This window comes from Ovis canadensis, chromosome 9 (genome assembly GCF_042477335.2).
Source record: "Ovis canadensis isolate MfBH-ARS-UI-01 breed Bighorn chromosome 9, ARS-UI_OviCan_v2, whole genome shotgun sequence".
Classification (NCBI taxonomy): Eukaryota; Metazoa; Chordata; class Mammalia; order Artiodactyla; family Bovidae; genus Ovis; species Ovis canadensis.
Window position 1 is genome coordinate 58609693 of NC_091253.1, and position 144179 is coordinate 58753871.

The 144179-nt window shown below is 40.8% G+C and overlaps 1 protein-coding gene and 1 pseudogene across 1 annotated transcript; one reads left to right on the forward strand and one right to left on the reverse strand.

Moving 5' to 3' along the window:
- Positions 1–49300: 49300 nt before the first annotated feature.
- TRPA1 (transient receptor potential cation channel subfamily A member 1) lies at positions 49301–106968 on the reverse strand. Its single transcript, XM_069600811.1, has 27 exons — positions 106502–106968; positions 99647–99806; positions 96782–96957; positions 85938–86045; positions 80825–80933; positions 80496–80641; positions 79902–80038; positions 77033–77081; positions 74179–74278; positions 73469–73569; positions 72023–72192; positions 71771–71935; positions 69219–69333; positions 67852–68018; positions 64883–64976; positions 62938–62997; positions 62309–62407; positions 60549–60619; positions 59797–59959; positions 58564–58653; positions 56635–56804; positions 55948–56077; positions 55120–55302; positions 53176–53244; positions 52716–52829; positions 50980–51080; positions 49301–50165 (listed from the first exon to the last, which is right to left on the reverse strand). Exons 1-27 carry the CDS (start codon positions 106604–106606, stop codon positions 49961–49963), a joined length of 3357 nt encoding a protein of 1118 aa, XP_069456912.1. The 5' UTR covers positions 106607–106968; the 3' UTR covers positions 49301–49960.
- On the forward strand, positions 88031–89058 carry LOC138446248 (ADP-ribosylation factor 4 pseudogene; annotated as a pseudogene).
- Positions 106969–144179: the final 37211 nt, after the last annotated feature.

The window sequence follows — 144179 nt, forward strand, 5'->3', positions numbered from 1 at the left end:
TGTTATTATCAGGCTTCCCTGGTGGCTCAGTTGGTAAAGAATCCACAGTGCAGGGGACCTGGGTTCGATCCCTGGGTTGGGAAAATCTCTTGGAGAAGGGAATGGCTACCCACTCAAGTAGTCTGGCCTGGAGAATCCCAAGTCCATGGGGTCACAGAGTCGGACACGACTGAGCGACTTTCACTTTCAATGAAGAATATCTAACCAGTAATTAGTTCCAAGACAGACCTTCATCTCCTTTCAGTAAATTCTTAGGTTTTAATACGGTTTCCCCCTTTTCAATATTAACTGTTTCAAAATGACCTGACAATCACCTTAACTTGTAAATGACTGAAAATTGCTCTAAACTGTTCTCCTCCCAGGATGTACTCAAGTTTTGAAGACAATATTCTACTAACAATAGAGTTTTCTACCGGATGCTTCCTAGATTACTGTGGCGATCATGTCATGATATATGGGCTTTCCCAAGTGGCGCCGTGGTAAAGAATCCCCCGGCCAATGCAAGAGAAGCAAGACACGCAGGCTCAGTCCCTGGGTGGAGAAGATCCCAGGGAGGAGGAAATGGCAACCCACTCCAATAGTCTTGCCTGGAAATTTCCTTGGACACAGGAGCCTGGCAGGCTACTGTCCATGGGGTGGCAAACAGTCGGACGCAACTGAGCATGCGCACACGCATGTCATATATACACATATCAAAATCATTATGTGGTACACTTAAAACTAATATGGCATTTATATCGCAACTTTTTAAAAGCGATGTTATGGGTTCGTAGGTCCGTAAAGGAAAACTCCATTAACCATTTAAAATAACTGACTATCTGTTGTTATTTGTTGTAGTTGCTAAGTTGTGCCTGACTCTTTTGAGACCTCATGGACTGTAGCCCCCCAGGCTTCTCTATCCATGGGGTTTCCTAGGCCAGAATAGTGGTGTAGGTTGCCATTTCTAATTCAGAGGATGTCCTTGACACAGGGATCAAACTCACATCTCCTGCACTGGCAGGTGGATTCTGTACCACTAAGCCACCTGGAGAGCCCTGACTTATTAATAGCATAAAATTTCCCCTGATTTGATGGCATAGCCATTTAAAAACCACTTGGAAACATCATCCAGGCATTAAAATTTGTGGCTTTTAGTACTTTTCTATTGCTTAGGAGGGCAATACACTTAAAGCAAAATGCTACAAATTTAGGTTGATATATGTTGACATTATATGTCACCACAATTTTTGTTGTTTCTTTATATCCAAAATAAATTTTACTACAATTTTAAAGATAGCAAATTCCTCTTATGAAGAATAAACAGATTTCCTGAGAATATATCCAAAGTTTATTACAATTTTTTTTCAAACCTGGATTTTCAGTCCCTGTCTGCTGTACAACCTGCCCATTTGGCATATTCACACATGCTTCTCGGGCTAAGGAAGTGTCATTTTTATCATTTTTATTTTAGCCACCTACTTGTTAAGAAAATAGTATACACAAACTAAATGTTAAACAACAGTGGAATGATTAATAAAATATAGCCCATCTCTATGATATAGAAACATACAGACAGCAAAAACAAATTGTTTAAGAATATTTATTGACATGGAAAATGTTTCTAATTCAGTTTGATGAAATTTTCTTAATCTTCATAACTGTATTTTTTTGTTTGCTCTCAAGTTTGAAAAAATAATTTTTTTTGTACCTCTGGAAATAATACTGTAATGACATCATTATTAATCATAGTTTTCTGTGGATGCTGAAATAGGGGATACATTTTAATTTCCTACTTACCCTCACCTATCTTTTTCAAATTCCAGCTACTACAAGATCACCTAACACAAAGTATTTTTTTTAACCACCCCTTATATTTGGGTTGCTTTGATCAACAGGATGTTAAGAAGCACCCATGAGCAAAGGCCTGAAAAGTGGTTTTGTTTGCCCTCTTGCACCTCTGCCTTAGAACTCTTTATACTTAGAATAAGGTACTGAGTCTCTCAGTTCTTATCAGCAGGCTGTGTGCATGCATGTCCGGCTCTTTGCAATCCCGTGGACTGTAGACTGCCAGGCTCCTCTGTCCATGGGATTCTCCAGGCAAGAATACTGGTGAGGGTTGCCATGCCCTCCTCCAGGGGATCCTCCTGACCCAGGGGTCAAACCCTCCTGTCTTATGTCTCTTGCATTGGCAGGCGGGTTCTTTACCACTAGAGCCACCTGGGAAGCCCCATCGGCAGGCTGAAGTTGTTAATTCCAGGAACACAGCAGCACTTCCTCCTGCTTGGAATATGTAACTCACAGGAGTGCAGCTCATGCACACTGCCACTCATCTGCCCAGTCAGCCATTTGGTTTGACTCACAGGCTTGGACTTGACTTTCATTCCTACCGCTGCAGCCACTGATGATAATGTAACTAATAAAATACTCCTAGAGTGTCTACTCTATACCAGGTGTTTCCTTGCTTATTGTCACATAAATGTCACTACAGGACAAAGCCTTATTAGTCAATTTGCCAGATGAGGATTCTCTGGCTTGGATCATCTCTCCCAGCCAAGGTCAGAGTTTTAGTATTTCTTTCCTGACCTTGTGCTCCTTTGAGGCAAGCCAGGGGCCTTCATAGCCACACCCACCCAGGTAGCCATGCCCACCCTGCCAGAGAAGGTACGGACAGGAAGTGACTTTCCAGAACCTGTTACAATGGTTCACAGCAATGATATAGGAACATTCTGTTGACAACAGCATGCAGACTCTTTCTTTTTAATTATTTATTTGGCTGCACCGGATCTTAGTTGCAGCATGTGGAATCTAGTTACCTAAACAGGGATCGAACCCAGGCCTCCTGCATTGGGAGTTTGGAGTCTTAGCCACTGAACCAGCAGGGAAGTCCCAGACTAATTCTTCAAAGTAAAATAAAATTGAATTTCCCTACTGGGTGGGCAAGAGGTCTCCCACTTTGGTGGCCTTTGGTTCCCTGCCTCAATTAACCTAGGACTCCTGTGCTGGGCCCTTCCTTTCAGCTTTTACTCTGTACTGCCTCCCTTCTCCCCGGGAGCTCACCTTTGCGGTTGGCCCCCACTTCAGATAACAGTGGGGGAGGCTGTAGAACAGATGGACTGGTCGGTATGAACTTGCCATGTTGTAGGTCAAATGCAGGCATGTTTGCATGCTTTCCCCTCACACGTCACACTTACCAAACCAAGAAGAGTGTCCTGGGGGTTTCTGTTGCATGTACATTTCATCGGAACCGAGTTTAAAGATTTAATATTTGAATAAACCCAATGAGAAACTTTTTATCACTGAGGTTTCTGTTTATAATACAAGCAAGTAGCTGTAGCTGATGTTTGTTTAGTACACTTGGATCATTTTTTGCTAAAGTCAAGCAGAGCAGTGTCTGTTTGGCAGAGTTACCTATAAACTGTCATTTTGTTGGTGTTCAGATGCTCAGTCATGTCCGACTCTTTGTGACCCCATGGACTGCAGCACATCAGGCTTCCCTGTCCTTCACCATCTCCCAGAGTTTGCTCAAACTCATGTCCATTGAGTCAGTGATGCCATCCAACCATCTCGTCCTCTGTTGTCTCCTTCCCCTCCTGTCATACAGCATGTTAAACTTGATTGCACGCCACATTGAAACATCAATAAAAGAAGTAATATTAAGCACACCGAGAGATACTAAGTCTGAAAAAAAATTTGACTTGTTCATTTGAAAACAAAGTAGAACCATTGCTCAAAAAGGGCTGAGTCTATTTATTAATACTTTAGAAGTTCTGAGCGACAGAAAATAGAGTTTAGCCTTTCAAGGTAAAAAAAAAGTTCTTCGAAGTAACTCATCCTCCTGAAATGTTGCTTAGCCTCTGATTCCGAGTGAGCCCCTATACCGCTCCTGTCTGATTCTAACTTGCAGCCTTTCAAAAGGCCCCTTTCCTTGCTGTTCAAATCACACATCCTAAAATCCTGCAGCTGTTCACTCAAGATTGCCGGCAAGATAACAGCTATAAAACTCCAACTGTAAGATGCAAATGTTTGCACATTTTCTCCATTTTAACCTAGCAAAAATATTCTGCCTCCTTCCCTGCTTCCCAGGAGCCACTCGGTGAGGTTTTATGACTCTTCACAAGGAAAGAAGACCCTGAAGACCAGTTATGCTCCAAGACCCTGTGTCTCCATTTCTCTAGAACCTGAGATTGGCCCGGGAGTGACTCAGCTTAGAAATGCTGTGTTTGTTTCAAAGGACAGCAGACACAGCAAGGGCCATCTTTGAAGTGAGGGGGTGCAGACCACCCTTTTGCTTCCTCCAGTGAACAAAAGCCCAGCCTTTCTAGTTCTAACGGTTCAGACTAATACAGTGTGAAAAACTAAATATAGAATACTTTTGTTAAAATCAGATTAGACTAATTCTATATGAAGTGCTTTAATGAAAAATGTTTAATGGTTGAAATACTATAACTCTGGCGTTAAAATGCAGGTGCAAGAAGGATATTCTACACTCCCCAGAGGGCAAACCAGTACATACTGTGAAATATCAATTAAAGTTTATAGTTGCCTGGGTTGGCTTAATGTCTTTTTCATGGGAAATTTTCATTCTCTTATGAAATAATCATTTGGAGTTAAAATATGTGCTGAATTAGGTGGGCATTCCAAGTTATTAAGAAATGGATTTATTTTACAAGCAAGCTGGAAGCATTCTTTGCTGTTTTTATGAGGTCATCGACATGACTTTTAAATGGGGCTCCAGGCCAACTCTGATTCTCACATCAGTTCATTAATTCACACAGCTGTCTCTGAAAACTACAAGAATAATATATACTGCAGACAGAGGGCTAGAGAAGGGAGGTGGGGTGAGATTTCAAGGCTGTATTTCAGTCGGGAGATCCTGCTGACATCATAAACTATGAGAAGACAGCTTAAGCTGTTTGGGGAACAGCAGTAGCCCCCTTGATGGAAATATGGTTGGTCTAATTGATTCTTTTTCATTTCAGAATATACAGAGTGGGGATACCCAGTCGTTTTTATTCTGAGCAGAGTCAACATGAAAGGGAGGCACTGCAGGAATGCATTAGCGGGGGAAACCCAAGCAGTGACCTAAGGTGTGGGGATGGATTTGATTGTGTTAATGACGTCTGAGCAGTCGTGCTGACACATGAAGGGCACTAGCAGAGTTTACTGCACCATGATTTTGTTTTATAGGTGATTGTGAACCCACTGTGGCTACAAAGAGATTTTCCAAATGAGATGTGACAAGGATGATAGGATTGTCCTCTGAGTGAGAGTCTAGGAGAACCAAATCCGCTGATGAAGGCCCCTCACCCTCTCTCTATACTTCCAGATTTATAGCAAACATAGGATGTGAAATACCCTTTGATGGGACTTCTGACAGCTTTTCCCACTTGGTCCGAAAGGGAGACATTGCTCAGAGCTACATGAAAGCCTCTTTCTGCTCTGAACCCACGTTCAGAAGGGTTTGATACCAAACCAAATTTGGAGGCTCAACCTGTGCAAAACTAACATTTATGAGAATGTCCTGGTTTCTGAGGCCTCCGTCAGCCTTAATAGGATACTTTTTTGAAAGGCAATCTGCAGTTTCATATCCTTGAAATTCCAAATTTGTTGTGGTTGCCATGGAAAGGTGAGCTAAGTCTCTTAGAGAGTAATTTCACTTCTGCAAATAAATCCAGCCAAGTTTTTAATGTCTTTGGATGGGGAAAAATTGTGTGAAATGTGACATTTTAAGTGTGTTCTTCAGTGGCTCTCCATTAAAACCTTGACACCTGGGCACATGTGGATGTTGGAAGTTTGGGGGCCCTTATCTCATCTGTGTACACAAGTGTCTTTCTGTACACGTGAGCTGAAGCTTTGCCTGAAAAACAGATGTGTCCTGAAAGAGTAGGAGACTGTTAGTGCATGAGAAAGAGTGGGGACGTTCAGAATTACTGAAGAGATCAGGGTTGGTCTCCGTCTCCTCTGCGTTTCCCTGGTATACATGCTTTCTCATTCCCTTCCTTATGCTTGATTATTCTGTGGACAAATGCTGTGGACTTTTCTCTTGGAATACTAAAGACACATAAGAGCCTGACATGTTTACTGGGTGTTGTCTTAGTCCTTTCAGGCTGCTACAGCACGCTACCATAGATTAGGTGGCTTATTAGGAGGCTGGAAGTCCAAAATGGTACCAACCAGTTCTGTCTGGTGTGACTCCACTTTCTCATACAAGATCTTCTTGCTGTAACCTCACAAGACAGTAGAGGCAAGAGGGCTCTTTCTGGGGTCTCTTTTATAAGGGCATGAATCACATTCATGAGGACCCCCCCCCCCACCTTATGACTTAATCACCTCCAAAAGGCCCCATCTCCTAATACTCTCCTGTTGGGGATTAGGATTTCAACATATTAATTGAGGAGAGGGACAGAAGCAGTAGATTTCTTGCATCCCACCCCGGTTCCCCCAAATTCATGCTCTTCTCACACGTCAATTCAAAAGTCTAAGTCCAAAGAGGGAAAAAAAGTGAAAATGTTAGTCGCTCAGTTATATCCAACTCTTTTGTGTCCCCATGGACTATAGCCCTCCAGGATCCTCTGTTCATGGGATTCTCCAGGCAAGAATACTGGAGTGGGTAGCCATTCCCTTCTCCAGGGGATCTTCCCAACCCAGTGATCGAACCCAGGTCTCCTGCATTGCAGGCAGATTCTTTATGGTCTGAGCCAAAGTTCCATCTAAATATCACCTGAATCAGACATGGGTGAGACTCAAGAATGACTCATCAGGAGGAAAATTCCTCTCCTGTGCGAACCTGTGAAATCAAACAAGTTATATGCTTCCAAAATACAATGGTGTGACAGGCATACATAGACATTCCCACCTGCAAAGAGAAAAACAGGAAAAAAGAAAAGAGTAACAGATCCCCCACAAGTCCAGAATGTTAAGGCTCAAGAATAATGTTTGACAGCTCTTCCCTCCCATCCCTGGGACTGACTTTCTACCTTCCAGACACACTGGAAGGGGTCGGGCCCCCTTGGCTCTGTTGGGCACAGTCCACACTGCAGCTCTGCAGGACTAGAACTGTCTCTGCCAGTCTGGAGTTGGGAGGCAGCTCAGCCCACATGGTTCCACTAGGTCCTGCCCCCGAGGTCACCCTCTGCCTGGGTCTTCGGGGCTCAGAAGCTCCATCCTTGGAAATCTAGGTGGAAGGACCCATGTCCTCACAGCTTTATGGCTGTCTTCACAGGGGCCGACCACAGGCATCAAGGGCTGCCCAGGAACGTGGGGACATGTGGGAGGCAGAGACCATGACGTGAGGCTGTGTGGCACAGTGGGCAGCAGTGGCTCCTTTGAAATCGTGCCACTTCACAGACCCTGGCACTCTGGCCTGTGATGAAAGGGCTGACCCTGATGCTCTCTGAAATGCTCTCAGGGTCATTCTCTCATTGTCTCGCTAGGTCCTGCCTTTTGTGTAGGTGACTGACTAGTGTTCTCATTGCCTTGATGCGTAGCCCTGGACTTCTGGCCTGATCTATCCTTTCTACTCCCCTGAGTAAATTTGACCACGTTTCATGTTCTCTCCCAAATAGGCTTTCTCATTTTGAATACACGAACAGACTGAGAGTTTTTTCAAAATTTTAAATTCCCCTTCTCTTCCCATTAACAATTCCATCTTTAAGCCGTTTCTCTCTTCCCTCACTTTACTGAAAGCAGTTAGCAGAAGCCAACCCACACCTTCAACACAGGGCCTAGAAATTTCCACAGCCAAATATCCAATTTCATCACTCACAGATTCCACCTTCTACAGACTATGAGAACACAAGCATAATTCAGCCATGTTCTTTGCCACTTTATAATGAGGATGGCCTTTCCTCCATTGTCCAATAATGCATCCCTCATTTCCACCTGGACCCCAGCACAGTGATCTTCACTGTCCATATGCCTACCAAAAATTCGTTAAGATTACTTAGGTATTCTCTAAGATTCCCTATAGCCTTCCTCTTTTATTTCTGTGCTCTCAGTGTACATATGCCTACCAGAAAATCTGTTCAGGACTGGGTTTGCTCTAAGAAAATTGGGGCTTTCTCTACAGCTCTCCTCTTTTCTCTCTCGAATTTTCACCAGCTTTCCCTTAGTGGTCCATTCATGGCAGTGTAGGGTTTTTCCTGCATGCACCTCAAAATGCCTTCAGCCTCTACTCATTACCCAGGTCTAATGCTGCTTCCACACTTGTAGGTGTTAGTTACAGGACCACCCCAACATCCCAGTACCAATATTATGTCTTAGTCCATTCAGGCTGCTGTAACAAAATACCATGAACTGGGTGACTTATAAATAAATGTTATTTCTCATGGTTTTGGAGGCTGGAAAGTCCAAGACTCAAGCACCCAGCAGATGTGGTATCTGTGGTGTGCCCTCTTCCTGTTCTTAGAGGGCTGGCTTCTCACTGAGTCCTCACATGGTGGAAGGGGTGAGAGATCTCTCTGGGATCTCTTTTACACGGGCACTAATCCCATTCATGAAGGCTCCACCCTCATGACCTGGTACTTCCCAAAGGTCCCAGCTACAAATACCACTGGGGATTAGAATTTCAACATATGATTGAGGGAACACAAACATCTATAGCTGGAACCCCAACAGGCAAGTGGCAATGCTTGAGCTTCACCTGAGAGACTCCAAGCTGGCAGCCAAGACTCCGCGCCCACTGCTCTGGCCTTGTCATGCCCCCATAGCCTCCTCCACTGCTCTGATCCATAACACAGTGGGTCAGTTGGAGCACTTCCTCACCAAGAAAAGGTTGAGGACTCCTCATGGAAAACAGCTGAAACCTCAAGATGGCAGCTCTACACTTTAAGGGGCTTGCGTTGAGAAACCTAGGTTTAATTAAATATGTTGAAATTTACCTTAAAATGTTTTGTGTTATAGTTCCACATGTAAAGGAAGAGTAAGTATAGCTAATAATGGATTTTCATTTCTTAAAAGAGAATGATTCTTAATTTTGCATGCCCGAGGTAGTAGATGGTTTAGGTAAATGACAGTTTCTCATGGGTGAAGAGACCACAGTAAGGCAAAATCAGACAGTTAAATAACAAGGAGTAAATTTATTAATTAAAAAGAAGAGCAGGAATTTAGAGAAAATTCAGTATACCTAGGAACCTTAAATGTTAAGCAACCAACAATCAGAGAGTTTGTTGAAATCAGAAACCAATCTTGCTGGGTTTTTGAAGGTTAAGACCTCTGAAGTTAACAGTTGGCAGGTGTCACAAACTGATGTTGATGTCCACACAAAACTCATGGGTTAAACCCTAACCCCCAATATGATGGTGTTTGGAAGTGTGGCCTTTGGAAGGTAATTATGCTCAGATGATGTTATGAGGGTATAAAAAATACAAAATTCAACCAAGTAAGTTTGAACACCTAGTTGGCTTTGTTCAGCAATTCGTGAATCAGACAGCATTGTTGTTGTTGTTTAATCGCTAAGTTGTGCCCAACTCTTTTTGACCCCATGGACTGTGGCCCACCAGCCACCAGGCTCCTCTGTCCATGAGATTTCCCAGGCAAGAATACTGGAGTGGGTTGCCATTTCCTTCTCCAGGGGATTTTCCCAATTCAGGGATCGAACTCACATCTCCTGCACTGGCAGGCAGATTCTTTACCATTGCGCCCCCAGGGAAGCGCCTCTAGCCAACAGAAGAGTGCTGTGAGGGGTTGTACAAAATGGAAAGTTTTCCTAGAAAGAACGGAGGGAGCTATTAGCAAAATGAAAGAAAGGATTCTTTTTAGACCAAGACTTCTTTGGGGGAGGAAGGAACAGGCAAAGGTTTTATCATGCAAGTACTCAAAAAGATATTTAAGATCTATGCTATTATCAAGAACACCCGTGGCCAGAGAGTCTGAGGATCTTTGCTGGGCAACTAATACCTTAGCCATAGAATCTGCAATGTCTGTAAGAATTAAGGAGAGGTTTCTGATCATATTCCTTTTTGTATCTACTCCTCTTCAGGGAATGGATTTGTTCACAGGAATCGCTCTGTTTAGTCATTTAAGCCAGGAGTCAGTTGTGGACTTTCTCCTAGGCTGAAATAGAGTCATCCTAAACTCTAGAGGTAATTCCCATCCACCCTGTCCCTTAGCAGTGGCCTGAGAGATAGAGACAATTGTGTTATCTTTCTAGGTCAATGCCAGAGTAATGGAAAAAATAGAAAGTGTTCTTAGTTGAAGAACGAAATCTTGATATTGTCTTTGATGTAAACATTCAGCACTGATATGAGCTAGACTTCTGTTTGTCAGTTTGATCTGGAAGTCTCCAGTGTTTGTACAAGACCAGGTGTCATGTGGAGCCTTCGTCCTCTGTGAGATGTGTACCCAAGACTCAAATCTCTGAAGCTGGATAGCCCCCTGCATAGTGAGGGGGAGCTGGCACAGTCCCTTCCAAGGAGACTTAAGGGCAGTGTTTGTTCTGCTGCTGCTGCTAAGTCACTTCAGTTGTGTCCGACTCTGTGCGGCCCCAAAGAAGGCAGCCCACCAGGCTCCCCTGTCCCTGGTAAGTGATTCCAAATCCAAAAGATGGGAGACAATTGGGAATGTTAGTTGGAGAGTCATGGCCAAATATTTGAGGAAACTAGAAGAATGCAGGATCCAGTCCAGTTTACTGATATAAAAAACCTCAAAGATAATAAGACTAGAATCTAGTTTATACAAAAGTGAAAACAATATTTCTCTTTATAATACTCCCCATTTTTCCCCCTACATGGGAAAACTAATTTGTTCAACAATGAGTATGAAAACAAGAATGCTCACTGAGAGTTTCTGAGTTCTGAAAGGATCAAGTAGGGAGAAAAAGTAAAGGTTTCATCATTGTTCACAAAGATATACCTGACCAAAATGTCGACAGCTTAAGAGAAAGGATTTATTTACATATGGAAAATAATTTTAAGAACCAGCAACACAAAGTCAAAAAGATTATAATCATCCTCATCAGTTCATTTAGTCCCATGCTATTCACTCTTGTTCTGCTTGAATTCAATTTATCCATTAGTTTTCTCAGACTTGCCTAATGACCAAGGGTGGTGCAGGCACTGAGAATCCCAAGAAGTTGGCGAGGTTTTTGTTAAGACTCACATGGTTTGCCCAGTGAAGGGATTGCTTCAATCCATGAGGAACAGGTTTTCTAACAGTTTCTTTGCCATGGTAAGGGCATCAGCCTTGCAGCAAGGGAATGCTTCACTCCTCCAGAAAGCATACATACAATTCCAGGAGCATATTGATAGCCCACACTCAGTGGCAGTTGAATGAAGTCCAGCTGCAAGTATTCAAGTGTCCAGAGGGAGAGGTCTGAGTCCTCTCTCTAGAGACAAAAATAGCTTTTTTTTTTTTTTTAAACTGCACTAGGTAAGTGAGTGCTGCCATGCTAAGTCATTTCATTTCAATCATGTCCAACTCTTTGCGATCCTATGGACTGTAGCCTCCCAGGCTCCTCTGTTCATGGGATTCTCCAAACAAGAATACTGGACTGGGTTGACATTTCCTCCTGCAGGGGATCTTCCCAACACAAGGACTGAAACTGTATCTCTTATGTCTCCTGCATTGGCAGGCTGGTTCTTTACCACTAGTGCCACCTGGGAAGCCCAGGTAAGTAAAGGAATTCAAAAAGAAAAAGAAAATTGGGGTTTTCCAGGCAGCCTGGAAGAACCCAAGAAGCCATCTCAGGCTTCTCAACAGCCACAGTTTACCCATCTTAATTTTTCTGACTCAGGAGCAGACTATTGTCAATGTTACATGTTACATCAAGATGGCAAAATTCCGGCAATGAGGAGTCATTTTATTGCCAGTTTTTCTGATCATACAGTTATTAAATCATTTCAAATATCTTGTCAGATTTTAGCCAGCTGCTGCTGCTGCTAAGTCACTTCAGTCGTGTCCAACTCTGTGCAACCCCATAGACGGCTGCCTACCAGGCTTCCCCGTCCCTGGGATTCTCCAGGCAAGAACACTGGAGTGGGTTGCCACTTCCTTCTCCAATGCATGAAAGTGAAAAGTGAAAGTGAAGTCGCTCAGTCGTGTCCAACTTTCAGCAACCCCATGGGCTGCAGCCTACCAGACTCCTCCATCCATGGGATTTTCCAAGCAAGAGTACTGGAGTGGGGTACCATTGCCTTCTCCCGATTTTAGCCAGAATGAACAATAAATATTATTGGCAATGTTGAATGACCCCATTAATTTTCATTTTAGTTTACCATTGGCTGTTTATGGGAATAACATAGGTTTTTTGTGTGTTTTTTTGCTTTTTTTTTTTTTAATACCAGGAAATCCCTTAGAATCGTATAAACTTTGGAAGGGGCCCATGCAGGGACACTGAAGTTGATGCTGAAGAATTTGCACAGGGCCTTTGAGGATAATCTCTGTTCCTGTGCCCCTGTTGATTATAATTGAGACATCAGTTTCTGGGCCAGTGTTTTGATAATGGACCTCTCAGAGTGTATAACGGGGAAGCCTAGATGTGGTTTTAGGTCTCTGGCCCTGGAGCTGCTGTAGCTGTGTAGCTATTAAATTTGAAGCTTTCTGTTTTCAATCCTGCTCTGGGATCCTTTCAAAATGCTCAGCCATAGTCATGGCTTCAGGCAAGCTTGTGGCATCTCATCTTATTTTGTGTTTTTTGATAATGGCTTGTAAAAGATCAGTTGCTATTCTGTGAGCCCTTTCTGGCCACCAATCCGGAATATCATCCTTTTGCTTCTGAAGCCAAAAACTCATCCTCAGGGCACCAGTGCTGATTGGGTCTCTGAGACAGAGCTTTGGGAGAAGTGGAAAATAATGGCTTTATTGCTTGGCAGACAGAGGGGAGCACAGCAGGCTCCTGCCCTTGAAAACTGTGTCCCTACCTGGAGGATTTGATGAGGAGTTGTATAGTAGTAGTTCAAGGGTAAGGGTGACAAGATTGAGGTGTGTGCAGGGCCTCCACTCCTCTAATCTGGTCTCAGGAAGTCTTCTCGAGGAGCTTCTCTGGTTCCTTTAATCCTGCCTCAGGTGATTTCTTGGCTGCTCCTCCCTTGATGAGCAACCAAAGAGCAACTGCCCTTTGGAAATCAGAGAAGGTCACAGAGGCTGGAACCTTCCCTGCAAACAGGAACCTGGGTGGTAGGGTGGATAGAGAGATTTCCATGCCCAGGAGCCCCACAGGGTCCTGCAAGGTTTCGCTACCTACATGTGCCATCACAAAAGGTGAGGTCAGGCTCAAAATGTGGTGTGGTCAGCTTTTACGGGCTGGGTAATTTCATAGGCCAATGAATGGGAGGATTATTCCAACTATTTGGGGGGAAGGGGCAGATACTTCCAGGAACTGAACCACCATCCACTTTTTGGTTTTTGATGGTCGGCCTTGAAACTGTCCTGGTGCCTATGGTGTGTCATTTCGCTTGCTGATGCTTTACGGTAAATGTACGCTGAGGCTCAGGGTCTCGTGGAAGCTGACCTGTCCAGCATCTTGGACCCCTCTTCAGCTTATGTTGTGTCCTCAGGCCATGTCATTCTTTCAAAGGTTGTGCCCTGCCCCCCTTTCTTCCTGTTTCAGTGTGAGGAGGTTCATTTGTAACCTGGGTAGTTTTATTATAAGTGGTAACAGTCTACATAGTCTCTTCAGAGTGAAAAAGCAGTTCAAATACAGTTAGTAAAACACAAATGAGTTCTCAGGTAAGAAGGAACGAGGCAGTAGGAGTCATGTCAATGGTCTCTCTGTTTTAAGGTATCAGTTGTATGTTTAATTTTGTATTAGCTCTTTGCAATGAATCTTTCACTGATGCTACTTCACAGTTTAGAAATCTTTTGTAGACTTTTTCATAGCCTTTGCTTTTAAAGTGCACTTTTAAAATGATTTTATCTATTTAGAATGTTCCCAAGACTGTTGTAATTCCCCTTAGGGCTGGTAGCAGTTTGGTTGGTTCTTGGCCATGAATAGAGTTTAACCCATATTTCTATCCAGCCATGTCTATGGGGTGCAACTCACATTTCTATTCGACCATACTTTGGCGCCCCCAACCTCATGGCTACAGAGCCAAGCACTCAGGACGTAAGTAAGTATCTATGCAAAACAGGACACACATGTGCCCCTTAATATGTCTGTAGTAACCTAAAGGTGTTACCGCATCCTGGACTTTAACAGTTCCCTATGTGGAACCTGGGGGAGGATCCCAAACAAATGGGGAATTGCAACCTAAACCATCCACAGTTCCCAGTGTGGAATCTGGGAACAGAATCAAGGGCTGGGGTTTTCCACTATTGGCAATAACCAGAAGATATTACTGCATCCTGGGAATTGTGGTCTGAAAGACGAGGAGCTTGGCTCTAAGCAGAATTGTTGCCAGCTCAGTCAGACTCCAGGCTGAATCCTCGAGCAGCTCAAGCTGACCTGCCCTGTAAAGGAAAGCCAATTAGCTTGGGAGCTTGAACACACAAGGAGTGGAGAAACTTAATGATGACCCTAGGAAATGGTGGGAAAAACAGTAAACTCAAAGTGTTCTCTGGGCTCCATGTCTATGTATCTGGGGGTTGTCCCCAAGTGCCATTGGAAACTCCCTTCAGTCCCACCACTGCTACCATATAAATATGTGAAAAATAAAACAGAATTCAATCAACAGAAAGATCCAGTTGTCTTTACCCAATGATTTGTGAATAAATCAGCATCCTGTCTAGCAACTGCAAGGGTGCTCCAAGGGTCTCTACAAACTGAAAGACTTTTAACAGAAGTAGGGTGGGCAAGGGAGCTGTTAACCAAATAAAAGAAAGGATTATTTTTAGTCAAGGACACCTTCTTTTGAAGGGGAAGAAACTTTGAGAGTTTTTTCCTGCAGGTACCTCTTTTTCTTGAGGGAGTTGAGAGGGCCCACCTGATAGATTACCTTACTGGTTTGACCAGAAAATTCCAGACTATTCGATTAAGATTGCTTTTCTGGAGAAGGTCAAAACTGCAGTTAAGTCAGTAATTAAGGCTAGGTTTGGTACCAAGGGCTTTAGCACAAGTGATGTCCTTTGGGGCTTGTGGTTTTCTCTTTAACACTGACTAAGACAGCAGATTAATTATAAATTTTATTAATTTGTTCCAGCAAATGAGTCTTTTTTTTTAATAGTTACTTTTTTTAATTTTCTTTTTTTTGTTATGAAGTTGTGTTTCTTTTATTTGCCAGTTACAGGTACCCAGACTCACCAATTGTTTCCCTATAGCTGATCTGCTCAATTGTATATTTCATGTCATTGTTAGTACTATGTATCACACCTTTCCAGTAACTGGTAGCAGCAGAACTAGAATGCCCATATGACAATGCAGACATCAAAAGAATTCCCACAAAATGAGAGATGTTTTAGAACTTCTGGATCTTTAATATGTTCACCTAATACATAAATCTAGTATATTTCTTGGTGAATAAAAATTGAAGTTTTTAAAAATGTATTTGTTTCTTGTTAGAATGTGTGATGTTGATGTAATAATGATTGAAACCCCGTTTTTGCCCTTTGGGTGTTCATCCTTATTCTTGAGTGGAAAGCAGACCTGGGAGAGGGATTCTAAGTACTGAATAGATTCAAATTGTGAATAGTTTCTGCTTCATCTGTTTCGAGTATATCAAATTATTCTGATCCCAAATATTTTGCATGTAAGCAATGGTCTAAATCTCTTTTGAGACTACTGTTATTTCCTAATGACCAGCTATTCTTTCTGAAATTAGATTGCTTTTTTAAGTGATGCTGCTGGTGCTGCTGCTGCTGCTAAGTCACTTCAGTCGTGTCCAACTCTGTGCAACCCCATGGACGGCAGCCCACCAGGCTCCCCTGTCCCTGGGATTCTCCAGGCAGGAATTCTGGAGTGGGTTGCCGTTTCCCTCTCTGCATCCCTCTGATTCTTTCTCAGAAGGAAAGCAGGCCACTTTAGATAATCCCATGACTCTTTGGTCAAGGACTTTTTTTTATTGCTGATTTTATTTATTCCCAGAAGCACCTGGAAACTGTTCCTCCTCCACTGCTGACCTGCTGTCTGGAATCGAGGTTCTGTGGTGCACTAGGTGGTTGGGCCAATTATCCAGCCCTCAAGTCTGACTGGATTTCAGCCCTCCCCCTTACACAGGTCTCCCTGTCCCCTTAGTTCTCTCTCATTGTCATGGCTTTCTCTCACTATTCTTGGAACCCTGGGGAGCAGTGTTAACCAGTGGTTAAAAGCATGGATTCAAATTTCAGACAGATCTCAGTTTAAATCTTGGTTCTGCTATGTAAATATTATGTAACACTGGGGATGCCTCTGTGTTCATCTATAAAAAAGGCATCCTTGGGAATTTCCTGGCAGTCCGGTGGTTAGGACTCCGCGCTTTCACTGCTATGGGCCCGGGATTCAATCCCTTGTCTGGGAACTGAGATCCATCGAGCCTCTGTCGCTCATGGAATGTTTAGGGGTGGGGGCGGGGGTGAAGGGGGTTTAAAATGAGATGACGGGCATGAAGTACCTGAGAGTAGCTGCACTCAGGAGGGGCGCACTGAACGTCAGTTTCCTAAACCCATTGCTTTCCTTGCTTTTCCAAGGTTCAGCTCAAAACTGACTTCAGATAGCTGTCATTGTAACAAATATAACAAAATTCAACCAAAAGAAAGATCTAATTGTCTTTACTTAATGATCTGTGTATCAGGCAGCCTCTCATCTGGCAATTGGAAGGGTGCTCCAAGGGCTTGTACACACACACATCAATAACTGGTACAACTGAGTGTCAGGGAAGTTACGCATCTTCCCTAAGAGGGTAGAGTCAATGGCAAAGTCAAGGATCAAACGCAGGGTGGTCTGCATGCCCTTGACCACTGCACCAGACAGCCTCCTGGGAGCTGCTGCCAATCCACACACGATGGGGAGCTCCCCTTAAAGGCAGGCTGAGATACAGCGCACACAAAAAGACCAGAGTGGACACAGGATAGCTGAAAGGAAGCAAAAAGCCTTCGTCAAAGGATATATAGCATCCCCTCTTGACAACACAGAGAAAGCACAACCATTTCTCCACACACCAGCTGACACTGAACATTATTGACAGCTGGTGTGTGTTTGCTGATGAAAGGAAACTGTCACTTTGCTAGCCATTTCTTTTCCGTAGTAGATTCGATTCGCTTTTGGCTAATTTCTAATGTCCGTTCATTCAAAAGCACTTTTTAAAAGAAACAAGAAAATAGCTTACTGATAAAATGTTATTGGGTTGGCCAAAACGTTCATTTGCGTTTTCCATAACATTTTAAAAACCCACACAAACTTTTTGGCCAACCCAATATTTAGATGGCTTAGCAACAGAATTGTGATATGCTGTTATTATTATTAAAAATTTAGTGAGTAGTTGTTTTCTGACTAATGAAATAAAGATAATAGAAATTAAGGTGCTTGTTGCATGTGTTTTTGAGTAAGAAAAACATAGAAATATTGAAAATCCCTAGAACCTGACAGTAGATTCCAGCATACCTACACCAAATGTTAGGGCTCTGGGCGGTATTAGGTGAAGTATTTGTGTCAGTCATTTTTCTCTCTTAGGTAATTGTGTTTTCTTCAAGCTGTGCCATTGTCTTAAAGCATTGCACTCTCAACGTTGGGATCTGAGCATTTAGACAGAGGTAGTATATTTTGGGGCTTCCCCGGTGGCTCAATGGTAGAAGAATCCACCTGCCAATGCAGGAGATGCAGGTTCGATCCCTGGGTCAGGAAGACCCCCTGTAGTAGGAAATGGCAACCTGCTCCAGTATTCTTGCCTGGGAAATCCCATGGACAGAGGAGCCTCATGGGCTACAGTCCATGGGGTCACAATGAGTCAGACATGACTGAGCATGCAGACACATACAGTATATTTTAAGAATTTTTTAACTATTAGTATCATAGAGCCTGGGTGTAGGACTAATGCCAAGGCTTGAGACCTCATAAAAGTATGCATATCCATTGTTTACTTTTGTGCAACTACATACATATCCATACAAATCTCTTTTAGTAAAATGTTGTGTTGGGGCAAGTGCACCATTAACAAAAATATTTCACATACTAAAGCACAGAGTGAATCTCAACAAATATCAAAGAATTTTTGTACATGGAGAGAGACTATTCTGAGTAAAATGTGATTAAGTTAGCAACAATTAATCACGATATCCTCCAAATTCTTTTGGGTTATGACGAACCTTCTAAGTAATTGATGAATCAATAACATTTTAACTGAAGTCTTAGTTTTGAACATATAAGAAATTCCAAATAAAATATTTGCATATTGAACCCACCAATATGTTAGAAAAATATATCAGAACCATTTATTGTTCAGCATAGGAATGCAAAAATGAGTTAACATTAGACACTATTAAAGCAAGTTAGCACATTAACAATTAGTTGGGATAGTGCATTATAAATTAAGGAATATGATCTATTAAGTTAAAAATTCAGAGGAATTGGTTATGATATGGGAAAAATAAAATTAGGTTCCAGATTCACACTGCACACAAAAATTAACTCCAAATTGTTTAGTATATTTTTCTAAGTATTACCCTTAAGTGAGGTTATTTGTTGCATAGTTCGCACAAATAAATTCATTTAACTGAAGTTCGTTCATATCAACCACATTAAGTTAGCTTTGGTTCATTTGTGGTTCTATGTATTTAATAGTATTTTATCTTTTCTCCCCACTTTGAAAATGAGACACTCACAATAGAAATTTTACTAAACTACAACAAAAAAAAGGAAAGCCAAATGAAAGTTACTTTACATGAAATTTGCCTCTTGCCATGTGAAATTAGTGACAGTAAGGTTTATGATGCTGACATTTATCAGGTATTGGCTGTGGTAATGTCTAGGTGTTTGCACAGGTAGACGAGTGCACACACAGAATGAGTGTAACTTGATCTAGATGGAATTTCACTCTGAAAGAAGTAATTTACTGCATATATGATGCATTAGCTCTGACAAAGGAAAAATATTCCAGAAAAAAAATTGTAGTACCTCTTATAAAGAATTTCTTAGATGACTGTTCTGTGCTATCTTAACTTTGAACAGATTGATCCTTTCTCAAGTCCTTGTCAAATAAAATAAGTCTTCATCAGAGGAAAAGGAAATTGTCTATTTTAAAGTTTATTTGAAGAGAAGCTTACTTTCTATCCAAGACTGAAACTTATTTTGTAATGTAAATGCCAATTATGGAAAATAGTACGTAACCATTATCAAGGTTCTCTTTCAAAATGAACTCAGCTTATGGAGTGTGACACAGATTCATTTCCATGTTGTTGGAGTGACTTCTCGAACTGGCACAGTTGTCATTCGTTTGAAAGGAGATTTTAAATGAATTTGGGGAACTTCCACCCTCCCTACCCCCATCTGTCTCCCATTCAGGTTGCCACAGCAACTGTCCCCTGACACTGATCTTTCCCTTTCCTCTTACCTTAGCAATCAGTAGAGCAAACTCCCATCTAGCCTTCCTAGCTAGAAATTCCTGTACCCTTAGCCTTCTCTCTCACGTACAGCCCCCACACTCCACTTACCACTAATACCTCCTCAAGCCTGTCCTTCTCCGTCTTATAGCCATTTCCTGGAGTTTCGGAGGCCCATGTTTCCTCTCCTAGGCTGTTAGAAGGCTGCGCCTAAGCTCTCTCTCCCTCATCTCCTGAGTCTTTGAGCACGTCTGTTGCTTCAGACACACTAGGTTCTCACCTTTCTCGGAATATTCCTGGCCATTTCACAAGTTCCTGACTTTTTCTTCCTGGCTCTATTCCTATTCTGCTTAGCTGAAAAAAACGAAAAGCAAAAACCAGAAAACTATCCACCAGTCAGGATTCATCTCAAATGCCACCACCTCCGTGAAGCCTTCCCTGACTGACACTTTTGGATTCCAACAAATATATATTTTATGGCACACAGCATACTGTAGTATAACTTATTTTTAATTACTGCCTCCTTCCACTGGACTAAGCTACCTGAGAACAGGGATGACTTCTTAACTAGTCTGGGTAACTGACATAGCTGCATTTTAGATGACATGTCTACTCTAAGAAAAGTATTATTTTTTATTTTTAGAATATATGAAGATATGCATTCTGAGGGCATGGAAGTACCTCTCAAACTACTGTGATCATCCTGTCCCCAAGGTGAGTCTATCCTCGTATTGTCCACAAACGCTTCATCCAGCATAATTCCAAGTGACAACGGGAAACAGGGGCTGCCGCCCCTCACATAAACAGCTCTCCACTGTGATGGGACTAATAGATTTGGGGGAGATTTATCCTGCTGTGTGTGCTTTCCTCCCAAAACATTGTGTGTTGCTTGCTCTCTTTAAGGCCTGACTTAATCGATGCTATGAATCCAAACCACATTCTCCTGTTAAGAATCCAGTGCTTCTGAGTATTAGCTTAGTGGCATCAGTTTAACATCCCCATCATGGATTCTATTGTGAGAGGAGATATAAATTAGGCTTTAGATTGCTTATTCTGAGTAGCTCAGGAGAAGAATTTTCATGAAATCATCTTGAAAATCCAGAAGACCCTATATACCATGGCACCATAATCCAGTTTCTTCCTCACTCACCCATCTGACATCTTCTGGGGGGAAAAATGAGTATTTTAGGCAGGAGACAAACTCAAGGGAAAGAAGGGGTTTGGGGGTGAAAATGGGGGTGGGCAGAAGAGAACTCTTGTTTTGGTGAAATGGATCCGCCCACTCGGTATACCAAAATTCTCCATCTGCTGGCTTCCTCTACTTTTCCACTCCATTTGACTCCCCCACCTGCAAGGTCAGCTGCTCCAAGGAGCAATTTATAAACTTGCAGCTCATATTGTGGTTGCTGTTCCAGGACTGACATGAAATTAAATCAGTCTTGAGTGCTGCAGGATACAAAAGCTACCTTCCGAGTTTACGGAGCCCTCCACAACTCCTCATAAATCTTGGAAAGGTAGCATTCCACCAGTAACTGCCCAGTTTCTCTGCTCACAAAAGGACCTTGAAATGGAAACAACGGAGTTTTCTTTGAGGCCATATTTCATACCATGGAGAGAGAGATGTATGTGGAAGCCACATTCTTAAATGCCCTTTTCCAACTCTAGGCGAGCACTGGGGAAGACAGTATGAAATAAACCCTTAACTTATGCCTCCATGTTCCAAATTATGGAGACCACAGGATATGAAAACACCCACAAAAAATCTGTCTGTACTCACAAAGCTTCTTTATTGTTTTTCAAGAGTAGAAGGTAAGTTTTCAAAAACGCAGTGAGCCTAGAAACATGCCTTTGCTACAAATGTGTCACCCCTCGATGTCCAGAGACTCCAAAGCTTATTACTGGGAGGCTCATCAGTAGACTGAGAAGGAAGCATATGCTGTCACGTGGTCCTGTTGAATCTACCCAATGGTAACTCATTCATGTATTTTTAAATGTTTCAAAACTTAGTCTTAAACGATGAATCAAATCTGCCTTAACATTGTGGGACACAGAGTCTGTTACTAAGTCCTACACAAAGTGTCTTTTAGGCATTAACATTTATTTTCCCCAAAGCTCTCTGAGCAGAGATTATTATGATCCCCTGTGATGGTTAATTTTATGTGTTAGCTAGCTCAGCCACGGTACCCAGTTTTTGGCCAAACACCAGTTGAGATGTCACTGTGAAGGTATGTTTTAGTTGAGATTAACACTTAAATCCATTGACTTTGAGTAACGCAGTTTACCTTCTATAATGTGAGTGAGCTCTTCTAATCAGTGGAAGGCCTTAAAAAATGACTGAATTCCTCCCAAGAAAGAGGGAATTCTGCCTCCAGACTGCTTTTACACTCAGGCTGCAGAATCAGTCTTCCCTGAGCCTGAGCCCCAGGCCTGCCTTGCAAATTTCACACTCACCAACCCCCACAATCCATGCACCAGTTCCTTATAATAAATCTCTGTACAAATAAAAGGATAGATATTATATCTGTAGATATATTGCATCATATATATGGAAAGAGAAAGAGTTCTCTGGAAAACTCTGACTAATAATCTCTATTGTACACATGATGAAACAAAGTCTCAGACAGATCCAATAATTTGCCCTCAGCCACACAGCTAGGTAGTGGCAGGCAGAGTATGGGGGCCATCTCTTTTGCAGGGCCATTCTCCCAATCAAACTAGAACCCCTATTCCTTTCAGCCTGTAGCCAATAACCACATGAGGGACACAGGAGAAGTTGCTTGTATTTAATCCTGTCATCACTTTATTGGAAAGCTTTTCACTACAGTCCGAGTGAGGGAAAATGATTTGCTTGGGATGAATGTGGCCACCAGTGCGTTATTTCCCTTAATCTAAACAGAGCCTCAGACACACTCCATTGATCACGCCTTCAAGCTGAAAGGTGGCCTTAAAGCCGGCCAGCAAATATTATGTTTCTCAGGCAGCCCTATGCTGTCAACCACATTTCCTGATCCACTCTGATTAGATATATAAACAGCTTCAGTAAAACAGAGCCTGAGCTTTGCTGTTAAAAATATAAGATAAGGTTCCATAAAGATTCATCAAGAGCAGAGATGCTGTCTAAGTGAGGCCTGAACTTGTGTGTGTGTGTGTGTGTGTGTGTGTGTGTGTGTGGTTAGAAGGGTCAGTGGGCAAATAACCCATGATTTATAATCATGTTTTAATAGTGGCTGGTGCTCCAGCTATGGAACACCTTGGTGAGAAGAAAGGGTTAAAAGAATTGAGCATGATCACAAAGTGGTCTTGCATTAAGGACCCAACACATAATTGACATTACTAAAAGTCACTTAGTCATTTTGCATCTGCTAAGAAGTATCACCCTGTCTTACCTAAGAACAGGAAGAAGTGATGTTGCCAGAAAGGTGCAAAATGCTTATGAAGGAAGGATAAGGATGCTCGGGGACACAAAGTAATGCAATGAACATCTTAAACCTTCAAAGCATCATGCCTGTTTCAATACATCTTGTACTATAAACACACACAAGGCAGGAAAGGTTTTTGGAATTTTATTATAGATATAAGTGTTTGGTTGGTACACATTTCAAAATATCCTAACATTTGCCCCAATGATGGACTAAAGGATTTTTCCAGCTCCAGTTTCTTTAAATGAAAACCTATGTCCTTTCCAGATAGTTTTTTGGGTGTGTTTTTCAGAAGGATAAAAGGACTATCAATATCAATTTTAAAATGCAAAATATAAAAGTGAGAGTAAAAAGAGAGCTCTCCAAAGTGCTCTCCAAGAGTGCTCTCCAAATGTAAGCAGTTAACATGTTAGATAAAGTTTTAATGTGCATGGATACTTGCATATAATCTCTAAAAGATATTCTGCTCAAGTGAAGGTTGATCACCTCTTTAAAGATCACCTCTTTAAAGACTACTTAAAATTTTCCTAAATTAAGCAATGCAGTTTCTCTTCAACACTGAAAATCATTGTTAGCATCTTTTGAGCATTTACTGTGTACCCAGAACTGTCCTGAATATTTTATACAAATTAGCTGAGAATATCCTGCCAGCAGCCAAATAACTGGCTGCTTTCCGCCTCCCCCATGCCCCAACTCTTAATCTCAGTCTATAAAATTATACATACTAACTTTAAATCTGTCATGAACTAGAATAGTATTCTCCCAGGCTAATGCCTGGTTTAGGTCAACATCAAATATAAACATCGCTGGGACTTCCCTGGCAGTCCAGTGGTTGACTCCACGCTTCTACTGAAGGGGGCACTTTCCCATTCCCAGGGTTTGATCCCTGGTTGGGGAAGTAAAATCCTACATGCTGAGTGCTAGGGCTAAAAATTAAATACATAAATGTCTTTTATTTTCCTGGGATAGTAGTCTTATTTTCCTAGAATCATCAACCAGTGGTTCTTGTGTCTAGCTATTCATCAGAATTGTGTGAAGAGCTAGAAGGTGCTATTTTTCTCCCTCTTACTGAAGAAGTAATTGAGTCACATAAAATCACATAAATAATAGCCTGCAGTTGGACTGATAGTTAATGGAACAGCTACATGCAAACATAGAATGACTGTATGGCTGGGTTTTTTTTTTCTTTTTCTCACCTTTTTAAAAAAAGCTGGAATATACTTGATTTATAATGTTGCATTAGTTTCTGCTGTACAACATCATGAATTAGCCATATGTATACAAATATCCCTGTCTCTTGAGTATCCCTGCCAACCCTTATTTCCATCCCTCTAGGTCATTATGGAGCACCAAGCCGAGCTCCCTGTGTTACAAAGGCACTTGCCACCAGCTCTCTACTTTACACGTGATAATGTATATACATGTCAGTGCTGATCTCTCAGTTCATTCCTCCCTTCTTCCCCCACCCTGTGTCTACAAGTCTGTTCTTGTTCTCTACATCTGCACCTCAACTGAAAGTAGTGAAAGTGAAAGTCGCTCAGTCGTGTCCAACTCTTTGTGACCCAATGGACTATAGAGTCAACGGAATTCTCCAGGCCACAATACTGGAGAAGGTAGCTGTTCCCTTCTCCAGGGGATATTCCCAACCCAGGGATTGAACCCAGGTCTCCTGCATTGCAGGTGGATTCTTTAGCAGCTGAGCCACCAGGGAAGCCCTACCCTGCAAACAGGTTCATCAGTACCAATGGGTTTTTTAAATTATACTTTAATTGGTCTTAGTGCTGTTTGTGCCTCTATAACAGCAATGTACTTTCTTTGTACAAGGTATACACTCACTAAACACTGAGTGATAATCAGACTGCTTTGAAGGGTCCATTTGGGGGAACTTGGGCCAGCTCTCTGAGGCTTCCAGAAAAATGAGCACAGATAGACTAACTTTCACCCTTTCCTTTAGATCACATATCCTTAGGGCTTGGTTTCCATGTGCAAATGGGTTCAATTGCTAGACTGATTGGAGATAACCGGGCAGACTGATGTGGGGAGGCAAGCCCAGCTGAACCAAAGTCTGGAACCAAAGTCATTTTCAGGAGGAAAAGATACAACACAGACCCAGAATCAGAAGCTTAGGGAGGGGCTGCTGTCCTAGTTACTTCCTGTCTACTCAGCCCTGAGCCAATCTCAGGATATCTTTGACATCACTTCCAACTTTTGCTTCTGAAGTGTCAGGGACCCTTAAAGAACAGTGCCCTAGGCATTCTCCAATGAGCATTCTGCAGCTTCCAGAACAAAGGCTCAGAACAGAGGAGTGGGGCAGGCATCTGATGAGCCCATTGCTGAATCAAGGCAAATTCTTCATGAGGGGCAAAAAGTGAATCTCTGATAAAACCCAGGTGTGGAGAGCCTTAGAGAAGGTTCTCCCCTTCAGTTTAAATCGGGTTGCTTGACAGGACATTACCAAGCCACAGGTGATGGGGAAGGACATGGTATACTTAATTTTTCATCTGTGGAAGAACATTCCATTCTATGTGCTATTTTTAAAAGTTCCTGCAACGTAAGTTCCACACATTTTCTAAGGAAAGGAATTTTTTATTCTAAACATTGCACTCGGGGCTTTTACTATTACAGTAGGTTTTTTCCCTTCATTTTTTCTTAATTCCCAAGTACACAATGCAGAGATAAACAGACTTAGTCTTTTACCATTTACAGCTCCGAAGTGTTTATGTATAAATCCAGGAGCACTGGAGTTCAGTGCGTAGAGTGATACAGATCACATTACTCTGTCTTATGGGGTGTTCTTTGGTTGTAATTTCCTGTTTATTCAAGGTAAAGAAGGGTCTTGCTACCACGGACTGGAATCAGACATAAGCCGTTTGCACCTCTGAGAGCTGAAGTTCCAAGGACCATCTCTGTTTTTTTAAACAAGTGGTGTTTAACTCCTACAGGGTTTAGACCTGCCCATTTCCTCTTATGTTTATGCTCCATTGCTCTATTTACATATTTCTCCCAAAAGCCCTAGGAGAGCAGCTGCATACATTGTAATTTCTTTCCTTTATAATGTAACACCTTTTCCTCCTGTATCACATGGGCAACTGCTACCTTATGGCACACCAGCTCTCTTCTCCTGCTGTTCATGGCCTGCTGATTACCTAGTAATGTCTGAAATAAACATGAAGTTAACAGTGATTCGATTTCTAAAACAAATAGGACAGTTCTCTGCAGCCCCAACTTCACAAAATGCAGTTCATTCCATCATACCTAAGTTTAGTTAAATTGAAATAAATATCCATCTCCCGAGCTGTCCAGGGAGGCTAGAGCTTTGCCTGTCCTTAATGCCTTCGTTATTATTAACTGGTTAGGGGCCCCTATATCACTGCCCTTCTTGCTATAAAGGTTTTCAGAATGCAACTGTGATTAGTGACTATGCCCTCTGCCTTCAAAGCAAGTACCTAAGAAATGCTCATTTTTGGTTTCTGACTAATCTTCCTATTTTCAGATGCAGTGCTGACTAATCTTTCTATTTTCAGATGTGGTGCTGAGTGGACTTACAGAAATGCAAAGTAAGGAGGCAGTTTAAGAATTAGCAAAAGTCTCTTAATGAGAAATTGACCTAGCATTGATCGACATCCAGATGGGTAGCTAGAACACATTTTGAGAGTGTCTTATAATCTTATACCTAGAACTACACATGAGCCCCTAGAGAAGGAAATGGCAACCCGCTTCTGGCCTGGAGAATCCCTTTGACAGAGAAGCCTGGCAGGCTCTGGTCCATGGGGTCACAAAGAGTCAGACCCAGCTGAGTGACTGGGCAAACATGAGCCCATGCACAGTGATGGGAGTTAAATAAGCCAGAGCTTCTGGAAATTCTAAAGAACAGTTCAGTGATGACCCTTCTCGGTTTCTGTTTCTGTTCTGACTCACTTTCAACTCTCATACGGTATCATAGACGTTTATAGTGTTCTAAATATTGCTCCCCTAATCCAGTGTTTGTCAACCTTGGGCTACTGAATTCGGGGTCTCTGTCCTTTGGTTCTTTGTTGTGGGATCTGTCTTATATATTGTGGGACACTGAGTGATATACTCACTATATGCAAGTAGCCTTCTACTGAACTGAACTGAGCCTTCTCCCAGCCCAGTTGTGACACCCAAGATGTCCCTGTCTCTCATTCTCTGCCCCCCATTGAGTACCACGGCTATAATCCTATACAGCAGTGGTCCCTGACCTTTTTGGCACCAGGGACCAGTTTTGTGGAAGACAATTTTTCATGGACTGGTTTTGGGATGGGTGCTTTTCATGTGTGGTTCTGGGATGATTCAAGCACATTTACTTTTATTGTGCACTTTATTATTATTACATGAGCTCTGCCTCCAATCATCTGGCATTAGATCCCAGAGGTTGGGAACCCCTGCTGTACAGTAAACCCTACATATGAATGAATGAGTTCCATCCTAAGAGCATGTTTGTATGTCCAGTTTGTTCATAAGTCCAACAAAGTAAGTCTAGGTACGCAACTAACACAATCAGCTACATGTTGTAGAGCTGTCCTATCATAGGTTTATAATACGTTTCATACAAATAATACATAAAGATAGCAAAAACTAAAGAAAGCATTTTTAGTGTTACAGAACAGTACTTTGAAAAGTACAGTAGTACAGTGCCACAGCTGGCACTCAGGGACTGGCATCGAGTGAACAAGCAAGAAGAGGATGAGGGAGACGAGGTGGGATACGGGAGAGCTGAAGGATCGTCAGCAATAGCAGACGGAGGGCAAGTGCCGTGTCACTCAAACTGACGCTGATAGACACGTTCAAGTCTGAAAGTTCACAACTTCAAGGTTCGTATGTAGGAGACTTGTTGTCTAGTTGTCAAGTCATGTCTGACCGTTTGTGATCCCATGGGCTATAGCCTGCCAGGCTCCTCTGTCCATGGGATTCTCCAAGCAAGAATACTGGAGTGGGTTGCCATGCCCTCCTCCAGGGGATCTTCCAGACCCAGGGATCAAACCCACCTCTTCTGCATAGGCAGGCAGATTCTTTACCACTGAGCCCCCAAAGAAGCCCTGTAATTAGAATGCATGTGCTCAGTCACGTCTGACTTTTTTGAGGCCCCCTGGACTGTAGTCTGCTAGGCTCCTTTGTCCATGGCATTGTCCCAGCAAGTATATTGGAGTGGGTTACTGTTTTCTCCTCCAGGGAATCTTTCCGACCCAGGGATTGAACCTGGGCCTCCTGCCTTGCAGACAGAATCTTTACCATCTGAGCTATCAGGGAAGCCCAATAAGTGAGACTGTAGGCAAAGGAAGACAACCAAGGTGTGGATTGGTCTAGATAGAATATTTCATTAAAAAATATTGGGGGAAGTGAGCTTGTTTGTACAGAGAAGGGAAAGAATGGAAAAATAGAACCCACACTATTAATTTTTCAGTTTATAAAATTACAAAGGAAAAGTTATATGCTCACCAAGAAGGCTAGCTAGGGCAGGGGATAGAGGAAGAAAGTATAAAGTAAAACATGGACCATCTGAGATTTTGCCTGTGCTGGCGATTGATGACAGGAAAACACTTGAAGAGATCTTGAACTGGATAAAGTAATTATTTTAAGAAGTGCATGAAATCATCATTATTGCAGCCAATTCATTTAATGGTGGTATTTGGGGTTCCAGTGGATAATGGGTCTGGTTTGGGGCTCCCTTGGGGGTCCCTGTTTATTAAACCATCTTCACTGCCAGTTTCTTCTTTCTGGCTCTGAGGAAGGCTGAGTGTGCTTTGTCCTGAGACTACCCCCTACCCCATGACCCACCCTTGAGCTGCACAGAAAGGCAGGGCTGGACCTCAGAGTGTAGATGATGAATAACCTCTGCCTGCCCGGTGAGTCACTGGCAGATTCTGCCTTTCCTCTGTGCTATCAGATATCGGACAAGAAAAAAGTGGGCTTCTTTTCCTAGCCTTACTGAAATATAATTGACACATTACATTGTGCAGGTTTAAGGTATATAATGTTTTTATTTCTTTATTTTTCATTGATTTTTTTTTAATCAGAGTATAATTACTTTGCTGGAGAAGGAAATGGCAACCCACTCCAAATATTCTTGCCTGGAAAATTCCATGGACAGAGGAGCCTGTTGGGCTTTACAGTCCATGAAGTCACAAAGAGTTGGCCATGACTGAACAACGGAGCACACACAGTTGCTTTACAATGCTGTGCTAGGTTCTACTGTACAGCAAAATTAATCAGCCGTGCATATACATATATCCCCTCTTTTTTGGATTTCCTTCCCATTTCGGTTGATTTAATACATTTATAAAATGCCACATGATTATCACCATAGTATTAGCCACCACCTCCAACCTGTCCCATAGTTACCATGTCTTTTTGTGTTGAGAACATTTAAGATCTACTCTCTTACTTAGATTGACAGATGAGGGAAAGAGACAGAAGGAGAACTTTTCACTAGGTACATTTTTAGGTCTTTTGGTTTTTGAAACACGTGAGTGTATTAGCTATTCAAAAATTAAAATTACATTACATTTAAAATAAAACTGCCCGAGGACACACACACCCACCCACACACACAATCTAGTCTTTAGCAACATTTAAATTTTTGATACAGGATTATGATCTATAATCACCACACAGCTCTTCTTTTTTTCTTAATCTTTTCATCTTTTCGTTTTGGAAGTCTAGTCTCTCAAGCATGAACTTCAGATTCTACCCTCCGTCGCTCTTAAGCAAACTCTTCATGTAACTGATGATATTATTTACCATGTCCACATTCTGGGAGAGACAATGTCTTCAGGACCTTGGGTTGGGCCATCAGCCAGAGAAGTTCATCCTCTATATCCACGTGTTGGCCTGTATAATAGGCATTCAATAAATACCTGTTGAATGAATGAATAGTCGGTCAAGAAAGCTTAATTTCATTTTTATTTCTGGGGAAATTTTTGTCATATTCATAACAGTAATAGGATGAAGATGTGTTTTAAAGTCATATCTATCAGTTAAATAGAAGGATTTATTATGTGCTCACTAGAAGACAATTATCACAGTAGTAAATTGTGTTTGCCTTCAGGCTCTGTAGAACTAAAGTCAGCTGAAGCATAGTGAGTAGAAAAGACCAAAGTATTGGGTTGACCTCAGAGTTCCTTTGGGTTTTCCCATAAGATGCTATAGAAAAACTTGAGTGAAAATTTGGGCCAGCCCAATAGCATGGCCATAGGACTGGCACAAGCTGAACAAAGAAAAACTCCATTAACATCCAATAACTATAGAAAATCAGTAGTTACTTAGAATGGTGGCTGGCACTTGTGAAGTGCTCCATAAAGGTCAGGATGCTGATGATGGCATCATGATAACAAGATAATTTTAAATGGTATTTGGATAAGACATTAAATAATGTCCAATCACACTGATAAAGCTATTTCCTTTTAATTTGATTTTAATTATTCTGATGATCTCTAGAAATGTTGCCAAGTGGTACTAACATATCTTGTACACCTACTGATGTTCACTCTTTGAGCTGACCTCAAGTTCAGAGCTTACATTTAATACCATTATTCTGTTTTCATTGCATTTATCTTTATGATCATTTTCTATTTATTGCAAACAATATTGATTTTATTAATAGTGTTTAAAGTTTCCTTTAATATTTCTTTACATAGATAAAGCAAGTGAGTTTAAAGAAAATATGAAGTTAGGAACAGAACAGAAGGTAGGTAGATCAGGCAAAATCCTGATGGTGGAAGGCTTAGGCATGTCTAAAATTTGCAAAAGGGACTTTCCTGGTGGCCCAGTGGCTAGGACTCTGGTACTCCCAGTGCAGGGGACCCAGGTTCGATCCCTGATCAGAAAACTAGATACCCACATGCTTCAACTAAAGATCCTGCCTGCTGTGACTAAGACCTAGTACAGCCAAATAAATGAATAATGTAAAGTAGAAACAAGCCCCCAGAACTAAAGTTTGGGAGAGCACTTTGGGGCAGTTACTTGGACCCAGTGAACCTCCATGATCCAAATGTTTCTACTCAAAACTGATGCTGTACCGCCTGCGGGTGCCGCACCACCGCTGCCTGGCCACCTTATTGACACAGTGGCCCTGGAAGTGCTCCTCCCTGCATTGGATTACTAATGGAAAGGAGGGGACACCACATGCCAGCAGCTGCAGCACCCTTGCCAGATACATGGCCCCCTTTCCAGCTCTCCCTGCCCAGCTGGTAACTGGATACACTCACAGAATCCTGTTCAGCAGCAGGTAGATATCCTCCCCAAGAGACATAACACTTCTTCCAATCATGTGCAGGTAAACGTTAACAGCAGGGTCTCAGGGGAGGGCTGCTTTGTGCCAGTTGCTGATCACAGTGGTCTGAGTACTTCACCTCAGTTGATTGCAAGCATGGCTGACAGCCCTGTGATTAACACAAGGCTGACAAAATTCCTGAAGATTTGACAGTTGCCTGGGGTGGGTATGGGAAGCCAGTAGCAGAGGTTTCAGCACACCACTGTAAGCCATAGCCCTTGGAAGCATTCAATCATGGAACTGTTCCCCCCCCCCCACCCCAAGTCTGTCTTTTCTTCTAAAGTTATAAACTCCAGGAAAGAAGAAAACACATATGTTTTATTCACCATCCTAGCCTCCATGCCTAGCACAGTCCTGAGGACTAGCAGATGCCCTACAAATACTCATGGGCTAATGTTACTGGTGAAGGATGTGAGGGTAAAAGAAGTTCCCACAAAGGCGCCAGTATCCTTAAATACTGCAGATTTCTTTTTTTTTTCTTTTTAAACCATTAAATATACCTCACTGTAGAGTTCAGTGGCATTAAATGCATTCACATTGTTGTACAACTCTCACCATCATTTATCTCCCCAAGTTTTCACCTTCCTAAACTGAAACTCTGTCCTCATTAAGCACTAACTCCCCATTCTGCCCCTCCCCCATCTACCAATGTACCTTCTGACACTGTGATTTTGACTCTTCTAGGAATTTCACGTAAGTGGAATCAAACAGTATTTGTCTGCACTTACTGGATACTGGAAAATTCTTGCAGATTGCTTAAGCTCAGAAAAGTTTTGTTTTTTAACATTTTTAAAAATTATTTTTCTTTGAGCAACAGAGCATCATGGTTCCCAGTTTCAGAGAGCGAGTGTATCTTCTTGTAAGCCCGAGATGAGCTGGGGCTGGAAAGAAATAATTGTGGAAGTAGAACAGGTCAGGTCTCTCCCGGTTCAAGGGCTCCTTAAGCCCAGTTGTCTTTCCCATAAGCGCAGTCGCCCTGCCACCTACAGGCCCTCCGGCTTAGAGTCCTACAACTCTGCTCCTACAAGCTGTCTCCTTGAGTCAGGATTGGCGGTCCTTCCCCGCTGACAGTGGGAGCATTCCTGCCTCTGCCACCCTGGGGTGGGGGCAGCTGGGATGAGCCAGGTGCGGCAGGGCACACATCCCCAACCCTGAGGTAGTGCGCCCAGCGGGGACTGGAGGTGGTGCGCGACCAGGGTGCAGCGCTGGTGGGCACAGGACGTGGGCACAGGACGCTTGTCCCCCCAGCGCTGTCTCCCAGGCCACCCGAGAGGCCACCTACACAGCCATTGTCGCCCCTGGATGTGGGCGGCGACAGGCTGGGGTGTGTGAAGCTTCAAATTTCTCTTCTCCTATAAATTTAGGATGGGGGACACATCTTTCCTCCCAGAAGCAGGGACCTGCACTCACCCTTTGGGGATTGCTTCAGTGGCTTAAAAAAAAGTCGTTCTTGTATCCTATCCCTCTGCCCTTTCTGCAGAGCCTGCGCGGGACTTGGTGCCATCTCCCTGGGTTTCAAAACCTCAGAAGCTGGCAGAGACTGGCTGAGACCAGAAGCAGGATGTTTCCCCCAAACCCGGCCCCCAGCCTGGAGAGAACCTACTTTTCCCACTCAGTATCTCTGGCCTGGGAGTTTATAAAGGGCTAACAAAGAAGCTCTATAGGTCAACATACCTTGGTTCTGTTTCCAATGCCCTCACTAAAGGGCTGCTTGGTGACCTCAGGCAAATTACTTACCTACTCTGATCCTTAGTTACTTTCTCTGAAAACGGATGGAACTGGACCAAGTAACTATTAATACTAAGGTCTTTTTCAGCTCTGATGGTCCAAGATGCTAATATTCTAGTTCCTGAGGATATGAAGCCTCTTGATGAAAGTGAAAGAGGAGAGTGAAAAAGTTGGCTTAAAGCTCAACATTCAGAAAATGAAGATCATGGCATCCGGTCCCATCACTTCATGGCAAATAGATGGGGAAACAGTGGAAACAGTGGCAGACTTTATTTTGGGGGGCTCCAAAATCACTGCAGATGGTGACTGCAGCCATGAAATTAAAAGACACTTACTCCTTGGAAGAAAAGTTATGACCAACCTAGATAGCATATTCAAAAGCAGAGATATTACTTTGTTGACTAAGGTCCGTCTAGTCAAGGCTATGATTTTTCCAGTGGTCATGTATGGATGTGAGAGTTGGACTGTGAAGAAGGCTGAGCACCAAAGAATTGATACGTTTAAACTGTGGTGCTGGAGAAGGCTCTTGAGAGTCCCTTGGACTGCAAGGAGATCCAACCAGTCCATTCTGAAGGAGATCAGCCCTGGGATTTCTTTGGAAGTAATGATGCTGAAGCTGAAACTCCAGTACTTTGGCCACCTGATGCGAAGAGTTGACTCATTGGAAAAGACTGTGATGCTGGGAGGGATTGGGGGGCAGGAGGAGAAGGGGACGACAGAGGATGAGATGGCTGGATGGCATCACTGACTCGATGGACGTGAGTCTGAGTGAACTCCAGGAGTTAGTGATGGACAAGGAGGCCTGGCGTGCTGCGATTCATGGGGTCACAAAGAGTCGGACACGACTGAGCGACTGAACTGAGCTGAACTGAGGATATGAAAATATAACACAATTTCTTCCTTTAGGATAATTATATACTTATAGGGAAGAAGACTAACAGGTAGAAAACAAATGCCTCAGGCTTGTTTCTCATATGGCAAAACAAAACCTAATACAGTGTGTGTTTAAAAGATGCAGTGCTTATTCAGAATTCTCCAAGTGCAAGGCATTTAAAGCACTTGACTAGGAATGGACAACAGTCAAATAAAAGAATGAACGGTCCACTGTTTCTAAAGACTTTATATATAAACACTTTTTTTTGAAAGAAAAAAGTATATTTACAGTAAGGGATATAAATGTAAAAGATTACAACACACAACAGCACCAAAATGAAGAATGGAGAAACTGAGTGTTGCAAAGAAGATTGAGAGGGAACTATAGCTGCCATTGGAGAAAGAAAACATAATGTCTTCCATACATCATTTGCATTATAGCTAGAACAGGAAACAAGGCTAGAGTGATCAGGTGACTTTTGTTGTTGTTATGGTTCTAGGTCAGGACTCAAGACAGTCCAAATATGTTCATACTGTCATTCAGTTCAGTTCAGCTCAGTCGTGTCCGACTCTTTGCGACCCCCTGAATCGCAGCACGCCAGGCCTCCCTGTCCATCACCAACTCCCGGAGCTCACTCAGACTCACGTCCATCAAGTCAGTGATGCCATCCAGCCATCTCATCCTCTGTCATCCCCTTCTCCTCCTGCCCCCAATCCCTCACCAAATCAAAGTCTTTTCCAATGAGTCAACTCTTCACATGAGGTGATGACACCCAAATCCTATTTTCTATTAAGTACTATCATTCACTGCCATCTAGTGTTGAGCTGATGAATTTTTTTTTAATACTATATTGCCTAAATTCCTTTCCCCGCCTTATCAGGTTAAAGTGAGCATGCAAATTATCTCTCCTGAACATCTGGTCTTGTGCTGTGATGTCTGTGTGTGAAAACTCCTGTGTTGTCCCCCTGCTCCCAGCCAGGCAAGCCCTGCTGCTCGGAGGCTCTGTTTATTTTCTATTCATCTTCCCTGGACCTCCATCATTGGCTCCAGCCTCTGTCCATGGACTTTTCCTTCAGATGCGATAATCTCACAGGACCAGATGCATTAGTTGCTGGGCAGAACATTCTTAGCAGAAAGAGAAAGTCTATAACTCACAAATAAACTGGAAAGATGACTAAGAAAAGTGCTCCATTTAAAAAAAAAAAAAAACTCCAAATCAAGAGAAGCCTTTTAACTTTATATTAAATACTTGAGTTACAAATGTTCTGAAAATTTTTTTTAACTGACTAAAAGTTATTTAAGTAAAGGTCAATTTGTTTTCACGCTTGTCTTATGACTTTAGTAAACATATATCTGGGCATAAACAGAAACGGCCTTTACTTCAAATATCTTCAGTTACATTTGTCGACTAAAAGTCACAACCTGAAAGTAGAGAGTTGCTTTATTTGGTGGGACCGTTTAGGGTATGGAGACAGTATCTCACTAGCTCTGAGAAAACTGCTCCAAGGAGGCGGCGGTGGGGGACGGGGCAGGGGTCGGGTGCGAGGGTGGAGAGTCAGGCTATATACAAGTTTGCAACAAAGGTAGCAGGCAGTCAGGACCTCAGAGATAAGGTATCAAGGAATTTAGCTTTCTGTGTACAGGGAAGATGCAAGCCTCTGGGCTCGCTGAATTCATTCCTTTCGCATGCACCTCAGCTCTCTGGGGCCAACCCTGTTTCCTTGTCCACCTTAAGAGTGGTAGATTCGGCAGCTTCTTGCATCTCGCCGCTCCCCGCCCCCTACCCCCAGCTCCTCAGTAATCGCCGCGGGGATTGGTGGTATCTTCTGGATTGTACATTTGGGAGCCCTCATTCTCATTTGGAGGCCAGAAATGGCTGATGGCCGTGACATTTCTTATTTATTGATATGGAGGAGATATTTTCATTTCACAGTTTGTTCTAATTCCCTCATTTTATTTCAAACTATCTCCCATCGCTCAGTAAAATTCCTATTATAGTTGTTTTAGTGAAATCGTTTAAACAACAAAACAGACAAAATGTAAAAATTTAATTAGTTAGAAATAGAGTGAAAAGAGGATAATTCACTCACAATATTCAAATTTAAATCATCCGTATTCATAAAACACTATCTTAAGAATCAGAATTCTATCAACCTTCCTTTTGAGTAATTTGTATAAACCCTAAATAGAAATAAAACTGAAGTAGATTCAAAATCACATTTTGTAAGAGATAAAAATGATTGTTGTGTTCCCGAATCTTCAGAAGTAAGCTTATCTGAAGTTTGAATTAATTTCTGTGCTGAGGATGTAGGGCTAGGAAAAGAAACAGTGTTAGTGGAAACATTTTATTAATATATTGTGAACAGAAGATGTGTTAGAATAGGAAAATCCCTTGTTCTAGTCAGTTAGTTCACTCACTCTCTTCTTACCCCTTTCCTTTTAGTAAAGCAGATTTATTATTTCTGAAGATTTTCATCAGAAGCCTCTTTTTGTTGTTGTTCAGTCTCTAAGTCGCGTCTGCCTTTTTGTGACCCCATGGGCTGCAGCATGCCAGGCCTCCCTGTCCTTCGCTATCTCCTGACGTTTGCTCAGACTCATGTCCATGGAGTCAGTGACGTTATCTAACCATCTCATCCTCTGTCGCCCCTTCTCCTCCTGCCCTCAGTCTTTCCAAGCATCAGAGTCTTTTCCAATGAATTGGCTCTTCACATCAGGTGGCCAAAGTATTAGAGCTTCAGCTTCAGCTTTAGTCCTTCCAGTGAATAGTCAGGGTTGATTTCCTTTAGGATTGACTGGTTTGATCTTCTTGCTGTTGAAGGGACCCTCAAGATTCTTCTCCAGCACCACAGTTGGAAAGCATCAATTCTCTGATGCTCAGCCTTCTTTGTCCAACTCTCACATCCGTAAATAACTACTGCAAAGCCTCTTTTATGGTGCCGTTAAGCTATTCTTCATTCTTCTGACATATTCAAAAGGCTATCTTGGCTGTAGCCACTTGAGACTAGTTGATTTTGATAAAGCTTCTTAAATCCCGAGTAACTCTTTTCTGTAATGTCCATCCATTAGTTCAAGAGTTAGTAATTTATTGTGCTCAGTCACTAGTTGTGATTAGACCTTTCTCTACCACCTTGAGAGCCCAGGGTCAAATTTTCAGGAATTTTGCAAATCTCTCTCTCTTTTTTTCCCTTGCTGTTGATTCCTGTGGTTATGAGAGCAGGAAGACAGTTACGAACTAGTTCTTTTTTGGTTCATCATATTGGTGGCCATGGACCAGCAGGTACATGAATCGGTGGTCTAAGTCCCTCCACGTCGTTAGCTTAGAGGAGAAAAGGAGAGAGAGAACTCTGGGAGTGGATGCACTAGGCTATATGACGATCTTAACTCAGAGTGAGATAAAGCAGCCTTTATTTGTGTTTTTCATTTTTTGGCCACAAAGCATGTGGGATCTTAGTTCCCCAACCAGGGATTGAACCCATACCCTCTGCATTGGAAGCGTAGAATCTTAACAACTGGATTACCAGGGAAGTCCTAAGCCTTCTTTATTATATCATGCACTTCAAACTTCCAAAGTTCTTTCTAAAGAAAGTTCTACTGGTAGGAAAGGATGTCGTGATGGGCCACGCCATATCACACCTGCAGTCAGAAAAATTGCCGCTACCTTTACCATAGGGCCCTAGGCAGGCTTCTCTCCATCATTTAGACGGTCTGACCTAAGTGTCGGCAAAATCCCTTGACTCAATAACTGGCTCACAGTTGAAAGAGGAATGGAATGGCTGAAAATAAACCATAGTAAATTCTTGAGTAAAAAGAGAAATAAACATGTAGAATTTATAGCTAAATAAATTTGGTTTCCAGAAAATTGTGCTGCTCACCATGGGCTTTCAGCTATTATCCCATTGCCCCATAGACAGCCAGGAAGAAAAAGAAGGCCTTTCCTGGGATATGAATTAACTAGTTTCTAATGTACTTTCTCAAGATTGCTTTTCTGTTTAATACCTAATCTCTTGCACAGCATTGTACCATTTCAAAACCCTGATTAAGCCAAGTTGTCTTTGCCTTTTAACTAAGACAGCCTCCCAGAGGCTCAGTGATCAAGAATCCACCTGTAATGCAGGAGACAAGGATTTGATCTCTGGGTTGTGAAGATCCCCTGGAGAAGGAAATGGCAACCTGTTCCAGTATTCTTGCCTGGGAAATCCCATGTACATAGTCCATGGGATCGCAAAAGTGTTAGTGACTAAACAATAGCCTCCTGGGAATGCTTCTGGTCTAAGTTCCATGTCTTCTCCAGGTGAGGTGCCTAGCATCAGAAATGGCTCAACACTGTAAGGAGCTGCCTTCTTCAAACAGGTGTCAGAATTTTGTGATTTTTCCCTTCTAATTTGTGGTAGAGATTGCTGATTGACCGCCAACATCCATTAATCCATTCTTTCAAAGAATAGCACACAGCTGCATGGAGTAAGAACTGTATTTCTCAACTTCTCCCAAAGCAAAATGTAGTCATTTTGCTAAATCCAAATAGTATATATGTAGTATAATACATATAGATCCTAGGAATCTTCTTTAAGAGACCATTGCTGCAGTCCTTTTTCCTGTTCCTTCCTGCTATCCACAGTCTAGAACCTTAGGTGCCAACATTTTGGACCTTGAACACAGGGCACATGCTTGGATGATGTGCAAAGGATTCTATGGAGCAAGGTGGCTATATTAGCCCTGTATTCCTTACCTCTAGCCGTTATGATGACACAGAGAAATCAAACATTGGTTTATATCATTTTAACTTTAAACGTTTCATTTATATGTATGTTATTTTGAGATTTGCTCTTGTAAGCAGATCTGTTACGAGGTGAATTGTATCCCCTGTGAAATCCATATGTTGAAGTTCTAACCCCCAGTGCCTCGGAATGTGACCTTATTTGGAAACAGAGTCATTCAGATGTAATTACGATGAGGTCATAAGGTGGGCTTTAATCCAAAATGACTGATGTTCTTACAAAAAGGAGAAATTTGACACAGACATGTACAGAGGGAGAATCCCAGGTGAGAATGAAGACACAGATCTGGGTGATGTTTCACAAGCCAAAGAATGCCAGTTGTCAGAAACTAGGTGAAAAGCATGGAGAAGATCATCTCTCATAGCCCTGAAAGAACTGACTCTGCTAATACCTTGATCTTGGACGTCTAGTCTCCAGAATTGTTAGATAATAATTTTTCTCTTGTTGAACTACCAGTTTGTGGTACTTTGTTATGGCAGCCCTAGCAAACTAATACACTATCCTAACCAAAGTCTGTATGAAATAACCAGGACAATAGCCTTACCACTCACATAATAATAACAACATGATCTGCATGCCCACTTGAATGTCTATCATAATCTCTTGCTGCTGCTGCTGCTGCTGCTGCTGCTGCTGCTGCTGCTGCTGCTGCTGCTGCTGCTAAGGTGCTTCAGTCGTGTCCAACTCTGTGCGACCCCATAGACGGCAGCCTACTGGGCTCCCCCGTCCCTGGAATTCTCCAGGCAAGAACACTGGAGTGGGTTGCCGTTTCCTTCTCCAGTGCATGAAAGTGAAAAGTGAAAGTGAAGTCACTCAGTCGTGTCCGACTTATAGTGACCCCATGGACCGCAGCCTACCAGACTCCTCCATCCATGGAATTTTCCAGGCAAGAGTACTGGAGTGGGGTGCCATTGCCTTCTCCCATCATAATCTCTTAGCAGTTACTGAAGAACAGTTTCGGCCAGATCTCAGTTTATGTGGCATGCCAAACCAAAGGAATATAGTGACTGTCCCATGAAAGTACAAGTACTCTATCACCAGGAGTGTGTTGCTGCTGCTGCTAAGTCACTTCAGTCATGTCTGACTCTGTGTGACACCATAGACAGCAGCCCACCAGACTCCCCCGTCCCTGGGATTCTCCAGGCAAGAACACTGGAGTGGGTTGCCATTTCCTTCTCCAATGCATGAAAGTGAAAAGTGAAAGCGAAGTCACTCAGTCATGTCCGACTTATAGCGACCCCATGGACTGCAGCCTACCAGGCTCCTCCATCCATGGGATTTTCCAGGCAAGAGTACTGGAGTGGGGTGCCATTGCCTTCTCCAAGGAGTGTTTTAAGCACACCCAAATGTTAGTTTATTTTAGTTCCCACATAGAATACTCTCATTTCAGTGGAGCAGCTATCAGCATTTCAGTCAAAAGTGTTATATTTCCCATCATTGACTCCTCCTGGTAGAATGAATACATGAATGAATGAGATGGAGCTGACTGACACTAACTGAAGGAATTTTTATACATCAGAACTTTCCACTAAGCACTGGCTATATTGTCTAAAGGTAGGACTTCTAAGGTTATATGTCCCTGGATTCAAATCCCAGCTCTCTTTTACTTGTCACATCATCTTAGAAAACATTTTGTAATCATTCCATACCTCAATTTCCCCATCTGTAAAATGGGGGAAACATAATAGTTATTTTCTTCCCAAGTGGTTACGATTTATTTTACGTGAACTACTTAGAATGGTTCCTGCCATGATGTCCTGTTTGTACTGGCTCACAAGGACTGATAGTTTACATCTTTTCTGAATCTACAAATCTTCCCATCCCCATATTCGGTGATGTCATATTAGTAGCTTGCAGTAATTGGCCTTGGGGAGAATATTTACACCATGGAAACTGGCAAATGTTACACATCAGAGGCTGGCTGGCCAGCATGACTTTGATTAAAAACTACCCATTAGTAAGTTTTATATAAATGCTCACATTATTATTATTATTAGCCAGTAGGTACTCCTATTCCCTGTGGGTTTGAGAAGGCATTCTGCTAAGTAAGTAAATAATTTTGAGTTAAACTAACACTTATAGGATTCCTTTAGAAGTTGATTACCTCAAGGGAATCATTACATACATTTGTGGTCTTTAGATCTTAATCCTTAATTCACTTGAAATTGATTTTTGGCTCCATGGAAGTAGAAACTGTGTCTGCTTCTCTCATTGCTGTAGCCCCCACACCTACCAACAGAGAAAGCACTCATAAATATTTTCTAAATGAATAAATAAATGAATTAAAATTTCAAAGGGCTTTCACATCTATTTCAACTTTTTCTTAGCTGTCAATAAGTCAAGATTTATCCCCAATGCCTGGTAAGGAAACTGAAATCCAAAGAAGTGCCTGATTGCTGCTTTGCTTTCTTTCATTACATTAGGTCCATTAGCTCAGCATTTCCCAAAATATGTCCCATAGATTGTGAACTTTGAAGGATGTTAATAGTTGCCATGTGACAGGGGATCCGTGGGTAGTAAATATCAAACTTACTATGTTATAAAACCAAAATATATTGGTTTGTTCACTACAGGTTTTATCAGAGCCCTTACTAAGTCAGTATGCATTGTGAAACTGGAGTGGGGGTGGTTAAGTATGAGCATTTCCTGTATTGGATTGTAGGTTTTTAAAATCATGTATGTAATAATAGTGTGAAACAATCACCAGAGCAGTGCTTCTCCAGGCCAGAATACTAGAGTGGGTAGCCTTTCCCTTCTCCAAGGGATCCTCCCAACTCAGGGATCGAACCACGGTCTCCCACATTGCAGGCAGATTCTTTACCAGCTGAGCCACAGGGAACCCCAAGAATACTGGAGTGGGTAGCATATCCCTTCTCCAGCAGATCTTCCTGACCCAGAAATCAAACTGGGGTCTACTGCATTACAGGCGGCTTCTTTACCAACTGAGCTATCAGAGAAGCCCCTGAATCACCAGGGACCTTGTTAAAAATGCAGATTCTGACTCAGTGGGTCTAGGTTGGTGCCGGAGACTCTGCATTTCTAACAAGCTCCCAGAGGATGCCCATGCTGCTGGTCCAGCAGGCCATGCTTTTAACAGCAAGGCACTAGAACATTCCAGAATCAAGAGTCATCTAGCATCTCAGTGAAAGAGTAGGTGACATCCCTGGAACATATGCTATTCACCATGAGAACCAACTGTTGAAACAAGTATCCTGTTTGGCTTGGGCAGATGAGGGAATATGGGGGATTCCCTGGTGCTTCAATCGATAAATAATCCACCTACAATGCAGGAGATGTGGGTTCGATTCCTGAGTTGGAGAAAGGCATGGCAATCCATTCCAGTATTTTTGCCTGGAAAATCGCATGCACTGAGGAGCCTGATGGGCTATAGTCCATAGGTTTGCAAGGAGTTGGACATGACTGAAATGACTAAGCACGCATGCACGAGGGAATATGGGACAAACCCATATGAAGAGCAAGATTTGGAGAGAGCAGAGGGCAAGACTAAATTTTAGTAGCATGAATAGGGCAGGTCTCATTCAACTAAAGTTTAGATAGTAGATTAATTGGGGAAGGGACACAGGGAGGAATCAGTATCTTTTCAATTGGCATATGGATTAAAACAGCTTCATTTTTGTCAATAAAAATCAGGTAAAAGAGGAAGAAAGCCAGACCCAGTAATGGTTCAGATTTAGTTATTATTTTCTCTCTCTACTCACAAATTCAAATTCCAAGGGTTATAAACTCTTTACTATTTTAAACTTTTAAAACTTTGATTTATTAGGGAAAATGGGATTTTAATGTCAGAAATTGGAAGGGGGAAAAAGTGGGCTGGGATCAAAAGAGGTTAACCTTGGGTCAGATGAGGAAGTAATACTAAAAATATAATCAAGAGTCTAAAGGCTTCCTAAACCCTCCTGTCTCCAAAGACCCATCTTTCTGACCAGGTCCTCTTCTAGTCTGGGAACCTAATTTTGGCACCTGCATTACCCCAGCAGCTGCTACTCTCTGCCACAGCCTAGCAGACTCTTCTCTGGTGGTTCCTCAGCAACTATGTTTTAATAACCTTTGTGGGTCACACAATTCATAAACGTAGAGCTGGGATTAGGCTAATGGAGGTGTGATAAGATTCTCCCGCAGTATTTCTATCAATGATTCATGACTACCAGGTATAGCTTGACACATTTTGATAACTTACTTGAAACAAAAAGGTTAATAACTCATGACTTCCTAATAGATCAAAACTTTTATCAGTGTAAAGCAATATATTTTTCTAATTTTAAATTTTTCCCTTGAATTCTTTGTGTTAAGTTCATTTTGTCACTCCTGTTGCTTACATTTTCACATTTACCTTTGCTCATCTTTCTGTAATGCTGGTTTAGATTATTCTCTAGTTAATTAAATTTCTTAAGCCAAATGGAGAGTATTTTTGCTTTTACTAATGTTTATATTTGTTGTCAGAATTGATAGGTTTTATTATTTTTCTGTTGTTTATGACTTTGGATTTTTGTGGGTCTCAATGTTTTCCTTTTGTTTTTAATGCTTTGGTTATATTGATTCTTTTTGCTTATTTTCTTCTCTATTTTAGTGCATTGACATGCATTTATTCTGTTTAAATTATGTTTGTAGTTACTTAAAATTTTTTGAAAAATAATCTAACCTATATTTCTTTAGTTTCAAATGTGACACTTTAGTCACAAATGATGCACTATCTTTAACTTTTATTTGAGTAGAATCAACTCTTTGCTAAAATAATGAGTGATGCAGTATGTTTACTATCCCCTGATCACCATGCATAGCTGTGAAATGCAAATGATTTGATCTTTTTTATAGTTACCAGAACTGTCAGTGGTCAATACAGAAGATATTGATATAATCTACAGTTATGTTGCACTGGCTTGGTCTTTGAAATCTATACAATGGAAATTTACAAAGAGGTTTGTCACTTTCCCATAAACATCTGTGTCCTGTGTTGTATACATACATGTTATGTACATGTTACGCTGTTCTTGATCTCTTGAAACATTTGTTGATAAGTGAGAATTCATAAATGTCCCTTTTTCCAAAGTATGGAACACACTTAGGCATGATCAGTTAAAAATGAGTTTTAAAACATCATAAAACAACTATGTGTGCCCAATAGGACCTCAGAAAGCATTCTTTCCTTTGTGTTTCAACCCTGTGTTTTATTGTTCCTGTCTTATCTAGTGAAATTGTCGTACACGTCAAATATACTCCTCATTATGGTGAAAAATGAAACAAAAGGTGCTTTTTTTCCATTACCTTATATCCTGAAATAGCCAAAATATATACACACGGCACCAGAAGAACAGAAAGTTTGCCTTTTTCTGACTTGTTTTTAAAGTGCAGTGCAGACAGGCTAATTCCAGCTGGGATTTCTGTGGGTCACAAGTGTCATTAGCTGTGCAGGGTTGAAGCCCCTGTCTGGGGCTGACTCTAGAATATTTACATGGTCAGGTTAAGCTGGAAGTGTATTTTTGTTTGTGTTGCCTTAAATCTTCTTCTTTGAAGGGTATGATAGCTGCTGAATGACTAAGTAGTTTTTTTTTTAATCAGTGACACTTTCTTTGTTTAATATAAAAGCATCTGATTCAATCTCAATAAAAAGTTTCAAGTTACACACATAGAATTCTGTATATGAGCACAAGAGCCTCAGTGTGTAGTCATAGTTTGCTATCTACCCACTTGATCTGTATCATTTGAAATGTACTGTTTAAATCTGACTTTATATTTCAGAAATTATCTTCAGTAGTAACTCAATATATTCACTTGTGAATAATTCATAGAATGTCATTTTTCAAAATATGAAGATATGTATATATATCCATGTGAGCTCAAATTCTGCAGCCAATTACTTCTTCTGATACTCTGTGTATATGTGCATGCGGTCACGATTCAGTTGTGTCTGATTCTTTGAGACCCTATGGGCTGTAGCCCACCAGGCTCCTCTGTCCATGGGATTCTCCAAGCAAGAATATTGGAGTGGGTTGCCATGCTCTACTCCAGGGGATCTTCTCAACCTAGGGATCAAACCCATATTTCCTGCATTACAGATGGATTCCTTACTGCCTGAGCCACCAGGGAAGTCTTACTCTGTGAATGTAATATTTTTCTATGATAATAGTTTCCTTAAATATTTTTTTAAAAGAAAATATTAACAATAACCAAAAACATTTAAAATTGTACTTATTTTTGTGAATGCCATTTTTGAATGGATGATTTAATCAAAACACCTATTTGACTTTCCTCATTCATCCCTTCCCAGCAGGTAAGGAAAGGATAGGAAACATTTTACCCAAGCGGTAGAGCTGCGCCCAACCACAGAGGCCTTCCCCGCGTTGTTTACTTTAGTTACTTGCTTTTCAAATTATAAACAACCTTAAAAGCTAAAAAATAATTTTTCAAACAACTTAACACTTTTTTGGCCCTGTTTTATTCTATTTCAATGTGGATTTCAATAGTTGTGTACCAGTCTTGGGAAAAACAAGAAGCACCAATTCAGCTTTTCACAGTTAACTTCTCTTGCTGAATCACCATGTGCAAAGAACAGCAATGGGGCCCCGGATATTATATTCATAGCAAGGAACTTGCCACATTTTTATGTTTCTTATCGTAAACCTCTCTCTCTCTCTCTCTCTCTCTCTCTCTCTCATGTGCCTCAGTCGTGTCCGACTCTGTGACCCCACAGACTGTAGCCTGCCAGGCTCCTCTGTCCATTGAATTTTCCAGGCAAGACTACTGAAGTGAGTTGCCATTTCCTCCTCCAGGGGATCTTCCCAACCCATGGACTGAACCCTTGTCTCTTTCGTTTACTGCTTTGGCAGGCAGATTCTTTACCATTGCACCACCTGGGAAACCCTAGGATTTAAAATGTTAGTAACAAACATATGTCAAAAATATTTTCACAGAATTTAGCTTTTTCTCTCACTGGCTTTTCTTCAGAGTTTAAAAAAAAAAAACAACAAAAAACCACTGCCTTAAAAACTACTTAAATGAAAACTACTTTTAAAATGTAGCATTTTGAAAAATTAGACCAGTCACATAGGTGGTGCACTTCTACACTTCATTTTATAAAATTAACATAGTCCATGTTTCAAAGTTCTATGGATTGTCATTTATCAGTTTATGAAAATTTCCGAAATCCCTGATTTTCTCCCATTTTTTGGCAGTGTCACTTATCAGCTTGGGTCAAATCCATTTTAAGGCAGCACAGCAATTGTAGGGAGGTAAAATGTGCAAACAGGGCTTGTGTGCTGAGTGGTAAGACAATGGTGATTTGAATGAAAAAGGGCCCCTTCATTCCTCAAGACTAAGAAGGAAGGACAGCACTGACTGTTAGACTCCAGGCAGCACTGTACCTGCTGCAGAACTGGGGTTCCACTCCTCTGAGTAGAGGGCCAATTTGGATTAATGCATTTCTCATCTTATTTAAATTTGGAAGATTACATATATTTTACAGATCTATATTTGGCAAGGTTTTCAAAGTGACACTGCATGGTGGGAACTGCAGATGTTCTTACAGGCAGTTCTGTGTTGTTCTGGGGACTTCCCTGGTTTCTGTGACATACTCAGCATTTGAGGCAAAACCCTGCAGGCCATCAGGTGTCTGATGACCAACTGTGTCTGCTGGGGTGGAAGAGACTTTGAGTCCCTAGCTGAAAACTGCAGTTGGGCTTACTGGTTTCCTTCCTTCTGAGGACCTAATCTGTATCTCAATGGCTGAGGACACCACCCCACATGACAGTAAATTTGGGACTTGCTGGTTTATCTGATTGTGAACATAAGAGATGTGGATTCGATCCCTGGGTCAGGAAGATCCCCTGGAGGAGAGCACGGCAACCCACTGCAGTATTCTTGCCTGAAGAACCCCATGGACAGAGAAGCCTGGTGGGCTGTGGTCCACAAGGAACATGTGGTCCATAAGGTCGCCGAAGAGTTGGACAGGACTGAAGCCACTGGAGCACACAGCACAAAAGCTCTTGTGTCTGCTGAGGTGTTCTGAAAGCAAAGATAGGTCTGCACTCTTCAACCCCACTTCCGGTTTGTCTCTTATGGTTTCCTCAGACAACTTTGGCTTCTTCAGAATCAAAGCTTTGTGTCTGCACAGAATGTGGTTCTTGACTGAGCTGGACAGTGTTGGCCTTTACTGAGTCAATTTGCAGCTACTTGTCTCCCATATGTTCCTTTTTTTTATCCAAGTCCTTAATGGAGATTAAACTGAGGATCCTGCTTTGTCCCTGGGCCACATCCACAGAAGGTCCTGATGAAGAATTCGAGTTCTGAGAACAACTGTCTGAGGGGCTATAGCAGAGTTGGTTGTTATTCTCACAGAGTCCTGAGCTTCAGGACTGCTTCACAATTAGATTCTTGCAGCTTGTGTAGGAAGTGCTGGTGAGACCCTCCCTTCAGGTTTTGCTGGTACTGACACTGTCCTTCCTTTTCAGAAGCCATAATCACCCCTCTCCTCCTTCCCTTCTCTACCAATTTTTAAAAACAGCTCAACAACAACTGAAGTTGTAAATTTCTCTTCCTAGAGTTTTCTTTCTCAACATGTGTGCTTAGTCACTCAGTCATGTCTAATTCTTTGCCACCCCACAGACTGTAGCCCACCAGACTCCTCTGTCCATGGGGATTCTCCAGGCCAGAATACTGGAGTAGGTAGCCTATCCCTTCCTCAGGGGATCTGCCTGACCCAGGAATTGAACTGGGGTCTCCTGCATTGCAGGTGGATTCTTTACCAGCTGAGCTACCAGGGAAGTATTAATACAAGATTAATGCAGATTGCCACAGTGAAAAAAAGGCAGAAAAGTGGTGTTTCAGTTTCTTCCACCAGTTAAAGGAAAATCATTCAACTTCTCTAGGACAAGAATCGACAGAAAAGGGGCACTAAACTGCTTTTCAGAGGCAGGCTGGACCAGTTTTCTTAGTATCTCTCAGGCTTATAGTGTTTATTATTTTCCCTGATTTTTATTATTTATGTATTTATGTTCATTGAGCATCTGTTATTATCTATTACTCAAGGCCCTGTGCCAGAAACTACACAAGATAAAAGAAAAAAGAAACAGGATGGAATTCTTTTTAAATAGAAATTTATTTATTTTAATTGGAGGTCAATTACTTTACAATATTGTATTGGTTTCACCATATATCAACATGAATCCACCACAGATATACATGTGTTCCCCATCCTGAACCCCCCTCCCTCCTCCCTCCCCGTACCATCCCTCTGGGTCGTCCCAGTGCACCAGCCCCAAGCATCCAGTATCATGCATCGAACCTAGAGATGGAATTCTTTAGATTGCTTGAGACTATTCATGATAGTCAATCACTGACCTCAAGAGTCTACCCCCTAGTAGCCAGTGCAACAGACAGAAGTGGCAAAGGAGAAATAAAGTCTCCAGTTCAAAGGAGGCAGGGAGCACCATCTTGGGGCATTAGGAAAGACTTCTACGTGGAGGTGCCATTTAAACTAAAGTGGGAAAAAGTTGGAGAGAGGAGACAGAGGACATTCTGGGTGGAAAAGAGATAGTAAGAGGTATGGAGATGGGAAACCATGAAGTTTTTTTTTTCCATTAATTTTTTAATTGGAGAATAATTGCTTTACAATGTTATGTTAGTTTCTGGCGTACAACAATGTGAATCAGTCATAAGTATACATATGTCCCCTCCCTCTTGAACCTCCCTCTCACCCTCCACCCCATCCCACCCCTCTAGGTTGTCACAGAGCACCAGCTTGAGCTCCCTGTATTATACAGCTTCTCCCCATTGTTGTTGTTCAGTCGTGTTCAACTCTTTATGACCCCATGGACTGCAGCACACCAGGCTTCCTTGTCCTTCACTATCTCCCTGAGTTAGCCCAAACTCATGTCCATTGAGTCAGTGATGCCATCCAACAATCTCACTCTCTGTTTCCCCCTTATCTTCCTGCCCTCAATCTTCCCCATCATCAGGGTCTTTTCCAATGAGCTGGCACATTGCATCAGGTGGACAAAGTATTGGAGCTTTAGCATCAGTCCTTCCAATGAATATTCATGGTTGATTTCCCTTAGGATTGACTAGTTTGATCTCCTTGCTGTCCAAGGGACTCTCAAGAGTCTTCTCCAGCACCAGTTTGAAAGAATCAGTTCTTTGGTGCTCTTCCAATTAGCTATCTGTTTTACATATGGTAATGTATATGTTTCAATTCTACTCTCTCAATTGGTCTCAACCTCTCCTTCCCCTGCTGTGTTCACAAGTCTGTTCTCTAGGTCTGTTTTTTTCATAATATATACTGTCACTCAGCACTCACCTGTTTGTATGACAGTGTCTGGGAATGTGTGTGTTGGAGGACGGGGGAGGACACCACTGTGTCCATCTCTGGAGCAGAGATGAGTCCTCTGCGGGGGTGTACACCATGACAGTGAGCAGCTGTCAGGAGTTCTTACTAACTGGACAGGGGGCAACTCCGTTATGTCCTGCAGACATAATATCCAGTGGAAAGAAGTAAGCAAGAGAACAAGAAATAAGTAAGAACAAGAAGTAAGAAAGAGAGCACAGAAAATCACCTATGTAAGTAAAAACACACCCCAAACTTAACACTGTTCAACACAACACAAAAATGCATACCCAGTCAAATACATTCATTAAAGAGGGTGTTTCCTGGGTGGAGAGTACCATGAGACTTGAGGTGAAGAGGAAAATGAAATAAGAGAAGGACTTTGAAAGATCAACGATGAGGCGTTGATCATACTTTGTACTGGACATCAAAAGAAAAAGGACATAGATGATGGAGGTGTTTTGCAAACCTCAAAAATAAACATATTAATAATAGAAGGCTTACACAATAATCCTTGGGGTGACTATATAGATTTTACATTTATTATCAGCAGCAGCAACAAAATATACAGAAATAACAGATGCTACATATAGTAAAATTCATGTATAACAGAAGGTCTATTAATTGGGGCCTCATCTCAAAGTGACATCAGGTGTGTTAGGAGCAGCCTGAAGGTAGGGAATTTATTCTGGTGGGAACACAGCACACAGGGTTCCAAGCACAGAGTTTTTCAACCCAGCGTTTTAACACCAAGTGGTAGGATCTAATACAATACTTCATTGTCTAATGCATTTCCCTACTGTAAATTATTAAGCAGGGATCCAGTATTGATATTTGTATTCTAGCTTAATAGTTATTACACATATTACTCCTTATCATTACAATGTGTGTTCTAGTAAATGAGCTTTCTACCCACTCAAATAATTCGAGGTAAAGTCCAACCTGAACTTATTAGCAAGGATAATCCCTGTACCTGGTGACTGGCAGAAAATATGAAGAGAAACAGAAAGTCTACCTTTTATATAGAATACAGGAACCATGATTTCACAAATAGTGAAATCAGAATCACATTTCTGCTTTTTCTTCACTCTTGTCAAATTGGAATGTAGACCCAGTAAGTCACATAACCCCCCATCTGACCATCAGGAACCCGTTGCACAGTTGGACAACTAATACTTAAGGGCTGTGTGTTTTTGCCTTTACTGCCCTCAAAACACAATTCCATTTGCTATTCCTTTGTTCTAACTGCTGTTTCTTAAACCTGTCTTGAAAAGAACTGTGGTAATCTTCATCCTCTGTCTCAGAGATGATTTCCATCTTCTGAATAATGAGTTTAATAAGTTCGTGCTGTTTTTCCAGAAGAGAACCAAGATCCTTCAGCCTGAAAGGAAACACATTTCATGGGTTAATTTCCAATCATCCTTTCAGTCCTTGAGTACAGAAAGCCTACTGGGTTCTAGATCCGATTAACTGGTGGCCTTCCCTGGCGGCTCAGATGGTCAAGAATCTGCCTGCAGTGCAGGACACCTGCGTTCAGTCCCTGGGTTCGGAAGATCCTCTGGAGAAGGAAAATGCACTCCACTCCAGTATTCTTGCCTGGAAAGAAGATGGACAGAAATCCTATGGACAGAGGAGCCTGGCAGGCTACAGTCCATAAGGTAGAAAAGAGTTGGACTCGACTGAGTGACTATCACTTTCACTAGTCATGATCCTCTTAATGAATACATATTTTAAAAGTTTAAGTGATTCTCCCAAGTTTAATTTTCATCCCCATTTTAGAGATTAAACAGTTGCACAGGAAGGTTAAACGCCTTGCCTAGGGTCATGCAGTTAGAACACAGTTGAGTAGGTCTTTGAAAGCAGGTAAATTAGCCCTGAAGCCCTCAGGCTTCACCACTGAACACTGCATAGTTTCTCCAGGGATCCTCAAAGCTTCTAGAGTTTTGATGTAAGAATTCAGACAGCTGATGAAGAACACAGTTTAGGATACTGTTGGGCAAAATGATCTGTCAGTAGCAGCAAATCAGTTGTTGGGTCTAAAAAGAAACAGTCTCAAAATTCTCAGTATACTAGCCACATCATCAATTAAAGCATGACAATATAGATAAACACAATTAGACAATATAGACTTTTACTATTCATCATTATTTAGAGTGTTAAAATTTTAAAATACAGATAAAAGGAAAAATACATACCGGTACTTTTGCTTCATTATTTCTGTTTCTAAAGATGTATCAACATTTGGTATTTCTTGTCTCGTTTCATGGGGGCAAAAGATATAATGAAACACACCACGCTATGGGATAAGAGATTAATAGTTATTCAGGTAGAACTCCATTCAGGAACTAGTTCCTGAACAGGTGCCATCAGTCAACTACAAGGCGGGCATGCCAGCACAAATATTCAGAGACACAATCATGGCCCTCAAGGAGTTCACAGCCTTTTGATAGAAATAGATAAATATAAACAGCCATAAAATGAAGTCACACATGTAACTGAGGGATGTATAAGATGTATAGTTAATATAGAAGATGGAATAAACTGGAATAGGAGATTGTTTAGGAAAAGGTGTGACTGAACCATATTTTCTCATTAAAAAACATCCAACACAAATAGTGGTATTCCACACATGAGTGGTTGTTATTTCTCTCAAACTGCTTTGCACCATTATCCAACACAACTTAATGTAACATGGGGAAATTTCTGGAATAGACTTTTTTTTAGTGTCTTTTTTCTTATTTATTTATTTTTATTGAAATGTAGTTGATTTACAATGTTGTTAATTCCTGCTGTACAGCAAAGTGATCTGATTATACCTATATATACAATCTTTTTTAATATTCTTCTCCATAGTGGTTTATCATAGGATTTTTTGCTTTTCTTAAATATTTTTAAAATTTATTTATTTGTAATTGGAGGATAATTGCTTTACAATATTGTGTTAGTTTTTAAATGTCTTTTAAACCATCAGTGCACTGCAAAGGGTCAAAGGCAGGTGTGAAATGACCAGGAATGAGGTAACTGTAGTCATTTAGGCAAGAGAAGATGGCCACAGATGGCCACAGGCCACAGGGGAAGTCAGGTGGACCAAATGTGGGATCGATTGGGTGTGAAGGTGAGAAAGGGAAAGGAGATGGATGACATCTCTCATAGGCAAATGAACGGTGCTGACATCCAATGAAACATGAAGGTCTGGAAAAAGATGGAATGGTTTCACCCTCTCCCTGTAGGGGATGATAAGAGGAGGTGAAACAAGAGGAGTAGAGATCATAAGTGTGCTTTACATGAGTTTGTTCTGAACAGCAGTATTTGAGGTACCTTGGAGATACACCAGAGAAGTGGTGATGGCAACCGCAGTTATGAGAGAAATCAAACAAAAATAATGTAGTGCAGAATAAAGCCTAAGCCCATACTGAGAGTGACCTTATCATTTATAACTACATAATGGAAATGCAAAGAGTCGGACACGGCTGAGTGACTGAACTGAACTGAACTGAATGGAAACTCAACCTATGAAGAACTCAGAAAGAATTAGAATCCAGTACTTCTGACTGTTAGTATAAGTTCCTTTTCCATTATAATGCAATAGCCTTGTTCAGTCTTTAACACTTTGTATATTTTCTGTAATGTACACTCTCCCTGTGTGTGTAAGTACCTGTTTATATATACACATGTATTCTATATATGTACACACATATCTGCACACATATGTAAGTCACACATGACTAGGAAGAACAAATGAAGTATGCCTACACTGGTCCACCCACTCTCTACTCTCACTGGGGGATGTGGTACGTATTTAACACGGAGGCTATGGATGAGCCACTTGGAAGACGGAAACTTTGCCCATAAACGGGCACCCTTAGGGATAACACAATGAGTGAATGCCAATATCATGTGACTGATGACAGTATTTGTCACATGTACTTACTAATATCCCTCTGCTGTATCTGGGTCTGTTGGGATACACGATGATGGATTTCTGATCAACTTTGTGTAGGAACCAGAGCGGCAGCTTCTTCTCCAAGCTGGTGTGAAGTTCCACCTAAAGTACGTTTGGGATTTATTGATAAGAATCACTGACGTTCTTGGTCCAGCCTCTAACTACCTGGCTGGCCAAATGCCAACATAGAAAGAGGCTCAGGCAATTACCCAGTTTCTCTGCTGAGATTGTTGGGGAAAATCTTTGTCATGATTACTGACTCTCAGACCAGAGCAGGAGTGCTACGCTGACACAAAGAACCGGCAGGGTGGGGTACCTCTCAGGGCTGAGACAATACCTGTATTAAATAACTGTGTTCTCAGAAATCAGCAGCGTTTATACCTGAATAATTGGGAAGTCATTAGTGAGTTCAGTAAGTCATAATGAAATAAATAAATATAACACTTACCTGCATGGCAATTCTCTTCAACAGTGCGTGTTTCTGGACCTCAGCAATGTCACCAACTGCCAAACCAATCTGAAGGACAACAGGGCAGCGAACCACTATTGGTTTAATGACTCATCTAAAAGTGTGTGTGTTGTCCCTTTGGCTACAGTCAGAGTGGGCTTGCAATTTACTAGCAGGGCCTCAAGACACTGTGCTTACACACCGTACAGAAACCTGCAAAAGCCTGTAGACCTTTGTAACAGTGCTGGTCACATCAGTGGGTCCAGTAGTCATAAGTGTTCTCATGAAAAGTGAGGGCACACAGATTAACCTGCACTTCATCTTAACTTAAAATGAAAATATGTTACTTTTGGACAAGACAGGGGTGAAGTGAAAGTCGCTCAGCCATGTCCGACTCTTTGAGACCCCACGGACTACATATAGTCCATGGAATTCTCCAGGCCAGAATACTGGAGTGGTTAGCCTTTCCCTTCTCCGGGGGATCTTCCCAACCCAGGGATAGAAACCCAGGTCTCGCACATTGCAGGCAGGTTCTTTACCAGCTGAGCCACAAGGGAAGCCTGGGATTGGTGTAGCCATGCAACATGGTTGCAAACTCCAGGAGTTGAGCACTTGAGGGAAACAAGAGTGACCTGACAACATGGAAAAGCTAAAACATTAAACTGAGGGAATGGAAGGAATTTATATCTTCCATATTTGAGGAGGAAAAGGTTCACTTTAAAGGTGAGTGAGGCTCTGATAAAGTCTCCCTCTAGAAATCCACAGCTAGGTAGAATTAAGTGAGGTAAGCTGTCAGCTTAGTTCTATTGAACCTGAATTAAATCAGCTACATTCACTCACTCTCTCATCACCTGTTAGGAACTTCGTACATGTCTATGCCAAATCAGCCTTCTACAGGCCGTAGCCAGAGAGAAAAAACCAGTCCATGCTCTCAAGGAGCTCAGAGTCAAGTGAACTCCATGACAGGACTCTGGCTGCCCAGGACACCACCGTATGCCCAGTGCTTAGAACAGTCCATGGGACTGCAAGAGTCAGACATGACTTAGTGACTCAACAACAGCATGAATCAAAACATTACATAGTCTGTATTATTATTTTTTTCCATCAACACTGCCTAGCACAGTCTCTGCTGTACAGTCAGATTCAGACAAAATGTACTGAATGTGTGCTTGTCCATGTATTTATCTATAAATATTTATTTCTATGGACAGTCACAAATTTAGTAACAATTTTGCCAGTGAAAGCTCCCCATGGACCCGGAATTGGGATGTATCTCTGTCTACATCAACCAAGATGCCCGTGGCTGGAGCAGACTCCCTATGGAAGAGAACAACTGTGTCTGCTGAGGGCATCCAGGCTCTGACTGGCTCGGAGGTGGCAGCTGAATGCTGCCGATGCCCTCTGCGTGAGCGACTCTTCCCTGCTTGAATCTCCAGAGGGTCAATGAGAAATTCTAGCGCAGAGATGAGGTCTTAATCTTCCACTCCATGAAGGTCTCTGCCTAACCTCTGACCCTCAGCCCAGCTGCAAAGCAGCACTCACCATTCATCATTTCTTTATTACTCTGTTGATACTTTGTACTTCTTCATGGCATTTAGAGGTGATGTCAGGCTACACATTTATTTGTTTACTACTCATTTTCATGACAAGTTTATAAACATGTCAGGGCTGGGTACTGGTATGTTTTGTTCACTGTTGGGCCTGGATCAGTGTCTGGCATTTTGGTAGATTCTTGGTAAATATTTGCTAAATAGATGCATCTTAGCATCCCCTAACCTCACACTGCCTGGCTCACCCCAGGTACTAATGAATGTTGAATGAATGAATTTTATAGCAGTTACTTTTCTCCCTTCATGAAAGGAGACAAAAGAGGCTACAAAGCATTATCATTCTTAAACTTCCCAAGTGATCTGCTGACAGCAAACAAAAGGATAAATTACTTACAAGTAAATTCATGAGGACAATTGGGACGAACATGGTGAATGTGATAAGGTGTACAAAGGACAGAAGTGGATACTCCAATTCATCCTTCAAATATGGCTCTAGGAAGGCATCGTGATAATTGATGTCTCCTAGCATCATGCTGAAGGTCTGCATTATAGAAAGGAATGGAGAGCTGAAAGCATCCTGGGAAAAGACAGTAAGGGGAGAATGAAATTCAAAATGCATATATTAAAAAAAATATTCGCTAGAGAGTAAAATGATAGAAATCACATTCAAAGTACTTTTTTAAAAAGTCATAAGAGTATGCTACTGAAATACAGTGATAAGAACTATCAATACTAATAAACTGGTGGTAAAGTCATCAAAACGGCTTCCTTGGTGGCTCAGTGGTAAAGAATCTGCCTGCCAAACAGGAGACACAGCTTCATTCCCTAGGTTGGGAAGATCCCCCAGAGGAGGAAATGGCAACCCACCCCATTAACCTTGCCTGGGAAATCCCATAGACAGAGGAGCCTGGTGGCCTACAGTTCATATTGTCGTGAAAGAGTCGGATGTGACTAAACAACAACAGCAACAACAAAAGTCCTCAGGAAGATCTTTTCTGCACATATAACAAATCACCATGCACTAGACATAAACTTTCTGACAATGGAAAAAGTCATTTACTTTCCCCTGTGATAAAACTCATGTAAATACTATTATATCAGATAAAAAATATTCAAATATTGTGAGGTTACTATGAATTTTGTACACCATTAAGATTTAAGTATAAATATGTATTCCCAGTATTCACAGCAACAAAATCAACGACTCATGCAAATACCTCACCTGGAAATTCAGGAGCACGTAAAAGCAGAGTCCAAAAGCCACAAGAAGGAAGACAAACACAATTGTCGATTTCAACAGAGTTTTCATAATCACCTCCAACATCACGATAAAAATTCCACACTTTTCAAATCTAGGGACATTTTGAAAATTACAACATTTATTCACTTTTCTGCTGAAACTGAATTTCATTCAGTGTCAGTAGTTATGAGGCACCAGGTACTACGTTTCATAGATGAGATCATTGAGGCCATCTACTTTCAGAGAGGGACACGAGAATTTGTGAAGAGTCAAGCCTTTTATTTTCAAACTGTCTAACTGCCCTGTTTTCTTTTGTTTTTACTTCTTCCTAATGTTTATCTTGAATTGTTTTACCACTTGGCCACTGAAAATTATTTCATAGCTTCCCAGTATCAATGCTACCAATTGCTTACAGGCTTCCCAGGTGGTAAAGTGGTAAAGAAAATGCCTGCTAATGCAGGAGACGCAAGAGACATGGGGTCTATCCCTGAGTCAGGAAGATGCCCTGGAGAAGGAAATGACCACCCACTCAGTATTCTTGCCTGGGAATTCCCATGGACAGAGGAGCCTGGCGGGCCACAGTTCATGGGGTCGCAAAGAGTCGGCCATGATTTAGTGACTACACAACAACAACAACGAAGGATGTAGAAATCACTCAAGCTGGTTTACCTCTGAAGATACAATAAGAAGTTCATCCAGTAGAGGAAAATAGCAACCGCTCCACACTGCCACTGCACATATGCTGGTATCCTGATGAACAAGGGCGACACAAATATGATGCTGGTTGTGTAGATGATCCATTCAGCTGCGTTGTCCTTATCCAAAAAGTAATTCCTTTTCTGGGGTTGAAAAGAGTAAAGAATTACCACATGTAGAGCCTGAGACCTGGACACTTACGGATGGTTATATATATATGTAACCAGTAACAACGTTTGTCTGGCATTACAGCTGGCGAGAAGTTTAGGACCAAGGGGCCACCAGCTCTTGGCATCCTGGACTTAACTCAGAGTCTTGGGTATAAATCAGTATTAGAGGTGCCCCGGCCTCTCCTGCTGACCTGGCATTTTGGGAGCCTAAGCAATTCTATAAGTTTTGAGGCTTTACTCATAAAGTTCACTCCATCTTAAGGAAACTCCTGGGGGGCTGCAAGTTGTTTTAGTAATTCCTTTCTGTCTATATAAAGACATGCATGTGGATTTCTCAGGATAATGAACTAAAGCTGCTTCTAAGGAGGTTTGGGGCCAGTGCTAAGACTTCATTACCATAATGATTTGTTGTCATCTATTCTTAAATATTTCATGTTTTGAGCATCAGATTTCCCATAGGGTAGACAATTTACATATCAATAAGGAACTGTGGAGACCAAAACTAATAGAGAAATCATACAACTTTACAGTTCAATATAAACTATCATTTGTAATCCTCGTCTTTAAAAAATAAAAATAATGACAAGAGAGAATAAATAATATGCCCTAAATCATTTAAGGAATAGTGGAACAATATAGTCTTTACTCTAAGAATTGTGACAATTTAGTGGAAATGTGTGTGTATGTGTGTGTGTGTGTACTTGCGATGTATAATATCAGACAAATGCAAAGTACTATTATTACTACTAACATTCTTTAATGCAAATATCCTTGTGCTTATATCATGTAACGTAAATTCTTTCAGAAAATGAGGCATTGTATAAAAGCTGTATGACTTATAAAAAACACAAAATTATACCAAAAAATGAATAATGAAAGACTTTAAGCTTCCACACTGAGAGATAAATGATTGATGCCATTTATCAACTGCATCAAAGGCCTACACATAATTTATATAAACCTTGGGTCTGATCTGAATGTGTGTTCACCTGTTTAAAAAGACATTGTTGTTGTTGTTGTCTAGTTGCTAAGTCATGTCTGACTCTTTGTGACCCCACAGACTGTAGCCAGTCAGGCTCCTCTGTCCCTGGGATTTCAAGTAGGAATACTGGAGTGGGTTGCCATTTCCTTCTCCAAGGGATCTTCCCTACCCAGGGATCAAACCTGAGTCTCCTGGATTGGCAGGTGGATTCTTTACCACTGAGCCACCTGTAAAAATTATGCAATAAAAAGGTTCCCCAATTTCATTGTAACTTGAAATTTTATCTAATAAAGTAAAGCATTTCTATTAGGAAAGGAATTCAAAGATCCATTTGAAATGGAGTCTTAAGCCAAATAAACAGTTACACCTGAAATTACTTCTGTGAACAGTGACATTTAAAATTATGAAATTGAAAAAATCTGTGTTAGCAAAATATGAAATATATCTCAGAGAAAAAGGTCTTTCAAAAGTTCATCAGAGCTGGGTAGACACATACATACTAATAAAACTGGAACCACTTGCTTCAGATAAATCAAATAGGCACCATCCAATGCAGGGGCCTTATCTGAAATCATGTAATTTCTAAATTTTGAAGAGTTTATACTTGGTATATCTGATTTATACATTCATCCAGCTATGTGATTTTATTCTGACATAAATTGCTTCAATAATAGTTTAGCAATTAATCTATATCTATATTTTGCATATTAAAATATTTGCAACTATAAAGATATAAAATATATCATGTACCTGTTGGAAAATTTGGGCCACTTCTTTGCAGTATCCTAATATACTTGATAGCAAAACTAAAATCATACAGAAATTTATAGCGTAGGAATTCTGAAACAAAAAAGACAAAGTTGTAAAGGATATCAAAGAAAACAACACTTTTCTTCATCATTTTCACTATTAAACATTTGTTTTTATCTGCTTTTATTTCTAGGTACTGTCCATTTTTCTTTAAACAGAAAACTCTTGTGATGCCAATATAAAAACAACACAATCATTTCATAATGTCTTTATTAATAGAGGTTGCCAATTGAATTCTAAAGGAAAACGAATCTATAGATCTATATAATTTCTTTAACTGTGGTAAAATACATATAACATAAAGTTTACATTTCAAAAATGTTACACTTTACATATAGAGTTACCTTTTAACACATACAATTCTGTGGCATGAAGTACATTCACAATGTTATACGACTATTACCTAGTTCCATGCCTGTTTCATCACGTCCAAATGGAAATCCTATCCCTGCTAAGCATCACTTCCCCCTCCCCAGTATCCTTGGCAGCTAGAAATCTGCTTCCCTGTATATGCTTAGTTGTTCAGTCCTGTCCGACTTTTTGTGACCCCGTGGACTATACCCTGCCAGGCTCCTCTGTCCATAGGGATTCTCCAAGCCAGAATACTGGAGTGTGTTGCCATGCCCTCCTCCAGGGGATCTTCCCAACCCAGGGAGCGAATCCAGGTCTCCCACATTGAAGGCAGATTCTTTACCATCTGATCCTCCAGGGAAGCCCTTGAATACTGAGGTGGGTAGCCTACCCTTCCTCCAGGGGATTGTCCTGACGCAAAAATCTAACCGGGTCTCCTGCATTGCTCTTTACCAGCTGAGCTACCAGGGAAGCCTACTTCCTTGTATATCTTATTTTAAATTTTTATACTTCAGCACCCATCTAAGCTAGGTACATGTCAATGTACCTTATACATGTGAGGTTCATTGGCTCTCATACATGTCAATTCCTTTTGTTAGTTGATAAGCTCATTTATTGATCTATTTATTTATATTCCCTCTCATTCTACAAAGGGTTTTAGAAGTTGCTACATATATGAATTCTATAAACTCTTTGTATTAAACAAAGTCTTGATAGTTCAGATTTATTATGAGGTTAAAGTATTTTCTAAAGAAAAAATGCCCACAGTTCTGAAAATCTCTTGTTTTAAAAAGTTGGAATATAAAAACCAATTGAAGATACCTTGGTGTCTAAAATTTCTGAATGGTCACTAGTTTCATTGATGATTCCAGTTGAGTTGAAAGCCATACCTGGTCTGATACTGACAACAAGAAAGGTCATGGGAAACAGACCAAGACAGTAAGATCCTAGGTTCAAAACATGGGCTCTAAACCCATAAGCCAACCTACAAAATATAAGCAAACCACAACTGAGTGTTTCAACCACAAATATTCAGTTAAGATACCTGCAGAGAGAGGAGTTATAGTCTCTTCTGGAAATGTATTTGATAAATTTACTGAACTTGAAAGATTTTGGAATTCGCCTTTTTCACTTCCAGAAAAGGAATCACAACTTCCTAGGAAATTATGACTTACTTAAAATCTCTCACCAATTAATGGAAGGAACTTTAGCTCTGACTCCAAGTTGAATGCTCTTCCCAGGAATACTCTTGTTACTTCATTGTCTGCTAAACTGCAGAGCCCGGGAATGCTTCTTTGTGTTTTATATAATGATCCCCCCAAATATTTCATTTAATGCTAAAGATAAATTAATATCAACATTTTTAATACCAAAATTTGCCTTTGACATATTTCTTTTTTAAAGTATAAAACATTAAAAGTAATAAAATATAAAGTATTCCAATACCATTAAACAATTATTTAGAAGATTTTTTAATAATCAAATATTACTGGGTCAGTTTATTTTTTGTTTTGCAAGATTTTTAATGAATTTAGTGAGAGCAACATACAAAAGAAACGCTACTTAATACCCACCATTTCATAAGCAAGTATTCTTTACACACAGGGTGGTTGAGAAGCTCTATGCGGTTATGTTGCACCATTGCCTGAGAAATAAGGAAAGATCAATAAAAATACTATCACATTAAACTCTTGAGTATAAACTCAGCTTTTTGTTTGCTGGCTTTATAACTTTATTTTGATTTTATTAAAACAACACTTGCTTATTTTAGAAAATTTGAAAAATCAAAAATTCTATCAAGAATACGTTTCTTTAAAAAAAAAAACACACAAGCTAGAGAGAACCATTTTCTACAGATGCTAAAATGATTTGCATGGAACAGATGTGAGAGTCAGCTGTCATCACCAGTCTTACAGGCATAAAATCCACATGTCTCCTCTTCCTTCACATTCCAAGTCCTCAGTGAGCCTTGTAAAGTTTTTTTTTTTCTGATGTGGACAATTTTTGAAATCTTTATTGAATTTGTTACAGTATTGTTTCTTTTTTATGTTTTGCTTTTTTTTGGCCATGAGGCATGTGGGATCTTAGCTCCCCAACCAGGGATTGAACCGGTGAACCGGCACCCCCCTGCCTTGGAAGGCGAAGTCTTAACCACTGGACAGCCAGGAATTCCCATCAGCCAGCCTTTTAAATTTCACATTAGGTGATGGCTGGTACCATGGTCTGTATCAAAGCCTTCCACGTAGGGAAATGAACTCATTTAAGGTAAATGAAAGTTCTTAATTGATCTAGAACAGTGCTGTCCAATGGAACTTTCTGCAGTGATGAAAATTTCTATATCTATGCTGTTGAGCAAAAGAGCTACAAGCCACATAGGCTTCTGAGGGCTTAAAACATGGCTACTGCAAATAAAGTAATGAATTTTTAACTTTATTTTAATTTTTCATTAATTTTCATTTAAGCAGTCACATGTGGTTCAGTTACTATATTAGAGAGAATCGATCTGGATCCTACACCACCATTTGCCATCCAGCCTTCAAATATGTTTTCTTCCACATGCTCACAAGCTTTTGTGTTGCCAATATTTACACCACAAGTCTGCTGCTCCATGTGGCTAAAATCTGTTGAAACTAGTAGCTGCTGTCCTTTTAGACCAGCAACCCACTCATCTGATACCTGTTTTCCTCTGCAGTTATTTGAGTTTGAAACTCCTGGTTTACCAAGGAGATTGTCTGCATGGCTTTCAAGACCTCACTTACAAGAAATGTAAAAGCACTCTTTGGAATAAGAACTGGTTTGGATCCAGTCTCTTGGGAAATTTGGGTCCAAACTGTGTGATTAGTGCCTGCTTTCAGATTGGGTTCACTCTTCCAGAAGGATATAAGAGCTGCTGAGAGGTTTGCGCTTACCCTGGAGGCCAGTGGTTAGCTGACTTTGGAATCGATGACTGTAAACTGTCACCCCCTGCATTTTCCTGGGGTTTTACACTATTGGAAACTCTTATATATGTATGTCTGCATTGAAGTGGATGGAGGCAGGAGCAGACGCTGATGGTCAGCCTGTGTTGTTTATGGTTTATTGGATTCTGGGTTGGGCAGATCTAGCATGACCATTAGGACTAAGGTGATCAACAGTGTGGAACTTTAAGGGCACCAAATTACAAATCATTTTGTATGACTGCTTTCTTTACTAACAAAGAATTAGGCTGCATGGCATACACAGAGATCAAACTATAAATCTGGAATTCTCTCCAGACTCCTTCCTGGAACTATCATACCAAAACATTACAGAATTCATGTAGAAACTACCTGAATAAGGAAAATAGTGGACTTACATTGAGAGTTAAAAGAGGCCCATATACGACGTCCTGTACAGGTGTTCCTTTTTTGGTGAATTCTAATGGACACTGAAGATATGTGAAATTATACTCGATCTGTAGAAGATAACAATTTTTAAAAATTGCAGTCTAGCATAGGCCCCCAAAGTCCTTCTTAACACATCAAATATGCAACCCTATCATTCTGCTGAATATTAAGTGATTCAAATAAAGTTGAGCCATTTAACCTGAAGAAAAGTAAATAAGCTATTCTATATTCATTTCAAAAAATAAATGTGCCAACAGGGTATTTGATTCCTTTCTAAATAACTCTCTAGTTGTGGGGAAAAAAAATGTCTTCTAGAAAGACCACTTAGATCTTTTAGAATTTCATTCTCCAGGCAATATTACACAAGAAAATATAAAGATATAAATAATAAGGCTAAATAAAACTATTAGAAACAATTAATCCATGAGAGAAAACTGAAGATCCGAGGGAAAAATTATCTCATAAGTAGATAATATAATAATATAAGAAATGAAGACAATTACCATCTTTTGAGATTCTGAGGTTCTAGTAACATTATTTTTACTATTCCTTAAAGAGTTAGAATGCATTTCAAGTTATTATGATAAAATAAACTTACATGGTAGTCTTGGGAGGACTTGTCTTCTGTGGAGGGCATGACGCAAAAATCTAAAAGTACCTTTGAGAGAGAAAGACTGACAAAGCTATTGGGCAGGAGACTATATCCAAGATGGTATTTGGTCCCATTTCTAAAATAATACCCACGATATTACTTTCCCCTTCCTTTGCTTCTTGTACCTCAAAGACTTGTACACTATGATCTAAGTCATTCAGGAACAAAGTCTAAAACATGAACGTATTAACACGTACCACTGCATGCCTCAGCAATACCAAGTGATATAGAAAAATACACACCTGAGAATGAAATTGCATTTACTAAATTTTAGGTAAGAAATATTCCATTTGCTTTGCCTAAAACTTGATGTCTTTCTGGGTTCCTAGAAAATATGTAGATGATTGAGGATTCCTTTGCTTAGCATCTTCTAGTGATAACTTAATTGTCTCTAACCGAGACCTTTCAGCTGAGTCCTGAGTTCTTCCCACAGTCTAGGTTGCTTCTTCTGTATCACCTGATCCTGGAATATTGTGTTTGCTTCTGTACCTGGCTTGCTGAGCAACAGTGACAAAGTTCACATCCAAAGTGGTGTGGACAGAATGTTAGACCATGGATATTACAATGACAAACAGTTGGAGGCCCTCGAGATGCTCAGTTAAGGGAGAAATCACTGAAGAGTTAAGCATTAGATCCTCCCCTGGGAAGTGTAGGGACAGATATTTTGTGGGGGGTTCCTATCTACTACATAAACAGTTTGAGTAACCCCAAATCTGTGCACTGGGACCTTTCTGGTGGCCCCAAATCATGATCCTGAGAAAGAAATTCTGCCCAGTCAGTCTGCCCTCCTGAAACCAGATGTGGACACAAGGCCCCAGGTAACCCCATCAGTAGGTCCCTTGGAGTTCCTGGGACATCTGGTCAACCCTACCTGCAGGACACAAGGGTAGAGGGTTAGACAGCACCTTGAAGGGGAGACACAGGAACTCAGGCCCCATTGAGAGGGCATGCTTGTCCTGGCTGGTCTCAAGCACCAAGGCAACTTAAAAATTTTGAGGCAGTCTCTGTTGATGACCCAGCAGCAGTACTAGGAGTCATAACAGACATCACGAAAAAGAAAGACAAGTCCAGTCAATTGTGCTGTGCAGGGAAGAACCAGACACAGGCCTGGCTATTACAGTTTGAAAGCTTTGTAATAACCAGCACCGGCAAACTGAAGGCTGGGCTGCCAGAGGAAGGGGAAGGTCATGGAAGGATTGTGTATGTTACACAAATGTGTGATGTGAGGCTAAACTAAAAGACTTTTAATTCCCCCTAGTTAAAAAAAAAATTCATAATACTAAAATAATACCAAGTCATTATAGAAAATGAACTAGAAAATATATAGTAACATGAAGAAGAAAAGAAAAACCAAATCATAATCACAACTGTAATTCCTATTAGCATTTTGGAATAATTTCTATGTTTTCCATATGTGAATATTTATAACTTTTTATTATTATTCATAATGCTGCAGAAAGCATCATTGCACATAAATATGTCTATACATCTGATTATTCATTAGGACAGATCCAAACAACTGAAATTACTGAGTGAGAAAATCTGAAATCATGTTCACAACTAATAAATGCAGCATGCCCCCAAACATCTAGAGGCTTTATTCAGCTGGCAACCTCCTCTAGTGCTCTCTGCTCTAGACTTGGATTGTTTGAATAAAAAAAAATATGTTTAACATATTTTCCTACATTGCACATAACCACTAATAAGATTTTTTAATCCAAGTAGGTCCTTCTTAAATTTGTTGGCTAGACTCCCTTGTAGCCTACATAAAACTAAATGCTTAATTTTAAAGATGGAAATTACTATGTTTAGGTTGTGATTACAACAATAAATCCTCACATTTATTACATGCCAAGCATATACCCAGAGGAATTTTGTTTTTAGAACTTACTTTCATGCATTCAGGGAGGTATTCTACCAGTTCTATGACTGGACATCTATTGGTAGGAGAACAATGATTAAAAACCTTGAAACACTCTCCCCATCTGTAAAAAAATAAACACAATTCTTAAACTTTCTGTTGTGTGCAACAACAGAACTACCAGTTGAAATTCAAGATTACTATCTTTAGGAGAAATTGATCGGTTAGTTGAAATTCAAGATTATTGTGTTTAGGAGAAACTGACTGGTTCCAACGGAATCAATATGTGAACTGAAATCAATCCAATAGAGTCCTTATTCATTCATGGAAATTAGAAATGTGGGCAAATTCAAGGATGGTTGTTATAATCACTGTTCTGACTCTATCTAAATGCCTTTTCAAGAAGGTAGGTTTTGGCCTTGATTTCCCCCTGAAGTCATGAAGGGGTATTACTTTCAAAGCTGGTCATGCTGTATGGAGACATCCACATTCACAAACATACAACAACAACATAGTACTGGTCACATGACACTTTACCTTTAACCCAGGTATACATCCTGTATTGAATTAAACTACAAAGTAACACGTATCAGGGCTTCCCGGGTGGCTCGGTGGTAAAGAATCTGCCTGCCAAGCAGGAGACAGTGGGTCCGATCCCTGCACTAGAAAGAACCCCTGGGGAAGGGAATGGCAACCCATTCCAGTATTGTTGCCTGGGGAATCACGTGGACAGAGGGGCCTGGTGGGCTACAGTTCACGGGGTTGCGAAAGAGCAGGACGTGACTGTGCAACTAAACAACAACATGTAGTAAGTACATTAATAACCACGGGCTCTGTGAGAACATCGCAGACTTGCATCTTTCTTCACCGCCATCTGATTGGACAGATGTTTATGACACCAAGAATGAAAGAAATCTACAACAGGAAGTGAAAAAGAGCCCATTTATCGCCAAGATCCTATCTTTGTAATAGGAGGCTAGTTCTAAAAGCTACCGAGGCAAATTTTCTGTTAACCCTATCAGTAAAGTCCGTCCAGGATATCTGTACCATCAATAGAAAACTCCAGGTTGCACTGATGAGTGCTTCTAAGGAAGAATGGGCTGGAGGACCTGGAGACTTGCCATGCTCCAAAACACGGGCTTGGTCTGCTATGAATATGAGATTGCTCATCTCTGAGTCCACTACTGGGGGACACTGGGCCTTGGTGAGAATCTATCTGTGATGACTAATATATAGAATAGATTATGTTTGAGACATGGGACAAACTACCCTCCAACTTCATCATTAAAACTCCTTAGAGTACGGTTTAAAAAAAACCCACAGCCACGCAAGATCATGGGCTAAAGGAAATTCCATTTCCTGGTACTGGTAGCAACAGGGATTTACCTTGAAGAATATTTTCACCAACATCCAGTTTGGGGGTTTCCATTGGGCAGGAGAGCTTCAGGCACGTTCAGGGGAATCAGGGCAGAGTTAGCCTGACAACGAGCATGGTGCCACAGACTACAGACGCCTGACCCCTGGGGGCCTCACACGAGTGCTGTGAAGTGGGTCTGTGCTCCCGCCACTTAGAAATGGGAACTGGAGACCAGAGAGTTTAAGCAACTCTTCAGGTGTCTGTGGTCACTCAAAGAGTTCATTAAAAACATTAGGGAAACAACTGACATTTTAAAATGTTGACTTTTTGCATCTGTCTCTAAAGCAAGGAAAATAAAGGCAAAAATAAACAAATAGGACCTAATGAAACTTAAAAGTGTTTGCACAGCCAAGGACATCATCGACAAAAAGACAACCTACTGAATGGAAGAAAATATTTTCAAATGATATGATGCAGCTCATATAATTCAACACCAAAAAAACAACTTGATTTTAAAAAATGGACAGAAGACCTCTATAGACATATTCCCAAAGAAGACAAATAGATAGCCAATGGGCACATGGAAAGATGCTGCTAATCATCAGAGAAATGCAAATTCAAACCATGATGAGATATCACCTCACACCTGTCAGAACGGCTATTGTCAACAAGAACATATATAACAAATGGTGGCGAGGATGTGGAGAAGAGGGAACCCTCATACACTGTTGGTAGGGATGTAAATTGGTACAGTCACTATGGGGGTTCCTCAGAAAGCTAAAACTAGAACTACCATATGATGAAGTAAGTCCACTCCTGGGTATATAGGTATACAGGATATATAATCCTAAGGAAAAATAAAAACACTAACTCAAAAAGATACATGTACCACAGTGTTCAAAGCAGCATTATTTACAGTTGCCAAGATATGGAAGCAACCTGTGTCCATCAACAGATGAATGGATAAAGATGTGAGATATATATATATATATGTGTGTGTGTGTGTGTGTGTGTGTGTGTGTGTGTGTGTGTGCATATATATACACAGACAGATAGATACAATGGAATATTACTCAGCTGTAAGAAAGAATGAAATTTTGCCATTTATAACAACACATATGGACTTGGGAGGGTATTATGGTAAGAGAAATAAGTCAGACAGAAAGACAAATGCTTTATGGTATCGCTTATATGTGGACTAAAAATAAATTAGTGAATATTTAAAAAAAGAGAGACTCGTGGATATAGAGAATAAACCAGTGGTTACCAGGAGGGAGAAAGAAGAGGGGAAGAGCAAAATAAGAGTAGGGGATTGGAGGTACAAATGACTAGGTATCAAACAAATAAGCTACAAGGCGATAATGTACAACATGGAATATAGGCAATATTTTAGAAAACTATAAATGGAATATAACCTTTAAAAACTGTGAATCACACACAAAAAAATTGTGAATCACTGTGTTATACACCTGGAACTTACATAATATATTGCACATCAACTAAACCTGAATGAAAAAAGGAAAAATAAATAAAAATGGTGATCGACAGCTGAAACTTTTATTCTTTTTCTCTTCCTGCTTCCTCTCGGATTATCCCCAATGCCAGAGGACATTAGACAATTGTGGGCAGGACGGCAGCGTACCTTTTGTTCCTGATGGTCGTGAGGACCACCTCCTTTCTCTTATTGTGAATTGCAACGTGCAGGAAGGAGGCCTGCTGCTTGTTCAGGACCACATCGGCATCGTAGCTCAGGAGCAGGGAGACGGCTTTGGCATGGCCCTCCCTCGCCGCAAAGTGAAGCGCGGTGTTCTTTCAGAGAAAACAGAACCCAGACAATCCAGTGACAAAGGCTACTCATCCTTTGGCTATTTTACAGCTTTGTTTCACTGTTGAATTGCTTAAGATATTATTAATAAAACTATTTAATAACAAAGAGTTAAAATTTGGGGCTCCCCCAGTGGCTCAGTGGTAAAGAATCTACCTGCCAATGCAGGAGACCTGGGTTTGATGCCTGGTAGGGGAAAAGTCCCATGTGCTGTGGAGCAACTAAGCTCCTGCATCATAACTACCGAGCCTGTGCTCTAGAGCCTGGGAGCCACCACTACGGAAACCAGGCACCCTAGAGCCTGTGCTCCACAACAAGAGAAGCCAGCACAACTAGAAGAAACCTGTGCACCGCAACTGCAGAGCAGCCCCCGCCTGCCGCAGCTAGAGGGGAAAAATCCGTGCTCTTTCAAAGATCTAGCACAGCCAAAAATAAAATAAATTTTTAAAAAATCGGAGGTTGATAAAAGGTCGCCAGTCTCTAGTTTTGCCACATAAAAGACATTTTAAAAAGCAATGATAGTCCTCTAGGCTCTGTCATTTCGTGAAAGAATGTACATTTCAATACTCATTCTCCAAAAAAGAATGAAGGACATTATAGTGGACTGAAGGAGAGTCTCTCAAAACAAATACACTTAGTTTTAGGGAAAACTTACCCCTGCCCTCTTCATTTTCCGTGGTCCCCCAGGGAATGGTGAAAATTTTGTCATCAATTCACGTGGGCCTGTAACAGGCCTCTACGAGACTCACCAGCTGTGGGTACCCCTTGGGGCTGTCTCCTTATTCTGTTCCCCTTTGACTCTTTCCTCACTAATAGTCTGCATAATAAGGGATAGTTAGGGAGTCTGGGATGGACATGTATACACTGCTATCTTTAAAATGGATAACTAACAAGGACCTACGGTATAGCACAGGGAACTCTGCTCAGTGTTATGTGACAGCCTGGATGGCAGGGGAGTTTGGGAGAGAATGAATACATGGATATATACATGGCTGAGTCCCTTTGCTCTCCAACTGAAGCTATCACAACACTGTTCATCAGCTGTACTCCAATATAAAAAGTTAAAAAAAAAAAGAACCCAATATAGGGTAAGAAGGGAAGAGGGTAGCTAAGAAGATTTCTGGCAGTGTGGAAGGTTCCTCTATGCCAAGATTTGGGGGAGGTATGCGGAACACAGTACATACCCCTTCTTCATCCAGCCGATCTGTGCATTTCAAGTTAGTGTCAAGAATGACCTTCATGGTCTGAGTATACCCGCCCAAGGAAGCGTGATGCAAAGCAGTCCAGCCACTGTGGTCACTGTTAAAGAAGAGAAAAGCTGTGCATTTACCTCATAGATGAAAAGGGGAAGGACACCTCCCAGTTGAAAGTGGGTCTGGTGATCAGAGAAAATAAGCCATACCTGAGACATTTGAGTTCTAGCAAGTAATTCTGTGTTGTTGTTGCTGTGCTGCTAAGTTGTGTCAGACTCTTTGCAACCCCATGGACTGGAGCCCACCAGGCTCTTCTGTCCACAAGATTTTTCAGGAAAGAATACTGGAGTGAATTGCCATTTCCTTCTCCAGGGGATCTTCCCAACTCAAGGATCAAACCCACATCTCCTGCATTGGCAGGTGGATTCTTTAGCATTTGAGCCACCTGGGAAGCCCAAATATGTATTACCTGGTTAATTAAACGTGAGTTAATTTCAAGCTTAATTGGGTGAGGGCCTCCCTGGTGGCTCAGACGATAAAGAATCTGCCTGCAATTCAGGAGACCCAGGTTGGATCCCTGGATTGGAAAGATCCTTTGGAGAAGGTAATGGCTACACACTCCAGTATTCTTGCCTGGAGATTTCCATGGACAGTGGAGCCTGGTTGGCTGCAATCCATGGGTAAAAGTTGCAAACTCTCAGTTATAAGATAAATACTAGGGATGTGGTGTATGACACGAATAAATATAATTAAAACTGTTGTCTGTTATAAATGAACATTAACAGAGTAAACCCTAAGAGTTCTGAACACAAAGAAAAATTTTTTTCTTTTTTCTTCTTTTTCCATTTCTTGGTATCTGTATGAGATTAAGGGTGTTCGCTGAACTTACCGTGGTAACCCTTTCATATGTTTTACCTCTTAAGCTTACACAGTGTCAATTATAATGTAAATAAAATTGTAAAAGAAAATAAAGTCTATAAACACATTATCAAATACTTTGGGTGAGTGAAACTAGAGCTAGCATGTCTGTGTCATACATATTTTCTTTAAGGCTGTAATGTACTTATACACACTATTTTCAATATTGCTTTATTCTTTCACTGAATATTGTACCAAAAATTTTTCCATGATGGTGTTATTAATCCTTGTGGTTACCATTCATGGCTAATAATGATGATGATCATTATAATAATAATATCATTATACAAAACATGGATAGAAGATGCTTAGCTTAGTGCCACTTATTTTTTCTAAGAGTTCAGGTCTAAAGAGATTGTTCCTCTCATGCTCTCAAAAATTCTTACTTGATCCTTTAGGGAAATGTCTGTCTTTTCTCTCAGAAATTCAAGATATGAGTACAGTGAACACTTGCCTATTTTTCTTCTCCAGGGGAAGGAAATTAGACATAGAAAAAAATGTGGGAGATACTGACACAATTTAATTTCAGGGCCAGTGAATAACCGTATTAGGTGCAAGAGACACCTCACTATTACAGTTATGACATCGTTATGCAAGAGCTCTTGTCTTCTGGGTTCACCAGGTGTCCCCTTTGCAAGTCTGTTGCCTGGTGTTCATTTGGAAGCAGGAAGGAACTGAGCAGAACATTGATTTCACGGCTGCATCACTGCTGTGCTGGGGTTGGTACTCTGATAAAGAGATGTGTTTTTTAACATTAGCCTAATAAACTCTCTGCTACCGCGTTGGTGCAATTAGAAATTAGCCCATCATACATCTATGACACGCTTCTGGGTTTTCCTTTTATTTTTACAAAGATGTCATTTAATGATGCCACTTTTTATTGTACTTAATTATTTTAACTTGGGCTTCCCTGGTGGCTCAGACAGTAAAGAGTCCACCTGCAATGCAAGAGACATGGGTTCAATCCCTGGGTTGGGACGATCCCCTGCAGGAGGGCATGGCAACCCACTCTAGTACTCTTGCCTGAAGAATCCCCATGGACAGAGGAGCCTGGCGGGCTACAGCCCATGGGGTCACAAGGAGTCAGACATGACTGAGCAACTAAGCACAGCACATTTTAACTTGGTTTTGTTTCATATGTTAGATTTCTTTTGTAGTGAAATTCAGGAAATTTTTATGTCTCATTTTGTAGCTTAAAGGAAGTTCTTCATGTCCATCAGTCATCATATTGAATGAGATGTAGAGTCTTTAATTTGTATAGCATGTGTGTGTGTGTCTGTAAAAACACACTGCCTTGTGTCTGCCAAAACAGCTGATAGCATGATGAAGGTATATAGGAGAAGGGATATCTCAAAAATTCTGGAAACTACACAAAGCCACTTATTCTGTGACTTTGAACAAGGCCTTCAGCTCTATGAACCTCAGTGTTTTCAGTTGGAAATAATACTGACTTCCCTTTCAATATTTGAGAAATCATGTTATGTTTTGAGGATTAAGTGAAATGGGTAAAAGTACTTAGTGAGATTGAAAGTGAGATATCATAATCAAAAATAAATAAGAAAAACAGCCTGACAAGTCTAGCCAGTTACAGAGAAGATGTAAATATTGCAGTCTTATATCCTCACCTGAGAAATAATGCACCCTTTTTCAGAAGCAGCTGAACAACTTTATCATGCCCGTTCTTTGCAGCCAGGTGGAGAGGAGTCATTCCATGCAGGTCACCTTCATTCAAAAGCCTCGTGTCACTTATGTCTTGCAGGAGCCTCTGACAGGTATTGATACGCCCATAACTTGGAAAAAAAAAAAGTTTAATATTTTCAAAGCAAACATTTAACAGAAAGAAGACATGCTCATAAGATGCTTAAAGTGACCCTTACCTGGCTGCAAAATGCAGGGGTGATTTCTTATCTTTGCTTTTGGAATGAATGGACACATTAAAGTTAAGTAGGTTGTTTACAGAGACAGGGACCCCCTGTCGACACGCATAGTGCAGAGGGGTGCACCCATCATTGTCCTCGTCCATCACCAGCTCTTTTATATGTTGCATCTATAGGAAAGATGGATATTCTAAATATAACTCTGTGATGATGCTAACAGAGTGTTTTTCAACCTATTTTGTAGGACAGTATTTTCTAACAAGGACCAATATATACACCTTGAGTAGAAAGTATAAATAACCTTAAGGGTTATATACCAGGGACTTCCCAGGTGATGCTAGGGGTAAAGAACCTGCCTGCCAATGCAGGAGATGCAAGATATGTGAATTCGATCCCTGGGTCAGGAAGATCCCCTGGAGAAGGAAATGGCAACCCACTCCAGTATTCTTGCCTGGGAAACCCCATGGACAGAGGAGTCTGGCAGGCTGCAGTCCATGGGGTCGCAAAGAATTGGACACAACTCAACAACTAAAAACAAGGATACCAGAGTAAGATAAATGCAGATGAAGATGGGTTCTCTGTCTCCCTATAATGCATATTACGTATTAAAGGTGCTGAGAAATCCTAACAATTGGAAATGTATTTAATATTTTAAACCCAACATTTTCCAAATGTATTTGACCACAAACCAACCTTCTCATCTCTCCCTTCATTCCACCCCCCACGCCCGGCCCAGTAATACTTAACAGCTTAATGTTAATGTGCTCTGTTAGTCAAAATTAGCAAAACTGTTAAATTAGTATCACTTTAAAAAAATGAATAAAATAAAATGAAATGAACATCACTTTATCTTTTTAAATAAAAATCAAATGGCAAATGAGCAGCTTAAATCAATCCATAAACATTTTATATTTTAGATATTCAAATATACTTGACTCTTTAAGACACAGACTATATTTATATTTATTTATATATTTATTTAAAAAGTATGATGCACTTCAAATGTGCCTAATAGTCACTCAATAAGTATTAGTTGGTGAATATAAATATAGAGATAATGTTTTCAATTTGTCAATAAACATGTTGAGTAGTTTTTCTTCATTGATTAGGAAGTGCTGCTAATTCATTCATGTACTTGACTTCTCAATTGATACACAATTCATAATGGTCCAAGAGTGAAGGAAAGGCATTCTATCATAGATAAGGATATATGGAAACTCTCCATAACTTAGAAAACAATCTCAATGTAATTTATTTTTATCATTATCATAATCATCACTACTATATTGTAAAATATATATATATGTCAAATATGACGTCTTTCTTTAAAAATAAAATTTAAATTTCAGATTCAGCCTTCAAAGGAATAAAAATCATAATAAATGAAATCAATTTACTCTCTGTTGAACTCAACTCACTTTATGGAAATCCACACATATGTATTACCTGCAGAAACTCAGGATGCAAATTTTTTAATCCATAAGGCTGTTGAACAGTCAAATGCAAAAAATTACGTCCAAGATTATCTTTTATGTCCACACGGGCACCTAAAAAGCACAATATAAATATAACGCCTACTCATTTATTTAAAGCATAGCCTATGGTGGATTTTCAATGTAAGAAAATAAAAGATTGACTTAAAACTTTGCCAGTGTTTAAGTTAGGGACCTTTATTTAGGTACGAAAACTAAACATGGTTTAAAATGTGTTTATCTTATAGTGTGCATGTGTGTGTACAAAGGGGTAGAGGATGTGTGATTTGTTACATTATCTAATATATGAGGTCTCATCTTTTAAAACATAAAATAGAATTATAAAGAGATTAGAGATCAAGAGAGAAGAGGTGAAGGTATCTCTTTTCTTCATTATCAGCCTGGGTTAGTATCTAAAATGGGAACAGTTATAGCATCTAAATCAGGTGGATCGGTTCACTGAGAGGATGCAGATAAAGTGTTTAGTAAAAGGTTATCAGTTATTGTTCTGAAGTTATCTTTTCAAGTATTATGCCCTACTGGGCTGAAAATTATTCTAGATATGGGATGTATGCCATTTGTGTTCATACCACCTGGCCCATAGCCTGGCACACAATAAATGTACACTGAATGTTTAACCAAACCGAGTAGAAGTTCTAAAGGCCTGGCTCAGTCCCTTAGTACCTTTAGAGAGGAGCAAATTTACAGTATTCCAGGATGCAGAAGCAGTTGCTAATAGAAGTGGAGACCGTCCTTCAGAATCGGTGATATCAATATCTGCCCCCTAAAATAAAACAAGTTGTTCAACAAAGAGCCTGCGAACAGACAAAACAGCTCATACTACAATCTGTAACTTAATGTTCATTCACTGGGACAGAATGTCCAAAATATAGCTAGCACTCACGCACATAACTGCTTGACATTTCCCTGTAATTCACGTTGTATGAATCATAGAGAAAATCAAGGTCTTATTCTATAACTTCAACAACCGAAGTCCTTCTCACATGTTAATCTTTTGACTGACATCTGGCAGTAGATCTATCTTCCTGCTGAAATTATAAAATGCTGACCTATATCAGTAGTTTAGTTCCCACTGTAAGAAAACATTATTAAATATCTGTGGTTTAAAAAATCTAAGTTGATTGCATTTGTCATTCTAAAAGCATTCACAAGAAATCATTCACTTCTATTGCCAAGAGAGTGGATTCTGGGAGCTCTCATCATAAGGAAAAAAATTTTTTTGTAACTCTCATGGTGACAGATGGTAGCTGGACTTGCTGTGGTGGTCACTTTTCATTGTATACAAATATTGAATCATGCTCTACACCTGAAATTCACATAATAGTATGAGTTAATTATAACTCATGAAAAAAAAAAAACTGTTCTCTTTTTAAAAACTCTACTTCATCTGAAACAGATGAACTGAAATAACTGAATTGAAATCATTCAAATCCTAAAGTAAAATTTTAGTCAAATGTTAAAAAATTTTTGCATTTGGGAAATCACATCTCATATGTATATATTTTTAGGGAATAAGTTGGTATTTACCATTACATATTATGGTTATAATATTTGATATGACAAGAAACAAAAACTTTTTAAAAGTTCATGGAAAGAATTCTATCTTTTGCACAGGGTAGTAAAAATAGCTTAAACTCCGATTGGGGCTAGGATCCTGTTCTTTTGGGACCCACTGAATACAGACAAGGGCAGCCTGATAGTGATCAGTGAGGTCCTGCCATGCTCTTACAGGTGAAGAGAGGGCTGTATTTGCAGGAAATGTGAATAACAAAATCTGGGCTATAATGAGTCTTCCAGGGATTCTCCTATGTAAATACCACAATTTCAATAGTTGCTATTGACAACAAGCACAGGTTAAATACTCCAGGCCAGACTCCATTCATTACTGATATGATAGGGCTTAAATAAATACATCATAGACTTATCTGTAGAAAGGGCTTACATTGAACCCAAAAGCTGCCTGATTGCATTTCTTCAAGTGAGAAAGGTCTTGCGCTTTCACTTGTAACAAACCTTGGACAGTATTTTTAGTTCTTCACATTCTCATTGTTTGAAAGCTGGCACGGAGGCAGCAGGGGTAGAAGATTATCATGGAAGGTGAAGGGCGCACGTGCTTTCTGTCCTGCCTCCACCTGCAAGCCACTTGTACTGAAGAGGGGTTGACAGAGTCAACAAGCCTGACCCTTTCCCAGGACTGGGTCACAGGAGAGCATTCCTTGCCATGAACCTATCAACTCCCCACAACAAAAATGCATTGATATGGGCATCAAAAGTACGCTCTGGTACTTCTAGCTTCCTGGCAATGAGGTTTGGCCATTATGCATTCATATACAATATACCCTATTTGTGAATGTGTCAAGTATTTTTTTTTCTTCTAGTTTTATTGAGATATAATTGACATGTTGTTGTTCAGTCGCCAAGTCATGTCCAACTCTTGGTGACCCCATGGACTGCAACATGCCAGACTACTTGTTCTCCAATATCTCCTGGAGTTTGCTCAAATTCATGTCCATTGAGTCAATGATGCTATCTAACCATTTCATCCTCCACCACCCCCTTCTCCTTTTGTCTTCAATCTTTCCCAGCATTCAGGGTCTTTTCCAATGAGTTGGCCAAAGTACTGGAGCTTCAGCTTTAGCATTAGTTCTTCCAAGGTGGCTCAGACAGTAAAGAATTCGCCTGCAATGCAGGAGGCCCAGGTTTGATCCCTGGGTTGGGAAGATCCCCTGGAAAAGAGAATGGCAACCCACTCCAGTATTGCCTGGAAAATTCCATGGACAGAGGAGACTGGTGGGCTCATGGGGTCACAGAGTCAGACATGACTGAGCAACTAACACCTTCACTTTCATAACTGACATACAGCACTGTATAAGTTTAAGGTGTGTGGCATAATAATTGGACTTACAGATATCAAGTAGTGATTATCACAGTAAGCTTAGTGTACTCCCTCATCTCAGAGATACAAAATTAAAGACATAGAAAAAATTTTCAAAATGTTTTGCAAATGTATCAATCATCTTTTTGTAAACTCTTCTGCTTGTAGGCAAGAAATCAAAGCGAAAAACAACTATTGTATATTAATGCATATGTGTGGAATACAGAGCAATGGTACAGATGAACCTATCTGCAGGCAGGAATGAAGATGTAGAGAACAGATGTGTGGACACAGGGGTAGGAAAGGGTGGATGAACTGGGAGAATGGGATAGACATATATACTTCCATGTGTAAAACAGCTAACGGGAAGTTGGTGTATAGCACTGGAACCTCAGCTTGGTGCTCTGTGGGGACCTAGATGGATGGGATGGGGGAGTGGGAGGGAGATCCAAGAGGAGGGGGATGTGTGTATACTCGTAGCTGATTCACTTAATTGTACAGCAGAAACTAATACAATATTGTGAAGCAAGTATACCCCAAATTGAAAAATTTGGCTGAATTTTGCAGATTCATGGTATGTAATTATATGATTTTTCAACTGTAAATAGTAATAAAAAATAAATCTGTCAAAGAAATAGTTACCACTGAAATTAAGTAGTCAGCGAGTTCATGGTGATCAAATAATGAGGCTCTGCAAAAAGAGAATTATAAGCATATTAAGGAACTATTGACATAAATATACAACATAAAGCTACTATTCAATATATTCAGAAAGTGAATTTAAAGGATCATTGAATAACATGATAAAAGGCTAGGGAGTTAATAACCTTTCAAAATCTACAATTGGATTCTGATTAGGGTAACTTTTCAAGTAGGAGTAATAGCGAAAGATCAAATACATCACAAGATTTTCTTCCTCATCTTTCTGCAAACCTATTTTCTCCTTGTAAAAAACTATCATGAACATGTTCTGAAGTGAACAGTAAAATCTGTCCTAAGAGTTTAAAATAAAAGGCCAAAATAACTGGCTATCACCACTGTGACTATGAGAAATAGCAACAGTTGCATACAAGGTACAGCTAAGATTTACCTGCAGGGTTCACAATGTCCCTTTGTTGGCAAAGTTAACAAGGCAGTGTTAGCGTTCCTAAAGTTTTAGGAAGCCAAAAAAAAAAAAAAAACCCCAATGGATATAACTGAAGTCACTTGGTATCATCTCACAAGCAGCCATAAGGATAATGTTAATGAATACAGAAAATACAGATTTTTAATCTATATTAAAGCATGACCATAACAAATGTTAATACCAATGATTTAAAAGTCTGTTTCCTAATGCAAATCTTATTTCTTTGTTCCTACTCAAGACTATCTCCTCTATTCTTAACTTTCTGTGTATGTCTTAGTATCAGCTTGCCAATTTTCATTCAAAATTCACAAGAGGTTGCATTCTAAATGTTATTAGATGTATTGAGCAATTTTAAGAGTCAAATAATGTTAATTTAAGGCCCCGTTTGATTTGTTCTGTATCTTCTCAGTCTAGGGCTCTGGTACTCCAAGTGTGGCCTGCACACCACTGAGATCTTTGCACGACAGCAGCAAAAAAAGCTGTGGACCAAGGAACAAACTTTCCTTTGAAGCTCAAGATGAACCCCCATGTCACTGGCTATGAAAAGAACATTCCAGGATCATAGATCAGCATTAGGTTCATCTGAATTGGACTGAACTAGTCCAAGAAATCTTCAGCCAACTCAAGTTGAAAGTGTCCAGCTAGTCACCAGGCTAAGTATATTTTTTGGTCAGGTAGATGGGTCTGTTATCCTAAAATAACTCCTTCTTGTGCATATTTGTGTATTAAAGCTCTATTGTAAATGTACACATTTTAACTACACTCAGATCACTGCTGCTGCTGCTGCTGCTAAGTCGCTTCAGTCGTGTCCGACTCTGTGCGACCCCATGGACGGCAGCCCACCGGGCTCCCCCATCTCTGGGATTCTCTAGGCAAGAATACTGGAGTGGATTCTGAATTGGCTAAACATTGGCATCACAAAGAGTGTTTAAAAATTCCTGAGAGTCAACAGCAATTCTGATGTAATCTTGAGTATGAATTAATGTTGGGATTTTATAATTACTCACAGGATTCTAACGTGTAGTAGTTTGAAAAATATCTGGTCTAGCAGTTAATCTGTCTACTGAGTTTTTGTTTTATTTCAATATTTGGTTTTTTTTCCTGTCTAGGGTTTCCAACTGCATCTTTTTCACATCACCAATCTTTGATTCATAAATGCCAATTTGTTTTCCATAATGCCTTCTCTTAATGCATTTACTTTACAAATTGACCATTCCTTCTTTTAAATTTCTGAAAGTTTTAAATACCTTTATTATGAAATTATTTATAAATTGCCCTGTTATTTCTATTTCTTTGGAAGTAAATTAGCCTTTTGTCGATTAGATTGTCATAATCTTATTAATTTCCTTTATGCTATGAAATTTGAGTTTGCAAACTCATCCTGCATGGAAGTTCCTTGGAGTTTCTTCTGTTCGTGCATAGCCATTATGGCTAGTGGTTTTGCTAATGTGCACACTCATGCCTCCATCTCCCCAGTTTAGAACCAGATCTTATATTGGTAGCTAGAGTTTCTTTTTCACTGTGGGATAGTGTATATTTCTTGGTTCAGTTACTTATTGAGACTATCTCAGCTCTTCTTCTGCCATTCCAAGCTTCTAGCTCTGCCTCCATGCGTATTGTGTGTGTGTGAGAGAGAGAGACAGACAGACAGACAGACAGACAGAGACAGAGAGAGATGGTGAGAGATAGAGACAGAGAGACAGCAAAGCCCCTTCTCAGCCATTTCTTTCACTCACATAGGGAACAGCCAGTTTTTGTCTTTGCAAGGAATTGAACACTCAGTCAACACTGCCTGTTTCCTGTTTTAGCAGCTAGTAAGCCTATAATTTCAGATGCTTTTATCTGATGTGTATTTCTGTTAAACTCAACAGAAGTATTTATCTTCTTTGGAGCTTGGCTATCATTCCTTAAAACTAAGTACATATATGTTTTGAGAACTTTTACATGTAATTGTGGGACTACGTCGAAAGGGAAATCAAGTGGGAAAAGTGGACCACTCATATGTACCTATTCTATTATCCCCACTGAGAATGAAGATAACACACATGTGAGGACCTGAAACAGGTTAGAAAGGTTTTGAAAAGCCATGTATGTTGACCTCCTGAGCATATAGGAAGTGAATCTTGAGCCTATAGCCACTGGATAAAGAACTGATCCAGAATATTCCACTGGAGAGTTTATCCTATGAAAATCTGTTCAACTTTCTATTTTTGATTCCAGAGGAACATAGAGATTGCAGTTGAACCACAGGATCTTTGTTATCTCTGCTCTTTTCTTTTGAACAATGGATTCTCTGCTACCATAAGTAATAACTTTGTCTTGTCTTCTTAATTAAACACATGAAGACAAAAAGTCTGTACTCAGAATGATAGGAAGAAAACTTGCCTGTGAAGCAGTGTCTCGTGATTTCCATCCACCTCATTAACAATATCGCTGCTGCCAGAATAGGAAGATACCATTAGCTTAACGATCTCAGTGGCTCCCTGGGTGGCAGCAAAATGAAGGGCTGTGCACTTCCCTTTCTGTAAAGAGTTTTGATATCAGCATCAATCAATATTCCATCCCAATTTAAGGATCAAACCTAAATTCAGTTGCTTTTTTCTTCCCAGTCCAACAAAATCAAGGAGTATGGAATTTAAGATGGCAAAGAGTAATCAGTTTCACCTATTGAGAAGCCTCAACATAAAAGTCATAGCTAGCAACATTATTTCCTTGCAAGGCGACAGTTCTTGACAGCTCCGACTGTACTTAGCTTCTATCATCAGTGTCTTTATCTCTACTGTAGCTGTATCTGTGTTTGCAACTGTCTTTGGTAGCTCTCAAAATTCTTTAGATAGATTGAAATTTGAGAGAATCTCTTTTTCTGCTTTTGCGTGAATAGCAGGAAGTAACATCTATCCAAATTAACTGTGAAAGAGCTGTAGGGCACTTTGGCAAATAGAACATGAGCAATTCTACGAGAGGAATCTGAACAGTTACCTCCAGCAGGTCCAGCTGTGCACCATTGTCCAGGCACATTTTAATCATGTCCAAGTCCCCACTTTGAACTGCCATGTGGAGAGGGCTGGCTTTCCCACTGTTCACAAAGTTAATGTGACACAGTCTGCTATACCCATGTTCCTCACCTTTAGGAGAAAATAAAATTCAAAAGAATAAATGCTATGAATATATAAAAGATATTTTTTTAAAAAAGAAGAAATGACTTTTAGACTTACCTAAAAGCCCAGGGATAAATTACGTTATTTCTCAATAGCATCCACCAAAATAGGCTTCCTTATAGTACATAATGGAAGAAAGCTTCTACTCACCAAACTTTAATATTATTTCCATGCATTTTTTGGCACCCGAAAATGCTGCCTGGTGAATAGGGAAGCACCCCCATTTATTTGATTTACATGGCTTAGCTCCTTTATTTAACTGGAACAAAAGAAAGAACAAAAAAGAAGTCAAATGACAAAGATAAACCTGTCACAAGGATGGACAAGAATTTATATGCCTCTCCCATAACTTTTTGCTACTCTGTGCCTATGTAAAATTATTCACATAGGAAAGCTTTGTATAGTATGAAATCTGGACAAAAAAGTAATTTTGGAACTAGGCTAACATTCTGAACTAGAGACACTTTAAATTTTCTAATGACAAAGTAACAACATAGATACAAAAATTTCAACTTGATCTTCCACCAAAGTCAACATAGTTTTTAGTGAAATTAAGGAGATTTTAAAAAACATTATCATGATTGCTCCTATACCCTTGCTCATTTCCTTATACAAATAAAGTGATAATATTTCCCAGATCATTTTCCTGTCATTTGTGCAATTAACAAATGATTAGACCAGCAGTTGTATTAAATCATGAAAATCAGACATTTTTGCTAATGAATGTTCTCTACTAAAAAGTTGTTAAGATGAACAGAATGGTATATTACCTTCACCTCTGAGTCAACCATTCTCAATCATCATTTTCTATAGAACACTGGATTTCAGTTTTAAGTATCTCTTACCATGAAATGAGAGATTTTGAAAAAGCAAAAAAGTGTGAAGAAGCAAATACATGTATCATCTTGCTTTCTAGGGGCAGCATTGTTTTACATTTTAGAAGACAATATTTTCTGTCTTCTTTGAGTAAGTGATATTTATGTGTATACTATGTGATCACACCATTTTAAAAAGTATTATATTTAGTATTCTTAAATTATATGATTTTATTAAATACATATTCCATTTCAGTTCAGTTCAGCCGCTCAGTCATGTCTGACTCTTTGCAACCCCATGAATCGCAGCAAGCCAGGCCTCCCTGTCCATCACCAACTCCCGGAGTTCACTCAGACTCATGTCCATCGAGTCAGTGATGCCATCCAGCCATCTCATCCTCTGTTGTCCCCTTCTCCTCCTGTCCCCAATCCCTCCCAGCATCACAGTCTTTCCCATGAGTCAACTCTTCCCAGGAGGTGGCCAAAGTACTGGAGTTTCAGCTTTAGCATCATTCCCTCCAAAGAAATCCCAGGGCTGATCTCCTTCAAAATGGATTCCATTTGGAGGTACATACAATGAATCCCTAGTACTGAATTTCAACTTTTTCTCAGTTTTCTCTACTATATATAACACTGGTGTTAATATCAGTGATATCTTTAATTATCTCCTTGAGATGTATTCCAAGAATTGGGATTGATGAGTCAAAATACATTTGTGCCAACAGTGAATGAAATTCCCCAACTCATTACATTTTCTAACACTCATTACATTTTCAATCAAGAAGGAATTTTTGTCCTTTCAATTTAAGAGATTAAAAAAAATTTCATTGTTTTAATATCTTACTCTTTGATTACTAGAGAAATTAAATAAACTGTATGTGCCCCTTGCCAGTTTTCTGTCTTTTTCTTATAAATCTGTGAAAATACAGATAATTTTATATCCATTTAAAGATAAACAGATCAATATAATCATATGCTTTGTTGGCTCAGGTCAATCAATGGATTATAATCTAATCTAATACTGAACTCTCCATACAGTCCCTAGATAAGGCCAATGTGGTATTACAGGGTACTTTTCATTATTTTGATGAATTAATGGCTAGTATTTTTAAGACTGCATCTATGTGAAATTGATCTACATTTTTCTTTGGGGGGAGCTCTCAAGTTTTGGAATTATTATTATGTCTACTTTATAAATAGGAAAACGAGTACATCAAGGCTGTATTTAACTTTACCCTGCTTATTTAACTTATATGGAGAGTACATCATGAGAAACGCTGGGCTAGAAGAAGCACAAACTGGGAGCAAGACTGCCGGGAGAAATATCAACAACCTGAGATATGCAGATGACACCACTGTTATGGCAGAAAGTGAAGAGGAACTCAAAAGCCTCTTGATGAAAGTGAGAGAGAAGAGTGAAAAAGTTGGCTTAAAGCTCAACATTCAGAAAACAAAGATCATGGCATCTGGTCCCATCACTTCATGGGAAATAGATGGGGAAAAAATGGAAACAGTGGCAGACTTTATTTGGGGGGGGCTCCAAAATCACTGCGGATGGTGATGGCAGCCATGAAATTAAAAGACGCTTACTCCTTGGAAGGAAAGTTATGACCAAACTAGATAGCATATTGAAAAGCAGAGATATTACTCTGCCAACAAAGGTCCATCTAGTCAAGGCTATGGTTTTTCCAGTGGTCATGTATGGATGTTAGAGTTGGACTGTGAAGAAAGCTGAGTGCTGAAGAATTGATGCTTTTGAACTGTGGTGTTGGAGAAGACTCATGAGAGTCCCTTGGACTGCAAGGAGATCCAACCTAAAGGAGATCCTAAGGAGTCCATCCTAAAGGAGATCAGTCTTGAGTGTTCATTGGAAGGACTGATGCTGAAGCTGAAGCTCCAATACTTTGGCCACCTCATGTGAAGAGTTAACTCATTGGAAAAGACCCTGATGCTGGGAGGAATTGGGGGTAGGAGGAGAAGGGGATGACAGAGGATGAGATGGCTGGATGGCATCACTAACTCAGTGGACATGAATCTGAGTGAACTCCGGGAGTTGATGATGGACAGGGAGGCCGGGCATGCTGCGATTCATGGGGTCACAAAGAGTCAGACAAGACTGAGTGACTGAACTGAACTGAACTTTATAAAACTAATCTGCACAATGTCACTCTTTTCTTGTGCTACAGGAAGATTACCTGAAACAAACTTCTTTGCAAGTTTGAAAGAAACTATAAAATCTATAAAAGCCTATATTAGCTGGTTCCAGAGCTTTAACAAAGTATTAGCAATGCTTTTTTCCCTAAACTTTAATAGTTCCTTACAGATATTTAATTTTGTAGTCTATTTTAACACTTTAATTACTTTCAGTTATTTTAACACTTTAATTACTTTCAGTTATTTATCCATTGGGCTTCCCTGGAGGCTCAGATTGTAAAGAAACTGCCTGCAATGCAGGAGACCTAGGTTCAATCCCTGGGTTGGGAAGATCCCCTGGAGTAGAAAATGGTACTCATGCCTGGAGAATCCCATGGACTGGGAAGCCTGGCTGGCTATGTATAGTCCATGGGGTTGCAGAGTCGGACACGACTGAGCAACTAAGCACAGCACATGTATCCATTAAAAATAATTTTCAAATTTTCAGGATAGGATTGCATACTGATCTTTTGCCATTTAAAAATTCTCCTTCATATTTAATTAAATCCTTTTGCTATTTCTAATTTTGTTGATTTTTGCTTGAGGTTTTTCCATTGTGGTTGGCTGGTTCTTGGTTTAGTTGCTAAGTTGTGTCTGACTCTTGTGACCCCATGGACTAGCCCACCAGGCTCCTCTGTCCGTGGAATTTCCCAGTATAAGCTGTCATGATTGGACCAAAAGAAGTTAAATCTTTTTAAATTCTTTTTTGGTCCAATCATGAAAGCTTATAAGAATATATATTTTCATCCAAGTATATCTAGTAAATATGTTAAAAGGTACTTGTAATTTGTAATATCCCACAGATAGTCTGAAATTATTTTGTTTCATTTTATTTACTCCCTGGAGGTGGTGGAGAGGGAAAAGCAAGTGCTAAAAATAGAAAATCTGGCCTGAATAATGTACAAGTGCTTGAGGAATATTTTAAAGAAAGCTCTTTGATGAAATTCTAATACCACACTTAGAAGGGGCACTCCGTGGAGCAGGACTCAGCCATGGTGATAGATTCCTGAAGAGCTGGACTGGATCATCCCGAGAAATCTCACTGGAGAGAAGGCTGGCTCTTCGTGTTGGGCTATGGCTGAGGAGCTCAGTCATTATGTCATGCAAGGGTCCCTTTCTGAGAACCCAGGGCAGCTGTTTCTTCTCATCTTGGAAACAGATATGGCTGTTTCTCCTGGCTTTTATTTCAGGGCCCAACAATAATTTTGCAAATAACAATCTTCATCTTTCCTTTGACAATTCAGAAGCTCAGAGTCCCAAGTATGATTCACCTTTATGGACACACAGGCCATTACGCTTTGTTTTTTGTATTCTGGGCTTCCCTGATAGCCCAGCTGGTAGAGAATCTGCCTGCAATGCAGGAGACCCCTGTTCGATTCCTGGGTCGGGAAGTACTCCTGGACATGGGATAGGCTACTCACTCCAGTATTCTTGGGCTTCCCTGGTGGCTCAGCTGGTAAAGAATCCGCCCGCAATGCGGAAGACCTGGGTTCAGTCCCTGGGTTTGGAAGACCCCCTGGAGAAGGGAAAGGCTACTCACTCCAGTAGTCCATGGGATCACAAAGAGTCAGATATGACTGAATGACTTTCACATTCACTTTCATTCTAGGTTTGACCACCAGTCTCACATTAATTTTTCTTGTTGATATTTTCTTTTCACTTCAGTCATCTCACGTTCTCTGTAATGCTTTCCTATTTGTCTTCTGGAGGAAATTTCAGACTCATTTAAGATTTAAGGGGTGTGCTCAGTTGCTTCAGTTGTGTCCGACTCTGTGTGACCCCATGAACTACAGTCCACCAGGCTCCTCTGTCCATGGGATTCTCCAGGCAAGAATACCAGAGTGGCTTGTGTTGCCCTCCTCCAGGGGATCTTCCTGACCCAGGGATTGAACCCAAGTGTCCTGCGTTGCAGCCAGATTCTTCACCTGCTGAGCCATCAAGGAAGCCCTAAGGGGTGTGAACATGTACTCAAACTCATAGAACTGTTTTTTTCTGACATACTTTCTACATTTTATATTTTGCTAAAAGAGAAACTGAAAATAGTTTTATTTATTTTTTATTGTTTGGCCACACCACATGGCACATGGGACCTTAGTTCCCTGGCCAGGGATCGAACCTGTGTCCCCTGCATTGGAAACATGGGGTCTTAACCACTGAACCACCTGGGAAGTCCCTGAAAGCTGTTTTAAAGAACAAAAATTCATGTTGTACTAAAGGATAAAGAAAACAGGAAAAAATATAAATAAAATACAAACCAAAAGCTGCATGGCTTCACTGTTATCTGTGAAACATGTGATTATCAGAGCTGTGTTTCCATTTTCTCCTTCCAGATTAACATCGGTACTGCTGTGCTCAATCAAGACCTACATAAAAGAGGGAATAGTCAGTCAAAAGTTAACCTGCAGGTTTTCAAATAGGGTATTTGTCTTCCACTGGATGTTAAGCTTTCAGTACCAGGAACCATGTCCTTATTCATCTTTTCCATTACTCTCCCATGGATCTGACATGAAACCTTGCACCTAGTGGGTACTACAAAAATTTCTCATGTAGATGAAATAATGGCAATTTCTATAGCTCATTAATTAAGTCAACATGGAGTTGTAGAATTGAAAATTGACTAAAAATTGTAAATACTAGTTAACATTGCTCACTAAATATTTTTCACTTGTATTAAGTTAGCTATATATGTATATATATATATATATATAAAATTTTTACTGGAGTATAGTTGCTTTATAACATTGTGTTAGTTTCTGCTGTACAGCACAGTGAATCAGATGTACACATATATCCCCTCTCCCCTGGCTTTCCTTCCCATTTAGGTCACCACAGAGCAGTAAGTAGAGTTCCCTGTGCTATACAGCAGGCTCTCATTAGTCATCTGTTTTATACATAATAGTGTATCAATCCCAATTCCCAGTTTTATCTTACCCTCTTCCCCCACTTGGACTTCCCTGGTAGCTCAGATGGTAAAGCATCTGCCTACAATGTGGGAGACCTGGGTTCAATCCCTGGGTCGGGAAGATCTCCTGAAGAAGGAAATGGCAACCCACTCCAGTATTCTTGCCTGGAAAATGCCATGGACTGAGGAGCCTGGTAGCCTACAGTCCATGGGGTCACAAAGAGTCGGACACAACTGAGCGACTTCACTTTCACTTTTCACTTCCCCTCTTGGAATCCATACCTTTATTCTCTCCATCTGCATCTCTGTTTCTGCTTTGCAAATAGATTTTTCTAGATTTCAGATATGTGATTTTAATATATGAGATTAACTAATATCTACCAAAAATAAATTGATGGAGCCAAAAAATAAATTGAGAATGTGTGGGTGGTGATAAGGGAGGAATGTAAGAAAGGAGAGAGAGAGAGAGAAGAGAGGGAGGGAAGGGGAAGCAAACATGGGAGGGAACTGTTTCCTTTTCCCATCCTGACATTTGTCTTTGACCCAGATTGCAAGTATTCTGGGAAATGTCCATTAAAACCCCGTTCCTTCCAGGAAAGAAGAGATTCTCATGTAACAGAGATATAGCTTAATTCAATTGGTTCAAACTTAGTCTGGAACCAGAAACTCTTTCTCTGATGTAAGAAATGAGAATTCCTGCTAAAATGGTTAAGCAGTTTTTCTAATGGAATTTAATTGAAGACCTGTTACCCTTTCACCTGGCTGACTTACAGCTGATTATTGGCTAAGAGTCTATTGATCTTGAACTAGTTTTCTTCTAACAAAATTTTTCTTACATAAATGTCTCCCTCAAAAGAGAAATCTCAAAAAAAAAAAAAAAAGAGAGAAATCTCTGAATTAGCCTGCTAAAGGCCTTTTCTTTTGCAGCAAGACTCTGATAAAATTATATCATGTGCTCACACTAAGTTAAGAAAGAATTTATTAAACAAGCTCTTTCCTAAAAACTCTTGACTTACAAAAGAAGGCACACAGAGCTCCTAGTTAATAGAATGTGTCCTGATACGTCAGCAGATGAATCAGGCTTACTAATCAGCTCTTCTCATAAAGGAAAATACACTGGAATTTTAGGCCATAAGAACACACAAGAAGATTATGGATGAAGGAAAATGAGAACACACAGTTCAGTCAACGGACTTGAGGCATCGCCTTCTGTTCTTAACAGTCTGGATTGATTTACGTGTAAAGTAATCTACCCAAGTCTACAAGGAGAGGCTTTTTCTCTCTGCCCTCTTAAGAGTCACAGCTCATAGATCTGGAGCATGTTAGGGTGTTTCTTCTCACTGCCACTAGCGCAGTCTTTCCTAAAGCTGTGTTAAATTGTAGGTGGCAGGGGGCCCAGAGACAGCAACTAAACTGTGTGTGGGGAAGCGCCGGAAGCGCAGGGGGATGGGGCGGCGGTGCCGCGAATCTGGCCGCGTTGGAGGGGCCGGGCCGCTGCCTAGTCGCCGCGGCTGCCTCGTGACGTGGCACAGCCGAAGATTTAGATTTAACGCCGAGCCGGAGCTGCCCCGCCAGTCGCGGAGCAGGCCCTCACCCCGCTGTCCGGGAGCTTCTTCAGACACGCCGGCTAGCGAACCGTCCCCGCAGCCGTCTTTCTTCCTCAGCAGCTGTTTCCTCGCTGAGTTTTCTGGGAGCGTAAAAGGAGACGGCCCGGGGACGCCCCAAACCCCTTTTGTTCCTGCCCACTGCAAGTGCCACTACCGCCGTGGGCCTCGCCATCTCCTCCCTCTTCTCCCGCCTCTTCGGCAAGAAGCAGACGCGCGTTTTGATGGTTGAATTGGATGCTGCTAGCAAGACGACCGTTCTGTATAAACTGAAGTTAGGGGAGATAGTCACCACCATTCCTACCATTGGTTTTAACGTGGAAACAGTAGAATATAAGAACATTTGTTTCAAAGTATGGGATGTTGGTGGTCAAGATAAAATTAGGCCTCTCTGGAGGTATTACTTTCAAAATACCCAGGGTCTTATTTTTGTGGTAGATAGCAATGATCGTGAAAGAATTCATGAAGGAGCAGAAGAGCTGCAGAAAATGCTTCAGGAAGATGAGTTGTGAGATGCAGTGTTGCTGCTTTTTGCAAACAAACAGGACTTGCCGAATGCTGTGGCCATTAGTGAAATGACAGATAAATTAGGTCTTCAGTCCCCTCCTAACAGAACATGGTATGTTCAAGCCACTTGTGCTACACAAGGAACTGGTCTGTATGAGGGACTTGACTGGCTGTCAAATGAGCTTTCAAAACGTTAAATGAAGCTGGATATCTAACCAAGGACATGTTTGGTAGAATTGGTCTAGGCTTGTTACAACAAAATTAGTTTGCATCTTGGTTATTAAACAGTATCTGGGACTGGTTTGGGCAGAATATTACTGCATTTAAACTTATTTTGTTGCCAAGTATTGTTTACCAAGTATAATGTTGCCATTTAGCAATATGCTTGGTTTTAGAGATTCTCCTTAACTTGGGGGGGAAAAAAAGTGTCCTCTTTTAATTTTACTTCCCTTAAGCCTAAATGATGCCTGGAGGTAGCTAATGTGACACCTTTTAAATAAATCCATTTTGAATTTTTTTTTTTTGAGCCCACAAGGAATAATATTTTAAAGTTACCCCCTGCTACTTTAATAATACCTTTATCATTCCTGAGACAGTCTGCTGATTTTAAAAAATGTAGCATTCCATTTGTATTTATTTTCCCCCCTTGCCAAAAAGATTTTTTAATACTGCTTGTACCAGCCAGGGAAATGCTCCAAAACACTATTCAGATCTTGCACTGAGGAACTTCTATTTCTCCCCCCATTTTTATTGACTCCTGGCTTCCATCAGCCAGGCTTCCTTGGTGTGGGTTGGATTTGAAAATTAGTTCTGTGCTAGATGCAAAGAGTGCATATGGAGATGATTTTTAATCCTTAGAGATTGTCTTCCTTTATATTGTATCTCTTTTATGCTGCATGTTGCTTTTGGTATGAGCCTGACTCTTTGCCCAGTATATGATAGTTCTGCTGATGTTTTATTGTTTATTGGTGAACATATCTTCATTAAGAGTTTTTGGAAAACTCATCAAACTCAATGAATACGTTTTCTTCATAACCCATTTGGAATTATTCCTAATAAAATGATAAAAACATTAAAAAAAACCAAACCCAATAAACTGTGTGTCTAGTTCAAGCTCAGTCATGACCAGACAAGTCTGGAGGCTGGCAGGTGAGACCTCCAGAGATCCCTGTGGTGAGAATCCAGGAAGCCTCGTGGGAGGTCCAACTGTATACTTTGGGGTTAAGCCAAGAACTAAGACCTGCAGGCTACTGAGAAGCAAGGCCAGCCTCAACCCCGGTCCAATGTGCCCCAGGAAACACTGTGCACACCAGTGGTATCTGTGTAAGAACTGAGGTCACACAAGGTCACACATGGGTAACAGTTTTTTACTTTACAAACACAAGGCAGCAGTGGAAGGTTTGGGGGAAGGATGGATAATGGAGATTGAAATTGGCAAAAGCTGGTGTTATAAATAGGGCTTCCCTGTGGCTCACAAGGTAAAGAATCTGCCTGCAATGCAGAAGACCCAGGCTCAATCCCTGGGTCAGGAAGATCCTCTGGAGAAGGAAATGACAACCTACTCCAGTGTTCTTGCCTGGAGAATTCCATGGACAGAGGGAACCTGGTGGACTGTAGGTGGTATAAATAAACGGGAGAGGCAGGCCCTGAAGATGCAAGAACACAGAGAGACCCTCCTAAATTCCTTCTTCTTCTCTGGTGAAGCAAAAGGGCTTGAAAACATCTTTTGATGAAGTGATGGTTGGTAAGACTAAGCAAAGGAGAGACAACTAATTTCAGTTCCCTTACAACCCTTTTTTTTTTTTTTTTCCTTGTTCTGGTGTCACAAAGGAAAATCTGTTACATCCACCATCTAGTTTGTAAATCAGTTATGGGTTTATTTCTAGACTTTCTTCTATTTCAGTGTGATACCTATCCTTCTGTATTTGTTAGCCTGAAATTTTTATTTCTGTTAACAGTAGATTTCAACAGTTACCTGCCTGTGAGTTCCCAAATCACACTTTCAGAGGTAAGATTAATTAAGTCAATGAGCATTTGTTCTTGAAAAGAGCCTTCAGAGGAAGCACAAGAGTTCACTGGGGAAATGTGGCATCTCTCGGGGGGAGGGGTCTGCACTCACTGGTGGCCCAGCACGGATGATACAGAAGTAGCATCAGGCTCATGAATAATGCAGATATCGACAGAAACTGACAGCCTATTGCCAAAGGCCTCTCCAATAACCTCTGCAAGGGGCTGTTCTGATTTGTCTTCTTAGGCACAGATACTTAAACTCTCCCCTTCCCCTTCAGCCAGAACGCCTAGTTACTAATTTATTCATTCAAGAGCCATCATTTAGCAGCAATGCTGAAGACTGGAGATGTTCCATTAGTCACACACAGTGTCTTCTTCCAGTATAAGCAGTCAGAGTGGGAGATGAGTATGTGAACATTTGATTGCTGTACAAGGATTATGGCAAAGCTACATACAGGGCACAAGGGGAGAGTGGAAAGGGGGCTCCTCTCACACACTTTTTGCCTGACTTACAGGAGACAAGGACTCAGGGGGCTGAGAGGAAGGGGTCTGAACTAAGGAAGCATGGAGTTCATGGATACCCCTGAGGTACTGTTGGTGTATTATAGGCTGAGTAGGTTTGGGTATGGTGTGATAAACTGAATGTTTTTGTCCCTCAAAATTCATATATTAAAATCCTAATCCCCAGTGTGGTATTAAGAGGAGGGGCATTTGGGAAGTGCTTAGGTCTACAAGATGCAGTAGAAGGACGGGCGCTCATCTTCTCCTGTGAGAACTCCAAAATTACAACTCGCTGCTGAACAACCATTGACAGGAGAATGCTGCTGCTGCTGCTGCTAAGTCATTTCAGTTGTGTCTGACTCTGTGCGACCCCATAGACGGCAGCCCACCAGGCTCCCCCATCCCTGGGATTCTCCAGGCAAGAACACTGGAGTGGGTTGCCATTTCCTTCTCCAATGCATGAAAGTGAAAGTGAAGTCACTCAGTCATGTCCAACTCTTAGTGACCTCATGGACTGCAGCCTACCAGGCTCCTCCGTCCATGGGATTTTCCAGGCAAGAGTACTGGAGTGGGATGCCTTTGCCTTCTCCAGGAGAATGTTGGACCCCACCAAAAAAAGATACCCCACGTCCAAGGGCAAAGGAGAAGCCCCAGCAAGATGGTAGGAGGGGTGAAATTCTGTTTAGAATCAAACCCCATACCTACCAGAGACACTTGGAGGGCTAAAACAAAACCTTGTGTACACCAGGAGACTCCACAGAGACTGAGCCATACTTGCCTCTGAGTGTCTGAGTGTCTTCTGCGGAGGTGCGGGTCAGCAGTGCCTTGCCACCAGAGTAGGGGCTCTAGGTGCAACAGACCTGGGTATCACATAAGTCCTCTTGGAAGAGGTTGCCATTAACTCTACCATAGAGCCACCAGAACTTACACGGGACTAGGGAAACAGACTCTTGGAGGGCACAAACAAAACCTTCTGCACACCAGGACCCAGGAGAAAGGAGCAGTGACCTCACAAGAGAGTGACCCAGACTTGCCTCTGAGTGCCCAGGAGTCTCTGGCAGAGGTGTGGGTCGGTGGTGGCCTGCTGCAGGGCTGGGGGCACTGAGTGTGGCAGTGTGTGCACAAGACCTTTCGAAGGAGGTGCCATTTTCTTCATTACCTCCACCATAGTTTGCTCTCAGGTCAAACAACAGGGAGGGAATACAGCCCCGCCCATCAACAGAAAATTGGATTAAAGATTTACTGAGCATGGCCCCGCCCATCAGAACAAGACCCAGTCTCCCCCACAGTCAGTCTCTCCCATCAGGAAGCTTCCATAAGCCTCTTATCTTTATCCCTCAGAGGGCAGACAGAATGAAAACCACAACCACAGAAAATGAATCCAACTGATCACATGGACCACAGCCTCGTCTAATTCAACGAAATTATGAACCATGCCATAGGGCAACCCAAGACAGATGGGTCATGGTGGAGAGTTCTGACAGAATGTGGTCCACTGGAGAAGGGACTGGCAAACCACTTCAGTATTCTTGCCTTGAGAACCCCATGAACACTATGAAAAGGCAAAAAGATATGACACTGAAAGATGAACTCCCCAGGTCAGTAGGTGCCCGATATGCTACTGGAGAAGAGCGGAGAAATAACTGCAGAAAGAATGGAGCCAAAACAAAAACAACACACAGTTATGGATGTGACCAGTGATGGAAGTAAAGTCCGATGCTATAAAAAACAACATTGGGTAAGAACCTGGAATGTTAGGTGCATGAATCAAGGCAAATCGGAAGTGGTCAAAGAGGAGATGGTAGGAATGAACATCAACATTTTAGGAATCAGTGAACTAAAATGGACTGCAATGGGTGAATTTAATTCAGATGACCATTATATCTAGTATGTCAGCAAGAATCCCTTAGAAGAAATGGAGTAGCCTCATAAGTCAAGAAAAGAATCCAAAACGTAGTTTTTGGGTGCAGTCTTTAAAATGACAGAATGATCTCTGTTCCTTTCCAAGGAAAACCATTCAATATCACCATAATCCAAGTCTATGCCCCAACCAGTAACGCTGAAGAAGCTGAAGTTGAGTAGTTCTATGAAAACCTATAAGGCCTCCTAGAACTAACACCAAAAGAAATGTCCTTTTCATTATAGGGGACTGGAATGCAAAAGTAGGAAGTCAAGAGATACCTGGAGTAACAGGCAAATTAGGCCTTAGAGTACAAAATGAAGCAGGGCAAAGGCTACAGAGTTTTGCCAAGAAAATGTACTGGTCATACCAAACACCCTCTTCCAACAACATGAGACAAGACTCTACACATGGACATCACCAGATGATCAACATCAAAATCAGATAGATTATAGTCTTTGTAGCCAAAGATGGAGAAGCTCTATACAGAAACAAGACCAGGAGCTGACTGTGGCTCAGATCATGAACTCTTTATTGCAAAATTCAGACTTAAATTGAAGAAAGTAAGGGAAACCACTAGACCATTCAGGTATGACCTAAATCAAATCCCTTCCAATTATATAGTAGAAGTGACACATAGATTCAAGGGATTAGATCTGATAGAGAGAGTGCCTGAAGAACTATGCATGGAGTTTCGTGACATTGTACAGTAGCCAGGGATCAAGACCAAGAAAAAGAAATGCAAAAGGCAAAACGGCTGTCTGAGGAGGCCTTACAAACAGCTTAGAAAAGAAGAGAAGTGAAAGGCAAAGGAGAAAAGGAAAGATATACCCATCTGAATGCAGAGTTCCAAAGAAGAGCAAGGAGAGATAAAAAAGCCTTCCTCACTGATCAATGCAAAGAAATAGAGGAAAAGAACAGAATGGGAAAGACTAGAGATCTCTTCAAGAAAATTAGAGATACCAAGGGAACATTTCATGCAAAGATGGGCACGATAAAGGACAGAAATGGTATGGACCTAACAGAGCAGAAGATATTAAGAAGAGGTGGCAAGAGTACACAGAAGGACTATACAAAAAAAGATCTTAATGACCCAGATAACCCCGATGGTGTGATCACCCACCTAGAGCCGGACATCCTGGAATGCGAAGTCATGTGGGCCTAAGCATCACTACAAACAAAGCTAGTGGAGATGATGGAATTCCAGCTGAGCTCTTTCAAATCCTAAAAGATGATGCTGTGAAAATGCTGCACTCAATGTACCAGCAAATTTGGAAAACTCAGCAGTGGCCACAGGACCAGAAAAAGTCAGTTTTCATTCCAATCCCAAAGAAAGGCAATGGCAAAGAATGTTCAAACTATTGCACGATTTTGCTCATCTCACATGCTAGCAAAGTAATGCTCAAAATTCTCCAAGCCAGGCTTCAACAGTACATGAACTATGAACTTCCAGATGTTCAAGCTGGATTTTAAAAAGGCAGAGGAAAAAGAGATCAAATTGCCAACATCTGTTGGATCATTGAAAAAGCAAGAGAGTTCCAGAAAAACACCTACTTCCGCTTTATTGACTATGCCAAAGCCTTTCACTGTGTAGATCACAACAAACCATGGAAAATTCTTAAAGAGATGGGAATACGAGACCAGCTGACTTGCCTCCTGAGAAATCTGTATGCAGATTAGGAAGCAACAGTTATAACTGGACATGGAACAACAGATTGGCTCCAAATCGGGAAAGGAGTACGTCAAGGCTGTATATTGTAACCCTGCTTATGTAACTTATATGCAAAGTACGTCATGCAAAATGTTGGGCTGGATGAAACACAAGCTGGAATTAAGACTGCTGGGAGAAATATCAATAACCTCAAATATGCAGATGACCCCACCCTTATGGCAGAAAGCAAAGAAGAACTAAAGAGCCTCTTGATGAAAGTGAAAGAGGAGAGTGAAAAAGTTGGCTTAAAACTGAACATTCAGAAAACTAAGATCATGGCATCTGGTCCCATCCCTTCATGGCAAATAGATGGGGAAACAGTGAGAGACTTTATTTTTGGGGGCTCCAAAATTACTGCAGATAGTGACTACAGCCATGAAATTAAAAGATGCATGCTCCTTGGAAGAAAAGTTATGACCAACCTAGACAGCATACTAAAAAGCAGAGACATTACTTTGCCAACAAGTCCGTTTAGTCAAAGCTATGGTTTTTCCAGTAGTCATGTATGGATGTGAGAGTTGTACTATAAAGAAAGCTGAGTGCTAAAGAATTGATGCTTTTGAACTGTGGTCTTGGAGAAGACTCTTGAGAGTCCCTTGGACTGCAAGGAGATCCAGCCAGTCCATCCTAAAGAAAATCAGTCCTGAAAATTCATTGAAAGGACTGATGCTGAAGCTGAAACTCCAATACTTTGGCCATCTGATGGAAGAACTGACTCCTTTGAAAAGCCCCTGATGCTGGGAAATACTGAAGGCAGGAAGAGAGGGGGCTGACAGAGGATGCGATGGTTGGATGTCATCACTGACTCACTGGACATGAGTTTGAGCAAGCTCCAGGAGTTGGTGAAGGACAGGGAAGCCTGGCGTGCTGCAGTCCATTGTGCTGCAAAGAGTCAGACATGACTAAGCAACTGAACTGAACTAGATCATGAAGGCAGAACCCTCATGAGTGGGATTAGCACTCTTATAAATGAAAGCCCAGAAAGCTCTCATTCCTTCCTCAATATGAAGACACAGAGAGACAGAGGCGACCTATTAACCAGGAATCAGGCCCTTACCAGATACCAAATCTTCCACTGCCTCAATCTCGGTCAACCCAGCCTCCACAGCTGTGAGAGACAGCTGTTGTTCAAGCCACTGGGTCTGCACTTTTCTGTGATAGCAGCCGGAACTATGACACAACAGCCGTGTCATCCTTTGCAATGTTTTTCCTACAGGAAAACTTACTGCAAGGTCCAAATTACCTACCTCAGAAATGAATTTCTAGAATATAATTCATTTGTAAACTGCATTTCTCAAGGCTTCCTCTAACCCAACTCACTCTCTTAAAAAAATATTAAGAAATTTCCCCATATTATTATTATGTCTTCTGCTAAGACATGTCACCCACTAAGGCATGTCATTGACTCTCACAAAAACAATAAATCCTAATTATATTTCCTCTCTTCACCAAGGCACTGGTCACCTCCTTTTTTTGAAGCATTAGATCAGCCAGCTAAAAGCAGTAAAACCCTGACTTGAGAAACATAAAAATGAAGACAAATTTCCTAACTCTTGCTTTCTCCTTCTAACTCTTGCGTACTAACTAAGCACGTTATTTTATTCTCTCTCTTCCTCAGTTTCCTCAGCTATGGAATGGGGATAATAATGGTCTTACTTTATAGATTTTTTTAAATGGGGATTTAAAAACCAAAAATACAGAAGGCTTCTAAACACAGAAAAAGGCTGGTAGCTGATACATAAGAACTAATCAGGAAAATAAGATGGTGCTTATTATTCATCACATCATCATCATCACGATCACTATGGAGATGGTTTTGGTCAGAAGAAAAGCCAGCTTTAAAATCATCACGTGTTGTTGGCCCTGGCAGCCGAGGTTGGCCTTTTGGCCAAAGCAGACATAACTGGACATGAGGCCCGGCCCACGCTAAGTTGCTCAGCCTGGGGAGCCACCAGCAAGCTCACCTTCATCACGTCGTTGTACCCGCCCTGCACAGCCACATGCAGTGGGGCCATCATGCTGCAGTTTCGGAGGTTTGGGTTGGCTCCTTTGCGAAGAAGAAACTTAACACTTTCCACCTGGTTTTTTCCTGCAGCCCAGTGCAGTGGGGTATTTCCATAATCATCCATCACATTCAGTACTAGAAAAAGACACCAAAATACAGGTGAGACATTGCTTGGATTGTACTTGGCACCTACCGCATGCCTATTTACTGCAAAGCTCGGTGCCAAGTGCCATGGTAGAGGCTTCACCTTCTTTAGGAGAAATAAAAAGATAGCTTCAGTTCTCAAAAACATCTAACAGACACCTTTGGGGATGCATGTCAGTGACGGCACTGACTTTGTCAAATAAGTTAGCTGTCAATCTGTAGGATCCATGGGAAATAGGTCTTCCTATTGCTACATGCTTTTATCTGTACTATGAATTTGGGGATTTGTTGCAAAGCATTGAGTTTATATAAAAGTAACAATTCTACACCAGGCAACTCTAAGTTCCATGCAACCATAATTTCATCCAACCCTCTAATAGCTCACAAGGGGCCATGACCATTTTTCAGAAAGATGAGGACTAGAGAGGTTCAAAATCCTGCCAACATTATGCAGCCAGTAAGGAGCTCTGTAAGCTGACTTAGTTCTTTGAATCTCAGTTTTCTCATGTTCAAATTTGGTGGAAGGAAGGAAAGAAGGGAGGGAAGAAGAGGAGGGAGCATAACATAGGTACACCTTGCAATATTTTTAGAAGAAGAATATCAAATTATGTCCTTAAAGATCTTAGTGGAGTGTTTGGCCTTTAGCATTGGTTCAAAAAAATGTTAATGAGAAAAAAGATGTACCACTAACAAATGCAAGACTGGAATTAGAGCTTGTGCACCTTGATGCCATACATGGTTTCGACATATTTCTACAATATATCGTTGTATTATTTACCCTGTGATTAGCATGCCCTTTGACACTGCAGGATTTACTTTATATCTGCTCTAAAAAAGACACAACTGTCTGCTTTATCAACCATTTTAATTGGTGGTAGTATATTTTTATGTCTGAAGAGAAGGGAAAAGAGCTCATTCTTAAATATGACTTAAGGACCACCTACAATGCCTAGAATCATGCTGCAGCCATATTTCTCATTTCTCTCCTTTTTAACATTTATCTCCCCACTATCTGCTCTCAGTCACTCCAGTGCCTCATTTTCAACCACACAGACACACACACACACACATGCACACCCACACACGCACACACACACACAGTCTCTCTCTCTCTCTCACATACTCACACACATCCCTTGACCATTCTGTCTGATCAAGATAAAGCACCACACTCAACATTTTATTTAGCACCAAACCTCATGAAACCATGGCCAAAACTTACAAACTCCCACTCATCAATTAAATAACTTGAATTTGGCTTTTACCACTATTGCTTTTCATAAATCACTTTTATAGAGGTCAGGAGGCCTTCTAATGTCAAGGTTATTGTGTCTCCTTTCTATGCGATCTCTTTGTGGTACCTGAGCCTTCTGACTAATCTCTCCCTTGGCTCATGTGCCATCAATCTCATGCATCACTGTCTTCACCATCATTTTTCTGCCTTTTCCTCTGCCCTCTGACCCTGAACATTGGTGTTTTACCCTTAGCCACCTTCATTGGCAATTCTATGGTCTTCTAAAGGATTTTCATGCATTTACACAATTTGAGCTACTTCCTATGCAATACTGGCCCTGTGGTGTGACCCTTTCCTTCTATATTTTTGGTCTACTAGATGCAAGGTATTAGGCTACAAGTCTACTAGAAATTTTCAAGTGGATGTCCCCTGGGCCTTTTAAACTCAGTATGACCATATTTAAATTATCTCCTCACACTCACTTTTCTTGTTTTCTTATAAACCTTCTTTTCCAGATGGCTAGACTATTCATCTAATCCCTAAATTAAGAATGTCAACATCAGTCCACCTTTTCATCACTTACTCCTTGCACTCAATCTTTATGAAGCACTTTCCACTCTACATGTGAAATAGCCCTGGAATCTCTCCCTTTCTCCTTATTCCAATCTCAAAACCCTAGTAGATGCTCAACTTCTCTTTACTACTAAAACAGCTTTTTAACTGACCTTCATCTTACCATAAACAATAATGGTCTTATTACACCACCTCACTGCTTAAATCTCTGTGTCACCCCTCTTCCTTATCAACTACAGCTGAGTTTCTCAAAGAAGGCCGGGGGCACAAGGCTGGGGAGGATGTGACATCTTCTTGGGGTGTCAATTTTATTGACACGATAAGGGTGGCACTAGAGGTAAAGAACCCACCTGCCAATGCAGGAGACATGAGAGATGCGTGTTCGATCTCTGGGTTGGGAACATCCCCTGGAGAAGGAAATGGCTAGCTCTTCTACTATTCTTGCCCGGAGAATCCCACGGACAGAGGAGCCTGGTGGGCTATAGTCCATAGGGTCCCAAAGAGACAGACACAACTGAAGTGACTTAGGATGTGCACACAGCAAGCAAGCAATTTAAGTATGTGATGACCTCAGTGGAAATAGTATATAAGAATACATGAAATATACATGATTTTTTATGGTCTATCATGCAATTGCAAAGAAAATCTGCACTGGCAGTGGGCTGTCCCAGATTCCTGCACCATCCTCTGCAGTATTTCTGTGGAAAAGATTGAAGGGCATTGGCTGGAGGGAAGACCACATTCCTGAGTGAGACATTCAGGCCCTTTATAATCTGGAACTAACTGACGCTCCAGAATCACTTCATTCCACTCTTTCCAAATGAGTCTAATGAGACGATGAAATATCCAGCACTAGCTGTAAAGTTCTGTTACCTTCACAGGAGGACTCATTGACAATCATCTCCATCAGCTCTACTTGACCTTCTTCTGCAGCATGGTGCAAAGGGGAGGCATTCACATCATCATATTTTTTTAATCTCTTGTGTTTCTTCACAAAGTTTTGTAAACTGCATTTGTTTCCCTCGAACACCACCTAGAAGTATATACAAAATTGTTACCTTAAATAAGCATATATAAAACTTATTAGTATGATAAGTTCATTGTCAAAAGATTATCATCCAAACTAGTTCTTGTGCTTATGATAAAGTAAATAAATTTTCTTCTGAAGAACACAAAATGTTTAGACATATAGAGCATGCCCCAGAGCATACATGCTCAGCTGTGTTTGACTCGTTGTGACCCCATGGACTGTAGCCTGCCAGGCTCCTCTGTCCATGGGTTTTTCCAGGCAAGAATACTGGAGTGGGTAGCCATTTCCTACACCAGGAGATCTTCTGAACCTAGGAATCGAACCTCTGTCTCCTTAATTGTCTGGCTGATTCTTAGACATGTAGAAAGAAAGTGAAAGTGTTAGTCACTCAGTCATGTGTGACTCTTTGAGGCCCTCTGGACTGTAGTCCACGACCTCCTCTATCCATGGAATTCTCCAGGCATGAACACTGGAGTGGGTAGCCATTCCCTTCTCCAGGAGATCTTCCTGACCCAAGGATCGAACCCGGGTCTACAAATGCTTTCACATCGATAAGCACATTAAATAAATAATTTGATTTCTGATCCCAAACCTGTATATGCTGTAGAAATAAAGGCTTTGAGAAGAGTTTGGAAGTAAATGTAATAGATGCGAGCTGAGAAGAAAATAAGTAAAGTGAAAACATAGAGGCATTATTTCTTCCAGGTGAAAAATGTACTGAAACCACAGCATAAGGGATTCTGGTTGATGAAAAAAGATTTTCATGAATGCAAGGAGTAAAAGTAGAAACTAAATTACTGTCCTTTCTTTGGCCTTCCTGCCGATAGTCAATTCCCACCCAATGTGTTCCTAGGTAATGGAGATAGAATCATATTGAAGGATGGTCATGTAAGTCTCTTGGTCAGTTATCTAGAACAGCTGCCCAATCTCCTCTGGGAATGAACTATCTCCTCCCTTTTGACCCCTGGGATTCTGAGCCAGGCCAAGTCAGGTCAGGTGCAGTGCCTCATGGTTCTCTGCAGGCAGGAAGGGCTAGCATTTAGTTTAGTTCAGTTCAGTTCAGTTGCTCAACTGTGTCCGACTCTTTGTGACCCCATGGACTGCAGCATGCCAGGCTTCCCTGTCCATCACCAACACCAACACCCAGAGCTTGCTCAAACTCATGTCCATCAAGCTGGTGATGCCATCCAACCATCTCATCCTCTGTCATCCCCTTCTCCTCCTGCCCTCAATCTTTCCCAGCATCAGGGTCTTTTCCAATGAGTCAGTTCTTCATAGCAGGTGACCAAAGAACTTGAGCTTCAGCCTCAGCATCAGTCCTTCCAATCAATATTCAGGACTGATTTCCTTTAGGATGGACTGGTTTGATTTTGCAGTCCAAGGGCCTCTCAAGAATCTTCTCCAACACCACAGTTCAAAAGCATCAATTCTTTGGCATTCAGCTTTCTTTACAGTCCAACTCTCACATCCATACATGACTACTGAAACAACCATAGCTTTGACTACATGGACCTTTGTTGGCAAAGTAATATCTCTGCTTTTTAATATGCTGTCTGGGTTTGTCATGGCTTTTCTTCCAAGGAGCAAGTGTCTTTTAATTTCATGCTGCAGTCACCATCTGCAGGGATTTTGGAGCCTCCTAAAATTAAATTCTCTCACTGTTTCCACTATTTGTGTACTTACTTACCACCAAAGATCAAGACACTGAGAGGTTACATTGTTTGCCCAAAGGCACACAGTAAGGAACGAAGTTAGAATTTGAATGGAAGGTACATGGAATGCAGATTTTGTCTGACTGATGAATGTCAAAAATCCAACATACAGTGGAGACTGAAGTTGTGATAGAGAAACTGTGTGATGAAGTCTCCAGATCATAAGAACAAACTTTGCAGGATAAGTTCCATAAGTTTTGGGCATAGTTGGCAGTTGTCATTGGCCTGGAAAAGTATGATTCCAAACAGACATTAATGTCCACTGATGTCAGGGGAGGAGCAAGAACTTTCTAGAAGATGTAAATTTTCTCCAAGGTTTGTTTTCTTCATGCTCTTTATATTCTTTATTATAACTGCACTAAAGATGACTTGTCATGGATGACAGTATATCTCTTCCTTGTGAAATTTCAAGGTGTTGATATTCTGCTTTTGATTCATTCTCACAAGGTATGAAATTTCCAAATTTATACATATTCAGTAATAAATTTAAAATGAGCTCTTCACAGAAGTAGGCTCTTTTTCAATGTCTCACCCCATCAAGGGAAGTGTTTACCTGACTCCATTAGGAAGTATTATAGCACTTGAAATTGATATGTTCTTCCAGTAATAATACAGGAATTCTCTCATTTACCCCACAGTGTCAAAAAGAGCAATTTACAGGTCTACTCACTGATGTGCAGTCAACACAAACCCAATTACACACTCTGACAGCCAGGCCTGGGTTCAGAGGCTCATGAGGTACTGCTGAGTTCACAATGATAACAAAGCATCTAAATATTTTATACAAGCTCATCAGATGTGCTGTGTGAATTTAGTTCACGGCATGTTACCTAGGCTTCAAAGAGATTTCTTTAAAGAAAGTACTGAAAGTCAAGGATGTCATCTGGACAAGTCATTGCATATTCAGTCAATATAGTTTTCTACTGTCACAGGGCACTTCAGATTCTTTCAGATTCTGAACTCTATGACTAGATACAGAATGCAACAGACTAGATCACGTTTGTTGTTGTTCAGTCGCTAAGTTGTGTCTGACTCTTTGTGACCCCCATGGCCTACAGCAGGCCAGGCTTCTCTGTCCTTCACGGTATCTCAGTTTGCTCAAATTTATGTCCGTTGAGTAGATGACACTCTCTTAACCATCTTATCCTCTGCCTCCCCCTTCTTCTCCTGCCCTCAATCTTTCCCAGCATCAGGATCTTTTCCAATGAGTTGGTTCTTCACATCAGGTGGCCAGAGTATTAGAGCTTCAGCTTCAGCATCAATGATTATTCAATATTCCAATGAATATTCAGGGTTGATTTCCTTTAGGATTGATTGGTTAGTTCTCCTATTAGGTTTAAAGAAGCTAATTCTGAGTCCTTTATACTGGAGGTATCAAACACACCTGTTTTAGGTTGTTTTAATGAAATATATATATGCAGTATGGGGCAAAAAGGAAGGAAATTATTACAATGAGAAATTTTAACAAATGGGAGATTATAACTATGAGAAGTAAGTAAGTAAGGTAAGTGTTAGTCACTCAGTCGTGCCCAACTCTATGCAATCCCCCAATGAACTGTAGCCTGCCAGGCTCCTCTGTCCATGGAATTCTCCAGGCAAGAATACTGAGTAGTTAGCCATTTCCTCCTCCAGGGGATCTTCCCGACTCAAGGATTGAACCCAGGTCTCCTGCATTGCAGGTGGATTCATTACCATCTGAGCACCAGGGAAGCTCATATCAATGAGAAATTAAGGCCAAAAGCTGACGTATTAACTCCCTTGAAAGAAAGTCATTGGAAAAGATTAAAAGCATCAGTCAGATGATTCATATTCCACATTTCTAATCTTCTAAGTTTTCTGCCATACTTCAATTTTGTCAGGAGTCCTAAGATATTGTGTGTGCATGCTGGAGAAAATATTGTACACCATGTCTTCTTAATGAGGAAAGTTAAGAAATCTCCAGAGTGCTACATGTATTTGTTTGTAACTAGTCTCACTGCTGAGATTTCTACAGGATGATTTAAAGTCCAATCCCAAAGAAAGGCAATGCCAAAGAATGCTCCAACTACTGCACAATTGCACTCATCTCACACACTAGCAAAGTAATGCTCAAAATTCTCCAAGCCAGGCTTTAACTATATGTAAACCATGAACTTCCAGATGTTCAAGCTGGTTTTAGAAAAGGCAGAAGAACCAGAGATCAAATTGCCAACACCCGCTGGATCATCGAAAAAGCAAAAGAGTTCCAGAAAAACATCTATTTCTGCTTTATTGACTATGCCAAAGCCTTTGACTGTGTGGATCGCAATAAACTGTGGAAAATTCTGAAAGAGATGGGAATACCAGACCACCTGACCTGCCTCTTGAGAAACCTATATGCAGGTCAGGAAGCAACAGTTAGAACTGGACATGGAACAACAGACTGGTTCCAAATAAGAAAAGGAGTACATCAAGGCTGTATATTGTCACCCTGCTTATTTAACTTCTATGCAGAGTACATCATGAGAAATGCTTGGCTGGAAGAAGCACAAGCTGGAAGCAAGATTGCTGGGACAAATACCAATAACCTCATATATGCAGATGACACCACCCTTATGGCAGAAAGTGAAGAGGAACTCAAAAGCCTCTTGATGAAAGTGAAAGAAGAGAGTGAAAAGTTGGCTTAAAGCTCAACATTCAGAAAATGAAGATCATGGCATCTGGCCCCATCACTTCATGGCAAATAGATGGGGAAAGAGTGGAAACAGTGGCAGACTTTATTTTGGGGGGCTCCAAAATCACTGCAGATGGTGACTGCAGCCGTGAAATTAAAAGACGCTTACTCCTTGGAAGGAAAGTTATGACCTACCTAGACAGTGTATTGAAAAGCAGAGACATTACTTTGCCGACTAAGGTCCGCGTAGTTAAGGCTATGGTTTTTCCAGTGGTTATGTATGGATGTGAGAGTTGGACTGTGAAGAAAGCTGAGCACCAAAGAATTGATGCTTTTGAACTGTGGTGTTGGAGAAGACTCTTGAGAGTCCCTCGGACTGCAAGGAGATCCAACCAGTCCATCCTAAAGGAGATCAGTCCTGGGTGTTCATTGGAAGGACTGATGCTGAAGCTGAAGCTCCAATACTTTGGCCACCTCATGCGGAGTTGACTTGTTAGAAAAGACCCTGATGCTGGGAGGGATTGAGGGCAGGAGGAGAAGGGGACGACAGAGGATGAGATGGCTGGATGGCATCACCGACTCAATGGACATGAGTTTGAGTGAACTCCGGGAGTTGGTGATGGACAGGGAGGCCTGGCGTGCTGCGATTCATGGGGTAGCAAAGAGTTGGAGACGACTGAGCGACTGAACTGAACTGAACAAAATAAAATATATAAATCCCTCAATCTACAAGCTTGACTGTGGTTTTCACAAGCCTTAGATAACATAAATGCTTCTGCTCGATTTAGGCAAGAAAACTAAACAAAGACAAATTAAAACACAAAGAAAGTAAGTTTGAGACACTGCATTGCAGAATTCCTTCACTAATTATCTCTAGAAAACACAGACCACATTGATAAGTAAAGAAAGGACATTCGGTGTGATTTTCAAAATTTAAAAAATTTTTCCAGTCCCTTAATGTTAATTCCAAAGACGCTATCCTAGTGTTTGACCTTCACTTAGAACTTCATTTCTTTGTATTAAGCTAAAAGACGATAGTTATTATACTAATATTAAAGAGGAGGAAAAGTATTTAATCTGGATTTAATCTGGATGCACCTTGGGAGGCCTGGTTTGTGGTTTTACGTAATTTTCTATGCATGCCTGACTCACAAGCAGGATTAAAAACACTGTCTATTCACCTAACCTATTTAGAGGGCAACTTGGCAATTTCTACCAAAATTAAGCCCATAGGTGACTTTTGATCCTACTAGGCCTTTAACGTACTCATTAAGGTACTGTAGACAGAGGAAGCCATATCTACACCCACAGACACTCAATCACATGTGTGTGTAATAGCAAAACAAAACACACACGTACTGGTCTGGTAAAGCATGACACATTCATACAAGGGAATATTATAAAGCTGCTAAGAAGAATGAGATACATCTCCAGCAGCTGATTTTGAAAGTATTCTAAAATATATTCCATGAGCAAATCAAAGTGTAAATGGTTTCACCATGCAAAGAGATTTGTGGTGGCGTTGGAGAGAGCTTTTAATTCTTTTAACGTTTAAAAAGAGATGCTTCCTCCTACTGACAACGTGAGGCATCCAACGATGAGTTTTCTGAGCATCCGACAGCCTCTGCCCTCAGCGCCATCAGCCAGCAACCCGAGCTGGTGCAGCCTTTTGGCCAGAGCGACTTTGGAATCCGCAAAAGAAACAGAAGCCCCATTCTAGCCCTTGGGACCCCGGAAGACCACCTACCTAGCTTCGAAGGGTCTCCTCCCTCAAAGTCCCTTCCGACTGACTGCCCTGACTGCCCCAGCCCCTGGAGAGGGCCGTCCTCCCAATCCCTGCAACACCTCACTGTTAGGTTCTGCTTCCATTTGCCTCCGCGAGACAAGCGTGCTTCTGAACGCCAAACTCTTGAGTAGCTAGCTCTCTGACCGCCAGATTCAGCCATCTAGCTGTTTGGTTCTAAATAAAATCTATAAAAAGGAGAACAGCACACACTCCAAAACTGGTTCCGATTTTGGAACCAGGCAGTTGCGGCCAAACGCTCTCGGTACTTTGGGGGTTGGTCTCCCCACGCTACAGCTGCCCACCACAAGCAAAAGCAGGGTGAACAAACACGCAAAGAGGAAGGATAAAGCCGGCACCAACCGGCGGGCGCCTTTTAAGAACCCGACTCCCCGAGCTCCCCACTTCCCGAGGTCCATACTGGACCGCACGCACACCCCGATGCAGACAGCCCTCACCTGGCCGGGTCCTCCCAGCCCGGGGCTGCCCGCTAGGAAACCTCGAGTCGAGGAGAGTAAAGTTAGGAAGAGCCGACCCGCGCCCGGACTTGAGAGCGCGCCCGCCCGGGTACCTTGAAGTCATTGCTGTTGTCCTTGTGGTCCTCCACGCCCAGGCAGACGAAGTCCCGGGGCTCCTTCTCCCCGGGGCGCAGCATCTTCCTCAGGCTTCGCCTCATTGACCACGCCCCGGACGCCACCTGCGGCAGCTGCTCCCCACCGGCGCGGGCACCTAGGGCGAGACGGTCGCGGTGAGCCGGCGCCGGGCGCCGCCTGGGCGCTGGGGGCGCGCGCGCCGCTGGGGTCCGCGCCGGAGCTCCGAGCTCTTCCGCACCCGGCGGTCCCCGGGAGAAAAGAGGTTTGCTCTGCGTGAGGCCGGGAGGACTTCTGGCCAGAGTTGCCCGGCTCAGGCTACTTGTAGGGCAGGAAGCAGGAGGGGCGCGTGGAAGGGTGGGGACGCGCCACCGTGTCCACGCGCGGCCAGGGGGAGGCCGCGCCACGTGTGTCCCCCGGGCGGTAAGCGCGACTGGCCCGTCCCGGCTGCAGCAGCGCACCCTTGAGTCTAGGTGTCATATCAGAGTGTCTCCACGGAATCTAGACTTGTAATAAAAACCCTGAGAGCCCAAGTCCTGTCCTGCAATCAGAGAGAAAAGGGGGCCGGACGGGGGAGAGAATAACAAGAGGGTGGCTGGGCATACTGGGAAGATGTTAATTTTTCTATTATATAAGTCTTTTTTAATTCATATATTTATTTAAAAAAGAAGAAAATCACAATACTCAGACCATTCTTAAAGTGGGACAATCAACTCATGTAAAATGGGTGTAAATCAAAAGAATACCCTAGAACTTGAGGCATTGTGTTCTAAGGCTTCCAATTTTGAGATCAGTCCTGGCTTCTTGGAAACTAAAGCAGAAAGTTGTTACATTTTTTAATGAAAGGCTTTCTTGTTTCTTGTTTCTATGCAATGCAGAATTGACAGACCTCTGTATTCTCTCTCTTCCTGGCACATAATATTACATACAGTTTTGAAGTAATGACGTTTACAACAGGTTTGGGGGGGATGTTTCATAGATCTTTTAAGTTATAAACACTACAAAATGTCAAGATTGTGAGATCTGATGCAACTTTGCCTTCAAGAGTACTAGACTGTGAAACTTGTCATGTTATGTTTAAGGAAGACTTGGAGTGTTCATTGATGTTTAAGATTTTAATATTTCTAAAGGCCATTACAGTGACCTGGATATCTGCTGAAAGCCAAACTTAACATTTTGCTTTGCTTTGTTTTGTTTTAACAAAAAACTGTTTCAAATAAATCCTATTTCAACACAGTGGAAAAAAAAGTTTGTTGTGAGACTTCCCTGTCAGTCCAGTGGTTAAGACTCTGGGCTTCCAATGCAAGGGCCCTGTGTTTGATCACTGGTGGGGGTACTAAGATTTCATATACCATGTGGCAAAACCTAATTTTAAAAATAAATAAATAGGTTTATTTTTTTTTTCCCAGCTAAAAGTCACCAAGCTTCACCTTACTGTGTCTGCACCATTGTAGAAGGCTCTTTGAGCTGGAGAGGTTTTTTAGAAAAACTTAGCTTTCCAAAAGAAAAGAAAGTGAGAGTTGGTCACACAGTCGTGTCCGATTCTTTGTGATCCCATGGACTGTAGCCTGCCAGGATCCTCTGTCCATGGAATTCTCCAGGCTAGAGTACTGGAGTGGGTGACCATTTCCTTCTCTAAGGGATCTTTCCAGCCCAGGCATCAAACCTGGTCTCCTGCATTGCAGGCAGATTTTTTTAACCAGCTGAGCTACTAGGGAAGAAAAGGGGAGTGATTAAATCCTAGCAGTGGGCTGAGGGATTAGAAGAAGTCACTTTGAACCTCTGGCTCCATTTCCTGTGCATAACATACTAATCCCCTTAGGGATTGGTGTTTCAGCAGGGCTAATAAAATGACTGTTAGATTATACAAGAAATCATGATGACTAGTGTCCACTTGTTTACCGTCAACACTGTTTGAAGAGGCTTATCTTCATGGGCCAGTGCTGAGTTTATTAATCAACAGAGCTGGTGTAGTTGTGGAGTGGAAGGTGTCTACTCTCTGTGAGAGAAGTTAGTTTTACATCTACCTACAAATAATGTAGCCACTGAAACTGTGTTTGCCACATGTTGCCACTATGTTTGGGCCACAAGTTTAGAAAGAAAAAACTTCCTTCCAAAGCTAATTACTCTGCACAGCCTTGAATTTAACTGACACTCTTTCCACAGTTAGGGAGCTTCTCAGGTGGCACAGTGGTAAAGAATCTGCCTGCCAGTACAGGAGACACAAGAGACAGGAGTTTGATCCCTGGGTTCAGAAGATCCCCTGGAATAGTGAATGGCAAAACTGCTCCAGTATTCTTGCCTGGAAAATTCCATGGACAGAGGAGCCTGGCAGGCATAGGGTCCCAAAAAGTCAGACATGACTGGGCACTTGTGCTCTTTTAAACACTCTGGATTGTCATAGTCACCTGTAATCTCCAGAGCCTAATATAAGAGCCCTGTGAACCCAAGACCTGACAGAGAGCAGGCCCTGAATAAAGGTTTGTTGACTGCTTACCCTGCAGACTACATTGGGGAGAATTTAAAGGTATGCAAGGCAACACCAAAGAATGTTCCAACTACCGCACAGTTGCACTCATCTCACACACTAGCAAAGTAATGCTCAAAATTCTCCAAGCCAGGCTTCAACAGTATGTAAACCGTGAACTTCCAGATGTTCAAGCTGAATTTAGAAAAAGCAGAGGAGCCAGAGATCAAATTGCCAACATCTGTTGGATCATCAAAAAAGCGAGAGTTCCAGAAAAACATCTGCTTTATTGACTAGGTCGAAGCCTTTGACTATGTGCATCACAACAAACTGGAAAATTCTGAAAGAGATGGGAATACCAGACCACATGACCTGCCTCCTAAGAAATCTGTATGCAGGTCAAGAAGCAACAATTAGAACTGGACATGGAACAACAGACTGGTTCCAAATTGGGAAAGGAGTACATCAAGGCTGTATATTGTCACCCTGATTCTTTAACTTATATGTAGAGTACATCATGAGAAATGCTGGACTGGATGAAGCACAAGCTGGAATCAAGATGGCCAGAAGAAATATCAATAACCTCAGATATGCAGATGATACCACCTTTATGGCAGAAAGCAAAGAAGAACTAAAGAGCCTCTTGATGAAAGTGAAAGAGGACAGTGAAAAAGTTGGCTTAAAACTCAACATTCAGAAAACTAAGATCATGGCATATGGTCCCATCAGTTCAATTCAGTTCAGTCACTCAGTCGTGTCCAACTCTTTAGGACCCCATGGGCTGTAGCACACCAGGCCTCCCTGTACATCACCACCTCCCAGAGTTTACTTAAACTCATATCCATTGAATTGGTGATGCCATCCAACCATCTCATCCTCTGTCAGCTTCTTCTCCTCCTGCCTTCAATCTTTCCCAGCATCAGGGTCTTTTCAAATGAATCAGTTCTGCCCATCATCAGGTGGCCAAAGTATTGGAGTTGCAGCTTCACTATCGGTCCTTCCAATGAATATTCAGCACTGATTTCCTTTAGGATAGACTGGTTGGATCTCCTTGCAGTCCAAGGGACTCTCAAGAGTCTTCTCCATGTATACCTATGGCTGATTCATGTTGAGGTTTAACAGAAAACAGCAAAATTCTGTAAAGCAATTATCCTTCAATAAAAAATAAATTAATTTTTTTTAAAAAAAACCTCTTCTCCAATACCACAGTTCAAAAGCATCAATTCTTCGGCACTCAGCTTTCTTTATAGTCCAACTTTCACATCCATACATGACTACTGGAAAAACCATAGCTTTAACCAGACAGACCTCTGTTGGCAAAGTAATGTCTCTGCTTTTTAATATGCTGTCTAGGTTGGTCATAGCTTTTCTTCCAAGGAGCAAGCGTCTTTTAATTTCATGACTGCAGTCACCATCCACAGTGATTTTGGAGCCCCTCAAAATAAAGTCTGTCACAGTTTCTATTGTTTCCCCATCTATTTGCCATGAAGTGATGGGACCAGATGCCATCATCTTCGTTTTCTGAATGTTGAGCTTTAAGCCAACATTTTCACTCTCCTCTTTCACTTTCATCAAGAGGCTCTTTAGTTCTTCTTCATTTTCTGCCATAAGGGTAGTGTCATCTGCACATCTGAGGTTATTGATATTTCTCCCAGCAGTCTTGATTCCAGCTTGTGCTTCATCCAGCCCAGTGTTTCACATGACGTACTCTACATATAAGTTCAATAAGCAGGGTGACAGTATATAGCCTTGATGTACTCCTTTCCCAATTTGGAACCAGTCTGTTGTTCCATGTCCAGTTCTAACTGGACCCATCACTTCATGGCAAATAGATGGGGAAACAATGGAAACAGTGACAGACTTTATTTTGGGAGGCTCCAAAATCACTGTGGATGGTAACTGTCACCATAAAATTAAAAGATGCTTTCTCCTTGGAAGAAAAGCTATTACCAAGCTAGACAGCATATTAAAAAGCAGAGACATTGCTAGACAAAGGTCTGTCTAGCCAAAACTATGGTTTTTCCAGTAGTCATGTATGGATGTGAGAGTCGGACTATAAAGAAAACTGAGCACTGAGGGATTGATGCTTTTGAACTGTGATGTTGGAGAACATTCTTGAGAGTCCCTTGGAATGCAAGGAGAGCAAACCAGTCAGTCTTAAAGGAAATCAGTCCTGAATATTCTTTGGAAGGACTGATGCTATTGCTGAAGCTGAAGCTCCAGCTTCAGCTGATGGGAACCTGATGGGAAGACCTGACTCACTGGAAAAACTTTGATGCTGGAAAAAATTGAAGGCAGGAGGAGAAGGGGACAAGAGAGGATAAGGTGGTTGAATGGCAACACCGACTCTATGGACATGAGTTTGAGCAAGCTCCGGAATTTGGTGATAGACAGGGAAGCCTGGCATGCTGCAGTTTATAGGGTCACAAAGCGGCAATATGACAGAACAACTGACCTGAACTGAAGTTCTTTATTCTAAGAACGACTTCTTACTTAATAGAAATCTTTATATCCAAAAATTCTATTAAGCAAGTGATTTGCAATATAGTCTTAGACCTTGCGGCTTCTTTTTGTTTTCTTAATGCTGTCTGTTAAAAAGCAAAACTTCTAAATTTTGATAAAAATTTAATTTGCTCATCTCATGGCTGGTGCACCGTGTGTCATATTTAGAGATGTTTGTCTGCTAAAATTATAAGGTCCTCCTCAGTGTTGTCTTCCAGCAGGCTTATGATTTTAGCTTGTACAAAGATTCATTTTGAGTTAATTTTTGTGTGTGCTGTGAGAGTCGAAAGTTTCTTTTTATTTCATATGAATATTCAGTTGTTACCATTTTTTGAAAAAAACCCTGTATTTTCTTCATAGGTTTAACCTTGGACTACTGTCAAACATCAATTGACCTTAAGTATAGAGACTTGTTTCTGGACTTTCTGTTCTATTCCATTGATAGATATATTTGTGTTTCAGTCCATACCATACAATTTTGGTTTCATACCTTCATGGCAAACTTGAACTCAGATGTTGTAAGTCCTCCAAATCCTACTCTATTTTTCTGTAAATTGTTTTGGCTATTTTAAGTCCTTTGCCCTATAAGTTTAGGATCAGCCCATCAGTTTCGTGGAAAAGCTTGCTGAGACTGTGATAGGGATTGCACTGAGTCCATAGATCAGCTTGGTGAGATGTACCACCTTACCATCATCTTCCAATCCATAAGTGTGGTGTTTTTATCCATTTATGTAGATCTTTCTTGATTTCTGTCAGCAGCATTTTATAGTTTTCCATGTACAAATCATACAGTATTCTTGTTAAATGTATCCTTAAGTATGTTATTGCTGTGCTGTGCTTAGTTGCTCAGTTGTATCCGATTTTTTGTGACCCCATGGACTGTAGCCCACGAGGGCTTTTCATTTTCTTTCTGGGAATATATTTAATGACCAATTCACTTTTACTTTATAGATTTTTTTTATTTTATATTTTTGCTTGAGTAAACTTTGGTGATTTGTTTCTGTTCAGAAATTTGTCTATCTAACTTGCCTATTTCTTGCTGTGAAGTTCATAAAATTCTCTTATAATCCTTTTAATTCTTGTAGAGTTCCCTCTTTCCTTCCTGATTTTGGTGATTTGTGCCATCTGTCTCTTTTCAGAAATAGTTTATCAATTTTTTTTGATCTTTTCAAAGAAGAAACTTATTAATTGCATTGATTTTTCTCTATAGTTTTCATACTTTTGGTTTCACTGTTTTTAATGATTTTTCTCTTCAATTTGTTTTTCTTTCTGATAGTTCTGGATTTGACTTAATCTTTCTTTACTTCCTCGGTATGTAACCCAGAGGCGGTTGATTTTAGAGCTTTGTAATATAAGCATGAGAAACGCTGGGCTGGAAGAAACACAAGCTGGAATCAAGATTGCCTCAGATATGCAGATGATACCACCCTTATGGCAGAAAGTGAAGAGGAACTAAAAAGCCTCTTGATGAAAGTGAAAGAGGAGAGTTAAAAAAGTTGGCTTAAAGCTCAACATTCAGAAAACCAAGATCACGGCATCTGGTCCCATCACTTCATGGCAAATAGATGGGGAAACAGTGGAAACAGTGGCAGACTTTATTTTTGGGGGCTCGAAATTTACTGCAGATGGTGATTGTAGCCATGAGATTAAAAGACACTTACTCCTTGGAAGGAAAGTTATGACCAACCTAGACAGCATATTAAAAAGCAGAGACATTAATTTGCCAACAAAGGTCCATCTAGTCAAAGCTACGGTTTTTCCAGTGGTCATGTGTAGATGTGAGAGTTGGACTGTGAAGAAAGCTGAGTGCTGAAGAATTGATGCTTTTGAACTGTGGTGTTGGAGAAGACTCTTGAGAGTCCCTTGGACTGCAAGGAGATCCAACCAGTCCATTCTAAAGGAGATCAGTCCTGGGTGTTCTTTGGAAGGACTGATGCTCAAGCTGAAACTCCAGTACTTTGGCCACCTCATGCGAAGAGTTGACTCATTGGAAAAGACTCTGATGCTGGGAGGGATTGAGGGTAGGAAGAGAAGGGGATGACAGAGGATGAGAGGGCTGGATGGTATCACTGACTTGATAGACATGAGTCTGGGTGAGCTCCGGGAGTTGGTGATGGACAGGGAGGCCTGGAGTCTTGCGATTCATGGGATAGCAAAGAATCGAACACGACTGAGCAACTGAACTGAACTGAACTGAACTGAATATGAGCATTTAAAGCTACAAGATACTTTCTAAGCATTGTTTTAGTTGCATCCAATAAATCCCATGATTTGTTGTGTTTACATTTGTGGCTTCTTCTTTAATTCACAAGTTATTTTTTGGAAATGTGTGTTTAATTTCCAAGTATTTGGGGTTTTCCCAGATTTCTTTCTGTTGTTTTTGACAATCTGGTTGTGGTTAGATAAATATTTTGTATTATTTCAGTGCATCTAAATTCAAATGTGAAGTCACCGAGACTTGTTTTAAGGATGTCATGCAGTCTCTCCTAGAAATTGTTTCATGTATACTTCAAAAGAATGCGTTTTCTCTTTCTTTTGGTAACGTTTTGCATGCTTTAAAGTCCATTTGGTTTATAGCGGTGTTCATGTCTTCCATATTCTTAGTGACTTTTTGTCTACTCTTCTATCAGTTGCTGAGAGAAGAGTATTAAAATCTCCAGTTATAACTGTGTGTGCCTGCATGCTCAGTGATGTCCAACTCTTTGCAACCCTATGGGCTGTAGCCCACCAGTCTCCTCTGCCCATGGAATTTTCCAGGCAAGAATACTGGAGTGGGTTCCCATTTTCTCCTCTAGGGGGTCTTCCCAACCCAGGGATTGAACCCACATCTCCTGCACTGGCAGGCAGAGCCTTTACCACTGCACCACCTAGGAAGCCCCCAGTTATAACTGTTAATTGTTGATTCATTCTTTCAGTTTTGTTCAGGGTTTACTTCTTTTTGGGTAGCTGTGTGTTCTTAAATGTATGCATATTTGTAATTACTGCTAATCTGTTACATTTCCCCTTTTATTATTATGAAATTTCCTTGTGTTTAGTAATTTTTGTGTGTTAAAGTCTGTTTTGTCTGAGATAGCTATTGCAGATAACCTATATTTATTGTTTACATGGTAGACCTTTTTGTATCCTTTATGTATCTTTAAAGTGTTTCTAATACATTGTGTCAAGTTAAATCTTGCTCTTTTATCCAATTCCATCTCTGTCTTTAAATTACAATGTTTAGCCCTTGAAATTAACTGTAGTTGTTTCTATGGTGCTGCTGTTTTGATATTTGTTTTCTATGTCTGATATCTTTCCCTTCTACTCTATTCCTCTTTTACTGACTTCTTTTGTGTTCAACAATTCTTTTAGCAAACTATTTTTATTCTTTGGTAGATTTTTTAATAAGTTATTTTCTTTGTGTAGTGATTACAATGTTCAGCTTATCACTGTCTACTTCAGGTTGGTACTTATTTAATTCCAGTAAACTATATCAACTTTGTTCTAATACGCCTCCATTTCCCCTCCCATCTTTCTACTATTATTGTTATTTGTAATGCATTTATGGATATATACTATATCTATGTATGTTATATAATTCAAAATAAAAGTGTTATAATATTTACCATATTCAGTGCTCCTCATTTCTTCCAGTAGATTTGCATAATAGTCTGGTATCATTTCCTTTCAATCTGAAGAACTTCCTTTAGAATTTCTTGTAAGGCTGTTCTGCTTGAAAAAAAATTATTAATGGATAATTTTTCTGGATGCATAACTTTTATTCAAAAGATTTTTTAAGCACTTTAAATGTTATTGCATTGACCTCCATTGTCTCTGATGGGAAATAATAAAAAAATTTTATTGTTGTTCCTCACTTAAGGTTTTTGTCAATCTCAAAAGTTAATGCTTGTCTATATCTTCCCATTTACAATACAACAGCTTACATTTCTCTCTTGCTGACTATCCCTGTAACCCATATTAATATATCCAGGATTTTAGTTTCAGATGTAAAAATTAAGCTTTATAAAAGTATTTAGACAATTGTAAATTGTATCATTATTTTTTATATTACTGTTTCTCACAATCCTTATCATTCCTTTTCTTAGAGTCATATGAATTTTTCCTGGATTCCATATATAAGTGATTCTCCTAAAGAAGAAACATTTGTTGAAGAGAAATTGGTGGTAAAAATTCTAGGCCCTACATGTCTAAAACTTTCCTTATTTTGGCTTCCTATTGGACGATAACTCCAATACTTTGGCCACCTGATGTGGAGAGCTGACTCATTTGAAAAGACCCTGATGCTGGGAAAGATTGAGGGCAGGAAGAGAAGGGGATGACAGAGGATGAGATGGTTGGATGGCATCATGACACAATGGACATGGGTTTGGGTGGATTCTGGTAGTTGGTGATGGATAGGGAGGCCTGGCGTGCTGTGGTTCATGGGGTCACAAAGAGTCGGGCACGACTGAGTGACTGAACTGAACTGATTGGATGATAGTTTTAATAGATATAAAACTATTTCAAAGTCATTTTCTATGAAAAATTTGAAGACTTTATTTTTCTCTTTCATCATTCATTTTTACAGATAAAGTATCTTATATCAATCTGTTTATCATCCATTTCTTGGTAATTTATTTTTCTCTCTAGAATGTTTTAGGATTTTGCTCTTATTCTAAGTGTTATGAAATTTCACCAGTATGTAACTCAGTGAGGCATTTCTATTTTGCCTTGTTCTGAACTCTGTGGTACTTCTAATCTAATGATTTTCTTTGCCCTGGAAAATTGTCTTCCATTTTATTTATTCTCTTCTTTTGTATCTACAACATTAGGTATCTTTTCGTGGCAGATAATAGAAAAACACAACCAAAACTGGCTTAACCAATAGTAGAATTGATTAGCTCATAGAACTAAAAAGTCTGCGTTAATGTAGTGTACTAGTGTAAGACATTGGAGAAGGAAATGGCAGCCCACTCCAGTGTTCTTGCCTGGAGAATCCCAGGGACGGGGGAGCCTGGTGGGCTGCCATCTATGGGGTCGCATAGAGTCGGACACGACTGAAGCGACTTAGCAGCAGTGTAAGACAGATTGATCTGGGACTGAATGTCATCAAAGCTGTTTCTCTCTCCTCTTCTATCTCTTTTTTCATCAAGAAAGAGAAATTTCTCTACTGTTTGAAAGCTCCCACTCTTCCAAGTTTATGACCATTGGTATGATCACTGAGTTTTCCATCAGCTCTATAAAATTTTATGATGTAGTTTTGACCTCCCACCTTTCCAGAATCCTTTAACATTTCTAAACTGTTGATTGTATGCATTTTTTTCTTTTCTTGCTTTTATTTGGATTTTCTCTTTATTAAAAAAGTTTTTTTTATTATTTCACATTTTCAGATAGGAAAGAAAGTAGATGTGTCTCAGACAACTATCTTAATTCAATCACTTTCTCTTATTTTCTCTGTAATTTAAAAAATTTTATCCTGTGTCTGCAAACTTGTGTGGAAATGTCCTTTTTTTTTTTTTTTTTTTTTTGTATAGTGCATCTTGAAATGATTAAGTTATATTAGAAAAGAGTTGGGTTTGGGAGGAAGGGGAGAAACTAATATTTAATAAAATTCTACTTCTCACTAGACCATGTCATTAGTTTGGTGACAGCAAAGTCTCAAATGGAAAATATTGCTTAACAGATATATAGATGTTATACACATATGTGTGTGTGTTAGTCACTCAGTCGTGTCTCAGTCTTTGCGATCCCATGGACTATAGCTCGCCAGGCTTATCTGTCCATAGAATTCTCCAGGCAAGAATACTGGAGTAGGTTGCCATTCCTTTCTCCAGGGGATCTTCCCCAGCCAGGGTTCAAACCCAGGCCTCCCACATTGTGGGCAGATTGTTTACTGTCTGAGCCACACATACATGCCCAAGCACAGAGACACACAGACACACACACACCATACACATATTACTGTGGACACCTGTGAAATAGTCATCTCTATCAGGAATCAGAGACTATCCATGAGCTTCAATACAGAGAAGCCTGAAGCAGATTCTTCCCTCTCTGCCTCCCAGAAGACCAACTGATAGACACAGATTATCCAAACCAGCCCCATTCCAGGGCCCTTGGCAACTGTGATCTAGAGAGATTATTAGCGCAATTAATAAAAATGCAAATCTGATAAGGTTATTTCAAAGGTGAGATATTTTTAAAAAGCTAATTAAGTTGACCCCCAGACCAAGAAAACCTTGCTAAGAGTCGATTGTGTTTGGGAAATAGTAATTCAAATTTTAGAATAAAGTAAGATATATAAATTTATTTTACTTGTATTCTATTCCTGTAAATTGTATTCTATAAAGCTTAATCAGATGGTGGGTTAGTCTTCATGTTCTGAATTTTTATTTCTAACTATTTAACCTGAAGCCAGTCAAAATTTAAAATACATTTCCAAGATGTCTCCCATGAAGGAGATAATGGTACATTTCTCATATTAGCACTGTTACTCTATAGGATTTGAAAAGTACAGTTGAAGCTCCCTGATGATTATGAAAAGCCTCTGTGGTACAACTTTACCTGCTATACACTTAATTCATTTATACCAAGGTTACTGTTGACTGGGGCAGTAAAAGTACAATAGAAAGCACCTCTGCTACTTACCTTAATAAACTAATATATGAAAATGTCTTACTGAATTTATCTTAAGCTGTTAACACAAATAATATCTGTGGTTCAATGTATTTTCAGTATATAAAAATTTTATTGTTTTAAGAATACATTCAATTTCCCAGTTGTAAAGAGAAAAACTTTTTAGATTTCCAAGTCTTAATTAAGCTTCTCAGTAATTCTGGACAACCATAGCTCAAACAATTTGAATAATATTATATGTAAAAATGAAGTTTTTATTTCATCCAATTCATGATGGGAACTAGGCCAGATGCTGTCTATGGGGTCACACAGAGTCGGACACGACTGAAGTGACTTAGCAGCAGCAGCAGCAGCAACATCAAATATAAAATGAGAACTTACATTCCTTAGAGTTGAAACACCAACTAGCCTTTGAAGTATATAATTAGTATTATCATTATGTTAATTTCTTATATCAGAAAACTTGACTCACCTAACATCTGAAATGTTAGGACATTTAAAAATCTTAAAGTTACAAGATAGTGAATAAAAATCATGCTTACCTTTATTCATGGAAATTGACGTCTTGTACCTGGTGTTATCCAGGTAAAGAGCTGTTCCTTTTCTCACAGAGTCCGTAGGTTGCACCCACATTTATAGTCGTATATAATTACACAAGGGGTGGTTCATTCTAGGAGTCAATATTGTGTCTTTTTATTAGACTACCTTATATAAATGATGAGTGAACACAAAGTTTTCATACTTTGAGCTTTGAAATTTGATTACTGGCTACTGAAAAGGAGTCACCTGATTTATTATTGCTTAAAGTTTATCTCACTTACTCTTATAATGTAATATCACAAATCAAACTAGTTAAAAGTGGTACCCTCAGGAGAGTTGTTTAGCTTCTGCAGGAAACTAATCACCATCCTTCTAATGAATAAAAGACGGACCACCAAGAAAAGAATATAAAAGTTTGCAGCATTGTCATTCACGTATAAAATGTGCTATATACCAGTAAAATGGGGACAAAACTGAGTTATTCAAGAGAAAATCATCCAAAATAGAATATACCAAATGCCTCATGCCATAAGCATGTATTTGAGTCTGCCATTATTTTAAGAAAAAATAAATTTCTTAAGAAAGTAATTACCAAGATACTTTGTGAAAGCTGTAATATCTTTTAAGTTACACTAGCTTTGTACATTAAATACTACAACTTGATTGGAGATGGTCCAGCTGATATGTCCTTTGTTTTCTGTTTCTAATGCATTTTCATTGTCTGTCAATTATTAACTCAGAAACATTTTTTGAGCAGAAAGTGTATACTAGGTAGTATATTAAGATGTCCTAAGGAGCTGAGATCTCCTCAAGAAAATTGGAGATATCAAGGGAATATTTCATGCAAGGATGGGCACGATAAAGGACAGAAACAGTGAGGACCTAATAGAGATTAAGAAGAGATGACAAGAATACACAGAAGAAATATTTTTTTAAAAGGTCTTAATGACCAGGATAATCATGATAGTGTGGTCACTCACCTAGAGCCAGACTCCTGGAGTCTGAAATCAGGTGGGCCTTTGGGAGCATTACTATGAACAAACCTAGTAGAAGTGATGGAATTCCAACCGAGCTACTTAAAATTGTAACATGATGCTGTGAAAGTGCTGCATTTAATATGCCAGCAAATCTGGAAAACTCAGCAGTGGCCACAGGACTGGAAAACGTCAGTTTTCATTCCAATCCCAAACAAGGGCAATGCCAAAGAATGTTCAAACTACCACACAACTGCACTTGTTTCACAGGTTAGCAAGGTTCTGCTCAAAATCCTTCAAACTTGGCTTCAGCAGTACATGAACTGAGAACATCCAGATATTCAAGCTGGATTTAGAAAAGGCAGAGGAATCAGAGATCAAATTGCCACATCTGTTGGATCATAGAGAAGCAAGGGAATTCCAGAAATACATCTACTTCTGTTTCACTGACTGCTGCTGCTGCTGTTGCTAAGTCACTTCAGTCGTGTCCGACTCTGTGCGACCCAATAGACAGCAGTGCACCAGGCTCCTCCGTCCCTGGGATTCTCCAGGCAAGAACACTGGAGTGGGTTGCCATCTCCTTCTCCAGTGCATGAAAGTGAAAAGTCAAAGTGAAGTCGCTCAGTCGTGTCCGACCCTCAGTGACCCCATGGACCACAGCCCACCAGGCTCCTCCATCCATGGGATTTTCCAGGCAAGAGTACTGGAGTGGGATGCCATTGCCTTCTCTTTAACCCCAAAGCCTTTGTGTGGATCATAACAATATAGAACATTCTCAAAGAGATGGGAATACCAGACTGCCTTGCCTGTCTCCTGAGAAACCTGTATATAGGTCAAGAAGCAATAGGTAGAACCAGACATGGAACAACAATGGTTCCAATTTGAGAAAGAAGTAAGACAAGGCTGTATGTATATTGTCACCCTGTTTATTTAACTTATATGCAGAGTACATCATGTGAAATCCTGGCCTGGATAAATCACAAGGTGGAATCAAAATTGCCTGGAGAAATATCAACAACCTCAGATATGCCAATGACACCACATTGAATGCAGAAAGCAAAGAGAAACAAAAGAGCCTTTTTTTTTTTTTTTTTTTTTTGCTTGATAGATCAATTTATTACTATGGTAAGTTTTTTTTTTATTTAAATTTTTATTTTTACTTTATTTTACTTTACAATACTGTATAGGTTTTGCCATACATTGACATGACTCCACCACGGGTGTACATGAGTTCCCAAACATGAACCCCCTCCCACCTCCCACCCCATGTCATCTCTCTGGATCATCCCTATGCACCAGCCCCAAGCATCCTGTATCCTGCATCAAACATAGACTGGTGATTCATTTCTTACATGATAGTATACATGTTTCAATGCCATTCTCCCAAATCATCCCACCCTCTCCCTCAGAGTCCAAAAGTCCGCTCTACACATCTGTGTCTATTTTTTGAAGAGGCTGAAAGAAGAGAGTGAAAAAAGTTGGCTTAAAACTCAACATTCAGAAAACTAAGATTGTTGCTTCTGGTCCCATCATTTCATGGCAAATAGAAGGAGGAAAAGTGGCAGTGACAAACTTTATTTTCTTGAGCTCCAAAATCACTGCAGATGATAACTGCAGCTATGAAATTAAGATGCTTGTTCCTTGGAAGAAAAGGTATCACAAAACTTGAGAACATATTAAAAATCAAAGACATCACTATACTGACAAAGGTCTGTGTAATTAAAGCTACTGTTTTTCCAGTAGTCATGTATGGATGTGGAGAAGGCAATGGCAACCCACTCCAGTACTCTTGCCTGGAAAATCCCATGGATGGAGGAGTCTGGTAGGCTGCAGTCCATCGGGTCGCGAAGAGTTGGACATGACTGAATGACTTCACTTTCACTTTTCACTTCATGCATTGGAGAAGGAAATGGCAACCCACTCCAGTGTTCTTGCCTGGAGAATCCCAGGGATGGCAGAGCTTGGTGGGCCGCCGTCTGTGGGGTTGCACAGAGTTGGACATGACTGAAGTGACTTAGCAGCAGCATGTATGGATGTGAGAGTTGGACCGTAAGGAAGTTTGAGCAACGAAAAATTGATGCTTTCGAATTGTGGTACTGGAGAAGACTCTTGAGAGTCCCTTGGACTGCAAGGAGATCAAGCCAGCCAATCCTAAAGGAAATCAATCCTGAATGTTCACTGAAAAGATTGATGCTGAAGCTTAAACTCCAATACTTTGGCCACCTGATGCGAGGCATCCACTCATTAGAAAAGACCCTGATGCTGGGAAAGATTGAAGACAAAAGGAGAAGAGGATGACAGAATGAGATGGTTAGATGGCATCACTGAGTCAATGGACATGAATTTGAGCAAACTGTGGGAGGTAGTTAAGGACAAGGAAGCTTGGCATGCTGCAGTCCATGGGGTCACAAAGCCAGACACAACTTAGAGATTGAACAGCAATTACAGAGGGTGAAAAAAAGAAGTAACAGTTTTTCACATTTAGTTATTTTGGTGGTGTTTTTCTGTGGACTTTCCAGGGATGAAATGAATACAGTAATTTCATTTGAGAAATTAAAACAACTATAGACCAATATAGTTGTTGTTGTTCAGTCACTAAGTCATGTCTGACTCTTTGAGACCATATACAGAACACTGCAAAGGTTGGTCTATGGCCCCAGTAGGAAATAAGCAAACTCATGGCCAAAATGCCATCCACCCATAGAAGATCCCCCACATGCTCTATTAATCCAACCTTTTCCAGGCCAGGAGATCAAAGGTCATGCAATGACATGGAAGTTGAAGTAAGAAAACCAAAATCGGAGTCCCAGTATGGAATCTGGCAATTCCATAATCCTCGGTTGTTAATTTCTCTGATTTTCTTATTTTTTATGCACAGAAGTAAAGCCAGCCCCACTAGCATTCTGTTGAAAGCAAATTAGACAGTGTGTGAGAAAATGCTCTCAAACTACACAATTCTATGCAGCCTAATCTGCGTTTTATGAGCAGCATTACAGAAATGCTTATTTATTATGCTGATGATCCTTTTAGTAACAGGAGAAAGCATTAGGAGTTCAATACAAGACAGACCATTATGAACCTTTCAGATGGAGAAACATTTAATCTTGGCCTCCTCTGGACTCTTCTGAAGTCAAAGGTGCTTTATTGTGGTTCTTGGGAATAAGATAAACCATTGAGGAAATGACTATAATTTTTTTAATTGAATCATTCTAACAAAAGTGAAGCAATACCTTACGATTTTTATTCCAGAGTCACAGAATATTTACCACAGTTACTGGATGGTATACACTAGATGGATGGCTAACATTTATTAATGGTCACAATGAGCCAGATTTCATACTTATTATCTCATTTCAGTACTTTAGATTTATTATGTCATTGAATTCTTATGACTGCTTATGAAAATTAGGTCCTTAATTTTTTCCCATTTTACAAATGAGAAAGCTTAGGCATACAATGATAGATTACTTTCCCCAAAGTCCATAGATGCTATGCAAAACCCCCAAACTTTCTGGCCAATCCAACATATGACTTTTAAGGACTGTTAGGGATAGAGATGGGCTTCCTAGGTGGCACTAGTGGTAAAGAACCTGCCTCTCAAAGGAGGAGATGTAGGGACGCAGTTTCTATCCCTGGGTAGGGAAGATCCCCAGGAGGAGGGCACGGCAACCCACTCCAGTATTCTTGTCTGGAGAATCCCATGGACAGAGGAGCCTGGTGGGAGAAGAGTCCATATGGTCGCAAAGAATCAGATACAGCTGAAGCAACTTAGCATGCATGCATGCAGGGATAGATATTCCTTGACATCCTTGACTGCCAACTCCAACATTTAATAATCTCCACACATCAACAAGTTACCTCACCTACTCCTTTCATCCCTCTAATTATGCTATTGTTATTTTCAGCTGTAAACACTGAAATTTCGTAGTCTGATTCATCTTGACTCAGCTCAATAAAAACTTCCCAGACAAATTGCTTGCCCAAGAGCCAATCCTTCCAGATATAAATTTCCTGTGTTGTGGTTTAAGAAAATGAAACAAAGTAAAAGTACACTCTTGTTCAGGAAGGCACAGAATCAATCCAAGTTAGGGTTAATATTGGACAAACTGTGTACTGTCCTTGTTGGGAGACTTCAAGCACAGACCCAAGGGAGATAACCAGTTAATCTCTAATAAAGATCAAAATGAGAGTCAAGGTGACCATCATTACCCTCTTTCCTTATAAATCACTTCATAGATGAACAACAAGGTCCTACTGTATATATCAGAGGGCTTCCTTGGTGGCTCAGGCAGTAAAGAATCTGCCTGCAATGCAGTAGACCACCTGCAGTGCAGGAGACCTGGGTTCCATCCCTGGGTCAGAAGATCCCTTGAAGAAGGAAATGGCAATCCAATTCAGTATTCTTGCCTGGAGAATCCCAAGGACAAGGCAGTCTGGTGGGCTACAGTCCACAGATTTGCAAAAAGTCAGACACAACTGAAGCAACTGAGTATGCCTGCACGCAACAGGCAGGAGATCATAAGAGTCTGCTGGGGGCAGTAGAACCGCAAATGGCAGCCCTTGCTCATCTCTTCTTATCCCCCAGTTGCTTCCCAGTACTATCTTCCTTTCACTTTCTCTCCTGCACCCTGCGTTTCTAGATTTATGTGTTTTTTTTTTCCTTCTTTCCTCTTGAGAGAACGTTTAATGAGAATTTCAGTCACATTCATGGGAATAATCTGATCCAGTTCCATCCATCTGTTCCAACAGCAAAACTCTGCTCCCCTATGGACTGCAGTCCCACAAAATACTGGCCAATCTGGCACCAAGGATGCACTGCACACCTCCTACTTTGATGCTCCCTGTTTGAACTACTAATTTTCTTTCTGTGCAGATGTTAATCTTCCATTAGGATTAATAGAGCCGGTGTTTATATTACCAAATGTTACCTGCCTATCTGTAAAGTTGCCTCATGACTATTTCACAGGGTTATTGCCTAGCCACAGGGTGACTAGACACATGAAAAAAATTTAAACATCAGAAAAGCTATCTTAGCAAATGAAATACATATTTGGGGAGAAGACAAGCTCAGATGTGTTTGTTCCGGAAGAGTAACCAAGATAAAATCTCCAACTCCACTTGTTGATTTTTCCCTCTTTCAGTGGATTTTCTGGCCATCTTTTGAGTTCTTTGATACATTTTTACAGTGTTATTTTGATTTCCAGAAAACCTCTTGGTGACTTGGTGTCTAAAGATGAAATATCATCTGAGCTGAATAGTTTAATTATTTTTTATGGTAGTGATAAAATTGCATTCATCTTTTAGTACTCCTTTCTATTGATTCTTTGTAGTGTTGTAGGAGTGAAAATGTCTGCTCAAATATTATCTACCTCTCAACTCATGCTTGATCTAGAATAAGTTTACTAAAGTGACATGGCTCATAAACCTTCCATAAAATAGATAGACAAAGTATAGTGTTGTGTCTGTGCATGAAAAGTTTTAATAAATAAGTTGTTTTTGGTTTTCTTTCTTTTCATGTTGATTTCTGTTGTTCTGCATCTGGTATATAACATATGTTGACACTTACCGAGGTTGGAAACTTTGTGTGAAGACTTTGTTCAAAATGGTGCATGGCAGAAAACCACGATGCAACCCAGGACATTCCATTCCATCTTTTTCTTTGATAATACTGAGTTTTGTTTGATAAGCCCCAGGGACTGAACCATAATAGGTCTAATTATGACTACTCATTGGAAAGGCTGATGCTAAAGCTGAAGCTCCAGTACTCTGGCCACCTGATATGAAGAACTGATTCATTAGAAAAGCCCCTGATGCTAGGAAAGATTGAAGGCAGGAGGACAAGGGGACAACAGAGGATGAGATGGTTGGATGGCATCACCAATTTGACGGACCTGAGTTTGAACAAGCTCTGGGAGTGGGTGATGGACAGGGAAGCTTGATATGCTGCAGTCCATGGGGTCCCAAAGAGTTGGACACGGCTGAGTGACTGAATTGAACAGATAATCCTATTCTACTTTGCCAGTGATTGGTTTGCCCATGAACAACTAGAACTTGAAACATGAGAAGGTTGGCTGGGGGTGGTGGGCTTCTGAGAATAACTTTACTCCTTGTTTGAAGAAGGACCATATGAAAGGCCCTTTTCTTTCTGCCTATCTCCTTTTGTTAGCTTGGGACATGAATGGTACCAAAGGAGGAACAGAATCTGTGTCTATGACATGATCATTGAGCTACTGAAGCAACTTTGAAATTGGTCTACTCCATGGGATTTTCCAGGCAAGAGTACTGGAAAATCCCATGGATGGAGGAGCCTGGTAGGCTGCAGTCCATGGGGTCACTAAGAGTCAGACAGGACTGAGCGAGTTCGCTTTCACTTTTCACTTTCACGCATTGGAGAAGGAAATGGCAACCCACTACAGTGTTCTTGCCTGGAGAATCTCAGGGACAGGAAAGCCTGGTGGGCTGCCGTCTATGGGGTCGCACAGAGTCGGACATGACTGAAGTGACTTAGCAGCAGCAGCAGTACTTTTTGTTAGTATAACAATAAAGACCTTTCCTTGCAGTTAAAAACAGTTCTTCTCTTTAGATTCTTGGATCCAGTATCAGTGTTTGGCAGAAGAGGTTTCTGCACACTAACAACAGTTCTCCAGACACCATCAGGGTGCCCTACAAGTCAATTCTGACACCATCTGGTAGGTAGCATCAGACTCTACAGGCTAGGCGCTCATTCCCACAGTACTCCTCCACCCCATTTCAGACGCCAGTAGCAAGCCCTGATTGTCACTTATGCTTCTGACCTACCAGCTACAAATTGGAGGTCCCAATGACCCTCTTGTTTGACTTCAGATGACAGTTACAAGTCCAGCTTGTTACCTGTTCTTCCATCTGGCTGTAAATCAGAGGTTCCTACTACCTCCTCCTTGGGTTCAATTAATTTGTTAGAGTGGCTCACAGAACTCAGAGGAAAAATTTACTTACTAGATGACCAGTTTATTATCAAAGGATATAAGTCAGGAACATCTGGATGAAGACAGGCAAAGCCAAGGTTATGGGGAAAGGGCGTGAAGCTTATATGCCCTCTCTAGATTCTCCACAGATCTTCAGGTGTACACCAGTGAGGAAGTACTCCAAACCCTCTCCTTTGGGGTTTTAATGGAAACTCCATCACATAAGTATGCTTGATGAAATCACTGGCTACTGGTGATTGAACTTGACCTCCCCTCCTCTTCCTTAGGGTCAGTGGGGGTGGAACTGAAAGTTTTCACCCTCTATTAATGTGGTTGTCTCCACTGAACACCATCCTCCATCCTTAAGTTATCTACCCACTTCCCAAAAATCACATTAACAATACAAAAGATACCTCTGTGGGTCTCAATAAGTAGGGAATTCCAATGGTTTTAGGAGCTCTCTGACAGAAAAGGGGACAAAGACCAAATATACATATATAATATATATATAATAAATCATAATATCACATCTCCTAATACATAGCCTCTCCCAATTTCTCACTAAAGACACAGGAAGAATACTAGTAACTCATTCTAAAAACAAAAGAACAACATCAAAAAGCCCTTATTATTATCATCCCCCCTGTACTAAAAATGACACAAATTTAGAAGATGCCTCTTGGGTGCTGGAAGAAGAAGAAACCAATTAAGATTTAAAAAGAGATTAGCTCCCAAATTTTGGCTTCATTTTTTATTCGGGACAGAACTCACCCATATTGTCAAGAATAAAATCAACTGACTGGAGTTTCTTCCATGCCCTGCTTATTTTTTGCCGGGGCCAGTTACAGTGAGGGAAGAGTCAGTACTGACAACTCTGCCAAAGCACTCTTCTGCTTTTGTCACCACAAAAGTTTGCTGATGGAAACAGTATCTAACAAAGCATCACTATATTTCCGGGGCTTAGACCAGCTTCCTTAATGATGACTCAGAGCTCCCAACATCAAGACCTGTGGAGTAAATACAGGTCATGGTAATATAAATACCTTTTCCATCATAAAGGAGAGTATATTTGGTGTAAACATCCTGTACTCAAGAACCATAATTCCTTTATACAAATGTCCAAACCACAGCAATATACATGTTCCATGTATTATTATATGTCACTTGAATCCACAAAGCTAACTTGCAGGCAGATTCTTTACTATCTGAGCCAGCAGGGAAGCCCTATAATCTTCTACAGAAAGCAAAAATTTCATTTTCTGCCTTGATTATCTTCTGAACCCTCTTCTAATTGTAAGTTCAAATATTGATTTTTTAAAAGCAATTTCTTCTAATTTATTTGCTCACTTGAATCATTCTGAAAAACAGAATATTGTAAAAGATAGTTAACAAAACTAGAAAATTCTATCATAGAGACCCATGGGAAAGGGAGAGATTTTTAACATGGAGTTTGAATATATGTATTTATGTGTGGGTGTGTTTGTGTATCTAATGTTCAGGAAACATTATCATTTATTCATGAAACAAACCATTAGTAACTAACTAAGCTTTCTTTTGGACAAGGCGATGGCACCCCACTCCAGTACTCTTGCCTGGAAAACCCCATGGACGGAGGAGCCTGGTAGGCTGCAGTCCATGGGGTCACTAAGAGTCAGACACGACTGAGTGACTTCACTTTCACTTTTTACTTTCATGCATTGGAGAAGGAAATGGCAACCCACTCCAATGTTCTTGCCTGGAGAATCCCAGAGACGGGGGAGCCTGGTGGGCTGCCGTCTATGGGGTTGCACAGAGACACAACTGAAGCGACTTAGCAGCAGCAGCAAGCTTGCTTTTAAGTATATAGATGATGGTACATGCATGCTAAGACACTTCAGTTGTGTCTGACTCTTTGTGACCCTGTGGACTCTAGCCCACCAGGCTCCTCTGTCCATGGGATTCTCCAGGCAAGAATATTGGAATGGATTGCATTCTCTTCTCCAGGGGATCTTCCTGGCCCCAGGATCAAACCCGTGTCTTTCATGCGCCCTGCATTGGCAGGCGAGTTCTTTACCACTAGCACCACCTGGGAAGCCCCATAAATGATGGTAGGGTTGGGCTAATAGATGAAAAAAAAAAAATCAGGAAAACAATGTGAGAATCAGATCCCATTTGAAATGAACTTCATTCAAGAAGAGTGAATTTCAAGTAGGGTGAACTTCTCTAGCTATAAAACAAATTATGTACATAACCTGTTTGAAAACTTGAATTCTGATTTTTTTTTATAATATCAAGGAATTATTGCTGATTTTTCAGTATGGTAATGTTACCATAGGTCTGATTTTAAAAGAGTCATTGTGATTTAGAGATACTAACTAAAATATTTCCAGATGCATTGAATGATATAATGTCTGGAATTAGCTTCAAAGCAATATGGGAAGTGGAAAGTAGGAGTATCTTTGAAACAAAATTAATCATAAACTGATCATTGTAGCTGAGTATGATTACATGGACACATGATGGTTCATTATACTGTTTGCTGCTGCTGCTGCTGCTGCTAAGTTGCTTCAGTCGTGTCCGACTCTGTGCGACCCCATAGACAGCAGCCCACCAGGCTCCCCCGTCCCTGAGATTCTCCAGGCAAGAACACTGGAGTGGGTTGCCATTTCTTTCTCCAATGCATGAAAGTGAAAAGTCAAAGTGAAGCCACTCAGTCGTGTCCGACTCTTCACAACCCCATGGACTGCAGCCTACCAGGTTTGGTCTACTCTTTAAAAACTTGGTAAGGCAAATCTCGTTTTCCTTGACTTGAACACACTTGAGAAACTGGTGTCCAAAGGGAAAAACACAATGTTACCAGAATCTCAAGAGACCCCACTTGGGTCCCTTTTTACTACTGGAATATCTTTCCCCATGCCCACTCTCCCAAGAGTGATCACCATCCTGGCTTCTCTCATCGTATCTTTGCTAATTTATGTAATTTATATAAATGGAACACTTCTATGTACCTTGGTTTTTAATTCAATATTAGGAGGATTTTTCAATATTTGGGAATTATTTTGGAATTTTTTAGGTAGTTGTAAATCACTCATTCTCATGGCTGTACAAATATATTCCAATGTCTGAATATACCAACATTTACTGATCCATTCTACTACTGAGTGACATTTGAAATTTTCAGGTTGTTTACTGTTACAAATTAGTGCCACTATGATAGTTCTATGCCAAGTCCTCTGAGGAACGTATACTCATATTTTTGTTGTTGATTATATTTGTTGTTGTTGAGAAGAATTGGGCTATAGGATGTGTTGTTCATTTATAACAGACAGCACTAGATGGCCTACCAAAGGGATTATACCAATTGATATTCACACCTGCATTGTGTAAGTATTCCACTTTATCCACATCTTTGCCAACACTTGATATTTTCTGCCTTTCTTCACTTTATATTTCTGACAGGAATACTGTGGTATATTGTGGTTGAATTTGCAACTCCTTAAAAACAATAGACCATTCAGGAATTACCTAAATCAAATCCCTTATTTGATAACAATGGAAGTGAGAAATAGATTTAAGGGCCTACATCTGATAGATAGACTGCCTGATGAACTATGGAATGAGGTTCATGACATTGTACAGGAGACAGGGATCAAGATCATCCTTATGGAAAAGAAATGCAAAAAAGCAAAATGGCTGTCTGGGGAGGCCTTACAAATAGCTGTGAAAAGAAGAGAAGCAAAAAGTAAAGGAGAAAAGGAAAGATATAAGCATCTGAATGCAAAGTTCCAAAGAATAGTAAGGAGAGATAAGAAAGCCTTCCTCAGTGACCAATGCAAAGAAATAGAGGAAAACAACAGAATGGGAAAGACTAGAGATCTCTTCAAGAAAATTAGAGATACCAAAGGAACATGTCATGCAAACATGGGCTCGATAAAGGACAGAAATGGTATGGACCTAATAGAAGCAGAAGATATTAAGAAGAGGTGGCAAGAATACACAGAAGAAATGTACAAAAAAAGATCTTCATGACCAAGATAATCACGATGGTGTGATCACTCACCTAGAGCCAGATATTCTGGAATGTGCAGTCAAATGGGCCTTAGGAAGCATCACTACGAACAAAGCTAGTGGAGGTGATGGAATTCCAGTTGAGCTATTTCAAATCCTGAAAGATGATGCTGTCAAAGTGCTGCACTCAATATGCCAGCAAATTTGGAAAAACTCAGCAGTGGCCACAGGACTGGAAAAGGGCAGTTTTCATTCCAATCCCAAAGAAAGGCAATGCCAAAGAATGCTCAAACTACCACACAATTGCACTCATCTCACACGCTAGTAAAGTAATGCTCAAAATTCTCCAAGCCAGGCTTCAGCAAACCGTGAGCCACAAGCTGGTTTTAGAAAAGGCAGAAGAACCAGAGATCAAAATGTCAACATCTGCTGGATCATGGAAAAAGCAAGAGAGTTCCAGAAAAACATCTATTTCTGCTTTATTGACTATGCCAAAGTCTTTGACTGTGTAGATCATAATAAACTGTGGAAAATTCTGAAAGAGATGAGAATACCAGACCGCCTGACCTGCCTCTTGAGAAACCTGTATGCAGGTCAGGAAGCAACAGTTAGAACTGGACATGGAACAACAGACTGGTTCCAAATAGGAAAAGGAGTATATTGTCAAGGCTGTATATTGTCACCCTGCTTATTTAACTTATATGCAGAGTACATCATGAGAAACGCTGGGCTGGAAGAAACACAAGCTGGAATCAAGATTGCTGGGACAATATCAATAACCTCAGGTATGCAGATGATGCCACCCTATGGCAGAAAGTGAAGAGGAACTAAAGAGCCTCTTGATGAAAGTGAAAGAGGAGAGTTAAAAAGTTAGCTTAAAGCTCAACATTCAGAAAATGAAGATCATGGCATCTGGTCCCATCACTTAATGACAAATAGATGGGGAAACAGTGGAAACAGTGGCAGACTTTATTTTTTGGGGCTCCAAAATCACTGCAGATGGTGATTGCAGCCATGATATTAAAAGACACTTACTCCTTGGAAGGAAAGTTATGACCAACCTAGATAGCATATTAAAAAGCAGAGACATTGCTTTGCCAACAAATGTCCATCAAGTCAAGGCTATGGTTTTTCCTGTGGTCATGTATGGATGTGAGAGTTGGACTGTGAAGAAAGCTGAGCGCTGAAGAATTGATGCTTTTGAACTGTGGTGTTGGAGAAGACTTTTGAAAGTCCCTTGGACTGCAAGGAGATACAACCGGTCCATCCTAAAGAAGATCAGCCCTGGGTGTTCTTTGGAAGGACTGATGCTAAAGCTGAAACTCCAATACTTTGGCCACCTCATGGGAAGAGTTGACTCATTGGAAAAGCCTCTGATGCTGGGAGGGATTGGGGGCAGGAGGAGAAGGGGACGACAGAGGATGAGAGGGCAGGATGGCATCACTGACTCGATGGACATGAGTTTGGGTAAACTCCGGGAGCTGGTGATAGACAGGGAGGCCTGGCATGATGCAATTCATGGGTCACAAAGAGTTGGACATGACTGAGCGACTGAACTGAACTGATGTTTTTCTAATTGATTGGTAAGAGCTCTTTGTATGTTCTGGTACAAAGTTTTGTTTTGTTTTGTTTTGTTTCCCAGGTATATATCTTCCCCCACTCCGTGGGTTGTTTTTACACTCTTTTAGAAGTGTTTCTGGGATTCCCAGGTTGCCCAGTGGTAAAGAGTCCACCTGCCAATGCAGTAGATGCCGGAAACACAGGTTCAACCCCTGGGTGGGAAGATCCCCTGGAGGAAAGCATGTCAGACCACTCCAGTATTCTTGCTGGGAAAGACCCATGGGCAGAGGAGTCTGGCAGTCTACAGTCCATGGGGTCACAAAGGAGCTGGACATAACTTGGCTACTAAACAACAACAACAGGATTAGAAGGCACTCTAGGAGTCAAGAGATGCTTTCTTGGCATGGGTTTAAAAAAGCAGGAAGCTGGAGGCCAGGTCTGCACCTGTGACCCTATCATCGTATCCAGACTCTCAATACTCTGGCTTGTTCAAACTACAAAGATCATTTGGATAAGGATGTCTTCATCTTACATGATTACAGAATCCTTCTTATTCCCAGATATAAGAAAATTAATATTTATTAATAATAAATATTTCTGTATAATAATTATTATTATTGTATACTAATGTTTCTTTATTCCCAAAGAAAGTTAATATTTTGTCTCCTAAAGCATTGGAACATATCAAGAAGGGACTTCTGTTTCTAGCGTCTTAAAAGTTTGAATTTGCGTCAAATGACACAATGTACCAACAGTGGCTCACAATGACCTCCATTAGTTGGGATTTGTCGAATAACTTCTGAGGACCTTGGGCGATCTCCTTCTCCTTTATCAATATGCTGAACTCTGTTAGGAGAATCCTTTACATTTTGCTGCTGCAGTTGTTTAGTTGCTGAGTTGTGTTCAACTCTTTTGTGATCCCGTGGACTGTACCCACCAGGCTCATCTGTCCATGGGCTTCTCCAGGCAAGAATACTGGAGTGGGTGCCATTTCCTTCTCTGCTGCATCATTTTCCAATTACTGAGGCTCTTTGCCTACTGCTCCCACCACCCGCAAGTATCTACATTGTTACAGTTCAACAGGTCAACAGGCTTGAGGTTTTCCTCAGCTTCTCTGAACAAGAAACTTCAATTCACTATAAGAAGGTTAATAATATTAAAACTGTGCTCTCAGAGAGCACTATTCATCTTCCAGAGGCTTAATGCTTGCCCATCAGGGTTCTCACTAGATGGAGATGAGGCTTTTAAAACTCATTAGCTTCCCAAGAGCATCCCCTGCTTTCTTGGGTTCAGATCGTTTGCACACTTTTCCTTTGGGTGTGGCACCCGTAACAAGGGAATCAGCTATCAGCTGAGTTCCTGGAATGAAGCCCATTAGAAAAAATGTTCTCTCAGTCCACCTTGATCTCAGGTCCAACTCTTTACAGAAATCTCCATTTAAGCTTTTCTCAGATAAAATTTCTATCCATTTTTAGTTAGAAAAGCACCTCATTTAACGCTGTCACATAAATTAGGTTATATTGGAAAGCAAAGAGAATAAAAGGGTTTGGGGGGTAGAAGTTAATAATATATTTTTAGGATCCAGAATTTATGACTGTCTTAATGGAGGCAATAAGTTTATATTTGAGGTTTCTCTGGGGGCTCAGATGGTAAAGAATGAAAGAACTGCCTGGAATGCTGGAGATCTAAGTTTGATCCCTGGGTTGGGAAGATCCTCTGAGAAGGAAATGGCAACCCACTCCAGTATTCTTGCCTGGAGAAGCCCATGGACAGAGAGGCCTAGTGGGCTACAATCCATGGGGTCACATAGAGATGGACACAACTGAGCGACTAACACAAATTTATATTTTAAATAGTATAACTAAGGATCTTTATAAAATCTGAATTAAATATTTTGTTTCTACTTCCAGTTATCATTCATCTTCATATATCATGCAATTTCTTGAATAGAGTGGTCATTTAATCATGCTGAATAACCGAAGGATAACATATATCAAGAGCTTCCCCCATGGCTTGATCCAGACACATTCATATAAGGGGCTCTCATTACTTTGAAAACATTCTATGCAAACCCATTTATATAACAAACCCATTATATAACAAAACAGTGGACTCTAATGAACAGATTCAGATTGAATAATCTTTCCATCAAAATCTTAATAATTTTTGCTCTCTGCTTCTATAATTGCATTTGATATCTCTTTGCATCAATAAAGCAAATTATTTCCTGCCGAACGTAGCTTCATTAGCATTCAAGTCCAGAAGCCCTTCTAATTGTAGTTAAATGATGCTGTTGAAATAGAAGACTATTCTGGAGCATAAAAAGAAACCATTTTATCTGGCAAGATCAAATATCACGTATGGGAAGTTTTTATCACCCGAGTGCCTCTTGAACCCAGAAGAGTAGATATGACATCTAAAGCATTTCATAAAACGTCTTCCAGAAAGTCACTGAAACAAATAGAAGAAAACAAGTAGGAAAATGACTATTTCATAATAAAATTATCCCTGAATGAATGAATAAATATTCTTCCACAATATATATGAAAGTAAGTTCCCAGGCGGCTCAGTGGTTGAAGAATCCATCTGCCAATGCAGGAGACACAGGAGATGCAGGTTTGATACCTGGGTTGGGAAGATAACCTGGCCCTTCATCAGTGGAAGAGGTATATGTAAATGAGTTGTTTTAATTGTACAATAATAAATTACCTTTATTATCATTATGTTTCCAGGGGATAGGGCTTCACTGGGCAGGAAGTAAGGACCCCAGAGAATGAACCTCTTTATGGGGAGGAGGAGGACAGAAGCGCTGTAGTTGGGTCTGCCAAAACCTGGAAGTATAAAACCCATCATAAATTCAAGGGAGGCAGCCCATGACTTGGCTCTATGATTCAGGGTCTTTTTTTCCATTCAGCATATTATTAAAGAAAAGCTTCAGATATGATATATGTGTCCCCGTTAATGTCCAGCTCAGTAGTTAATTATTAATATATGCATTGTCCCCAAATGCCTCACAGTGAGCCCTCTACATAATAGTTGCTTAAGAGACAGTTCTTTAATTTCCTGGATCTGATTCGTGGCACCCCCAGCAGGAATGTAGTTAAAGTGTCTCTCCATGAGGCACACCATTTAATTGACCAAACCCCTGGGCAACAGAATCTTGGAGATGAATATCTCTAATAGTGCTTAGAACATACTACAGCAACAGCAAGAAGCAGTTGAGAGTGACTGACCCCACTGTGTGGAATAAGACTGATAGACAGTTTTCTCTGCAGTTATCTACATTAAGGAAGGAGATTAGGTAGACAGGTAGGCATAAGTGTGTAGAAATAAAACAATTGAAATTAATGAAAGCCTAGTTACCTACTCTTTTTCCTTCTCTCCATCTATCCTGTTCTAGGAATACAATTTTTCTGGTGTTAGTCACTCAGCTGTGTCCGACACTTTGTGACCCAGTGGACTTGAGCCCACCAGCTCCTCTGTCCACGGGATTCTCCAGGCAAGAACACCACAATAGATTGTCATTCCCTTTTCCAGGGGCTCTTCCCGGCCCAGGGATTGAACCCAAATCTCCCACATTGCAGGCAGATTCTTTACTGTCTGAAACACCAGGGAAGCCTGGTAGTGAGTTTTAATTCTTCCTAAGGAACTGGCTCAATGGTTCTAGTAGTTTTCTAGGGCTACCATAGCAAAGTGCCACAAACCATGTGACTTAAACAGCAGAAATGTATTGCCTCACAGTTCTGGAGGCTAGTAGTCCAAGATGAAGGCTGTGACGGAGAATCTGCCTCAGGTCCCAGTCATGGTTCCTGGAGGTTTGCCTGCAATCCTCGGTGTTCCTTGGCTGATAGCAGCCTTGTCCCAGTCTCTGCTTCCCTTGTCATATGATGTTCTCCCGGAATGCATCTGTCTCCGGGTCCAAACTTCCCCTTTTGATAAGGACACCAGTCATTGAATTAGGGACTCATCTTACTCATCTTAACTACGTAATTACTGGGTTGGCCAAAACGTTCGTTTGGGTTTTTCTGTAAGATGTTATGATATCTCTTATAAGCAGAATTGAAAAAGAAATGATACAAATGAACTTATTTACAAAACAGAACCAGACAAACAGACTTAGAGAATTAACTTAGGGTTACCAGAAGGGAAGGATAGGGGAAAAGAGACAGTTAGGGAGTTTGGAATGAACATATACACACTGCTATTTTTAAAACGGAAAACCGACAAGGACCTGCTCTATAGCTTATGAACTCTGCCCCATGTATGTGGCAGCCTAGATAGAAGGGGAGTTTGGGGGAGAATGGATACATGTATATGTATGGCTGAGTTGCTCTGCTGTGCACTTGAAACCGTCACAACACTGTTGATCAGCTATACTCCAAAAAAACAAACAAAAAAAAGTGTAAAAAGGTTATTTATCAATAAATAACTTTTGGATATAATTTTTTCCCAACTAAAGTCTGTATTTTGCAACTGACTTTAAAAGCTATTTGTCTTTAATTTCTGTTGAAAATATGTTCATCAGTATAAAAAAAACCTCTTGTTCTGATTTTGTCAAAAAATATGATGGTTTGTCCCTACACTAAAAAGTCACTAAAATCGCCCCAAATTGTTCTTTTGGAATCTCCCATGAGAGTCTGGTTTCTTAAACAATCTTTATTGGAATATAGTTGATTTACAATGTTATGTTAGTTTCAGGTATACAGCTAAATGAATCAGTCACACATATACCTTTTTTTTGTTATTGTTGTTTAGTCACTTACTCATATCCGACTCTTCATAGCCCCATGAACTGTAGCTCACCTGGCTCCTCTGTCCATGAAATTCTCTAGGCAAGTATACGGGAATGGGTTGCCTTTTCTCTCTCCAGGGATCTTCTTGACCCAGGATCCAACCAGTGTCTCCTGCATTGGCAGGTGGATTGGATTATTTACCACTAAACTACTCAATATTCAGAAAATGGAGATCATGGCATCTGGTCCCATCACTTCATGGGAAATAGATGGGGAAACAGTGGAAATAGTGGCAGACTTTATTTTTGGGGGGCTCCAAAATCACTGCAGATGGTGACTGCAGCCATGAAATTAAAAGACACTTACTCCTTGGAGGAAAAGTTATGACCAACCTAGATAGCATATTCAAAAGCAGAGACATTGCTTTGCCAACAAAGGTCCGTCTAGTCAAGGCTATGGTTTTTCCCGTGGTCATGTATGGATGTGAGAGTTGGACTGTGAAGAAGGCTGAGTGCCGAAGAATTGGTGCTTTTGAACTGTGGTGTTGGAGAAGACTCTTGAGAGTCCCTTGGACTGCAAGGAGATCCAACCAGTCCACTCTGAAGGAGATGAGCCCTGGGAATTCTTTGGAGGGAATGATGCTCAAGCTGAAACTCCAGTACTTTGGCCACCTCATGCAAAGGGTTGACTCATTGGAAAAGACTGTGATGCTGGGAGGGATTGGGGGCAGGAGGAGAAGGGGACGACAGAGGATGAGAGGGCTGGATGGCGTCACCGACTCGATGAACGTGAGTCTGAGATGGACAGGGAGGCCTGGCGTGCTGTGATTCATGGGGTCGCAAAGAGTCGGACACGACTGAGCGACTGAACTGAACTGAACTGAAACTACCTGGGAGGCCAACATATATACAGATCCACTCTTTTTTTCCCCCCTATCCTTTTCCCATATAGGCCACTACAGAATACTGAATAGAGTTCCCTGGGCTATACAGCAGGTTCTTATTGTTTATCTATTTTATATCTAGTAGTGTGTATACCCAGTCTCCCAATTTATCCCTCCCCCTGCTTAGTCCCTGGTAACCACAACTTTGTTTTCCACATCTGTGACTACTTCTGTTTTATAGATAAAGTCACTTGTACCCTTTTTTAAGCTTCCACATATAAGTGATACCATATGATATTCATCTTTTTCTGATTTACTTCATTTAGCATGACAATCTCTAGATGCATCCATGTTGCTGCAAATATTATTTTGTTCTTTTTAATGGCTGAGTAATATTCCATTGTATATATGTACCACATCTTTATCCACTCCTCTGTTGATGAACATTTAGGTTTCTTCCATAACCTAAATGTAAGGCCAGACACTATAAAATGCTTAGAGGAAAACATAGGCAGAATCCTGTTCGACATAAATCACAGAAGGATCCTTTTTGAGCCACCTCCTAGAGTGATGAAAATAAAACCAAAGAAAACAACAACAACAACAAAAATGGGATCTAATTAAACTTAAAATCTTTTGCACAGCAAAGGAAACTATAAGCCAAACAAAAAGACAACCCTCAGAATGGGAGAAAATATTTACAAATGAATCAACCAACATGGGATTAATCTCCAAAATACACAAACAGCTCATGCTGCTCAAGATCAAAAAGCAAATCATCTAGTTAAAAAACGGGCAGAAGATCTAACAGATATTTATCCAAAGACATACAGATGGCTAAAAAGCGCATGAAAAGATGCTCAGTATCATAATTCTTTAGAGAAAGTAAAATCAAAACTATAATGAGGTATCACCTCTCACCAGTCAGAATGGCCGTCACCAAAAAATAATCTACAAACAATAAATGCTGGAAAGAGTGTGGAGAAAAGGGAACTCTCCTATACTGTTGGTATGAATGTAAATTTGTACAGCCACTATGGAGGACAGTACGGAGGTTCCTTAAAAAGCTAAAAATAGAACTATCATATGACCCAGCAATCCCACTCCTGGGCATAAACCCAGAGAAACCCATAATTCCAAAAGATGCACATATCCTAGTGTTCATTGCAGCACTATTTACAATGGCCAGGACAAGGAAGAATCTCATTTTTTTCTGCCTTTTCCCTAGATGTTGTATCTTTGCATATATCCTTATTAACCTATTCTTGCTTTGTACATACTTTAACTATTTTGCTTCTTTTAATCTACTGTAGAAACCAAGCACTCACATTTCTTTGATTCCTCTGCAAATAAGCAGAAATGGGATTAAACACCACAGGTGAAATATTCATGAGTACTAGTGTTTGGATGCCGTGACACTTATTTGGGTTTCTTAGATTCTCTCAGTACTTTTCTCAGCTTGATTTCTGTCTGTTAGTTGTGTCCCCAGGAATTTGAGATTTCCAAACATCTGAGTTGTTGATAGGCAAGGCACCATGCTACGAATCAACAATAACAAGTGCACTTTAACTTACATGATCACTTTTTCTCTGAACCCAGCTCTTATATCAGGCTTTCCTAAGAATACTGTCTCCAATTTCCAAACAGTTCACAGTCTTGTTGAACTACGTAAGGCACCCTAATGAAAAATACTGAGAACATTTACAAAGAAGTGGACATTTCAAGACCTTAATAGAATGTTTCAGTTCAGTTCAGTTGCTCAGTCGTGTTCGACTCTTTGTGACCCCATGAATCACAGCATGCCAGGCCTCCCTGTCCATCACCAGCTCCCGGAGTTCACTCAGACTCACGTTCATCGAGTCGGTGATGCCATCCAGCCATCTCATCCTCTGTCGTCCCCTTCTCCTCCTGCCCTCAATCCCTCCCAGCATCAAAGTCTTTTCCAATGAGTCAACTCATCGCATGAGGTGGCCAAAGTACTGGAGTTTCAGCTTCAGCATCATTCCTTCCAATGAACACCCAGGACTGATCTTTAGAATGGACTGGTTGGACCTCCTGGCAGTCCAAGGGACTCTCAAGAGTCTTCTCCAACACCACGGTTCAAAAGCATCAATTCTTCGGCACTCAGCTTTCTTTACAGTCCAACTCTCACATCCATACACGACTACTGGAAAAACCATAGCCTTGACTAGACAGACCTTTGTTGGCAAAGTAATGTCTCTGCTTTTGAATATGCTATCTAGGTTGGTCATAACTTTCCTTCCAAGGAGTAAGCGTCTTTTAATTTCATGGCTGCAATCACCACCTGCAATGATTTTGGAGCCCAAAAAATGTTTACAGGTTATTAAATAGAGTGGCACATGGGTGAAATTAACCAGGAAAGAAGTACCTGTCCCCAGGGGACTGAAGAGAAGGCAAGATGAGATCCTTCTCTGGGGAGCAGGGAATCAGATGAAATTATGTCCAAAAAAAGCTCTTGGTAGTGGGCCAGGAGGAATGAAAGCAGAGAGCCTAATACTGAGTCTTAAGAAATGCACCTTGGTAAGGGTTGGGGAGAGTATTAGGGGAGGAACCACAGCGCCTGAAGTATAATAGTGCATCATTAATTGCCTCTCAATAAAGAGTCTATGGAAACTTCCCTGGCAGTCCAGTGGTTAAGACTGTGCTTTCCAATGCAGGGTGTGCAGGTTTGATCCCTGGTCAGGGAGCTAAGATCCCAAGTGACTCATGGCCAAAAAGACAGAATACAAACATCAGAAGCAATATTATAACAAACTCAGTGAAGAGTTTTAAAATGGTCCACATTAAAAAAATGTTTTAATTTTTAAAATGTGTATTTTGTAACAGATATGTATACCATTATATAACTGATAAACAACAAGGACCTATTGGGTAGCACAGAGAACTATATTCACTATCTTGTAATAACCTATAATGGAAAAGAATCTGAAAAAAAGATATAAATATATAATTGAATCAATTTGCCATATACCTGAAATTAACACCTTATATAAATCAACTAGAGTTCAATTAAAAAATAAAAAAGAATCTCTCTGTTTATATTCATTCTCCTAGCAGAGGGTTCAAGTGTGTTTTTTCCCAAACATAGCATTTTCAGTTACACTTTCATCCTTTCCCCATCATGCTTAGCGGGGGCTACAGTTAATTCTGGTGCAAGTGGTTGCAAATCAGGCAGTGCCCTAAGCCACCCTGTGTACTCACTCTCGGCTTCATCTCTCTTCTTACCCCTCCATTCCCATTATCATGGCCTTTAGTTTCACTGGAGGTTCCTCTGTGGTCAGAGTTCTGCTCCCCTAACCTACAAGTCCAGCCTAACACTTCTCAGTTTGTTACTAAGGATACTTAATCACTAAGAATGATGATATTTCTGCATCCTTGGTGCCCGTGTACCACATTTGGGTGGAACTAGCATTTGGATATCCCTAGCAGCAGCAGCAGTGGTTCAGACGGTAAAGCATCTGCTTACAATGTGGGAGACCCAGGTTTAATCCCTGGGTCAGGAAGATCTCCTGGAGAAGGAAATGGCAAAACACTCCAGTATTCTTGCATGGAAAATTCCAAGACGGAGAAGCCTGGTAGGCTACAGTCCATGGGGTTGCAAAGAATCGGACACAACTGAGCGACTTCACTTTCTTTTCTTCATCTTCCCTGGTGGCTCAAATGGTAAAGCATCTGCCTACAAAGCGGGAGACCTGGGTTCAATCCCTGGGTTGGGAAGATCCTCTGGAGAAGGAAATGGCAACCCACTCCAGTACTCTTACCTGGAAAATCCCATGGACAGAGGAGCGTGGTAGGCTACAGTCCATGGGGTCGCAAAGAGTCGGACATGACTGAGCAACTTTGCTTTCACTTCGCTTGCTTTCAGACATACTCATCCAAGAAAGAATTCATGGGGTGATGCTGTTACACAATTCAATTTCTTTCTAACCTTATTCCAAGTTTATCAGATTTTATTTACCTTTGGAAAAAAATGCTTGTTCTTTCTCAACAGATGTATTTTCCTTTTTGCCTCTAACAACTGTGTGCTGTAGCAGTGAGAGCATTAAGATTTATAAAATTAAGAAAGCCATTGGCTACATGATCACATTTCATCAGCTATCTGGTTAAGAAATCTTTTGCCAAAATTTCCTTTGAGGATACAATATTTCAACCTGAATTATGAAAAATTCTTTCCTACTTTGGAAATCAACAAGTTACAGCTCTTACTTAATGGGGATTTACAAATAGGATTAATGAAATCCATGTTGCACCTACATCTGTTTCCTTTCAAGCAGATCGCCTCTTTTAAATGTGAAAATGTTGAAATACATTTCTCTTAGACATCATGCAAGGAATGAATTTCAAAAAGTTCAAGTCAGAATTTTTGAATTGAAAAAGAGATTAGAATCCAACTTTTGGATTCTTTTAATAAAATGAAACAGACAAGTAAATTTAGAAACGTGCAAAAAGTACATCACTAGTTGGTAGAAGAACAAGGATTGTTATCCAGATTTCTTAAATCCAAGTCATATTTATTGCTGGGTTTACTGAGCAAAAGACTGAGTCATGGAAAAACAAGAATGATCAGCACTTAGAGTGCTTAGGGATCATTAAGGCCGTGACCTGCACACCAGTCAGATACCACATAGAGAAATGAAAGCTTCCTGTGTTCTCTTTCCTTTTCCAGAATTCATGGGAGTTGATATTTACTGGAAAGTCTGAGTTCATCTGCTGCCAACTGAAGCTATTATTTAATTAGTTGCCTGGAATGGCAAGTAACCAAAGGTGGCTCATAGTGGTAGGTGGCAGATGCAATTAGATTATAGTCAAGGATATTGAAATTTGGTGTTCCAGGTGGGATTCCTGTGGGAGCAAGAATGTTGTGTTTGCAGAGGAATAAAACAAATGGCACCCCCTTGTCAGGAATGATATTGTTCAGTCACCCAAGCAGAGAACCGCAATGTGTACTGTGACTGAACGGAAGAGGGCAACATCTGGAAAAAGTGCTCCTTGCTTGCCTCTGTAGAGGCTCAGAGATTCCTGGAGTTCACTGGATTTTGAATGCACACCAGCTTAGTCCCAGGCTGTCTGCTGAGCATTGAGTGTGTCCAATCTAAATAAGAATATGAAGCTCTAAGTCACTATGGAGATGGGAAGAACTTGGGGATTTGAGCATATTAACCTCTAGGATTCTTCTCTTTCCATCTATAGGGTAGTTAGTTAGAACTGGTTTCCTAGGATTGGGTAGAACCTGAATTTAACCCTATAGGAGCCTGGACTGGCTCAGGTTCAAGGGTTTGATCTTGACCTGGCATATACAGTTGAAATGCATAGTGATCCTAAAAAGGGACACTTGTTTCTAAGTATAAAGAAAGAAGCTGCCATACTTATGTGGGTCTGATTGCTTTTCCATTACTGAAATATAAACTGTTGTTTCACTTTCTCTTCCTCTTGGACTTGAGAAACTGGCACAAATATCATGTGAATAAAATGGTTGTGTGTGTGTGTGCTCAGTCGCTCAGTCATGTCCGACGCCTTGCAACCCCATGGACTGCAGCCCTCCAGGCTCCCCTGTTCATGGAATTTTGGTTTTACAAAGAGCTTGATTGACAGCTTGAAACTATCACGTAACTATATGCTATTCAGTTCAGTTCAATTCAGTCGCTCAGTCATGTCCAACCGACTCTTTGCAACCCCATGAATTGTAGCATGCCAGGCCTCCCTGTCCATCACCAACACCTGGAATTCACTCAAACTCACGTCCATCGAGTTGGTGATGCCATCCAGCCATCTCATCCTCTGTCGTCCCCTTCTCCTCCTGCCCTCAATTCCTCCCAGCATCAAAGTCTTTTCCAACAAGTCAACTCTTCGCATGAGGTGTCCAAAGTACTGGAGTTTCAGCTTTAGCATCATTCCTTCCAAAGAACACCCAGGGCTGATCTCCTTTAGGATGGACTGGTTGGATCTCCTTGCAGTCCAAGGGACTCTCAAGAGTCTTCTCCAACACCACAGTTCAAAAGCATCAATTCTTCAGCGCTCAGCTTTCTTCACAGTCCAACTCTCACATCCATACGTGACCACAGGAAAAACCATAGCCTTGACAAGACGGACCTTTATTGGCATTATTAAAACAAGGTAAAAGTAAAAACTTAATTTAAAAAGATCTGAGGGACTTCCCCTCTGGTCCAGTGGTTAAGAATCCACCTGTCAATGCAGGGGACATGGGTTTGACCCCTGGTCTGGAAAGATCCCACATGCCTACGGGACCACTAAGCCCCTATATCACAACTACTGAGCCTATGTGCCCTAGAGCCTGTGCTCTGCAACAAGAAAAGTCACTCCAATGAGAAGTCCACGCACTACAACAGTGAGTGGCTCCCACTTGCCACAACTAGAGAAAGCCTGCTCAGGGCCATCAAGATCTAGAACAGCCAAAAATAAGCAGATAAATAAATAA

Coding starts and splice junctions, on each gene's coding strand:
- TRPA1 (XM_069600811.1), bottom strand. CDS start 106,606: ATGAGGCGAAGCCTGAGGAAGATGCTGCGCCCCGGGGAGAAGGAGCCC. Junction 71,936..72,022: donor CCCCTGCATTTTGCAGCCAG/GTAAGGGTCACT, acceptor TTTTTTTCCAAG/TTATGGGCGTATCAATACCT. Junction 50,166..50,979: donor ATAATGAAGCAAAAGTACCG/GTATGTATTTTT, acceptor GTTTCCTTTCAG/GCTGAAGGATCTTGGTTCTC.